The 140842-nt window shown below is 44.0% G+C and overlaps 3 protein-coding genes and 1 non-coding gene across 4 annotated transcripts; 2 read left to right on the top strand and 2 right to left on the bottom strand.

Moving 5' to 3' along the window:
• Window positions 1–7970: 7970 nt before the first annotated feature.
• On the top strand, window positions 7971–27285 carry PM20D2 (peptidase M20 domain containing 2). The gene is made up of 7 exons (XM_065889093.1): window positions 7971–8426; window positions 10518–10666; window positions 14207–14349; window positions 15699–15853; window positions 25610–25745; window positions 26789–26896; window positions 27131–27285. The coding sequence occupies exons 1-7, from the start codon at window positions 7971–7973 to the stop codon at window positions 27283–27285; spliced, it is 1302 nt and encodes a 433-aa protein (XP_065745165.1).
• Window positions 27286–41588: 14303 nt separating this feature from the next.
• Window positions 41589–73595, bottom strand: LOC136131804 (gamma-aminobutyric acid receptor subunit rho-1). The gene is made up of 9 exons (XM_065888593.1): window positions 73474–73595; window positions 57342–57448; window positions 55806–55873; window positions 54519–54742; window positions 50517–50599; window positions 47899–48039; window positions 45811–45963; window positions 43045–43241; window positions 41589–41882 (listed from the first exon to the last, which is right to left on the bottom strand). Exons 1-9 carry the CDS (start codon window positions 73593–73595, stop codon window positions 41589–41591), a joined length of 1389 nt encoding a protein of 462 aa, XP_065744665.1.
• Window positions 73596–99473: 25878 nt separating this feature from the next.
• On the top strand, window positions 99474–99579 carry LOC136132377 (U6 spliceosomal RNA). The gene has a single exon (XR_010656457.1). It is a non-coding gene; the product is annotated as a U6 spliceosomal RNA (small nuclear RNA).
• A 7025-nt stretch (window positions 99580–106604) lies between these two features.
• Window positions 106605–136914, bottom strand: LOC136131811 (gamma-aminobutyric acid receptor subunit rho-2). The gene is made up of 8 exons (XM_065888604.1): window positions 136815–136914; window positions 118737–118804; window positions 116819–117042; window positions 115661–115743; window positions 115332–115472; window positions 112858–113010; window positions 111181–111377; window positions 106605–106916 (listed from the first exon to the last, which is right to left on the bottom strand). The coding sequence occupies exons 1-8, from the start codon at window positions 136831–136833 to the stop codon at window positions 106605–106607; spliced, it is 1197 nt and encodes a 398-aa protein (XP_065744676.1). The 5' UTR covers window positions 136834–136914.
• Between the last annotated feature and the right edge of the window lie 3928 nt (window positions 136915–140842).

Below are 140842 nucleotides of genomic sequence, written 5' to 3'. Positions count from 1 at the left end.
CTGATATGTAGTTAGCTTGGACTGCTGGTGTTTGGTATGTGTTATGGACTGAACTGTGTTCCCCCAAATTCATAGGTTTAAGCCCTGACCCCCAGTGTGATTGTCTTTGGAGATAGGACCTTTAGGGAAGTAATAAAGGTTAAATGAGGTCATAAGGATGGACTCCTTATCTAATAGGATTGGTGTCCTTATAAGTAGAGGAAAAGACACCAGATACCTCTCTTTTTCTCTTTCTCCACCCTACTCCCTCTCTTCCTCCCCAGCAGAGATGGAAGGTCATTTGAGGACAAAGTGAGAAAATGGCTGTCTGCAAGCCAGGAAGAGAGACCTCACCAAATACCAATCCTGACAGCAACTTGATCTTGGACTTCTAGCCTCCAGAGCGGTGAGTAAATAAATTTCTGTTGTTCAAGCTACCTAGCCTCTGGTATTTTGTTATGGCAGCCTGGGCAGATTAATATAGTAGATAAAGGCACAGTACAGATATAAAAGGGCTGTACATTCTATAAAATTCTGAATCTGCAGATTGGCAAGGTCTGATGTGATGCACAGTGTGGAGATGGCAGCACCAGATTCACCCTGGAAAGCATCAAAATACCACTTTTGAACAGAGGCGATATTTCCAGTTAAAACATTACAACATAAGTAATTTGATGGTGGTGATGCATCGACTTCATTCAGCTGGTCACTAAATTACAGATGCTAACAGTATTTCAAGAACTGCAGAAGAGACTGGGGACGTGCAATTTCTATTATTGTTGATATTTCGATTATTGTAGAAATTCTATTATTTTCTTTCAAAGCACTTTGGATGCCTGGACTTTTGCAAATGGAGAGATGCAAGGCAAGGGCCTGATACTCTTATAATTAACATTTTTGAGTGCTTACATGATTATACATGCCAGGCCCTGTTCCAAGTGTTTACATAAACTGACTTTGTTTAATTCAGATAACAACCTACCTGTGAGATTGCTATATAGGGACCATTACTTCCATTTTACAGATGAGGAAATGTTTACGATGTATTACATTTAAAGATCAGAGGGACTTCCCTAGTGGTGCAGTGGTAAAGAAGCCCCCTGCCAATGCAGGGGACATGGGTTCGATCCCTGGTCCGGGAAGATCCCACATGCCACGGAGCAACTGTGTGCCTGTGTGTCACAACTACTGAAGCCCACATAATCTAGGGCCCGCGTGCCACAACTACTCAGCCCACATGCTGCAACTACTGAACCCCGCATGCCTAGAGCCCGTGCTCTGCAACAAGAGAAGCCACCACAATGAGAAGCCCACGCACTACAATGAAGAATAGCCCCCGCTCGCCACAACTAGGGAGAAAGCCTGCTCGCAGCAACGAAGACCCAACACAGCCAAAAATTTTTAAAAACAATAATAAATAAAAATCAGAAATAAGGAAAATGATATTTAAAAAGAAATTAAGAGAGCAAAAGGGAGCATGGGGATGGGAGGAAACAATCAGAATCTAGGTTGTGCTACGTCCTTTTTTCTCCCCACCCATGATCAACTAAATCACAGTGAAAAGCATGTCTTACTAGTAAATTGTGCTTTGAAAAAGAAAATATTTTATTGAAGCAGATAAGCAGCATGATTAAAGAATGGGATCCTAGGGGAGTATCTTTACCCTAGAATGGGTCTTACCCATAACTGAGTCTAATCTCCTCATTTTACAGGTGAGAACCTGAAGGACCCAAGGAGACACGGGTAAAGTGTCAAGGACCTGGATGAGATCCATCTCTTGTTGCTACGTAAACAGAGGCTACACAATTCACAGGCATGTTTTTAAAATGCAAACTCGGGCTTCCCTGGTGGTGCAGTGGTTAAGAATCTGCCTGCCAATGCAGGGGACACGGGTTCGAGCCCTGGTCTGGTAAGATCCCACATGCCGCGGAGCAACTAAGCCCGTGAGCCACAACTACTAAGCCTGCGCATCTGGAGCCTGTGCTCCGCAACAGGAGAGGCCGCGACAGTGAGAGGCCTGCGCACCGCGATGAAGAGTGGGCCCCGCTCGCCGCAACTGGAGAAAGTCCTCGCACAGAAACGAAGACCCAACACAGCCAAAAAATAAATAAATTTAAAAATGCAAACTCAACTATAATGTTACCATAACCACTAATATTCAAATGTTCTCAGCTACTTCTTAAGCTAAGCTAGGAACTATCCCTAGAGTTGAGCAGAGTCCCCTGAAACCTTTTAACTTGGAAATCACCATGCTATGGGAGAAATATCTACAGCACTTGGAAAGGCTTTGAGGTTCTCGCAGGCACTTCTTTTTCAATAAGCCACTTTACTGAGGTATGAATGACATACAAAGAGCTATACATATTTCACATATATGACTTGATGATTTTGGATATAAGTATATACCAATGAGACCATCACCACAATCTATGCCATAAACATATCCGTCACCTTCAAAAGTTTCCTCCTGCCTTCTTTATTATTATTAATTTTTGTGATAATGACACTTAACATAAGATCTACTCTCTTAGCCAATTCTTAATATTGTCAACACAGGCACTATGCTGTCCAATAGAAAAGGACTTTTTCATCTTGCATAACTGAAACTTTGTACCCTTTGACCACTTCTCTCCAGCCACTGAACCCTCTAGCTTTGCTCCTGTTTCAATTTAACCAAGTGCCAGAAGCTTATTTTGTGTCATATTAACCAACGGTAAATATTTTAAATGTTATCCAGTAAAAAGACTTAACTTGGCTTTTGTATCTTTTCTGGTCTGCTACAAGTTTCCACCAGTGTCTCCTCTTTCCTTATTTTGGTCTCACACTTTGTAGCAAAACAGAAGAGGAAGCACTTTATGTAGAAGACCTTTGGGAACACTGCAATTGCATTTTTCCTAATCAGTTTTATTGGATATTTCCAGTTTGCTTCCTATTTCGTGTTCCATCATACCTCTAATTGTTAGATGTTTCCTAATTTTTAGACCACACATTTTAAAATTTACTTATGGCTCTTCATTACCACATCTTTTATAAAATATCTTGAGTATTTTAAGCACCCTGTGACCATCCACGTAATCCATTCCTGCTAGTAACTTAAAATAAGTAACGCCAAAATAACTAAGTTTGAGAGGTGAATCCTTAGTAGATACGCACATGGTGAAAGTGTACACATTGCTTAAGAGAGGAATCACTTGAAGGACCCTCAGGCACTGCATTGGGTCCAAGTTCTAAATGTTGTATCAAGAAGGGCAGGGGAGCCAAAAAAGTTCTCTCCATTTTCCCAAACCATAACCTTAGGAGAGAAATGTTCTCATCCAGCGCAAGCCGGGCTGTGTCTTTACAGTGTTGTAGTCTACCAGCCTCAGGGAATGAGGCAGAGGAGAAGCCTTTCCTCTGAGAGAACCTCACTGTCCTCATTTCAGTAACGGTTATGTTCAGCAGAGCAGCTAGTCTCATTGCCAAGAGGGAGGGAAGTCAAAGGGAGCCTCAAGTAACTTAGTACCAGGACATTCCAGGCTTTAAAATAGCTGCCTTTACCTCATGGGCCATTTGAAGAAATCTATATAGAATTTGAAAACAAGCTGTAATAGAACCTTACCCAACAGAAGCAAGGTCCTGCCAGACATTTTTGCTCATTTCCTTTGCTTTTATTTTCCAGAGTTTCTTCCTCACCTTAAATTTTTTCCTGCCTACTCACTCACTCCCTGGATGGTTTAATTCTCTTCTGGGTATAACCATTATGCACAGTAGATACAGGGACATGCACTTTCCTTAGCTCCTCCACTTTCCTTAGCACCACTGCTAGTCTTTTGGATGGTGGCATCCACCTCCTCTAACACACATCCATCCACTGGCCCCTTACACTCCCATTGCCCCTATGTGGTTGAATGATTTTACCATCCACCTAGCCGTTCACACTAGAAAACTCAGTCATCCTGACTCCTTTTCTCCATCACGTCCCCTTCCTCCAAACACATTCCATCAGACATCAGGTTTGGCCACTTCTGTCTGTGGAATGTTTCTGGATTCCAGGGACTTTGCAGGAAGCTTTTAGCTTGTCTCAGCTCAAAGTCTTTCTGTTTCCATTTATCGTCCACATTGTCATCAATTATTCTTCCAGAACAAAAATCTGGTTTTACTTTTCTCCTGCTTAATAACATCCGATAGTTATCCACTGTCTGGATAGAGTTTTATCTCTTTAACAATGTATACACAATTCCTCCATGTCCCTTCCCCACCCCATCAAAATTCACCTTTCTCCCTACCTGTTCTCTTGGTTCACTGCTTTCTGCTAAATGACAGCCAGCTTTCCCAACACCTTAGCCCAGAAGTGGTTTCTATTTTTTTCTTTTTTAAATATTTATTTATTTGGCTGCATCGGATCTCAGTTGGAGCACGTGGGATCTTCCTTGCGGCACGTGGGATCTTTTAGTTGCGGCATACGGGATCTAGTTCCCTGACCAGGGATTGAACCTGGGTACCCTGCATTGGGAACGTGGAGTCTTAACCACTGGACCACCAGGGAAATCCCCGGAAGTGGTTTCTTTTTTTTCTTTTTTAAAATAAATTTTATTTATTTATTTATTTATGGCTGCATTGGGTCTTCATTGCTGCGCGTGGGCTTTCTCTAGTTGCGGCGAGCAGGGGCTACTCTTCGTGCGGTGTGAGGGCTTCTCATTGCGGTGGCTTCTCTTGTTGCGGAACACGGGCTCTAGGCGTGTGGGCTTCGGTAGTTGTGGCTCGCGGGCTCTACAGCATAGGCTCTGTAGTTGTAGCGCATGGGCTTAGCTGCTCCGCGGCATGTGGGATCTTCCCGGACCAGGGCCCGAACCTGTGTCCCCTGCACTGGCAGGCAGATTCTTAGCACTGTGCCACCAAGGAAGTCCCAGAAGTGGTTTCTTAATGTGCTATCTAGTTTTTCATTCCATTTCCTTTTCTGGGTTCTCAACATATTTTTGTCTTCTCATTTAGGTCATGCTTTGCAAGACTATGTTGAGGATTTTATTTTATGCTAATTAAAATAATATCAACCATATCCAAGTCTGTTGTCTTGCCAAAAAGGGTTCTGAATCTGAAGTCCAGAATAATATCCAGTCTAGTCTTGTACAATTTGGCTAGTATTTCAGCCATGGACAACGTTGCTTTCCCAAGGTAAAGGAAATATTTGATCTACCATCTCCACCAAAGCACTCATTTGTCATGAATTTGCTGTCCTTAAAGTTATGGAGTTGGGTGTCATGGCGGCTGGTTTCCTGAGCAGTGAGAGAAGAGGTATCTTTCTACTTTAAAAACCAGTTCTTTGATGAGAACTCTTTCTACCCTACCCACCTTCCCTCCAAAGCAAAGGTCAAAATTAACACCTTAATCCTGAATTCTGGGTATTGTTTTACTTTTTTCAGATATAGCACCTACTAAAGGAAGAGAAGTATTCTCCATTTTTTTAATGTTTCTGGTAAAAAGAATTACAGGCTCCTTAGCAGCACATAGAGGTAGACAGTTGTATGAACATTATGGATATAAATGAAAGTGATAGTAAGAATTACTGAGTTGATCAGATTCAAGAAGGCCATATGTCCTACTCTATCAACTTCCAGAAGCCATTCTTCCTGCCTCTCAACTCCCAGAGGTAAAGGACTGAGAAGTCTGGGGAGAAGCATCACATTGATACACACAGTATCTGCAGGCAGTCGGCATAGTTGAGTGGTTAATTGCTACCATTACTCAATTAGCTTATTAGATTCAAGAATAATCAATCAACAAACATTTATTGACGAGGAAGGGCTGTATCACCACTGCACCATGTTAGGTGCTGGGGAATACAGTGAGAAAGCAAAGGAGTTTAAAGACTGGAGGGGAAGATACATATTGAACAAATTATCACAATTTATTAAATAAATTAATTTAAGGATACAATAAGTAAGAAATATAGGCTGCCAACAATGGAAAACCAACACATACACGCATGCATGTGCATACACACAAAACAGAGCTTGAAATGAATCTATCTTTTCTCTACCTCAAGTGACAGCTTTATTAATTCATAACATGCAATATAAATAGCAGCTTCTATATAGAATTTATATGTACCCCTTTTCTGTTGTTGTTTATAGCTGCCTCATAAGAGCAAGCAAACATGGGTACTACTGATGGCAACAGGCAGGGTTGCTGCAGTAAATTTATTCAAACTGAGTGATATTTATGGGTTCTCATGTAAATAGACAAGCTGTAGATGCATTTAAGAATTTGGATGTCTACTTACATAAACAATAGAGCATGGTGGCTGAAAGTAGCCCACTGGAGCCAGACTGGCCTCTGTTCCATACTGGATCCACTACTTAATAGCTGTGTAATCTCAGACAGTGCATCTGTAAAGTGAAGATAAATAATCACATTAACAACCTCATTGGTTATTATGAGAATTAAATGAGTTAATACTCGTAAAGCACTTAGCACATGTTAAGCTCCTGCCACAGAGTAAGTGCTCTACAAATGTCACCTACTGAATTTGCTCAAACAAGGCCATTTTTTAGCCAACTATCTGAACACAATAATACTGAATCTCATAGTCGCAGAGGGGATTTTTGTGGAAGTGTATCTCAGTAAGGTTTATTAAGCATAGACAAGGGGGTCAGGAATTTAATACCACATTTGTTGTCTTTAGAGCTGCGTTTCAGTTAGGGTGTTGCCTGAGAATGACAGTATTTTCTGATTTAGAATGTGACATTTACTCTGATATTGTTAATATGTGTAGTAGTTAAAAATAGTAGTAGATAGTCTTCATGTATGTTAGCTTCCTTTAGACTTATTTTGAAAAAATACATTTGTCTTATTATATGAATATATTGTGTCCCATTTAACCAAATTGTAACAAATGAAGGAAGGAGGTGATAGAGTATGAAATGTTGATGGAAGCTTTTACTATGTGGAACACCTTAGAATATAAATTTCTACAGTGCTATTAATAGTTGTATCATCAACAACATTTTTTCAGACTTTGTGCTTCACTCTGGAGAAAAGAGTACGGCATCTTGAATTTCTTCACTGGGTAATTTAAAACCGAGTTATAATGTGGACACCAACTGCACACATGTTACTTGAGTTCAGCATCAAAGTTGTAAACGAAAATAGTAAACATGCTCTCTCTCAAAGCTGTTACTATTTAACAAAACACATTCAAATCAACAAAATAGTATGAATATATATGACCATAAATGTTTTTATTAACTGTTTTGGGCTTTTTAAAAAACCTCATTTTAAATACTTAATTCTAATTCTACTCTACTCAAGTAGACTATAATAGCAAATACATATCTAGTGCTTACTATTTACATTCCAGCTGCTGTTCGAGTTACTAGTAAGTTCTGATTCTAATAAGAAAGCCATATACAGCAGTTTCAGCTTTTATGTAACACAGTAACCTCAGGGAGAAGAAAGTGAGGGCGTTCCGAAAACTTAACTACGTAGTCTATAGACCAGTGTTCTTTGTAAAACATTTATATCGACACCCAGTTTTAGGAACTAAAACCCTTGTATAAATTTGTATTACTATTCTAAAAAAAAAAAATTTGTATTACTATTCTAGAAAGGAGAGTGCCGTTTTTCAGGGGACTATATTCCACTTGGTCTGTCTCTGAGGCCTATTAACCAATAAAACCGTTCTATTCTGCTGCTCTGGGACATAAGCAACAACGAAAAGGAGTAATGACCTTAGACCATAAATAAGTTGTCAGGACAGCCAAGGGGACGAAGGAGAGACGATTAGCGCCAGGACTCGAGTTCCTCCCAGCGACCGGCGGCAGAAGGGGCGGAGCACGTTTCCGGCGAGGCGCTGGAGGCGGGGCGCGGGGGCTCTGGGGCGGGTCTCCCGGGAGCTGCGGAGACAACCGGCGCAGGGAACGCCGGGCGTGTGCGCAGACTCAGTCGGCCGCCTGGAGGGAGCGACGTAGCGGGCGGTCGAGAAGAGCGCTGACCGGTCACCGGCTGTGAGCACGATGAGACCCGGAGAGGAGAGGCCGGTAGAGGGGGGCGCCTGCGCCGCCGTCTTCGAGGTGGAGCTGCTGAAGCTGCGCGCGGCGGAGTGCATCGACGAGGCGGCCGAGCGCCTGGGGGCCCTGAGCCGCGCGATCTGGAGCGAGCCCGAGCTGGCCTACGAGGAGCATCATGCCCACGACGTGCTGACGCGCTTCTTCCAGAGCGAGCGCCCGGCCGCGTCGTGGGCGGTGCAGCCGCACTACCAGCTGATCACGGCCTTCCGTGCCGAGTGGGGGCCGCCGCGGGGCTGGGCGGCGCCGCGCCCGCTGCACCTGGGCTTCCTCTGCGAGTACGACGCGCTGCCAGGCATCGGGCACGCCTGCGGCCACAACCTGATCGCCGAGGTCGGGGCGGCGGCCGCGCTGGGTGTCAAGGGGGCCCTGGAGAGCCTCCCTGAGCCGCCTCTGCCCGTGAAGGTGAGGTGGGGCCCGGGCTTGGGATTCCCATCGCCAGCCCAGGCCGGGACCGGCCCGAGAAGGGCGGGAGCCGGCGGTTCCCGTGCGCCTCCGTCCCTTCCCACCCCGGGGCAGGTGTAGGGGACAGCACTCGACGTCCTGGCTTTTTCTAATAGGCAGAACCCCTGGATCAAAGTCAGTAGTTCATGAGTTGCCGACCTAGCGACATTTTGCAGATTTTTGCTTTTTCTCTCCTGCGTAGTTGTAAACAATTGAGTGAACTCTCTCCCTTAGGAAAGAACTTAGAACCAAGCCTGGTTTTCGTGATGGCTTATTTTTGGTAACAGGGGCAATCGCAATTTGCTGACAAGGTTGTGCAATCTCTGGGAGGAGGTAGTTATTATAGGGAAACCTGCAGACCCTCTTCGTTAGCCTCCAAAAAATCCTTTGTTTGTGGCAGTCCTAGGAGCTGTTGTGATTAGAATCATTGGAATTTGGATAGGAAATGTTCAGTCGTTAGAACTACAAAACCTCTAGAAGTATACAAAAAATGGGAAGAGAGTGAACATTAACTACATGATCCTTACGTCTTAAAGTTTATTTCGCGATTTTAAGATATAGCTCGATCCTTTAAACGGGGAAGTGTTTATGTTAGCCACAGGGCAAGTTTAACCTTGTGTTACTCTGTTTTTCCAGGTGGTATATTCTTTCTGTGGGCTAAGATTGAATCACCACTGCTCAGGTTAAGGGGAAGACTAATGTTATATTTTAATATTCTTTAGCCCATTTTTTCCAGTGTCAGTAACCTTTCTCTTTTATCCTTACAGTTCCATCTTTTGTGGCTTTTTCTCTTTAGCTGCCTTCTCTTTTCTGCCTCTGGGCCTTGTTTTTCGTCTGGCTAGGTTTTTGTTTTGTTTGGGGGAGGAGGTGTCCTTTGCCATTGCATGAAGCACTGGAGAGATTTAGCTTTAACCAGGTTTGTGAAAGGTTCAGAGAAGTCAACAAGATTTAACCTGAAAAGTCAGATTTCATGAGTCAAGGGTTAAGAATAAAAAGCAGTTTAAGAGTTTGGGTGCTTTATAACTTCTGACTAAAGCAAGACTTTGGGAAATACACACACTTCTGATTTTGAATGGTAATACTCAGTTTTAGTAAGGTTATCTGTCTTATCTGAAAATGGAATTTATGTTGATTCTCTTTGCAAGCCAAGAACTTTTCCAACTTGTTTCATTGTGTTCTTATACGTGACCTTGAAAGTATATTAGTTGTTTATAATTTTTCTTTGCTTTTAAAAATTGTTTGAAGAAGTTAAGTTTAAATATCAAAGTAAAATGTTTATTCTGTAAAGTTCTCTTTTGTTTAATTAGGTGTTTGGTGACCAATAAATCTGCCTGGTTGAGCTGGTGGAATCGAATTAGTAAGTTTGTGTAATAGTTGGCCGTTTCTAACTGTGGTGTTAAGATTTATTCAATGCTTTTCATAAAGGATGAATGCGTTAAGACCTTCTAAAGAGGTAGTTTGGTAAGGAAACAGAGTTCAGGCCTGAAGGTCAGGGTATCTAATCCCAGCTCTGCTTTAAGCCTTGCTCTGTGATCTGGGGCAAGACATTTCACTCCATGCCTCAAAACCACCCTTCCTAAAATGAAGATACAGATCACTCACCTACCTCACAGGGTTGTTGTGAGGATAACTAATAAGTAACTAGAAAGTTCCTTACCAGTAAAAGTCTTATGAATAATTATATACACATACACTAAAAGACAGTCAAAAATAAGCTTTAAAAGTAAGTCCTAAATAATTTTGAGGAACTTAGTATATAGTACTTACTTCTTTTCATCTTTGACATTAATTCTATAAAATTGTGTTATAAGATTGGGAAAAGTTTCCTATAGAGGCTTTAGTACATACTTTGAGCCAAGTTGGTATAATAATGTCAATTGCAAGTTTGTGGTGAATTTAGCACCGTAGACTTATGCCCACTGCCTTATTTGAGTCAGAGAACAAAACCTCTCTTCATAGTTTGATTTAGATTGTGAATACATATGCAAGGGAACCTGACTGATATTGCCTGCTAGGATTTTTTGTTGCTCTGACACAGGTATTTCTTTCTAGGTAATTGTTCTGGGAACCCCTGCAGAAGAAGATGGTGGTGGCAAAATTGATTTAATCGAAGCAGGGGCTTTTAAAAATCTTGATGTTGTTTTTATGGCCCATCCATCTCAAGAGAATGCTGCTTATCTACCTGATGTGGCTGAACATGAGTGAGTAATCAAGTTGAAATAAACTTCGTAGTGGAAAACAGGCTATTAGAATACTTTAGTGACTTAACTGGAGGCTAAAACTCCGCACTTCTGCATTTAAAAAGTAAATTGAAAAAAAACAGTAAATTGAAAGATAATGATGTGATATTTGATTTCCATTGAACGGCATTTGGTAGGCCCCTTCTAATTGAGATTTAATATGGTGTTCATAATTGAACTGTTAAGATACTGCCTAAAAAGCGTAAGAATAGCAAACAATATGTTGACATGTATGTTCTATTTTGAATTGAGAGGAATCTGATTTCTGGACAATGTCCATCCTTTGATATGGAGTTGCATTTGCAGCTGAATAGATCTGCAAGAGACAGCTTTGTTAGACTTGGGAAGAAAACACACTTCTCTAGTTTACTTATTTTGAGCTCTTTGCAAAAAGGATAAATTATGTTCCTGACGAAAAAATACAGAAACTGACTAGCTGTGGATTTGATTGGAATTTGCCAATATATCCTTTTCTGATTTGTCTGGTGCTGAAACTTTTTTTTTCTTTTTTATCTTTCTCTATGTTGAAAAGCTCACTTTTTTTGGTACCTAGGAGCATGCATCATTTAAGTGGTTTAAATTTTTTACATCAGAAATTTCAACCACAATAGTTAATGGTCCAGTTAGGGGTCTGGTCCCAAGGAGCCATGGCTCAGCTGCTTGAGGAAAACCCCATGTTCTCCTCTGCAGTAGCCTGGGAGTAATCGCAGAACCACCCCAGCAGTGCTTCTAGATTGTGTGTTCAGTTATCCTGCATTTCTCTGCATCCCTTGTTTTCAGAGGGTGACTATTTTAACTGTTCTGGTATTTTTGGTCTTATCACCAGGAATTGGTATTGTGACAGTAGGAAGAATCTTTCAACTCCGTTTCAGGGATGCTGTACAGTAGTACACCTCTGGAAAACCTTAGAGGTTAGAAATCTCTGCCAATGCCTCTGGCTAGAAGGGACCAGTGGCTGCAGGCAGGCTTCCCAGTCCATTAGCCTTCTAGGATTTAGGTTTAGGTAGGCTTCTTGGCCTTGATTCTGAAGTCAGTCCATTGGGCCTCAGGCCTTTTCTTAATATCTGGCTTCTTAGATTTTTCATTTGCCAACTTTTAAGATGGAAAGGAGAGCAAGAACAAAAATTTAATTTAAAAAATTACTAATCTATTCATGCTAAAAATCTGTAACAATAAATAAGATAAAGCACTATGTCCCTATTAATCACCTTTTTTCACATCCAGTCCCTTTTCTAGAGATATATGTTCTCCCAGGACTTTGGGGGTATATTTATAGACATAAAATAGGTACATGTATAAATTAAATCTTAAAGGAGGATTTTCCCCCCTCTGAAATAGTCTGCTAAGTATATTGTTGATCTGGCTCTTGCTTTTTAAAATTAAACAATGTGTCTTGAATATCATTCCATATCAGTTTTTTTTAAATGTTCTTTTTTTAAAAAATAAATTTATTTATTTATTTTTGGCTGTGTTGGGTCTTCGTTTCTGTGCGAGGGCTTTCTCTAGTTGTGGCGAGCAGGGGCCCCTCTTCATCGCAGGCCTCTCACTATCGCAGCCTCTCTTGTTGTGGAGCACAGGGTCCAGATGCGCAGGCTCCGCAGTTGTGGCTCACGGGCCCAGTTGCTCCGCGGTGTGTGGGATCTTCCCAGACCAGGGCTCGAACCTGTGTCCCCTGCATTGGCAGGCTGATTCTCAACCACTGCACCACCAGGGAAGCCCTTAAATGTGCTTTTTAAGCCTAAAATACTAATGCTGATATAAAACAGGCATTAACATTTCTTTTCCTGTAGTTTATTGTGCTTTAATTGTACATAGATTTGAACCCTAGAAGAAATGGTGCTAGAGCCATTTTCATAAAGGGCATCTTTTTCCATTTTATAATATTTATCACCAGTTTTGTTAAAATTCCAGTTTCTGAGTGATGGTGATAAGATACAGATCGAGGAAATAACAAGTATCCTAAAATTTAAAATATATATTTGGATCTTGTTTTTTAAATAGAATGTTTGGAATCAGTAAAGAAATGCTATGAGCCTCCTGAATCTAGCTCATTTAAAAAAAAAAAAGTCTAGAGTGACTTTTTTTTTTTTTTTTTTTTTTGCGGTACTCGGGCCTCTCACTGTTGTGGCCTCTCCCGTTGCGGAGCACAGGCTCCAGATGCGCAGGCTCAGCGGCCATGGCTCACGGGCCTAGCCGCTCCACGGCACGTGGGATCTACCCGGACCGGGACACGAACCTGTGTCCCCCTACATCGGCAGGCGGACTCTCAACCACTGCGCCACCAGGGAAGCCCTAGAGTGACTTTTTAATAATTTAAATGTGGGTACTATTAATCAGGCTTAAAAAGTGTTATCCAAACAAGTCACCATTATTAATTTTTTTTCTTTTGGAGTTATCAGACAAGGCCATGAGTCATGTGTTCAAAGAGTTAAAAAAACAAATGGAGGCAAGTCATCTTTATAAATAACTATTTAATATACAATCCTTTCTCTAAACCTTATTGTTTTTTATTGTATCTGAGTAGACTGGTATGAGAACTATTGGGAAGTGGAAAAACAATTTATAAAATTTTAAGGGAGACGTCCCTGGTGGCGCAGTGGTTAAGAATCCTCCTGCCAGTGCAGGGGACATGGGTTTGAGCCCTGGTCTGGGAAGATGCCACGGAGCAACTAAGCCCGTGTGCCACAACTACTGAGCCTGCACTCTAGAGCCCATGAGCCACAACTACTGAACCTGAGTGCCACAACTACTGAAGCCCGCACGCCTAGAGCCCATGCTCCGCAACAAGAGAAACCACCACAATGAGAAGCCCGCGCACCGCAACAAAGAGTAGCCCCCGCTCACCGCAACTAGAGAAGCACGCGTGCAGCAACGAAGACCCAACCCAGACAGAAATAAAATTAATTAATTACTTTTTAAAAAACTTTTAAGGTATTAGTGATACAGGTATTCTGGACCATTAATAAAATATTGGTCAGGAACAACTGACTTAACGCTAGAATATTTTATAATACTGTGAATATAATCTGATTTTTAGAGGTTGTCTTAACCCATTTCAAATGTCACCTTCTTTCTGTCTTTCCTTGACCTTTCCCCACCTTTAAGACAGGAAGAATTATTTGAGCTTTTGTAGACCTTTGATATAGAACTATCACAGTACAGTGTAGAAGGAGACGGGAGCCATCTCTTCTGTAATTCCAGCACTTAATACAGTATTGCATTGTTCGTTTAAATTGAATTGTGTACAGATTTAATTTGTACAGGAGCTCGACTGAGCAAAATTCTTTTTCTCTGTTTTTTTGGAATGCCTTCTTTGTGTTAGTCACTGTATTACATAATAATAAACTAGAACTAAGGTATGTAAATTGCTACATTATTGCTACAAATTAATTCAGTAGTGTGAATCAATTTTGAATAATAGTTGGGTAGTTCTAGTTACTTGGATTTTCTTACTTTGGTGATACTGAAAAAAGTAATTCCGAATGCTTTTTTATTTCCTAGTGTGACTGTGAAGTACTATGGAAAAGCATCTCATGCTGCTGCTTATCCCTGGGAAGGACTAAATGCATTAGATGCTGCTGTCCTCGCCTACAACAATCTGTCTGTGTTAAGACAACAAATGAAACCTACCTGGAGAGTTCATGGTACGAATGTCAAATACTTTGGGTAATAGATGGCACTTAATATATTTTAGTGCAATATAATTCCTTAATATTTGATTAAAAAAACATTTGGGAACATTTTACGTATTTTATGAAAATTCCAAAATTTTTTAACATTTTCAGAAATTCCTGGGACAGGATACTAGATGTTCATTTATATGTGGGCAAGAAGATAGTTAAGATTATTTGTACATAAATAGAATGGTGATTTTGAGTATTAGAAATAATGTTTTTATGTAAGGATCTATGTTCTTTCTGTGGATTTTTGAAAGTTAGAACTTGATTTTTCAGTTATCTTCACTGTCTCTTAATATTCTGCGGGTATTTGAAAGTTAGAACTTGATTTTTTCAGTTATCTTCACTGTCTCTTAATAACAAAATTTCATCATTTTCTCATTTAAAAAAAAAAGTGGTGGTTACTGGTTTTATGTACTCAAGTGCTGTTAATCCTAAGTAACATCTTTTTAAATTATGTGTATCACCTTAATATATATGCAGTAATAAAGTATTGTCTTGAAGGTACAGATTTATTTTTTAGTTTATTTCCTTATGATTTAAGAAATTATTATACTTTAAGATCTGTTCTTTGCCTGATTTTGCTATAGTCTGAAATTAGTTTGTAACTGCACTTTTACCAATTTTCTACGTTAGTTTCTTTAAAAAGAATAAACAGGAATATGTAAAAAATATATTTTTTAAAACAGGTCATATAAAATAGGTTTTGCATACTTATTTTCATTATTATTTTGAATGGATACATCTTCCTTCTCAGTCTAGTTCCAAATAAATGCATTTGTTTTGACAGTGGTAGTATATTTTGTCATCTTTGACTTACATTTGTTTCTTGTTGGCATGAAACTTATTCTCCCAGAGCCAAATGCTATTTAAAATGGGATTCCTGAGGTATGAGGGTAATTACAGAGGCTCATACCATTGGTTTTTTTCCTTATGTCAAAAGTTTATCATAATGTACAACTGTAATAAAACGCACTGAAATAAAAGTCTCTCCCAGAAGGCATAAGATAGTTGTAAAAATTTGTAGCAGTTTCTTTATAGTCAGGAATCATAATTTCTTAACATTGTATAAATTCCTCAGACTAAAGTACATATAGACAGTTATTTTTTTCCTATTAGCGAGAAAGTGTCACACTGTGCATAGAAACTTGTTGTATAACATCAGAATCTTTGGTTGGCATATATGTGACGCTAATAAGTTTAAATTATTTTTCTTTATGTATATATTGGCTGAAAAACTTTATGGGTGTATTTAAGCTTAAAGAAATGATCTCCAAGCTCCAAGCTCAATTCCAGTAATTTGGTTCTTTTTATAGGTATAATAAAAAATGGTGGTGTAAAACCCAATATCATTCCCTCTTATTCTGAACTAATCTATTACTTCCGTGCACCCTCAATGAAAGAACTTCCAGTTTTGACCAAAAAGGCAGAAGATTGCTTCAGAGCTGCAGCTTTGGCTACTGGGTGCACAGTAAGAACTTTTAAGAGTTAATCTAAGTTATAATCAGAAGTATATATGTGGGCTGGGGTTGTTTATATTAAGTTACATTTAGAACCTAATTTGTCTCCCTTTTATTTGGCAATCAGTGCCTTGAATATGCAAAACCAGTTGACTGAATAGTTGATGTGAAAATCTTTCATTCTTATTTATTTTACTCAGTGTCTGCATAGGGAAGACTGCAGTCGTCTTATTACACAGGACTTAGAATAACTGATATTGCTGAGCTAGACTCCCTGCCTTTTTGCAAGTTATATTTTTCCTTATTGGCAGTTATGCTTTTGGAAATGCTGTATATAGTTCCTGTAAAGGGAACTTTATGGCAAAATCAGCCAAACCTATTTTTGGTGAAGTCACAGGTGTGTGTAATAGTGATATAAATACTTATGGCTTGCTGGAATGAAAGTTAAAATAGACACAGTAGTCAAGAGGTTTTGTTTATTTGACTCATAAAGTCGGCAACATTTATGTACTAATCATATAGGGCATACAGTGGGATGAGAAGCTCCAGAATTGCATAAATCTTGCCCTGGGGCAAGCCTGTAGTCTGGTTGGAGAGAGAGAAGATCTGGATTTGTGCCTCTCAGCCTCACTGATTCTGTAACTTTTGGAAATGTTATTTAGTATCTCTGGGCCTCCATTTTTTCTTGAAAAATGGAGATAATGATGTAATCTATCTTAGGGTTCTTATGAGAATTAAATGGCATAATGTTTGTGAAGAGTTAGGGCCAACACCTCATACCTTATTTTTTTCTGCCCTCAGTAGACTAGAGATATATGATTTATTCAGATAGTAAGAGTGATTCTAAGACAGTATATGTTAAGTGGCCAAAGAGTAAAAATTTAAGCATTCATCCCTTATTTATTCATAATTATAGATATTTAAAATATTTATAACATAAAACATGAACTATTATCACTAGCTAATATCCCAAGGTATAATATTGCCTTATAATAAGGTTCATTATCATTAGATTTGAGTCTATATTTAAGTCTTTTTTTCCTCAGTTTTACTGAGATAAAATTGACATACAGCACTGTATAGGTTTAAGGTATACAACATAATGATCTGACTTACATACATCATGAAATAGATTATCACAATAAGTTTAGTGAACATCCATCATGTCACATAGGTACAACATTAAAGAAATGGAAAAGAAATTTTTTTCCTTTATGATGAGAACTCTTAGAACTTACCCTAACTTTCATGGATAATGTACAGCAGTGTTAATTATCTTTATCATGTTGTACTTACTTACCTTATAACTGGCAGCTTGTACCTTTTGCCTACTTTTACCTAATTCCCCCTCCCGCCAGCACCCGACTCTGGAAGCCGTAAATTTGATCTATTTTTCTGTGAGTTTGCTTGTTTTTGAAGTATAATTGACCTACAACACTATGTTAGCTCCTGGTATACAACATAATGATTTCATAGTTCTATTCATTTCAAAATGACCACCATGATAAGTCTAGTTGTCATCTGTCACCATACAAAGATATTACAGAATTATTGACTGTATTCCCCACACTGTACATTTCATACCTGTGACTCATTTATTTTGTACTGAATGTTTGTAATCTCCCTCACCTACTACTCTTTTCTCCCAAACCCCCTTCCCTCTGGCAACAACCTGTTTGTTCTCCTTATGACCCTGTTTCTGTTTAGTTATAGTTGTCCATTTGTTTTGTTTTTTAGATTCCACATGTAAGTGAAATCATACAGTATTTGTCTTTCTTTGTCTGACTTATTTCACTTAACATAATACCCTCTAGGTCCATCCATGTTGTTGCAAATGGCAATGTTTCATTCTTTTTATACAGCTGATTAATACAGCTGATTAATATTCCATTGTATATATGTATACCTTTAGCTATTGTTTTTACGTTCCATCTGTTGATGGACACGTAGACTGCTTCCATATCTTGGCTATTGTAGATAACGCTGTAGTGAACATAGGGGTGCATATATCTTTTTGAATTAGCGTTTTTATTTTCTTCACACACCCAGAAGTGGAATTGCTGGAGAGTATGGTAGTTCTATTTTTAATTTTTTGAGGAATCTCCATACTGTTTTCCATAGTGGTTGTACCAATGTAGATTCCCACCAGTGGTGCACAAGGGTTCCCTTCTCTCCACATCCTTACCAACACATATTTGTTGTCTTTTTTGATAATAGCCATTCTGACAGATGTGAGGTGCTATTTCATTATGGTTTTGACTTGCATTACCCTAATGATTAGTGATGTCGAGCATCTTTTCATGTGCCTGTTCCTGTCTGTATGTCTTCTGTAGAAAAATGTCTATTCAGGTTCTCTGCCCATTTTTTAATGAAGCTGTTTGGTTTTCTGCTATTGAGTTGTATGAGTTCTTTGTATATATTGGATATTAACCCCTTGTTGGATCTATTGTTTGCAAACATCTTCTCCCGTTCAGTTGTGGCCTTCTTATTTTATTGATGGTAACCTTCACTGTTCAAAAGACTTTTAGTTTGATGTAGTCCCATTCATTTATTTTTACTTTTTTTTCCCTTGCCTGAAGAGACATATCCAAAAAAAAAAAATTGCTAAGTCTGATGTCAAAGAGCAAACTGCCTATGTTTTCTTCTAGGAGTTTTATGGTTTTGGGTCTTACATTTAAATCTTTAATCCACTTTGAGTTTATTTTTGTATATGGTGTGAGAAAGTAGTCCAGTTTAACTCTTTTGCATGTGGCTGTTCAGTTTTCCAAACGCCACTTATGGAAAGACTGTCTTTTTTTCATTGTATATTCTTGCTTCCTTTTTTGTAGATTAATTGAGCAAAGGTGCATGGGTTTATTTCTGGGCTGTCTGTTCTGTTCCATTGCTCTATGTATCTGTTTTTGTGCCAGTACCATACTGTTTTGATTACCATAGCTTTGTAGTATAGTTTGAAATCAGGGCGCATGATACCTCCTTTTGTTTTTCTTTCTTAAGATTGTTTTGGCTATTCAGGGTCTTTTGTGTTTCTTTACAGGTTTTAGAATTATTTGTTCTAGTTCTGTGAAAAATGCCATAGGTATTTTTATAGGGATTGCAGTGAATCTGTAGATTTCCTTGGGTAGTATGGTCATTTTAACAACATTAATTCTTCCAAACCTTGAACATGGTATATCTTTTCATCTGTTTGTCTCATCTTCATTTGCTTTCATCAGTGTCTTATAGTTTTCCAAGTACAGGTCTTTTACTTCATTAGTTAGATTTATTCCTAGGTATCTTATTCTTTTTGATGAGATCATGAATGGGATTGTTTTCTTAATTTCTCTTTCTGATAGTTCATTGCTAGTGTATAGAAATGCAACAGATTTCTCTATATTAATTTTGTATCCTGCAACTTTACGATATTCACTGATGAGCTCTAGTAGTTTTTTGGTGGTATCTTTAGGGTTTTCTATGTATAGCATCATGTCATCTGCACACAGTTGACAGTTTTACTTCTTCCTTTCCAATTTGGATGCCTTTTATTTCTATTTTTTATCTGATTGCTGTGGCTAGGACTTCCAATACTAAGTTGAATAGAAGTGGGCAGAGCGGGCATCCCTGTCTTGTTCCTGATCTTAGAGGAAATGCTTTCAGCTTTTTACTGTTAATTAAGATGTTGGCTGTGGGCTTGTCGTATATGACTTTTTTTTAATTATTAATTTTTATTGGAGTATAGTTGCTTTACAATGTTATGTTAGTTTCTGCTGTACAGCAAAGTGAATCAGTTATACGTATACATATATCCCCTCTTTTTTAGAGTTCCTTCCCATTTAGGTCACGACAGAGCATTGAGTAGAGTTCCTTGTGCTATACAGTAGGTTCTCATTAGTTATCTATTTTATATATAGTAGTGTATGTAAGTCAATCCCAATCTCCCAGTTCATCCCACCCACCCCTTCCCCCCTTGGTATCCATACATTTGTTCTCTACTTGTGTGTCTCTATTTCTGCTTGGCAAATAATTTCATCTGTATCATTTTTCTAATATAAGCAATATTACATGATATTTGTTTTTCTCTTTCTGACTTACTTCACTCTGTATGACAGTCTCTAGGTCCATCTATGTCTCTGCAAATGGCACAATTTCATTTCTTTTTATGGCTGAGTAATATTCCATTTTATATATGTGCCACATCTTTATCCGTTCCTCTGTTGATGGACATTTAGGTGGCTTCCACATCCTGGCTGCTGTAAATTGTGCTTCAGTGAACATTGGGGTGCAGGTGTATTTTTGAGTTCCAGTTTTCTCTAGGTATATGCCCAGGAGTGGGGTTACTGGGTCATATGGTAGTTCTGTTTTTAGTATTTTGAGGGACCTCCGTACTGTTCTCCACAGTGGCTGTACCAGTTTACATTCCCACCAACAGTGTAGGAGGGTTCCCTTCTCTCCACACCCTTTCCAGCATTTATTGTTTGTGGATTTTTTGATGATGGCCATTCTGACTGGTGTGAGGTGATACCTCATTGTAGTTTTGATATGCATTTCTCTAATAATTAGTGATGTTGAGCATGTTTTCATGTATTTGTTGGCCATCTATATGTCTTCTTTGGAGAAATGTCTATTTAGGTCTTCCACCCATGTTTTGATTTTTTTTTTGATATTGAACTGCATGAACTGTTTGTATATTTTGGAGATTAATCTCTTGTCGGTTGTTTCATTTGCAAATATTTTCTCCTAGTCTGAGTGTTGTCTTTTCGTTTTGTTTATGGTTTCCTTTGCTTTGCAAAAGCTTTTAAGTTTAATTAGGTCCCATTTGTTTATTTTTGGTTTTATTTTCGTTACTGTAGGAGTTAGGTCAAAAAAGACTTTGCTGCAATTTATGTCAAAGAGTGTTCTGCCTGTGTTTTCCTCTAAGAGTGTCTGGCCTTACATTTAGGTCTTTAATCCATTTTGAGTTTATTTATTCTTTTACATGTAGCTGTTCAGTTTTCCAGCACCATTTATTGAAAGACTGTCTTTTCTCCATTGTATATTTTTGCTTCCTCTCTCATAGATTAGGTGACCATAATTAGGTGCGTGGGTTTATCTCTGGGCTCTCTATCCTGTTCATTGATCTATATTTCTGTTTGACTTTTGTTATTGAGGTATGTTCCCTCTACACCTCCTTTGTGGAGAGGTTTTTGTTTGTTTGTTTTAATTTATTTATTTTATTCTTGGCTGCGTTGATTCTTCATTACTGCGTGCAGGCTTTCTCCAGTTGCGGTGAGCGGGAGCCACTCTTTGCCATGGTGTGTGGGCTTCTCATTGCAGTGGCTTCTGTCATTACGGAGCACGGGCTCTAGGCACGCGGGCTCAGTATTTGTGGCACATGGGCTCAGTAGTTGTGGCTCGCGGGCTCTAGAGCACAGGCTCGGTAGTTGTGGTGCACGGGCTTAGTTGCTCCGCGGCAGGTGGGATCTTCCCGGACCAGGGCTTGAACCCGTGTCCCCTGCATTGGCAGGTGGATTCCTAACCACTGCGCCACCAGGAAAGTCCCTGAGAGTTTTTATCATAAAGGGATGTTGAATTTTGTCAAAAGCTTTTTCTGCATCTACTGAAATGATCATATGATTTTTATTCTTCAATTTATGAATGTGGTGTATCACATTGATTAATTTGTGGATATTGAACCATTCTTGTTGCATCCTTGGGATAAATTGCACTTGATCGTAGTATATAATCCTTTTAATGTATTGTTGAATTCAGTTTGCTGATATTTTGCTGAGGATTTTTGCATCTATGTTATCAGTGATACTGTCCCGTAATTTCATTTTTTGTGACATCTTTGTCTTGTTTTGGTGTCAAAGCAATACTGGCTTTATAGAATGAGTTTGGAAGTGTTCCTTCCCTGCAACTTTTTGGAATAGTTTGAGGATAGGTATTGACTCTTTTCTAAATTGTTTGGTAGAATTCACTTGTGAAGTCACATGATCCTGGACTTCTGTTTATTAGAAGTTTCTTTTTATTAGTGATTCATTTCATGAATTTCATTACTGGTAATTGGACTGTTCATATTTTCTGTTTCTTCCTGTTTCAGTCTTGGGAGATGGTACATTTTTAGGAATCTGATTATTTCTTCTAGGTTGTCCACTTTACTGGCATATAATTGTTCATAGTAATTTCTTGGGATCCTTTTGTTTTTCTGTGGTGTCATTTGTAACTTTTTCTTTTTCATTTCTGATTTTAGTGATTTGGGCCCTCTCTTTGTTTCTTGATGAGTCTGGCTAAAGATTTGTCAATTTTATTTATCTTTTCAAAGAACCAGCTCTTAGTTTCTATATTTTCTGTTGATTTTTTAGGCTCTATTTTGTTTATTTCTGCTCTGATCTTTATGATTTCTTTCCTTCTACTAACTTCAGGTTTTGTTTGTCCTTTTCTAGTTCCTTTAGGTGTAAGGTTAGATTGTTTATTTGAGATTTTTCTTGTTTCCTGAGCTAAGCTTGTATTGCTATAAACTTCTCTCTCAGAACAGCTTTTGCTGCATCTCATGGATTTTGCATTGTTGTGTTTCCATTTTCATTTGTCTCCAGGTATTTTTATTTCCTCTTTGACTTATTTAGTGACCCATTGGTTGTTTAGGAGCATTGTTTAGCTTCCACACATTTGTGATTTTTGCAGTTTTTTCTTGTAGTTGATTTTTAGTCTCATATGTGTGGTCAGAAAAGATGCTTCATATGATTTCAGTCTTCTTAAATTTACTGAGACTTGTTATGTGGTCTAGCATGTTACCTGTCCTGGAGAATGTTGTATGTATCCTTGAAAAGAATGTGTATTCTGCTGCTTTTGGATGGAATGTTGTATATATATCTGTTAAGTCCATCTGGCCTTAATGTGTCATCTAAGGCCAGTGTTTCCTTATTGGTTTTCTGTTTGGATGATCTATTCCTTGATGTAAGTAGGGTGTTAGTATGTTACAGTCAGTTTCTCCCTATATGTTAGCTAATATTTGCTTTATGTATTTTGGTGTTCCATATGTTGGGTGCATGTATATTTATAAATGTTATATCTTCTTGTTGGATTGACCTCTTGATCATTATGTAATGTCCTTCTTTGTCTCTTGTTACAGTCTTGTTTTAAAGTCTGTTTTGTCTGAGTATTGCTCAGTATTGCTATCCTGTATTGCCAGTATTGCTATCCTGGCTTTCTTTTCATTTCCATTTGCATGGAAATGCCTTTTTCCATCCCTTCACTTTCAATCTGTCTATGTCTTTAGATCTGAAATGAGTCTCTTGTAGGCAGCATATATATGGGTCTTGTTTTTGTATCCATTCAACCACTCTAATCCCTTTTTTTTTTTTTTTTTTTTTTTTCCAGCCACACCATGTGGCTTGCAGGATCTTAGTTCCCTGACCAGGGATTGAACCTGGGTCCCAGCAGTGAAAGCAATGAGTCCTAACCACTGGACCACCAGGGAATTCCCCATATTTGGATTCTTCTCTTTTTTTGTATATGTATCTATTATAGACTTTTGGTTTGTGGTTTCCATAAGGTTTATAAATAGCAATCTATATACATTTGTGGTTATTTTAAGTTACTGATCTCTTTACGTTTGAATGCATTTTAACAACCCTGTGTTTTTATTCCTTCCCCTCACCTTTACTGTTTTTGATATCATATTTTACACCTTTTCTTCTGTGTATCCCTAAACTCCTTATTATAGATAAGATATATATCTGTATCCTTCCTACTAGCTTTATAAGTGGTTGATCTATTGATACTACCTTTACTGTGTATTTACCTTTAGCAGTGTGGTTTTTCCTTTTGTAATTTTCATATTTCTAGTTGTGTGGCGAGAAGTCCTTTTAACGTTTCTCGTAAAACTGGTTTTGTGATGCTGAACTCTTAACTTTTGCTTGTCTGTAAAACTTTTGATCTCTCCTTCAAATGAATGAAAGCGTTGTCAGGTAGAGTATTCTTGGTTGTAGGTTTTTCCCTTCCATCACTTTAAGGATTGATATATTGTGCTATTCCCTTCTGGCCTGCAGAGCTTCTGCTGAAAAGTCAGCTGATAGCCTTATGGGAACTCCTTTGTACGGAACTTGTTGCTTTCTCCTTTCTGCTTTTTATATTCTCTCTTCATCTTTTAAATTTTTAAAAAATTTATTTATTTTATTTATTTATTTTTGGCTGTGTTGGGTCTTCGTTGCTGTGCACGGGCTTTCTCTAGTTGTAACGAGCGGGGGCTACTTTTTGTTGAGGTGCACAGGCTTCTCATTGCGGTGGCTTCTCTTGTTGCAGAGCACTGGCTCTAGGCATGTGGGCTTCAGTAGTTGTGGTGCAAAGGCTCAGTAGTTGTGGCTCGCAGGCTCAGTAGTTGTGGCGCACGGGCTTAGTTGTTCTGCGGCATGTGGGATCTTCCCAGACCAGGGTTCGAACCCATGTCCCCTGCCTTGGCAGGTGGATTCTTAACCACTGCCACCAGGGAAGCCCCTCTCTCTTTATCTTTAATTTTTGCCATTTAAGGACGGCATGATCCTCTTTGGGTTGATCCTATTTGGGATTCTCTGTGTTTTCTGGACTAGATATCTGTTTCCTTTCCCAGGTTAGGGATGTTTTCAGTTATTATGTCTTCAAATATGTTCTCTGCTCCTTTTTCTCTCTCTTCTCCTTCTGGGACCCTGATAATATGAATGTTAGTACTCTTGATGTTGTCCCAGAGGACTCTTAAACTGTCTTCATTTTTAAAAATTCATTTTTCTTTTTTCTCTTCAGCTTGAGTGATTTTCACTACTCTGTCTTCCAGTTTGCTGGTCCATTCGTCTGTATCGTCTAATCTACTATTGATTCCTTCTAGTGTATTTCTTATTTCAGTTATTGTATTCTTTAGCTCTGAATCTTTTTTATGTTTTCTAACTCTTTGTTAAAAACTTCTGACTCCTCACTCTGTTCATCCATTCTTCTGAGTTTTTTGAGCATCTTTATGATTGTTACCTTAAACATCTTATCAGATAGATTGCTTATCTCCTCTTCTCCTATATTTTAAATAGTCTTTTAATAATTTTTTATGTTTTGGCTGACTTGTATCTACTTAGGTTGTCATTGTTTCTAACTTAGATGTTGCTAAAAGTAGAATATTATCTCTGCCATTTTATAATTGGTTTTTGCTAATGCTATTGGGATTATCTGTAGTTTGTGGGAGTATTGCCCATTTTTGATTTAGTCAAATCTAAATCTGTAAATCCTCTTAACTGGGCACATATAAACTGCTTCTGTATCTTCATGCACTGAAATTAATAAATGAGGACCATAGTCAACCTTTCCGCATTGTGAATCTTCTGTCTTGCTCAGGATATGTTATGCCTTTCAGACCAGGCAGTGGTGTCAGTGTCAGTTTGTATATTGGAAATTGGTAAATCTTGATTTCTTTCTTTTAGAGGCTATAGCCTACGGCAGTATTTCTTAAGCATGTGATTTGGGGACCACATGCATCAAAATTACTTGGGGGTGCTGGCTAAAATGGAGACTCCTGGCCTCTCCCACACCTTGTTTAGGGACTGAAGTTGAGACTCACTGACTAGGTGACCTCGTGTGCTTTGGTGCATATATAATGTAAAGGAGAGAGGGTCCTAGGAACTCCCGTTATAGAAAAACATGCTTTTTTAAGGTAAAAGATTTGAGAGAGTTTATATCCTGAAGGGGGGGTGCCTCCTCTTAAACCTCTTTCTGTTAGAGAACTATTGCTAGTTTGAAAATTAGATAGTGAATTTGAGTTTCTTAATTCAAAATTTGTTTTATAATTTTTTTCTTAGGTAGAAATTAAAGGTGGAGCACATGATTATTACAATGTTCTTCCCAATAAGAGCCTGTGGAAAGCTTATATTGAAAATGGAAAAAAGCTGGGAATAGACTTCATTTCAGAAGATGCAATGTTGAATGGCCCTTCAGGTGATTAAGTTCTTTCAAACATATATTATATGCTATTTGAGGAAGGGAAGTACCATCCATGGTTAAATGGTTTTGTTTAACAGCTTTCGGGGTTGGGGGAGGTATTGCTCGTGATTTTTAATGAGTTTTTTCACAAACTTAATGGGTAGGGGAAAGACACTAATGCACTCCTCAGTGAATGTAGAATGTTAAGTGAACAGATTTGTTTTTAGAAATAGCCAACATACCCTTTGCTTTATATTCTAAATATTTCTAGTGTTTAAATTTGCTTAGTTCTAATTTTTAAGTAAGCTACTTAAAGGGGAAATAGAATTTTAATTCATCTCCAGTCATCAGTAAGCAGGTTACTAAGGACTTAGTTATATGGGGGCATTTTCAGTTTCTGAGGAGTAACAAACAGTTATTAGAATTTAAATAATCATAAGCATATCAGGTTATTTTAGGTTTTTTTCCTTTTAAGAGCATTATTATGTTTGCATGTTAGAAAAGCCTCTCTTAAAATATAATAATAAATGTTGATGAAATAGACTCAGAGGGACTTGGAGATAAAAACAGGGTGTTGATGTCATTCAGTGAGATAAGAGTTCAAGAGAAAGAGCAGGCTGGAGTATGGTAGGTTGCTATTAATTATTAGTTTGTTAAATTTGAGGTGTTCACAGGACTTCTAAGGAAAGCTGTCCAGTAGCCTGTTCCAAAAGTTGTTTGGGAGGAGACTCAGGGGTTGTCAATACATGAGAGGTGATTGAAAACATAGGTTTCAATGTGGATGAGGTTGCCCAAGTACACAGGAGAAGGAGTAGCCCAGAGACGAAACCCTAGGGATCACCAGTACTCAGGTGACAGGTGAAGGAAAGTGACTAGAGAGGGAGACAGAGGAAGCCAGACAGTCAGGAGAGTGGAGTCATGGAAACCAAAAGAGTAGAGAGTTTCTAGAAAGGAAGGAGCGGTAAATCATGTCAGGTGCTATAGAGATTAAGGTAAGTGTGCTTTAGCGTCCATTGGACTAGCAATTAGAAATTCATGGTTTGTCTTACCTTTCCAAGGATCTACTGATTTTGGAAATGTTACTTTTGTGGTTCCTGGGATTCATCCATATTTTTACATTGGCTCTAATGCCTTGAATCATACAGAACAATATACTGAAGCTGCAGGTAAGTGTTATTACAAGTGAATGTTTTCGCATATACTCTTTTCGTAGTAGTAGTTGCCTTTCTAACTGTTTAGGTTAGCCTGTTATTACTTCTTTACCTAACAACACCTCAGGAAATACTATATTGTGGTGGGCAGTTGGAGAGGCAATTTAGATATTGAGAGCTAACCAGAAAACTAATAAAGTAATTGTAATACATATGAGGTTATCTTTATTCATTTTATCTACCTTTTAGGATCACAAGAAGCTCAGTTCTACACTTTGCGAACGGCCAAAGCTCTGGCAATGACTGCCTTGGATGTTATTTTTAAACCAGAGCTGCTAGAAAGAATAAGAGAGGACTTTAAATTGAAACTTCAAGAAGAAGAGTTTTTAAATACAGTAGAATAAAAGGAAGATTTAGGAGCCACTCACGGATCATGAAGAAGTGATGATTTTCTTCTTTAATCTTTTTTAATGAGGGAGGAGGGCATGGCTTGTTTTTCAGTCTTAAGGGAGTCATATTCCCCTTACCTGAAAAGTGAGGACACGATGTGGAGAAAACACATTACCTCATATCTAGAGTGAAAATTTCACAAATCTGTATATGATGGAATTGTGACATTTCAGGGCTGGTATGTAATGGCATTTCATAAACAACCTGGATGACACATGGTTTATCAGTGATAACATTTTATAAATCCATATGTTGTGTGAGTGTATTTTGAAAGATCCAAGAGATTTCAAGCCTTATATCCAGAATTGCCACATGAAAGATTTTTTTTGATATAGGGTGGTAACATTGTTCTATAAAATTGCTTTAAAATTCAAGTTCTAAATTTAGGGAAGGTTCATTTGGAATATCTGACTATATCTGTTTTGGTTTAGAGAATTTCTTCATTGACAGTAAAAGTATGCTTTTTATCAGAAATGCTGTGGGGAAACAACTAGAAACTCAGGTACAAAGAATAAGCTTTAGTTTTACCATTTGAAGGAAAATGAAAATGTTCTTTTTTATATATAATTTACTCTGAGAGGTGGCATTAAAGTGCTATTCCTCATTCCATATTTCAGTAATAGAAAAAATGGTAAATGGATAGGATTAGACTCTTCCTATCTTCCTATCTACCAAGGTGTTTGCTTGGTAGCCCCATGGTGTTCCAGAGGAATTTAATTAGAGGAGTGATGTCTGCTTATCTTGAATGTTAATGCCATATAACTGATCCCCTCCACCTAGCAGCCCTATTCAGGTTTCTTCTCAGAAGCTAGCCTGTCCAGCTTGAGTAAACTCAGTAGTTTATTAAGTTTAGGGGACAGAATTCTAAGCCTCCTTAAGCCCCATGCTAGCTCAATATAAACTAAAAAGTATTGTAAGTTTTTCCTGGTGTGACTTTCTTGAACATGATAAAAGAATGTGAAACAAGTATCCGGTAAAACAAATATTTTACTCTGTGAATATAGTAAAGGTCCAGTAGACTTTATTTTAAAGGGAGTCCTCAAGTTTGAGTGTAAGCATTCCAGAAATGGAAGGGGAAGGAGGGAAAAGTGAGCATTTGGCCTCTGCTGTAAGCAAGTCACTTGGGTGCTCTGTGCCTTCAGCTCCTCGTTTGGAAAGTTAGATTAGATCCCTCATCCTTACAGTCCTTTAAACCTCTAATTCCTATTCTATCTGAAATTATTTAAAGTTGAAACAAGGAGAAGGGAATTTGAGTGGAGAGTTAGTAGTTGAGAATTGCTTTTCTTCTGCATCAAAGGTCTGCAGACTGCGGCCTGATTTGGCAAGCAGCCTGATTCTGTATGGCTAGCATTCTGGAAATGGTCTGTACATTTTTAAAGGGTTGTAGAGAAAAATAAAGCATCAGAGACCAGATCGTTTGACCTGCGAAACCTAAAATATTTACAATCTGGCCCTTTGTAAGATAAAGTTTGCCAGCCCATCCTACGTAACAGTAAAATAAAAACTGTTTCTCTTTGACTACATCATATAATCAGATCTTCTCCTAGAAGAAAACTTGAAGCCTCTGAATTGAAAACATTAAGAAAGGGATTTAGACAGCAGTGCTCTGTGTTGACCATTATAATGCATCAGTGGTTTCTCCTCATTGAGGGTTCTGGCTCTTTCGAAGTTTGCTTTCTTTTAGCATTTACTTTGTTCTGGGATACAGCTACCCTGCTGCCTTAAGGCTGTCCTCTATGCAAGCTGCTCTTCTAACCCTTCACATTAGCTTTTAGAACATGATCCTCCATGACACTCTGATTATTTATAACCTCAAACAGGCATGGTTGGTATGTACTTTACAAACAGAAGAGGGATCAACAAAGGCTTCACGCTGAGAATTGGATATGTCCAAGACCTCTGGTTTATAAAAACAGAATTAGTTTCCTAATTATCAATTTAATACATTTCTCAACTACAAGCTTCAAATTCCTTATATAAATCCTGCACTCTAAGGAATGTGGTTTTATTTTCTAAAGCCTCGCTAAAATTCTAGAACAGTGATTGTTAACTGGTGTCCTGACACACTGATATTCTCCTGTCTCTTGTGAACTGTCACAAGTTTATTGTTACTCATACAAAGTATTTGTGACGAATTTACTTGTTAAAACCGAATTAGAGAAAATGTCAGGTTAGCATTCTGTTGTTGGCGATTCACTTGTGTTCTGATAAGCGTCCTGCATGAGAGAGCAAGGTGTCGAGTTGCTGCTGATGTGCAGGGGAGAGGTACAGTCTGTACCAGTGCTATCCGCCACAACCCAGTCAGAGGAGGTAATGTTGACAATACCGCTAAGATCTCCGTCCCTTCAGAGTTTCTGTAAGATTTTGTTTTCCTTTCAACATTTAAAAAACTTGGTCAAAATATGGGATTACCCATTGAAATATGTCCTGGATTTATCATGTCAGAAAAGAGGTTGAGATGCTCCAGAGTCTATCTAGAAGTATGTCTTTTTTTTCCCCAGATCTCACCTTGACATTTTACATTATTTTACTTTAAGTTATTTAATATAATTCAGACTTTTTAAATCCCTTTTTATATATCAATGAATTAACTGAGCCATATTACACTGAAAAGTGTAAATAAATAACATAAATAAATGCTGAGTCAAAAAATCTGTCCAGAGGAACAATTGTAGCTAATCTTCACTCTGCCACTTGAATTTGGGAGACTACTTCATTTGTAATGGTAGTTTTTCCTTTTGGAACTAAGTTCTTTCTTTATCCTCATACTTCAATGGCATGTTTGGAATGTGCTAAATTTTCATAAACATTTATACTTAAATTATCATTATTGATTAGTCCTCATATTTTGGATTAAGTCTCCAAAGATTTTGGAAGATAAATGGGGAAGCACTCGATTACAGGAGAACAGTGTCACTTCTAGATAAAAAGGGTTATATATAGCTCTTTATATTTAAAAGATGAATATTTATTTTTAGGAGGTTGACACATGAATAGGACTTTTTCAAAATTTTGTGTCTTGATTTTGAGGAAGGGGGCAACTAAGTTTTTCTCCCAGAATTAATTTGAATGATGACACTTTACTGTCACTTGGATTCAGTGATTGTGTGTTATTCCTCCACTAGATTGTATGTTCTTTGAAGCCATTGTCTTCTCAATATGCTTAATTTCCTTCAAGTACACTAAAACCTGACTCATCTGGAAAAAAACAGGCCAAGCTGAGTTCATGTAAAGTTTAAAATAATATAATTTTTTAAATATTGAATTAGTTTCTGACCTAAACTAGAGATATAGGTGGACCTGCTTGAGGTATCTTTGTTTTTATGGAAAATGCTTTTATTACATGCTTTTTTTTTTTTTTTTTTTTTTTAACTTTCACTGTTCACAGGCTGAACGAAAGGCCTTTTCCTCAAATAGCAACGTTTGGCTGTCTTTGTTAAATTAATAGACTTTAAAGGTATAATTCAAATTAATGGTTTAAATTTAATTACAGATTGAAAATGTTTTCTCTTTTGTGACTTAATTTTAAAAGCAGGCCTGACTGAATATGGGGCCTGTATAAAACAATTATACTGAACAATTATATTAGACTGAGTATAGCTAATATTTAGCTTGCCTCTTAAAATTCTCAGACTGCTATTCAGTTTTAAAAACTACCCATAGTTTATGAACTACTCAGGAAGATTTTCCCTTTTAATTGTTTCTTCGTGTAGTACTCATAAGGGCTGGGACATTTGGGATAAACTAGAACATTTTCATGTGTTTTATGAATACTTGTATAAACTGAAAGTGTTTTGATTTCCCGCAATCCTCCAAAGGACTGTTTATTTATTGATGAGTTGTGTTGATATTTTTGCTGTTACAATTTCAGCAATGGAGTTCAGTGAACGTTTGTCGAGGAGAGCCTACTTCTAAGCACTGGGGGGAAGACAAAGAGTAAGATATGGTCCATGCCCCAAAAAAACTTGTGGTTGGTGGTAAGTTCTCATAAGATTTGCTTCATCTGAGCACACTGGGATTGAGGGAACATCTGAAGGCTGCTGTCTTGGAAATTTTTGAGGAAGTGTTTCTAAAACACTTAAAAATACCTGAGTCATGTCAGTCTGTTTGAATAGAAGAAATCGATATGAAAAGTCTTTTCTTAAAAAACGATTGTCTTATTTTATAGTATATTCTTTTTAAAAAAACATTTCTGATAGCTGTGTTTTATACATTTCTTTTTATCTGAAGCATCTCTGGTCTTCTGGAAAATGTCCTACATAGTGCTAGCCTTCAAACTATCAAAGTAAATTTTCATTGTAAAATAAATTAATTGTCTTTGTGCCAGCTAGCAACTCTTTATAAGTCTGTAAGGTATGAAAAATTACATCTTTATTTTTTTTACATACTTCAGGCATTTTACAAACCAATTAAATAGTTGAGGATAATGCATTTTGACATGTATAAAATAATTTTTTCAAGTAAGCAATCAGTCTCTACTACCATCAGATCATAGTCATTTTTAAAATATTTAATACATACATATTAAAGTATGTATGAAAAAATCTAAAATGTTAATAAATATGTTTATCAAATAGCAATGGTCTTGGGGTTTTTTTCAACATAATTAAGGAGTTTTAAAAATATATGAAGATAAAGCACAGTTACCCAAATACAATGTGATATATTATATTCCCTCATGCATCAGTATTACAGATGTTGATTTGCTTTTAAACTTTAAACGTATTATTTATATGAGAATTTTAAAAGAACAATTAAGTTCTTTTGTTTAAAAATAAATGTTTTACTAGTCTCGGATGCTGAAAAATGCCAATGCAAGTTTTACATGGTAAGAGGTAGGTACATAATTACAGTATTGAATTTTCTTTAAAAATTATTTTTCAACTTCAATACAAAGTAATTTCATGTAATAACTCAAATGCAGTAGAGCAGGTTTTTAGATTCTTAACAATGGCTAAAGAATAAGTGTCTCACGTAAGAAAAATTACAGGTGTCTGTGTTTTTTGGTTGAAACTTGCTTTCAAAATAGAGTCCAAGTCTGTTCTTTTTTTCCAGTGATTAAAATGTAAGATTAGCTTTGGTTGGTTCAGTGGATAAAAGCGTCCAATCACCTTAAAATATAAACCTCAGAAATACAAAATACAAAAGAATATCAGGTCAAGGTCTTAAATAGACAAGAATCTCGTTTAGGTCAAAGACTAAGTAGACATTGCCCCACTGGGTAAACAATAAATTGCATTTGAGAGAGTTTGAACTTTTATCTGTTTGTTGTGTCACTAATGCCTGACAATATTTTGTTTGGCTCAAGAGAATGGAAAGCAGTTCAAAAACGTCATGTTTTCCCACTTGAGCTTAATTTATTCAAGGAATACCAAACCTTCTAGGTCCAAGCATTGTTGCTGCCTGTAAATGATACGGATTCAGGATTCACGACCACTTCATGCCTTGTCATCTGATCTGAGTCATTCCCTGCAGGAGGATCATGTGTTGTGTATGAGGACCTTAAAGAGTTTGATGTGAACCTAAGTACCCCTTGATTGTGAGTAAAGAGTTCAAGTTTGCTTATAGCTTGATAGAGGGGTAGGATGCCACCTTTGAAGAAGTAGGCTTAGATGCAGTTGAAGCCTAAAGTTTTAAACTATTGTCCAAGCCCCATTAATCTCTGAAAGTGGTGATGGATACTAAGTTATCGTTCAGCCTAATGTTTCTTTAGAGATGGAGCGGTTACCCATAGCAACTGTTTGGTATACCTCCCATTGTCTTTATTTTTATTTTTTTATATATTTATTTATTTATTTATTTTGGCTGCGTTGGGTCTTTGTTGCTGCGCATGGGCTTTCTCTGGTTGTGGCGAGCGGGGGCTACTCTTTGTTGTGGTGCACCGGCTTCTTGTTGCAGTGGCTTCTCTTGTTGTGGAGCGTGGGCTCTAGGCGCACGGGCTTCAGTAGTTGCAGCATGTGGGCTCAGTAGCTGGGGCTCTCGGGCTCTAGAGTGCAGGCTCAGTAGTTGTGGCACACGGGCTTAGTTGCTCCATGGCATGTGGGATCCTCCCGGACCGGGGCTTGAACCCGTGTACCCTGTGTTGGCAGGCGGATTCTTAACCACTGTGCCACCAGGGAAGTCCTCCCGTTGTCTTTAGAAAGCTTTTAGCTTCTGCCCATTTATCCCAAGTCACAAAACCCACTTAGGTGGGTTGTGTGTTTCTTAAGTGAAGCTTCCTTGTAAAAAAATACGTATATAAGAAGAGTTTGTGATAGAAAATCCCAGCCAGAAAGAGATTGCAACCATGGTTATTTTGGATTTTTATCTCTCCAATAGATAAAGTAGGTGTCTCCAATCAGATTTTAGCCATGTTCCCCAGCTTCTGATGTTGCTATTACCCCACCCACTCTCTGCCACTTTTTAAGTTCTGGCCTAAATATTTATTCCATTGATCCAAGGTTGGACAAAAATGAATTTAGAAAATCAAGGGGAAGAAGCTACAAAGGCTTAGAGATTAACGCACAAAGCACAAATTTCTTATTCTAAGATGATAACAAATAATTTGACTAATAAAACTTGTTTTCTGTCTTCACTCCAATATGTCATAACCACACTTATTTCCTATTAATATATGGCCTGATCTGTCCATTCCCACTGCCAAAGAAATATATTTTCTGCATATTCAGAAGCATGTTCTTCATGTTGAACCAGTTGTTGATGTTTTGGTTATTTGGAGGGTTTGTTTATTTGTTTTTAACGGTGTGAAGGATCCTTATTCTGGCCTCATTTGCAGACAGCCATCATTGAGCTCAGGGTAGTTTGAGTAGAAAAAAATCTAATTCCAGCTCTGGTTACTAATTCCTTTCACATCTCCTGAAGGGCCAGCTCACCCTCTTTCAGCTCTCTAGAAGGCCTGTACAAACTGAAATGGAATTCTGATAAGGGTGGAGAGACTCTTGAATTAGCTCTCCTGGAAATTTAGAATTGAAGTGAGGCCATTTAGGTGATGATGAGCCCTGGAATTTTAAGGTCAACAAATCTGGAGCTGAATGTCATGTGTGGGCAGAGGACAATGTTCATAGCAAATAAAGCAATCAACCAGAAAAATGTAAAGGTAACTGCCTAGAAAGAGAAGCTGTCTAAAATCTTTGCAGTTCTCATCAGGCACAGCTCTGCCTCTATTTACTTCATGTCTGTGCAATTCCTGTGTTTTTCTTCTTAAGCTAGTTTGAGTGGGTTACTATTCCACAGAATCAGATACCACTAAGGTATAGTTTAATACCTTTTGTGCTTTTTAAAGTCTTAAAAAGCTAAGGACCTGAAACTATACTACACAGTTTGTTCAACATAACAAAGAGTATTGGTCTCAAATCAACATCCATTCTATACATTCATTGTTAATATGAGGAAGTATCTAGAGTGTGACAAGAATATATGCTTAAGAATATTCATCACAGTATTATTTTTTATCCTGCGTTAAAGAAAAGATTGCCTTGTACATCCATAGTATGGAGTGATTTTATTGGCTGCAAAATACAGGGAGTTTTTAGTAGGAAAAATGGTCATACTATGTCATGGAAAAGAACTTATATCAATTTGTATCTAAAATATGATGGCAACTATATAAAACTATATAGAAAAAAAGACGAGAAGTAATACTTGCCCATGGCTGATAGGATTATGAATGGTTTTTTTTCTGCTTTTTATAACTTGAACTTTACAAATTACCCCTGCCCCACCAAAATAAAGGTGGAAAAGAAAGGAAATACACCTCCCAAATCTGTACTTAAACTTCTGGTAACTCAGATTCATACTCCCTTCGAATTAAAAAAAATTTTTAACTCAATTGAGCTTTGTGGTAGAGGAATATTTTTTAAATATTCCTGGAAAAACATTTCTTCCTAATTTGTAGAGGCATTTGTGTTTCTTTAATATGGGTTTGGTGCTTGAGGGCTGTAGACTTTAGGAGGGTTCTTTACCAACCTGAATGAGATCAACAAATCAGCTACAGCTCTGGACACAGTGCTTATCACATAGAGTAAGTCCACAATATTGAGTTGATTAATGTGTAAATGCAGCTCTCATATCACTTTTTGTGAATGATACTCAAAGGCATATGGTTAGGCGAACCTAGTTCAGTGCTTTGCTCACTCGAATGCACATAAGACTCACCTAGGGAACTTGTTAAAATAAGAGTTCTAACTGGGTGTGGGGTGGAGCTTGAGATTCTGCTTTCCTAACATGTTCCTAGGTAACGCCAGCACTGTTCTGGGAATTGCATTTGTCCCAATTAAAAAGAGGTGCAGTGATTACCCCAAAATGGAACTCCAACTTGAGGAATTCCATGGTAATTAAATCTTATTATGGAACAGTATTACAAAATGGGAAGGTAGTTGTAATACTGTAGCTTAAATCCTTGGATTTTAGCTCCCAGATATATTGGAGTACAGTCATGCCGTATTTCATAACTAAATACCATTGTGCAAAGATTGTTAACTATTTGTAACGGCAAAGCCAGTAACTGTGTTAACTAAGTTCATATTAAGTTGTAGTCATGGTATATTTGGGAAAAGCCAGAACATTAAAATTGATTTTTAAATAAGGATAGTTATATTCAGATGCACAACATGAGAAAACGGTGCCAATTTGGGGTGAAGACTGAGAAATTTTCAGATTATCGTTTTCAGATAATTTTTTAAGTTATCATTTTTTCATACTTGAACTATTTTTCTGGGTGTATCATTAAGTTGGGCAATACTAAAGTTGGTTGCTTTCCAGTAGCTCTAAGAGAAAGAAACCTACTGGAAAATTACAAGTGGAATCCTGTTAGAACATGCCTGAGTGAGATTTAAAACTTGGCCTTTGCTCAAAGGAAATCTTGCTGTAGTAGCCAGGAAATTTTCCTAAAGCAACTTCCATGACTCTTTATTTAATCCTTATCAAACAATTACGTTGACCTCTGCAAAAATTTCTTTTTCCTTGGAATCCATCATTTTTAGGGACAACGTTCTGGAGTTACATTTATCTAGGTTCTACATTGCAACAACAACAAAAAATTCACATTTTATTTGTTGCCAACACCAGTTTTCTTGCTCCAATGGCTTTTCCCCAGCCACCGGGGAACCACAAAGTTTATAAATTGGAGAATCAAAATTTAGATAAGTAAGGAGGGTTCAGTCTACAAAATGCCAAAGCTACTGTTCAATTGATCAGACTAGTCAAACTGTCAGACATTGTATAGACCCAAAAGGCATTGAATTTTATCTCACAGTCACTAGGGTTGTGTTTAACCCTCACTTGGAGACTCCCCTGGTGGCACAGTGGTTAAGAATCCGCCTGCCAATGCAGGGGACACGGGTTCAAGCCCTGGTCCGGGAAGATCCCACATGCCGTGGAGCGACTAAGCCCATGCACCGCAACTACTGAGCCTGCACTCTAGAGCCTGTGCGCTGCAACTACTGAGCCCATGCATCGCAACTACTGAAACCCACGCACCCTGGGGCCTGCATGCTGCAACTGCTGAGCCCACTTGCTGCAGCTACTGAAGCCCATGCTCTGCCACAAGAGAAGCCACCATAATGAGAAGCCCGCACACCGCAATGAAGAGTTAGCTCCTGCTCCCCGCAACTAGAGAAAGCCCTCGTGCAGCAGCAAAGACCCAATGCAACCAAAAGTAAAAGAGTAAGTAAATAAATTTATTTTTTTTAAAAAGAGCTACTTGAAACCCACTAAACTCACCAATAGGTAAATTGTTTTTGAAATAAACAGAGTTTATAAAATACTCTGATGTCAAGAAAAATCAAAGATGTCTCCTTCCACACAAAGGAACTAATACTAAAAAATGATTGAAAGAAAATAGATTAAATTCAGAATATGAAATTGAAAAGTTAAAGCGTCCCATTATTTTGAGAATTGTGATAATACTAAACCTAACTAAATGGTGTTATTCTAACGTTATTGGTGTGCTCACTGGATAATGTGCTTCCTTATTACTGCAGATATGGGAATTTCCCATACACAGAAACTCAGTTGTAACAGTTGTTCTTAATAACATCAAAATGAAATTGTTCTTTCTCCACATACTTTATTGTGATCGTTGTGACTCACATCCACACACGGTTTTGAGCACCATGGTCAAACCCACAAGTCCGTGTTCCTAAAGGGTGGAATGCAGGCTCAGACCTGGGATTGTGAGGAATTCTCCACTGGATTGGAAATATAAAATAATTAAACAAACTGGTCCTTCACCACAGATGGTTTAAGAAGCACTGGTCTTGAACATTGCGTGCTACACAGTAGGTGCTCAGAATTACTTGCTGAATGAAGGAATAGATAAAAAGATGCCACTGGTAAAACAAAATTTCCTCATACTAATGTTTTGTTTTGGTTGTTGTTTTAAAAAGGGCTTCAAATGCTTGGCTATTTATTTATTTATATTTATTATTTATTTATTTATTTATTTATTTATTTAATGGCTGGCTGTGTTGGGTCTTCATTTCTGTGCGAGGGCTTTCTCTAGTTGTGGTGAGCGGGGGCCACTCTTCATCGCGGTGTGCGGGCCTCTCACTATCGCTGCCTCTCTTGTTGCAGAGCACAGGCTCCAGACACGCAGACTCAGTAGTTGTGGCTCACGGGCCTAGTTGCTCCACAGCATGTGGGATCCTCCCAGACCAGGGCTCGAACCCGTGTCCCCTGCATTAGCAGGCAGATTCTCAGCCACCGCACCACCAGGGAAGCCCCCTCATACTAATGTTTATGTATTGTGCGTGACAGTTTGTTTACTTGTTCAGTATTCATCCATTATCTGTAATAAGGTGAATGAGAACTGGGTTAGGAGTCTTCTACCTGTTAGCCATGTTATCAATACATGCCAGTCAGTCTTTCTCTGCCTTTAAAATTTCCTCATTCAGCTTCAAATGAAACAGCGAATGTGAAAGTACTTTTTCCTTTTTTAATAAAACTGGGTTTTACAAATGTGAGGTTTCATTGTTATTAACAAACCTTTTTTTTCTTTAAGTGTAAGTTTCAGGTGTACAGCATTATAATTCAACATCAGTATACACTGTAAAGTGATCACCGCCACAAATCTAGTTACCATCCATTACCGTATGGTTGAGCCCCTTCACCCATTTCTCCCCCCCTCCCAACCCCTTCCCCTCTGGTAACCACTAATCTGATCTCTGTATCTATCAATCAGTTTGGTTCTGTTTTATTTTGCTTGTTCATTTTTTGTGTGTTTTTGTCTTGTCTTGTTTTTAGATTCCACATATATGTGAGATCATATGGTATTTGTCTTTCCCTGTCTGACTTATTTTGCTTAGCGTAATTCCCTCTAGGCCCACCCATGTTGTTGCAAATGGCAAGACTTTGTTATTTTTTATGGCTGAGTAGTATTCCATTGTGTAATACATATACCACATCTTTATCCATTCATCTGTCAGTGGACACTTAGGTAGTTTCCATTTTTTATTCTCTCTAAAACCTAGGATCACTACACTTCTCTATGAAATATGAATTATGAAAAAACTAAAGACTATTGGTTAGGAACATAAAACACAGGAAGAGAATACTGCCGTGAAATAAAAGCTGGTCTGACGAGCCCCAGTGCTCTCTTGGCTAACACTCTGCACATCTTTGTGATGTCCACATTGTATCACAACAATAATAAGAAACCCTCAGACTCCTGGAGTGCCTTTTGAACTATCCAACAGAGAATAAATTATTTTTGATATAGTTTTAGTCAAGTGTATTTTACAGTATTTTAACTCTTTAAAAATTAATTATTCAATATGGCCATATGGTACCTGCATATTAACCAGACAGTATTATTAACCAAATCTTCCTACTCTCCAGTCATGCCAGCAAAAGTTGATTAAGTACTATAGATGCCCACATATAAGGCGAGGTTTTCTCCAAAATTATCAGAAAAGAGAGTTGCTTTGTATTTGGGTCTTTACAAAGTCAAATTACAGAGTTCTCTCTCAGTTACATAGCTTTGAGAGCAAAGTACTGTCTTGGGAAAACATTACCATGGAAATCACCTCAGTCGATGCTACTTTTAAATGCTTGTAGAGGTCACCTGAGAGAATTGCTAGAAAAGATAGCAAAGAAACAACATGAATTTAATAACTTATTCTTCATAATCAATCAATAGTATAGATATCAATGTAAACTAGCCTTTTAAATATAAGTTTAAAAAACAATATATGATTATGTTGCAAAGATCAAGAGTAAATACCTATAAGATGCACTGGATATCACTATTATGCAGCTGAATAATTCCCATGGGCATCTGTTATGGGCTAAATTGTGTCCTCCCCAAATTCGTATGTTGAAGCCCTCACCCCCCAGTGCAACTTATTAAAAGATAGGGCCTTTAAAGAGGTAATTTAGGTTAAATGAGATCATAAGGGCTGGGCTCTAATCCAGCATGACTGCTGTCCCCAAAAGAAAAGGAAGCGACACCAGGGATGCATGTATTCAGAGAAAAAAGCCATGTGAAGACACAGCAAGAAGGCGGCCGTCTGCCAGCCAAGGTAAGAGGCCTCAGGAGAAACCAAACCTGCTGACACCTTGATCTTGGACTTCCAGCCTCCAGAACTGAAAGAAAATAAATTTCTGTTGTTTAAGCCACCTAGTCAAGGGTACTTTGCTCTGGCGGCCTGAGCAGACTAATACAGCATCCTATATGTTGATTCGAATGGTGGAGTTTCCCAAATGGGGTAGATGGAAGTTCAGATTACATGCCCCAGAAACCTGCCAGATGGTTTAAAGTGGCCTTGCTCATGAGGACAAAGCAAGTGGCAAAGATGTTTGTGAAGTTTGATTGAAATTGTTTCATAAAATATGCATGAAAAAGGTAATGTTCTAAAAATATTTTTTTATATTAAAAGTTGACGTTCAACTATTTCATGTATATTCCTTTACGTTTTTCTACTAGAGTTTGCTAAAAAATCTTTTTTTTTTTTTTGATGAGCTTTTATTGGAAGAAATGGGAGATTGCCTTGTAATTAGGCTTTCTGCAAATTTGGGTCTTTTTAAAGATTAAAGTATAGCCCTCATTAAGAAATAACATGATATTATTTAGTATAGGGATCAGTCAAATTAACTTTGGAATAAAAATGGTATTACTGTGTACAGAATTTAGTTGAGTTTCAAACAAATGCTGTTGGGATAAGTTTGGTAGGGGTTGATCCTGTAGATATATGGTATGAATAGCTATTGTTTTTAAAATAATAGAACACTCTCCTTTATCCCATGCTCTTACATCAGTGGCCATTGTTTTCTGGTTCACAGAAAATGCTGGTATTCACTGAGTATAAATGGAGATGACCAATGATGTGCTCTCATTTCTTTTTTCAAAATTCAGAAACCGTGTATTTCTCATCCTAAAGAGTTACAGGTAGTCCCAAATTATGCATTTCCTTGAAAAGTTTATGCAGAAAAAAATCAGTCTATTCCCAAGTTCCTCAGTGAAGATATCACATTACTGACTTCACTTTGAACTTGGACATGCTCCAAGGTGGAGATCCATGAAGCAGTAACTATTAAACAGGGAACACTTACACACAAGTTTTCTAGGCTAGTTACCTCTATGACAAAACTGACAAAATGCATGCTTATACCCTCTTCTTCAAAGTTTCCCTGCCAGGGAAATTTCCTACCCAAATCAGAAGCCATTGCACCCAATCAAAAGAGCTTTTCTGGTGAAGAGGTAAAACCTCAGGAACCACAAGAGGTAAATAAAAGGAGGAATATTAGTATTGCCTTGTATTGAAATCAACATGAGGAGATGCATATAAAATAGGTAAGAGGCTATAAACAAGTATGAATTTTGATCAAAGTGGGGTTTAGGTGCATGTATGTTCCATATAAATGAACTTTAGGTGCTTCCCAGTTCCACTTGGTCCAGAGAATAGAATGACACTCACATAAGGGACATGGTTCATATGAATAAGCATTTAGGGTCTAAAAGAGGTTGAACCACAGTGTGCCCACCTCACTGGCAGTGTGCTTTTCTAGGGGATCTCAGTAACAACTGTCATCAGTTGCTATGGGTGTTTATACCTGCAGCACTGAGTATAATGCTGTGTACACAATAGGTGGTCAGTAAGTGCAAATTAAACCAGTAGGTATCTTGTCAGTAGTTTTGGAAAGGTGGAGAAGGGTGGGTACTGTGAACTTTCTTTTCATCATAACCTTAAGTTATTTTTCATCATTCAGGTATTTCTGTAGTACATATAGAAGAATGTGAAATTTATAGAATTACAGGCATTTATGAGAAAATTGACCAGTATATTAAATTGAATAAGATGTATGCAGCTGGAAAAATGATTCTGGAGTATTTATCAATGGCATGAGTGTCAATCTTCATGCTCACGTAGCTGCTCCTCTGGCTTTTCCTCTGTGGGGAGCTCCTCTCCGAGGCCAGCGTCAGCTGCACCATCATCCTGTCTGGCTTGTCTCCGTTCTCGGGCGTGTAGTTGCCCAGGTCATTCACCTCCCCATCACTGTAGCTGCCATCCAGCAGGACCGCGTGTGGCTGAGGCAACCCGCAGGTGCAGGGAAGCTGCGGACACAGCAAACGCACGTTGGGATGTGAGCTCAGCATCCTCTCTCAGAAGCCCTTCCAAAGAAGCTGCCTAGTAGAGAGCATTGCCTTTTTCTAGTTTTTATTATGGGGTTGGGGGAATAATGGTGGTGGCACAGTAAACATTCTAAAACAGCAGGTAACCCATCAGCTGTTAGGAAACATCACGTCATATCAGAGACGCACAAGAAGGTTCATGATCAGATAATCGGCATGTTCTCCATGAGATCATAAACTGATATGAACCCTGATAAAAATGTTTACAATTATTGCGTGTGTGTGTGTGTGTGTGTGTGTGTGTGTGAGAGAGAGAGAGAGAGAGAGAGAGAGAGAGAGAGAGAGAGAGCGCGCGGTGGGGTGGGGGGAGAGGGATGGGGGGAATTTGAAAGGTGTGGCATTGTGGGGATAGTTCCTCCTATGTAGCTAGAGTTTTCTGGAGGAGATAACCATTGAATTGCAGACAGGAGGATGAAAGGGAAACCAGGTAGGAGGGAAGATGATCTGGGAAGTGATGGGGGATGTATGAGGTCACATGTGGAGGAAAATTTCCTAGAATGGAGGATATGTTTCCCTGGAAGCTTTTATATATATATAAATATATATGTATAATATATATTATATATGTTTATATATATAATGTTTATTGAAGCATTTATTATAGTGGCAAAAAATGGAAACAATATACTGCCATTAACATTAATAGGGGAATAAATCATGTTACATCTAAGCCATTTATTATTATACCACTATTAAAAAGAATGTCTTGGAAAAAGAAATACCTGGAAGTTTCTTTTATGATACCTCTACGTTCATAAATCATTTGTTCCACTGTGTTGAACTGCCATTTATTTTTATCACTAAACTACCAACACCACCAAGATTAAAGGGACCATGTCTTAGTTAACTTGGCTTAGCAGCTCCTGGTATATGGTAGGTGCCAAATAAATATTTGAATGAATGAAAGAAGTAGCCCAGAGTAAATTTCACACCGTTTTTGTTTGCTCTTCACACCAACCCATGAAGTAGGTGGAGGAGGGGGTGTCACTGTCCCATTTTACAGAGGAGGTTGGACCTGGCCAGGGTCCAGAGCTAGTCCAGGCGCCCATTCCAGGGCAGACACTCCAGCTCATGGTAAAGTCACCTTCTCCTGCGGCTTCCGCTCTTTCCTCTCCTGCACGGTGGTCAGGTAGTTGACGGCCGCGTACTCCAGCACCGAGAGGAACACGAACACGAAGCTGACCCAGAGGTAGATGTCCACGGCCTTGATGTAGGACACGCGGGGCATGGAGGCGTTCACACCCGTGATGATGGTGGACATGGTCAGCACCGTGGTGATCCCTGCAGACACAGTGAGAAAGAAGCATGGGTTTGTCTTTCACCAAACCCACTGGATGGCTTCGTGCCTCTGTTCTTTCTCCCAGCTGCTCCTCTAGCCTAGTCTCCATCCCTGCCCCCTCTGTCCAGCAAACACCTGCTCACCTTTCCAGTTTTAGCTTTTATGAAGCTTCTCCTGTTTCTCCATCCCCCGTGCTCACCCTCTCCCGGCTCTGTGTCCCTGCATCTTCATCACAGCCTTTGCATCACTCTGTTCTTCGGCAGAGAGCCCCTGACAGGTTGGCAGGGTCTTCCCATTCAATTGCTCAAAACAAAGATTGCAGGGGACTTCCCTGGTGGCCTAACGGTGAGGATTCCGGGCTATCACTGCCCTGACCCGGATTCAATCCCTGGTCGGGGAACTGAGATCCCGCAAGTCGCGGGGCACGGCCAAAAAATCAATCAATAAAATAAAAATAAATGAATAAAAAAAAAACCCAAAGATTGCGTATATGAGCATGTATGTATATTTCTTGTAACTCCTTCTCCAAAAGAGGGTAAAAAGGTACACAAGTTTTATTTTAATCTTTGTACCCTCGTTGCTGGTGTAGAATCTTGCAGTCCTGGGCCTACGTTACCAGCTGTCAGGGCACCTCTGGCAGAGCTCCATCCCGCTCTGCAGCACCTGGCTGCACATTCTGCCATGTTGACTTGAGGACTCAGTCAATTTTACCAAGAATGATGTTAACCTCATTTATGGGGAACAGATTCTTCAAACTCGAATGTTTATTTATTGAGCACAGTAACTGTTCAAGCTACAGAACAACCGTTAAAGGCCAGGGCATCTGTCAGTGGAAATTTCCCCAAGATTTCAAATTAAGCTCAGAACATTTGCTTGGCAAACACCAAATCACAGCGGATTGGGGTCATCTTAAGGGCCAGCGCCAATCCTATTTCACTAAGACCTGGTGGGTCATCTCTCCCTTGAAGCTCCTGGACGTATTAGCAATGGTGCCGTGTGCGGAGTGGGCACGATATTTAAAGCGGGGAAGAGGTGATAGCAACTAGCTGTTGATGGAAGGCTTGTAGAGTAGGGATTCTCAGACTTGAGTATGTATAGGAATTACGGGGGCGGGGTAGGGGGGGTGGTCAGTAAAACAATGATAATAATAGCTAGCTCGTGAGCTTTTTTTATGCGAATTAAGTGGGATAATGTATGTAAAACAGCCCAATACTTCACAATTAGTACTAGCTGTTACTATGTTACCTTATGGATTGAAAGCAGTGACAGACACCAATGATAAGGTGTTTTTATCTTTGTGAACCAAGGCAAAAGATCAGGAAGACTTGATCAACAGATCAATGAGTAAGAAGAGGAAACCAGTCAAGACAGGAAAAGGTAATAGATGCGCAAGAAAGTGGAAAAATAACAATAAAAAAAAATTTGGACAAGCAATTTAAAAAAGCGAGACTTCCTAAAATCTGGTTAGTTTTCTGACTTTAACTTGAAGAATGTGGGACTTCCCTGGTGGCGCAGTGGTTAAGAAACCGCCTGCCAATGCAGGGGACATGGGTTCGAGCCCTGGTCCGGGAAGATCCCACATGTCGCAGAGCAACTAAGCCCATGCGCCACAACTACTGAGCCTGCGCTCTGGAGCCTGCGAGCCACAACTACTGAGCCCACGTGCCACAACTACTGAAGCCCGCGCGCCTAGAGTCCAAGCTCCACAACAAGAGAAGCCACCACGATGGGAAGCCCGCGCACCACAACGAAGAGCAGCCCCCCGCTCGCCGCAACTAGAGAAAGCCGTGCGCAGCAATGAAGACTCAATGCAGCCAAAAGAAAATAAATTTTTAAAAACAGAGATAAATTGAAGAATAATTTGCTTACAATAAAGTACATAAATCCTAAATATTGAGCTCAATGAATATATATTTCTATAACTACCATACAAATCAAAATATAAGACATTTACAGAAAAAAAAATTACTGGGGGAGCTTGTTCAAAATGCAAATTCCTGGTCCTGTCTCAGAGCTTCTGATCCTATACATGTAGATGGGACCCCGGATTCTTCATTTTAAACAATTTCCCCCAAAGACTGTCACAAAGATCCCTTGGGCCACCTTTGGAGAAACCCCATTACAGAATGTGACTTTCTTAGGCAGGTGGGCAGAGAAAGCACCACAGACCAGGACCACCCACCCCAGAACTCAGCTCTAACAAGATTAAAGATGAGTTGTTTACGTGGGAACCTATGGGGACCTAGAAACAGCTTTGCTGCATAGTTGTTTTTTTTTTTTTTTTTTTTTTTTCATTTTTGGCCTCAATGCTTTTGGGATCTTAGTTCCCAGACCAGGGATGGAAGCTGGGCCCTCAGCCATGAAAGCACAGAGTCCTAGCCATTGGACCACCAGGGAATTCCTACTATATAGATTCTTAATGGTGGCATTTTACCTGTGAATGAATAACAAAGTTTTTCCAAGTTATAATACCAACAGGGGTTCAGGGCCAATTTGGAAAGAATGGTTTTATCTGGAAGGAATTACTTGTATTTTCAGATATCTGGAATGTGCACTTGAGAGGTTTCTTACCTAAAGGGACTCTGGCGGGCACAGCTCTGCGGTCGATCCAGAAGGACACCCAGGACAGCATGACCATCAGGGTGGCGGGAAAGTAGGTTTGCAGCAAGAAGAAGAAGATGTGGCGACGCAACGTGAAGTTAATGTAGAGACGGTTGTACCAGCCTGGGGGACACAGGAAGAAAAGAGAACACACAGCAGAGGCACTCAGCTCCTTCATAGGACAAACTTTATTCAGAGAATCATAAATGCCTTAGATGCTTCCCTGGAAACTTACGCTACCTTTATAAAGGGGAAGTGAGAAAAACCATGGAACAGGGTGATTATACGATAACTCATACCGCATGGGTGAGTCCATCTCAAGGAATTTTGGCCCTCATTCTGTACGTAAAGGGAACCAGGCCATTGAAGACTCTTGTTACTCAAACTACAGTACAGGGCCCAGCAGTACCGCCATCACTTGGTTGCTTGTTGGAAATGCAGACTCTCGGGCCCCGCCCCAGATCCTACTGACTCAGAACCTCCTTTTAACACTCCTCCCCACATGATTCCTGTACACGTTAAAGCTTGAGATGTATGGATTTAACAACGCCCGTTGGATTTCTTATGGGGGAAAATAGGTTTGAAGTTAAAATACCAAGCTAACTACAACAATGCATTTAGGCTATGCTTTAGCTCCACCCGGTTGTTCTTTACAAGGAAAACTTACAGGGAGGAGTTGAAAGGAACAGGAGAATGGTGGAAAGAGAGGAAAAGGCAGGATAAATTTGACATGATGAGGGCTGAAAATAAAATGGGGACTTGGCAACATTAACTAGAAAACTTCGCATCCAGGACAATTTTAGTGCAACGGTTATAACAGCTCCAAAAAGTGACTGTGGAGGTGCTTACGGACTGCCTGTGTCCTTCTCAAATTCGTGTGTTGAAACCTAATCCTCTATGTGATGGTATTTGGAGGTGGGGCCTTTGGGAGGTGATTACATCATGAACGGGATTGCTGCCCTTATAACATGTGTCTCAGAGAGCTCCGTCGCCTCTTCCCCCATGTGAGGACACAGTGAGTCTCTGAATTAGGGAGCGGGCTCTCATAGACACTGAATCTGCCGGGACCTTGATTTTGGACTTCCCAGCCTCCAGAACTGTGCGAAATAAATTTCTGTTGTTTGGCAGCTACCCAGTCTATGGTACTTTGTTATAGCAGCCTGAAATGGACTCACGCAAGGAGGAAGGTCAAAATGCTAAGAGTCAAAGGAATGGGGGATCCCCCAAAGGACCAAGACTGGTGGGTGATGTATGCAAAAGATAAGAGACGCGGGATCGCCACATGCTGGAAGGGAGCAGTGCCCTCTGTTACAGATCAGAGAGACTCAAACGGTGGCACTTCTCTGGGTAGTCAACCATGCGATGTTTTAGCAACAGAAACTGCATAAAGATTAGAGCAAAATCAGCCTGAAAGGTAATTGGTCAAGAAAGAGGCAAGGGTTGGAGAGAGTGAAGCTCAGCTGTAACCTCAGCTGCCAAGAGGAATACCACAGCACCTGCCCTCAGGCAACGTTGGCGCGGGGGAGGGTTGGCAAGCTTGCCCAGGCCCTTGGTTCAGAAAGCAACAACACTGCCCACAGAGAATGACCAATGACCAGTAGTTCCTGCACCGTGGCTCACCAAGAGGGTCGTGCAAGCAGTATGGTAGGAGGGTATTGGTTAAGAGAGAAGCACTCAAGGGGGCTGAAGCCAAGAGAAAGTGAATGGAAAACAATAAACCTGAAATTGGACTATTTCTTGCCCATAGGAGAAGGCGCTCTGGGAGTTATATCAGGGTGAGATTCCTGCCGCTAAACTGGCGATGCTGTCGTCTCAAACAGACCTCCCCATGGGGTTTATGTTGGAGCCCTTACCAGCATTTTCTAGGTTATCACTTCTGATGCTTTGGACGTAACAAAAAATCACCCCCACCCAATGCTCACCACCCTCTAGACCTGATCTAGAAGTCCAGATCCTTGGTTTCAAATCCAAGTGGCACAGGCTCTGCTCACTTGACCACAAATTCACAGGCTTTCTGAGATGGAGGATGCCCCGCCCCTCTCTTAGCCCCACCCCCACCTGTGCTGCTGTAGAAGGCCAGTTTGGTGGTGGTGTGGAACTCCTGGATGAGGAACTGGGAGAGTGAGATCCGCTCATCTGTCTTTAAAGAGTCATTGCCTTTCTTCCAGTATAGCATGAGGTCGTCTTCCGTGTAGGCATCTGGAAAGACAGAGACAGCGTCAGACGCCAGGAAAGACGACGAGCCTGTGAGGCTCTGTGGGGATCGGGATAAGATGGTCTGAATAAACAAACCGCAGTCTAAATGAAGCAAAAGTAAATCCAAAGAGACAAATCTAATTCTCGGCCTTCCAAAAGTCATCAGGGCAAAGCCCTCAGGCCTAAATGATCATCATCGCTGCAAAAGTGCTCACCCCTCAATTCAGCCTTAAACCAGATGAAATTGCTATACTTGTAGACCAGAAACTACAATTTGCTCTTTTAAAAAATGTGTTTGCAGGTTAAATAGCGGCAACATTTCACATGGTTCAGCTTTCTAAACCATGGGTGATTTACACCTTTCTTCTTTCAAAGGGTGACGATGCATTATTGATGGCAAATACCTTTGTTGTTCTTTTCTTGTTTTTAGCGGCATGTGGGATCTTCCCGGGCCAGGGCATGAACCCGCGTCCCCTGCATCGGCAGGCAGACTCTCAGCCACTGCGCCACCAGGGAAGCCCGGCAAATACCTTTTAAACACTCTCTCAGGTAATAAGGGCTGCATTCCAGCAAGAAAGGACCCATAAAGAGATGCAGCAGAACAAGTCCCTTCTCTGCAGGCTTCCAGTTGCTCCTGCCCAGGGTAGAATCAAAGCGATTCCCCTGAGGATTGCTTCCCCTCTGGCACTACACTTCCCCACCCTGCCCACTTGGCTGAGCACACCACCTACCTCAGCCAGGCAGACCTACCTGCTGCGTGGGCAGAACTGGGATAAAACCCTCAGGGGTTGCCGGTCCAGTCTGCTCGTGTGTAAACAGTTCTTTCTGGGGCTCCCTGAGGCTCTATTTTATTCCTGTTTTATTCTGCCTCTAACCCTTGACCCGTGTGATGGCTGCTTTCATGTGTCCCCTTGGCCAGGCTATAGCAAGAACCCAGTGATTCAATCCGACACTAATCCAGGTGCTGCTGGGAAGATGCTTTGTAGTTGTGACATCCACAACCAGTTCATGTGAAGTAAAGGCGATGACCCAGATTAATCTGGGTGGGCCTGATCCAATCAGTTGAAAGGCCTTAAGAGTGGACCTGAGGTTTCCCAGAGGAAGAAGACATTCCACCTGTGGGCGACAGGGTGGGCTCCTGCCCGAGAGTCCCCAGCCTGCCCTTCCCCACGGCCTGCCTTGCAGGTGATCACCGAGCCCTACGCTCCGGTCCCCTGTACTAACTCTCTCCCTGTGTATCTCCTATGGTTCTGCTTCTCTGGTGGAACCCTGACAGATGCTGCTGCCTGGGTATTGTGGGGAAAGCAAGGTCTGGAGCCAACAATTCGTCCTTCGCTGTGTTACGCCCCTCCTCTGTGTAATGGAGATCACAGGGAGCTTGGGAGGATTAAAGGACAGAGCAGGTGGAAAGCCGTGGTGCAGGAAGCAGTCACCCCCTTGGTCCTGGGGTTTATTCCCCCTGATCCCACACTAAGCGCCCTGCAGAGCTGTCCATGCGGCCCCTGCTACATGGGGGTCCACGTCCCTGCGCTCCTTGGCCCTGGTTGACTGGAGCCAGGGGACCCCTGCTGCACCACCACCGCCCGGAGAGGCTTACCAAGGTGCCCTGGGCCAACATGACTCCTTACGGGACTTTGACACAGGCTGAGATGTGGCAGTGGGTGTGTGTTGGTTCGGGAGAAGTATAGGAATGGGAGTCATGGGAGGGTCCAGACTGTGCCCATCAGAGAAAACGTTCTGGCAGAGATTGGGGCACGGGGGCAGGTTCGCAGAGAGCTAGAGATGCCAGCGGCTAGTCCTGGATGCTGCCGCAGTCTTGCTCTTCCTGGGGCTGGTGTTTAACTTTCCAGGGCGTGTGTGTGTGTGTGTGTGTGTGTGTGTATGTGTGTGTGTGTATGTATGTGTGTATGCGTGTGTGTGTGTGTATGTGTATGTGTGTGTGTGGGAGGGGTAAGTTTCCCGAGGTCCCTTAGTTGTACCTGAGCATCTCAACCACCACCTGCACTCACAATGGCTGTCCCCTGGGGCAATTGTTGCCAAACTTGTTTTTGCCAGGAAAGTGTTTCCTCAGTGGAAATCTTATTCAGAAGAGCAATAAAACAGATCCAAAAGGAACTTTCTGGTGGGCTGCGTGTGTGAGTGCTGGGCTGGGGGGCTTGAAAGGAGACCCACGTTTGCTGAGCCCTCTGCTCCCCCTCCCCGAGCTCTTGCCCTGGCGAACTGGGAAACATCTAGGTTCCACAGCACCAAAGTTCAAAGCCATTGCCATGGGCATTAAAAGGGTCAGTTATGGGAATAGAAGGTTTGAGTCCCAAATTTGTTTCTGATTTTCAAACTTACCCCAGACTTCGCTTCTATCTAAAAAGTCATTTTAAAAGCACACGCACAGATTAGGAACACGTCCTGCTCCTGTTGAGGGTCAGAGGTGTTTAGAGTAACTTCAGATGTGTGTGTGGATATCTGGGCACAAGTCTACTCACAGCTCTCAATTTCGAGCGAGCACGTTTGTGTGTCCAGGGGAAACCGGCTGAAGTCCATGTTGCACATGGCGGTCACTGTAACCCTAGAAACAAAAAGACAAAATCCAAGTGTGCAGAGGCTGCAAAGTACAAGTGCAAAATGATAAAACAAGCAGAAAGCCCTCTGCTTCCTCCCAATACAACTGCCTCCTTCTTGTAATTCATAAGCAGTGTGCCAGGATCTAGAGAACCAAGCATCTTATGTGTGATACCCACATTGGAGTACGCTTGGGTGTTTATGTTTAACCCCAGGGTCACTGCGGGGAAAACAATGACTGCACTAAACTCCCATCACATGCAAGCATTGTAGTGAAGCAATGGTCTCATTCGATAAAACAATGTGAAATCACAACTCATCTGATATGGTTCCTTAAATCATAAGAGCATTTACGGCTCTCCTGTTTCAGATCATTCAAATTCTTCTTTTACTGATTTTACTGGTATTCAATATTTGTGTCCAGTGTCTTAGAGATAATATTCATGAAGTATTTATGCCAGTTGCCAGATCGGCACTTTTTTTTTTACAATGTTGATATTTCTATATTGATAATAACATCTACTAGTGGACGCAGGTGTTTTTAATGGGTAATTCCATGGAGACCACAGTAATGGAAAAACACTGGAAGATCTTACGGTATCAACATGCAAGCACTTGTTGGCATCTAACGGTTTTGCTTCAGAGTTTACACAGGAAAGTAAGATTCTGCATCAGAGAAGAAGCAAATACAGATTGTCAGTCATGGAAGAAAGACCTCCTGCCCAGTGTGGAATCCCATGGCAGGTTATGATTAACAGTCATTGGCTAGTGAACATACTATTTTTCCTTCAACCACAGAAAATTGGTTATGTATAAGTTGTAAAACTTATCTGAATAATTCACGGCCAAAAAGGAAAAAAATTCACTTGTAAATGGAAATTTCAAGGAAAAGAGCTTTCTTGAAGAAATTAATTATCCATGTATTCACCTTATTTCCTCGTTCCATTTGAGTGTTGGAATGGTTGTGTTCTGGGAGGGTTTCTGTATTGTTAACAGCTGGGTCATCTTATCGCCCCTAGAAATACTGATATACAGGATGTTTTTGGGGGGTTGTCAGGCTGGCCCCTGACTGGGACACCTAGTGGGTAGCCAGCCTCCCATTTCTCTGGGCACATCATCAAATAACCACACCTGATAGCATCACCAGCAAGAAAGAAACTAGGAACTAAGCTTGGAGACGCTTGTGGCACACTTTGGGGACATGAAATGTCAAATGCAGGCAGTTTTTGCTGTGAACAAAAGGATTAAAAAGCTCTACTCTCTGTATCAGTAGGTACAGGAACAGACGTTTTTAGAACCACAGACATCATCAGACTGGTTCTTGGCACCCTGACTTGATGATTTCCACTTGTAGCCCACACACTGAACAAGCACAGTGTGTGGTGTGACCTCACCCGTGTTTATTATTATGCTTCCCACAAGTCCCTTTAAACTGTTCCAGTGGGAGGATCGTCCCGTCTTGGATGAAAACTTGCCAGGTCCTGGGATTTTCCTGCTTACTCTCATGTGACAGGCAGTCAAAACCCTCAGAAGTGACAAAACACATCTCGCTTCCGAAATTAAAAGAACTTTGGGCCGAGATATTAATCAACACTTCAAATTTCATTGAGACTTCTTCTCCCCGTCCCCAGCTAAGGCAGAGCTGACGTTTGAGTGGTGTCTGCCCATCTCTGGTCGCCACCTACCTACGTGGGTGGAAGTGAGGGCAGGACAGTTCTCTGGGGAGGGTGGCTTCAAGCTCTCTGGGCCTGCTATGTAGTTGAAGCGGAGACTTCCTTTCCTGTGTCCTTCATTCCCACCGCTGGACACCTGCATCCTTCAGCCGCATCTCCCATGCCAGCTCTTGGCTCACCCACTGTCCATCCCACACACACTGAACTACTCCCAACAACCCTGGTAGTGCAGACCGAGCCCACCTGGCTCTGCCCCTAGGTGGTTAGGTAGCTCTTCTCTCGCCCACTAACTGCAGTGTCCCCCAACCGTAGGCACACATGCTCCAAGCTCTCCAAGGGGTCCCCGTGGTCCCACTGCAGGCCTGCTCATGCGGTGCCCCCAGCTCTCCCCCAAAACATCTCTTCCTCCCACAATCACTGACTCTCATATCTTGAAGCTGACTGGGAATTCAAGAGCCATGGAATTGGTTTTTCAAGCCACCTAGTGTTTTGGTCTAGTCCTGTGAATCCCCGGTGTTATTCGATCGTGTTCTTTTGTTGGTGGTTGTTGAGCTGAAGATGTCTTGGCAGCTGCCTCAAATGTGAGGACTCCTGGGAGAATCAACCCAACATGGCTTGGGGAAGGGGTTGCACACCCTTGAGCCACCTGGGCACTCCTGCGAGAGGAGGTATTTCAGGCCCTGCAGAGGAATACCCCATGACCCTGCTCTGAGTCTGGTATCTAACTGCTTAGATTCCAAGCCAGCATGAGTAATGAAGGATGATTATAAATATTCCTTTGGGAGATGGGCGTGGAAATTCAGCTTCGACACTGCCATCTCTGACTCTGAAGATACACTGCATCCACGCAGACACCCCCTACATAGACATTGGTGTGTGGATTCAGCTTTACCAAAACCAAGTCTGTAAAACTGAAATGTAGCATCAGCACAGCACAGAAGGAGTAAATCTCAGCCAGCAGCTGAGTCGCTTCTCTGTGAAGGCCTGAGCTCATCTCCACACGCCCTCCCGGGGTGGGGCGGGCACCACAAGCTTCTAAATTGGGCGTACAGGGAAAGCCCCACTGCATGCCTGTGCTTAAGGAAAGCTTCCCCACGTCAGTGTTTGATGAGCAATTAAACATTTCTAAGGCTACTGCACAGCACAGGGAATAGAGCCAATATTTTCTAATAACTGTAAATGGAGTATAGACTATAAAAATATTGAACCACTATGTTGTACACCTGAAACTAATGTAATATTGTAAATCAGCTATACTTCAATAAATAAATAAAAAGAAAGAAACATTTCTAAGGTACCTAAGCTTGTGAGAAGATTTTATTCTTTATGTTTTCAAAGTGATGCTCAAAATACCATTTAAAATCACCAAGCGGCCCAGGGTCCCCATAGTTTCTCAAGGAGAACACCAGGGAGAAGGGACAAAAAACAAGCCTGAGCTGCCCAGGCGAGGTAAACACATTTTTTTCTAAACCAAAATTTCAAATCGGAAATTGGGAATCGGAGGAGTTGAAGGAGGCAGGTCTTTGAGAAGAATATGTTAGCTACTTCTCTGACCCCTACTAGAGAAATAAAACTTTCATTAAACGTTTGAAATTGAACTTGAATAGGGCATAAATCATAAGCACCAGCCTGAGAAATTTCCCCAAGTGTATTTGCAAGACGAAATAATTCTTTAAAATGTTTACTCTGGGGCTTCCCGGGTGGCGCAGTGGTTAAGAATCCGCCTGCCAATGCAGGGGACACGGGTTCGCGCCCTGGTCCGGGAAGATCCCACATGCCGCGGAGCAACTAAGCCCGTGCGCCACGATTACTGAGCCTGCGTGCCACAACTACTGAGCCCAATGAAGAGTAGCCTCCCTTCGCCACAGCTAGAGAGAGCTCACGTGCAGCAACGAAGACCCAACGCAGCCAAAGATAGATAAATAGATAAATAAATAAATGTTTACTCATGTGTAGAGTTAGGTTTTCTTGATGTTGAAAAGTCGGCAGCTCCTGGAAAGTTAGAAGCTAAGCTGTTCAAAGCCAAAAAGCAGAATTCCCTGGCGGTCCATGGTTAGGACTCCGCTTCGACTGCAGGGGGCACCAGTTCCATCCCTGCTTGGGAACTAAAATCCCACAAGCCACAAAAAAAGGTAAAAGCAAAACTGCTGTGCTGGGAACAGTGATGTTCTTGGCTGACAGAAGTTTTCCCTTCCTCCCAGCTTCGGGAGTAAGAGGACTCCGAGAGAAAGAGGGAGGCCAGGAAGGGCTCACCTGAGGCTGTAGAGCACTTTGCCGTCGGGCTGGACCCGCAGCATCACATTGTCCGTGGTGGTGTCGTGGATGAAGGAGCGCTTGGAGTGCACGAAAAACATGTCGGGGACCCAGATCTTCTTCACCAGCCGGCCGTCAAACGTCATGCTGAGGTTTTTGGTGCTCGGGAAGGACAGCCTCTCGTCCTTCCAGTAGTGCCGCAGGTAGAGGGTCATCGTGAAGTCCTGGGGGGCAAGGGCAGAGAGGGAGACCCCACCCACTGAACAGCTGGGTGATGGCAGGACCCTCTGTACCCCAGGCTGGGGAGGGAACTGAGCCCGGGAAGTCCTTGCTTCTAGTCCCTGGGGTTTGCTGCCGCAGGAGGCTCTCGAACCCTGCTTGGGGCGGGGGGACTCAGCAAGAGGCTCTACAGAGGGGGGACCTGAGCCCCACTCCATCCTCTGACACTCGCCTCCACTGGGCAAAGGCTGCTACCGCTGGCAATGAGACCCCCAGCCTGAGAGCTCCCAGCCCACGCACAGGGCCAGCCCCAAATGCCAGACAGTTCAAGCCTCTGGAAGCAGCCCTCAGCCAGGCAGTGGAGCTGGGGGAAGGGTTGGGAGATGGACAAGTAACCCAGCTCCCGGCCCCTCAGCTGCGACAACGCTGAGGTGAGTTCTTTGCTGACTCGGAGTACCCCCGAGGGACAGAGTCTCCCGTAGATCTGGTTGGATGGCATGGCCCTTTCTGCTTCCTTCCCTTCCCCTGTCCCCAGCCTCTTCTTGTGTTTCCCGGGATCGCCTGCAATAAACTGCTTGTGCTGGAATGCTTATCTCAGGTCTGCTTCTTGGGGAACCCAAACTAAGATAAGGCCCTACAAAGTCCTGTAAGTCAAGGAGCTGTGGAATGTTCTATCTTTTATCTAAGTCCACTAAAAAGGAAAAACAGAGGAAACTTTTGCTTTTTCTGCATTTTCACAGCCAGACACAGAATCCACAGCAGTAGCATATATCTGGATCCTTGGACCCTGCTGTTTGTGTTGGAGAGCCTTTGCCCGGAGAACAATCCCAGTGGCAAGACCCTGGACACTGGGGCAGGGAAGATGATGTTTGTCATCTGGCTCTGTTTCATACCAAGTGGGTAGCTTTGAGCAAGTGTCTCAACCTCCCTGAACTGTAAAACGAGTGTGGGAATTCCCACCACCTGGGGAGTTATGAGCCTGGTGAATTCTGGCGTGTGGAGCTCCTGGCCCAGCATAGGCTCTGTGGGAATCTCCCTGTCTGCAGCTCTGGTTAGAGAAGCACTTACCATGTCGACCTCTGAGATGCTGTCCAAGCTCTCCACCTGCACATCCACGCCAACAGGAATGGCCGGGCCTGGGGACAGGGCACGGCAAGAGCATTTATTCTTTTCACTTGAACTCTGACTGTGAATGAGACAGGCGTAAGCAGCATTTCCCCTGGAACCTCCGTGTCTTGTCAGATTTGAAGGTTTGGTGTCCCACATGCCAGGATAACCAGAGATAAAAGGGTGGAGTCATGGGCTGGCTCCCTGGAATATTCCAACTAAGGTGAAAAGAAATGTTTTTGGTCTGAATCATCCAGGTGATTCTGAAACAATTAGATTAATATAAAGCATCTGTCTTTGGTTACACATGCTCATCTAAGGGGACAATGAAGACCTAGATCAAAGTCAGGTCCCATCTAAGGAGTTACTCCTCAGCACGAGGTCACACATTTTATATTTTTATATTTACCTCCTGGTTTTGTACCCTCTTTCATCTTGGAAGCCAATGTCTCTGGCCATAAGAAAGGCATTGCTTGTAAATCAGTGCCCAAAGTCATATTCAAAACATTAGCCAAGTCCACAGATCTGCGTCTTTGCTACATGATGGAGTAGCTTCCATGGGGGATGTGATACACTGGGATGGATATGAAAACATTAGATTTGGGGGGGGGGGCTGTTTCTAGGCCATAAACACAATATTCATAAAGAGAAAGAAAGTATTATAAGGGAAGTAAATTGTTGCCTCTTTTCCTCCCTGCTTTCAGGCGTGTAGGGCAGGTATGGAACACACTTAGATCATCACAGAGTAAAAAGGTGGGTTTGGATCCAACAGCAGCTGATTATGGACTGGACAGAGACTCCCTTCCAGAACCTGTTTATTCTTTAGGCAAAGGTGACTGGAAGAAATAAAAGGCATGAGAATGATTTCTGAAATAAATATTTTTTTTTCCAGGGAAAAAACCCATAAGGATGAAAACCCTATTTGACACTAAGAAAGCTGAAACCTGGCAGCTGCAGGCTAAGCTTCAGAGGGCTTTGGCATCCCTCAGCACTAAATCATTATTTTCTCTAACTATTTTCATTTAATTAAACCCAGCAGACCACACTCTGCCCTTGGATGTGGACCCAGAGTTCTGTCTGCCAGCTCCCAGACGAGAACAAATTTAGTCCAAGATCGTTCTTTCCGAGCATTTTCAGGAGGCAGTTTTGGGATGCAGCTGCCCTGTCTTCCCATTGCCGTCCTCACAGCCAGCTGCTGGGCTCCCCGATGCTGAGCCATCCCTGTCAGCAGTGGCCCGAGGACAGCTCGGCTGGGCTGGCCTGGCCACCAACCAGCAGCCGCCTCCCAAGAATGCGTTCAGTAGAGCCCAGGGCAGGCCGGCCAGGGGAGGTACTCAGATGACGCTGGGGGCTCAGGGGCCTTGCTCCCCAAGCACAACCAAGGCAGACTTGAATGCAGGGAGCAACGCTGAGTGGACCCTTGGCTTGATTTCTGCCCACAGACAGACAGAAGGACCTGTAGAAAGAAGACAAGCCCCCACAGTGCGTGTTTCATACCTCCAAAGCCAGGCCTCATGCTGAAATCGTGGTCATCTATCCTCAGGAGCTGTTCTGACTTTGTCAGTGGCGATTTGGTAATATCAGGGCTGCGTTTAAGAACTGGGCTGCAGAGGGAGAGAAAACAGGTTGATCACATAACCTAATTAAGCCAGATAAAACCCATTTGCATTCAGACTTGATCTTGACAAGTTTGATGGGATGTGTTATTTCTTCTTTAAAGCTGATGGAAATCCTCTCTTCCTCCAGCTTTCTGGATAAATGAACTGACCCAGAAGGTCCAAGACAGGGGTTTAGGAGTGTGAATGAGGGACTTTAAAAATACCAACATCCAGGGCTTCCCTGGTGGCGCAGTTGTTGAGAGTCCGCCTGCCGATGCAGGGGACACGGGTTCGTGCCCCGGTCCGGGAGGATCCCACATGCCGCGGAGCGGCTGGGCCCGTGGGCCGTGGCCGCTGGGCCTGCGCGTCCAGAGCCTGTGCTCCACAACAGTGAGAGGCCCGCGTACAGCAAAAAAAAAAAAAAAAAAAAAGGGAAAAAAAAAAAAAATACCAACATCCAGGCCCCATCTTAGAGGTGCTGATTTGGGTGGTCTGGGAATGGGGCCTGGACATTGGTGTTTTTAAAAGCTTCCCAGATGATTTTAATGTGTAACCAAGGCTGAGAACTGCTGGCCCTGGGCTTACTAATAAGTCTAACTCACCCAAAGTTCCTCGGCCATTTTGGGCAGGTTGGAGCTAGAGGAGAGAGGCGGCGGGTGTGGGCTGAGCCCAGCTCCCTTGGCCTCTGCTGGCCCATCCTGTGGAGGGAGCATGGACTTGCCCTTGGGTCAAATGCCAATCATCCTGGCTCCCTGGGAGGAAGTTTCTTATGCTTCTGCTTCTGAATCGCATCTAGGGCCATTTTAATTTATTTTCACTTTTTCTAAATAGGCATTATATTTGCAGGGTTTGACAATTTTTTAAAACGGAAATACAGTCAAAAGTTGGCCTCTTACCTGTGCCTCCACCCATCCCATTCCCCCATCCTCTGGTACCTCTCTTATTGGTTTCTGGTCTATCTGTCCAGAGTATCTTGTAGGTACAAGTAAATACAAATATATATTCTTAGATCTCCTACTTTTTTCCAGTTTCACTGAAATATAATTAACACATAACATTGTCTTAGTTTTAGGTGTACGACATGATGATTTGATACATGCATATTTTGCGGTAAAATTATCACTGCGATAAATCTAGTTAACATCATTGCCTTACATAGCCACAGATTTGTTTTTTCCTTGTGATGAGAAACGTTGAGCTACTCTCTTAGCAGCTTTCAAATATACAATACAGTATTGCTGACTATGTCACCGTGCTGTACATCACCTCCTCAGGACTTATCTATCTTATAACTGGAAGCTCGTACCTTTTGATCCCCTTCACCCATTTCACCCACACCCTATCCCCACCTGCGGCAACCACCTGTCTGTTCTCTTGTGTCTACAAGTTCGTTTTTTCAGATCCCACACAGAAGTGAGATCACACAGTATTTGTCATCTACGTTGTCACAAAGGGTCTCCTATTTTTATACACAAAGTTTACATATTATATAAACTCTTATACTTTTTCTTTCTTTCTTTCTTTCTTTCTATATGACTTGGATTTGTTTCCCATAGCAAAGTGTCCTAAGCCTCATATTCTGTTTCGCACTGCACAGTGTCCCATTGCACGGATGCACCATTGCTTACACACTCAGTCCTCTATCGGTGGACATGTGAGTTGCTGCCAGTCTTTTGCTGTTTCAATCAGTGCACGGCCTTCATTTACCCATCATCACCATCTCTAAAACCCACAGAAACAATGAACTGCTCTCCTAGCTCCTCCTTGTTCCAACACCAGTGTGTGTGCTCTCCCGGGTAACACATACACACACTTCTTCCTTTCAATGCACATTTCCCACACTTTGGCCTGCATCAGCATCTCCTAGAGGGCTGGTTCAAACCTAGGTTCCTGAACCCCTCTTTGCCCCATAGCTTCTGATTTAGTAGGTCTGTGCTGAGGTCTAAGAATCTGCCTCTCTTAAGAGTTCCCAGTTGCTGCTTCTACCGGTGGTCAGCAGACAGTACTTTGAGAACCACGGCCCTGATGCCTTCATCCTCAACACACAGTTTCCTTACTTATAACTGGCTCCATCCACCTTTAAAGTCCTTTGCTATCTGCTTTCCTGAAGAAATTCCTTATCCTATGGGGTGGGGGGGATATATGTCTGGGAGACAGAAAAACAGAGCTCTGCCCTCCACTGACCTGCCTACTCTGTGCCTATGGGCATCTTATTTCCCTGAGACTCGGTTTTCTCGCCTGATTAAAGGTGAAGCTCTGTGACCTGACCAGGGGTGTGAGGGGCCAATGAGATCGTGCGTGTGCTTTTCAAACTCTAAGGTGGAAACGCAAATGGGAGGAGCCATTGTCGTTTCTGAGCCAATAAGGAAGATTCCTCCTAAAGGAAGGAAATCATTGTGCTGGCAGCAAAGGCAGCAGCCCAGGGGAAGAACTGGGACTAGTGAATCAGGCAGAGCTACACTGCTGGTGGATGGAATGGAGGAAGCTGGGGTCCCCATGGCCGCCCACCTCCTCTCTCTCTCCCACTGGAGCTGGGAGCCACCTCCCTTCTCCTCCTTTCCAGCTCCCCCTTCCCCTTGTCCCACCCTCTGCTTCCCGCCCCTTGGCCAGGGTTTGGGGTGCTGCTGAAAATCACTGCAGCCGAGGTGTGGGGAAGAGACCCCCTTAGGATGGTGTGTGTGTACCTCTGGCTAGTGTCTGCCTTACTTGAGGGCACCTTTGTGTGCTCCTGGTCTCTGTCTTTGAGGCTTACCATGAAAATTAAAAATAAAGGTGTTCTAGAGAGTCTAGGTACTCCAATCAACAAAGCATCCCTCACCCTCCAGATCTGCTTCAAATCTAACCAGAATAAAATGTGAAAGAAAGAAAAAAAAACTATGAAGCTGCAATGCATTAATTTAGCTTTTTTTTTTTTTTTTTTTTTTGTGGTACGCGGGCCTCTCACTGTTGTGGACTCTCCCGTTGCGGAGCACGGGCTCCGGACGCGCAGGCTCAGCGGCCATGGCTCACGGGCCTAGCCGGTCCGTGGCATGTGGGATCCTCCTGGACCGGGGCACAAACCCGTGTCCCCTGCATCGGCAGGCGGACTCTCAACCACTGCGCCACCAGGGAAGCCCTAATTTAGCTTTTTGATGAGCATTTTCGCAGGACCCACAGGAAGAGGAATTGGAGGATTAATTACTCAGTAGGCCTGATTTGAAAAGGTCTGACCTAAACTATCTCCCCCACTGAAATTGATGGCATTCTTAACCTGGATCTACCATGAAGCTGTCAGTACGGAGAGGAACACATTGCCAGGTGGACTGTATCACTTGGGCGTCCTTGCCCCCGGGCTTAGGGATTCGGCCAAATGGGCACTGGCAGGAGATGAAACACAGAGTGTTTATTCCTCCTTCTCTCTCTGCTTTGATGCCAGGGACTAGCAATGTCTGTGTTGCTCTGTGATTACAGGTAATCACAGTATCGTCGATAAGCTCCAATAACACAATTTACCCTTCAGGCCTGTGGGTCATCATGGCTTCCTTCTGTTCCTAGTGCTTGGGGGGCATCCACCTGCCTGGGTGCTTCCCTGAACCCTTTGCACAGCTCTGCGAGCAGTCCCTTTGTTCAATTATTAGTTAAGCCCTTTTGAGTGCGGCGCTGTTTTCGGTCAGGACCAGACTGATGCCCAGGGACACGTCAGGGCTGATGCATAGGGATTATGTCATCCGCGGCAAAGTGGAGCAGGGACAGGTGTGCGGGGGCAGGTCCCAGGGGGCGGGAAGGGCTAAGATTACAGGGAGGGCGGCCTGTTGGGCAACAGGCAGGTGGTCAGGAGGGGCAGGATGAGATCACAGGCCACCGAGGGCAGAGTCCTCTCCATCGTCAGCACTTTGCACAGTGCTGGGCCCCCGTGGACTCCCAGCACATGTTCGTGAATGAAGAAAGGGATCAGCACCTTGGACAGGCACCAGGAAAGAGAGCCAGGAGGGACCAAAAAAGGGGGCAGGAATGAAAATCAGGTTTGGCCCTGGTCTTACTGTGGCTTTGGGCCAGGCTGAAACAGAACTGGGCACTGACTAAAGGGAGGTTTGTCAAATTCTGAGATGTCACTGCCTTTGCCGTCATGAAGCTTAGATTCTAGCTTAGAAAAAACTGATAAATAGGATGCTTAAAGTCTTTTTTTTTTTTTTGGCCTCACCACACGGCTTGCAGGATCTTAGTTCCCGGACCAGGGATTGAACCCCGGGCCATGGCAGTGAAAGTCCCAAGTCCTAACCACTTGACCTCCAGGGAACTCCCTTAAAGTCTTTTTTTTTAATTGTTGTTGTTTAATATTTTAAAATACCTTTTTTTCTGTTTACATGCCCATGTTAAAACTTCTTGAAAAACAGATTTAAGCATAAAGGAGAGGCTGAAAACCACTAAGAAATAACCTGTACCATCCTGAGTATATCCTTACACTCCTGAGAGAGAGATACTGTAACTTGCTTTTAACTCAAGTTACGGTACATCTTCAAATATTTTTCCTGTCATCAGCATCTTTTTACCAGCCGAGGTATGATTATTAACCTTGAAATGAAGTGTGACACACATCAGATAATGGGAATAACTAACACTGCCTGAGCGCTCTGCCAGTTATCATGCTAACTATATTACACGTATTAGCTTGGGTTAGCGTTCAGAACAACCCTGTGAGGTATGCTTTGCCACTGTCCCCATTTTATACACGAGGAAATTGAGACACAGAGGGTTTGAATAACTTGTAAAAGTGAAGGAGCCAGGAGTCAAATCCAGAGGCTCTGGTTCCGAGGGTGAGAGGCTAGGTTGGCCACAGTGTCTGGAAGGAAGACCTGGCTCCCATTGCCTGGAATGTGGGTTACATGCGGAACATCCAAGCTTACCTTTCCCCTCACAGAGAAGCCAGCATGGACCTTGCAGAAAACTGGTGGCCACTCACTGATTAAACGAGTGCATTTATTGAATGAGTCCCTGGAAAGTTATGAAGAAGGAATTGCCATGTCCCAAGTGATGATGATACAGGATGACATCTGAGACAGCTTTTTAGAATGAACAGCGGGTGTACGTTTTTTGAACATCTATTGATATCTTTTTTCTATCCTCTTGGAGAGAAGGAGAAGTTCTGACCTATGGTTCTTCTTGATGTTTCCTTGCTGTAGTTCCTCATCAGTTTGTGTGTGGATGATGTTTTCTCAGAACATCTCCCAGAGGTTAGATAAAACAGGGATGGGGGAGTGTGAGAAACAAGTGATCTGCCGGAAGTCTCATTCAGCCAATAGCAGAGCACTTGATAAGTTATACTTCACTTTGCTGATTATCTCACCTCTGAGAAGGTAGAGAACTTAATTTTGACAAGAAAGCAAGAACTAGCTAATGAACCATATGACCCAGCAATTCCACCCCTGGCCATAGATCCAAAAAAACAAAATAAAATTAATTCAAAAAGATACATGCACCCCATTGTTCATAGCAGCATTATTTACAATTGCCAAGATATGGAAGCAATCTAAATGTCTATCGGCAGATGAATGGATAAAGAAGATGTGGTCTATATACACAACAGAATATTACTCAGCCATAAAAAAAGAATGAAATAAGGTCATTTGCAGTGACATGCATGGACTTGGAGGGCATTCTACTTAGTAAAATAAGTCAGACAGAGAAAGAAAAATACTGTATATCACTTAAAAAATAAAACAAACTACTAAATATAACAAAAAAGAGACAGACTCACAGATATAGAGAACAAACTAGTGGTTACCAGAGAGGAGAGGGAAGGGAGGAGGGGCAAGATAGGGCTAGGGGATTAAGAGGTACAAACTACTATGTACAAAATAAATAAGCTACAAGGATATATTGTACAGCACAGGGACTATAGCCAATATTCTATAATAACTATAAATTGGGTGTAACCTTTAAAGACTGTGAACCACTATACTGTACACCTGTAACTTATTTAACATTGTACCTCAACTACACTTCATTTTTTTAAAAAATCCAAACAAAAAAAAAGGTAGAAAGAAAGAACTTGCTAATGAAATGTTCTTGCTTTCTTGGCATATGAATAGCCAAGGAGAGAAACCCTGAATGTGGGGTCCAAATCACCTGGATGTCATCCTCCTTCACAGCCCCATCCAGGGCCATGGAGAGCAGTGGGGCATGTGCAGCCCTAGCCGCACTGCTTGGAGGTGTGTCTGTTCATAGGGCTGCCCTCCTGGCTCGGCCAGCCTCGCCCACCCCAGGCGCTCAGCCAGTCCTGGATGAGCCTCCCCTCCACGGCCTCTCTCCATATCCTGGCCTCTCCATTCCCACCCCCTCTGCCCATCATCTCTCCCATGGGAGGCAGAAGACTTCCTTGCCTCTGGTCTCACCCTACCCTGATCCAACCATCACACCAACAGCATGGTATGGGAATCACAATCATGCCACTTCCCCTCTTAAAACCCTTCACCCTCAAAGTGAAATCTACACAACTTAGGCATACAAGGCCTATAATAGGCCTCCTGCCCACCTCCCCAGCCGCAGCTCCCTCTCTGCCCCCTTCTTGCAGCTGCCAGTTATACCCCCCATGCCTTTGCTCCTGCTGTCCCATCTATCTGGAAGGTCCTTTCCACTAGTCTTCGTACACTTTCTTACCCAGACGATGCCTTGCACACCCAGATCAATATCACCTCCTCCGGGAAGAATTCCTGGGCTTCCCTCCTTCCCACTGAAGTCAATACCTTCATTAGAATGTGCTCCATCCTGCACAGCAGGGGCTTTCTGATCAGCCCACCCACTTCCCTATGCACTCTATGTCGGAGGGACTCTATCTCATACATCTCTGTGGCCCCAGCTCCTAACCGTTTGCACAGCTCAGACTTTACAAAGATATATACAAAATATGGAAGGAGAAACACAAACCCACAGGTGTATTCCAAAGAGATGAATGGGTCCATAAGCAATGTGGCAAGAAGACCAAGGTGTAAACGAGGCAAGGCTCAATCAAAAAAGGTGCTAAAGACAAGCAGAATTCTTTAAAGTTGGATTCTGAACCAGGACAGTCAGTAGAAGGAAGTACTGCTTGGAAAAGATGGAGCAATGTGAACAATTACAATAGACAGTAATTCTGCTAACAGAATCCAATTTTACTTTGATACTCTCCATCAAAGAGAATGGTCTTCAAATTGGGAAGGGAAGAGTGAAAAGAATTAGCGGCTGACCAGCGTGATGAAAATGATAACCTGAGATAATCTCACTCAGTGTTTCTCAGCCTTGATCACACGTTGGGTTCACTTGAGAGACTTAAAAACTCCCAGGCCACACCCCAGACCAAGGGTGGGGCCCAGCCATCAACAGCTTTCAGACCTCCTCAGCCAACATAGAGAACAACTGCTCTAGCTTTTTAAATGGAACTCAAGCCTACCGACCCAGATAAATTACAGCTCAAGAAACTTAAGGATCCTGCAGCAGAGAAAACCTGGAGACTAGGAGAGAAGCCAGAAAACTGGAGATGGAAAGACGCTTTCCTGAGGTTCACAAAGAAGAAAAAGAGTATCGCGGGAACTGCTGAGGTTAAGCTCCAGGTTGATTCCTGGCCATGTTCTAGAACTTTGATTACAAAGACGACTTAGGAACATTATTGGGTCCCATCATGTCAATAGCATGTGAGTTCAGTGTGAGTTCAGACAGGGCAAGACACCCTGAAGTGGTCTCCTTCCCCTGGGCAGGACCCCCATGTTGGCAAATCAGGGAGTATCACTGGGTGATGTGTAGAGTACAACTGTCCTCAAAGCAAAGGCAGCTCTACGGGGCTCCTGGTGGATGAGGGTCTGCGCTGGCCTTTCTGATCTGTGTCCGCCATAGGATGGCATAAATGAGGACCAGCATCTTTATGGGTTTTCGAGCTTTACAGTCAAAGTTCTTCGACATGCATTGGCCCACACGATCCTTACAATAACCCTGAGGTGACAGACATAATTGACTCCACTCTATGGAAGGGGCAGACTTGAAGATACCCAGCGACTTGTCCAAAGTCACGGTGTGAGAGTGTCGCAGTGGCAGGTCCCAAAGCCAGGCACTCTTACAGTTTGAGCCTGACTTCCCACCGTGGCCCCTCTGGCTTGGGAGCTTTGGTGATGGATTCTTGGGGTTGCCTGTAACTGTTGGTGCCCAAGCCAAAACTTCAAAGGAAATCCTCATGGACACACATCCAGGGCTCCATCTTACCTTATGGGAACAAAATTCGGGGCTATGATGGTAAGCAGGGTTAGGGGTTAGGGAATGGGCCGCTGGGGGGGCTTGTTTCATATTGGTGGCCAGGGAACACATCCCTGAGAGGGTGACAACCTAGCAGAGGCCTGAGGGAGGTGAGAGAACGACCTGCCGATTCTGGAAAAGAGTGGTCCAGGCAGAGGCACAGCAGGGACAAAGGCCATGAGATGGGACTTGCTCGGTGTGGCCAAGCTGGTTGGACAGCAGAAGGGAGAGGAGACCCATGCCAGACCAGCTGCGCTCCCTCTGCCGCTGAGCTAGGGTTGAACATGGGCTAGTGTCTTGGTTTTCCACCCAAGTGATGCTGCTGTGACGTTTGCACACCCTGCTCTTCTGCACAGGTCTTTGAGGCAATGACCTGTCGTGGCACGGAAGGCACTGGGCAGTTAGGGGGCTGGCACACTGCCGGGAGCCCCGGCTTTTCTGACTGATGAGGGAATACGGCACGTTCCTCCTCTCTCTAAGTCTGTTTCCTCTGCCATGAAATAAGGGATTGGGCCACAGGGCAGCTTTGAGACCTTTCAAGTCTGTTCCAGCAGCATCATCCCTCAGACGTTAGAGGTACTTTACAGCTCTAGTCCTATTGGCAGACAGTGATGTGGAAAGGGTCAGTCCACCGTCAGGGCCCCACAAAGACGGTTTTGTGTTCCCCTGGACCCGCCAGCATGGGGTGTGTGTGTGTGCATTTAATTTGTATTTATTGTATTTATTTATGTTACCATAATGTTATTTACATTGCACTTCTTGAATTGCTATAGAGGCTGTGCATTCGTCCGCATCATGAGTCAGTATTGTGTATTTTCCCTCAAGTATAAATAGTTTATTTCCTTTGATTCCTCACTAAGTGGATTTTGGGCTAACCAACAATCTTTTTCAAACCACTGCCTCTAAGAAGGTGTGATAGATAATTTTTGGTGTCAACTTGGTTAGGCTATGGTACCAGTTTTCAGTTAAATGCCAGCCTAGATGTTGCTGTGACACTATTCTTAAGATGTAATTAACATTTAAATCAGTAGCCTTTAAATAAAGCAGACTACCCTTCATAATGTGGGTAGGTCTCACCTAATCAACTCAGTCTTTTCTCCTAAGGTCCTCTGAGGAAGAGGGAATTCTCCCTGCAGACTACCTTAATTTTTTTGTGTGTGTGTGTGTGGTACACGGGCCTCTCACTGCTGTGGCCTCTCCCGTTGCGGAGCACAGGCTCCGGACGCGTAGGCTCAGCAGCCATGGCTCACGGGCCCAGCCGCTCCGTGGCATGTGGGATCTTCCCAGACCGGGGCACGAACCCATGTCCCCTGCAGTGGCAGGCGGACTCTCAACCACTGCGCCACCAGGGAAGCCCAGACTACCTTCAGATTAGGGCTGTAACATCAATTCCCTCTGGAATTTCCAGCCTGCCTGCCCCATAAATTTCACACTTGGTGGCCCACACAATCATGTGAACCAATTCTTTAAATAAATCCTCCTCCCCCTGTCTCTCCATGTACACCCACACCCACAAACACACACACACACACACACACACACACACATATTACACTATATATATGTTACACAATACACATATGTGTGGGTAAGATAGATAGAGAGAGAGAGAGATAAATAGGTATTATATATATATCCTATTGGTTCTACTTCTCTGGAGAACCCTGACTAATCCAGAGTGTGAATATTCCTTGACACCTGAAGTCTGCATACCCGTGGCAGGCCTGAGTCACCTGGACCCAGAAGGCTGTGTCCGGTGTGGGTGGGACCAGCCCAGCTTGGATGTGGCTTCTGTGTTATCTTGGGTTCCTCTGATCAAGCCTTCTTCTCGCCACCATGACAGACCCAGGTTCCCACCAAGCTGATGGGTCCTCAACTCGCAGACCCGGCCTGCTACGGCCCTCCCAGGGAGACAAGAGGGCACAGCAGGACACGTTTGTCCACCTGCTTTTCAGGTAAAATCTCGACCTAGATCATCCCTTTTTCCTTGTTCGTATGTCTGAACATAAATTCTCTATGCCTTCCCATTCGAAGACACTGCATTGCTTTTTTTTTTTTTTAGTTTAAAGCTCTGAATTTTCCCCACCTATTCTCTTTATCAGAATTCTTAGGTTGTATTTTTCCCATATGTTATAGAACGTTCTACTTTCTAACTTGTAGATCAATATCTGTCCCTAATACCAACACCACCTGCTTTATGAGCAACCTTTGTTTAGTGATCATATCCTATTCACAATGTACCTATATGGCTTTGAACATTTTAGACTTGCAATAAATGTCTTATGAGTGGAATTCCCATCACTAATTAAATACACCAGCTGTTAAACAAAACAAAACAAAGCGTATGTACATCAAGGAGCCTGTGATGCGTTTGGGAATGAGAAGTTGCTGGGTGACTTCTCAGCCTAGTGCCCTCCCGCCCTCTCACCCAAGGAATGGGGAGGAGACCAGGCCTAGAACCGGGGGTCACAGATCCCAATGTCACAGAAATCACAAGTTACAATCACTTGTTGGAAGTTAGATTTCTTTAACGAGGCTGCTCGCGGTATTGGAAGGGTCACTGATTTGGCACCATTCAGACTTGAGTTTGAATCCTGGGGTGGCCACCAACTAGCTGTTAACCTTGGGTGGGTTACTTGATCTTTCTGTTTCCCAGTTTCCCATAAAATGGGGGAATAATACTAACCTTAGGGGGTCACTGTAAGGATTAAACAAGAAAATGTTAGCTAGAACCACAGGAAATGGCTGATATTCCCCTGTTTTTGAAGTATCAGAACATTCTCATATGGTTCAACCCAACTTTCACATCCATGAATAGAACTTCCTGGTCTCATTTTATGGTGGTCAGAGGAGGGCACAGGAAGTAGAGAAACAGGGGACGCGGAACTCTGAGGGTACGCAGGGTGGCATGAGTTCCATACCTTTCTGGGCCTTTCTCTCCTCATCTTTAAAAGGAGGGGATTTCTAAAGTCTTTGATATTCTGACATTCTGTAAAAGTTATTGGATTAAGGTCTGTCACCCCCACTAAACTGTCAGCACGTCACGGGAAGGAGTGAGGTCCACGTTCCTCTCCATTGCCTCCAGTGTCTGGGGCAGTGTGGTCAACACATATTTGTTGAACGAATGAATGACTGAAGGAATGAGTGAGTGAAGTACAGGAATAGCAAGGGTTAGGAGTCACTTACTTATTCATGCCCAACATTTCTTGAGCAACTACTATCTACCAGATATTGTACTTGAACCTGGGGAGACAAGAATAAATGTGCTGGTTGAGCCCTTGTTCTGAACTGAATTGTGCCCCTCCCCGATTCATATAGTCCCCTAACTCTTTGTGTGACTGTATTTGGAGATAGGGCCTTTAGGGAGGTACTTAAGGTTAAATGAGATCATGAGGGTAGGCCCCAGACCCAGTAGGACTGGTGTCCTCATAAGGAGAGGAAAAGACACCTGGATCCTCCCCCACTACCCAACTCCGCATTGACGAGCACAGAGGAAAGGCCACGTGAGAAGGTGGCATCTACAAGGCAGGAAGAGAATCCCTACCAGAAATCGAATTTGCCAGCACCTTGGTCATGGCCTTCTAGCCTCCAGGACTATGAGAAAATGAATGTCTGTTGTTTAAGCCACCCAGGCTGTGGTGTTTTGTTATGGCTACCTGAGCAGACAGCCCGCAAGGGGCTCACAGTCTAGAAGCTGAGACAGATGAAGAAAAGTGATAATGCTGAATGATTAGTCCTCTGAGATAGGACCGATCAGGGGCCGTGGAATTTCGGAAGAAAGTTACCTGAGACTTGAGAGGCAGGGGTAGGGGAGGGCCAAGGAAGGCTCCTCAGAGAAGGTGACATCTGTGCTAAATATTAGAGGAGGAAAAGACTTGAGCCAGAGGAAGTGGGAAGAGACGGGTGTCATAAGCATGGGAGCAGCCCAGCAGAGGCTCAGGAAGCCATCAGTATGAGGGGCAGCTCATGCCAGATGAGAGAGAAGCACAAAGTGGAGACTCAAAGTTCCAGCAAACTCTCTGGAGAATGAAGGGATGAGATGAAGAAAGAACACTAGTAACTTAAGAGGAAATCACATTCCACGGTGTTTAGGGCAATCAGAGAGATGCTGTCCATAAGCCAGAGGCTTGCGCTTTGTCAGGACAGGATGTGCCAGCAGTGCCTCGTGCGTGATCACTGCCTCCCTCCCGGCCTCTGCCCTTCATCACCTGAACCCGCTTGTCTCCCCTTGCCTGGAAGCTCTTGCCTTTCTCTCCCTCTCACCTTCTCTAGTCTCAGTCTCCCAGTTCACAGCCAGGTTTCTTGTTAAGAGTGAACCACATTCACTGTTTTCTCTTCTCAACACACCACCACCCGTCTCTTCTCACTGAGGTTGTTCATGGCTCTTCGTACCATATCTCTTGGCCCGCTCACATCTTGGCCCTCTACCTAACTGATTTTGACTCTGGTGGGATCTGACCCTGTTGATCGCTCCCTCTTTCTGGAAACCCTTGACACAGCACTGGAACACTTCTCTGGTCTGTAAGCCTCTTGCAGGCAGAGCCTGTATCTGATTCAGTCATTGGCAAGGCACCCGTTGCCCAGGGCAGTGTCTTCCCTGTAACAAGCAACTGGTAACTGTCCCAAAGATGCTCCCTTCGCCTCCTTGATACCTCTCGATTCCAGTGCTACATCTATTTCTCTGGTCCCTCGTTCTCAGCTTCCTTCACTGAGTCCTTTTCCTCCAACCTCTCCTTAAATGTCGTTCATCCCCAAGGCACTGTCCTTTGTCCTGCTCTTATTTTATGCTACACACTGTCTTTGGGTCACCTCACCCACCACCACCTAGGAGGACTCTCTTTACATCTCCAGGCCCAAATTCCCTCCCGAGCTGCGGACCTGTAGGCCTTCCTGTCAACTGGACAACCATCTCCTGGTATCTTGCAGGCACATCCAGGTCCATACGCTCATACTAAAATCATCATCTTTTCCCCCAAACGTGCTTCTCTTCCTGCTCTCCCTTCCCTGGTACCACCCTCTACCCAGCTATACCATCCAAATACCTGCTAGACTTTCACCCAGTCTAATTCTGACAATTCTACCTCCTTAAAACTCTCATCCATCTTCCCCATCCCTGTTCATTTCATCCTACTCATATCCTGGTTCCGGCTCTCACCATCTCTCATCTGGTCTAAAGCAGACACACTGGATGACTTTCTCTGTCCCCCCTGTAGCACTTTTCCCATCCTCCTGCCATCCTGCCACCAGTGTCATCTCTCCAAAATGGAAATCAGCTGAAACTATTAGATCCTCTCTACCTTCAGAGTAAATTTGAATTCTTTAGCTAGACAAAGCAATATGATAATGGTACTTTGTTTCTGATGGGATCAGTTTACCCTCCTAGAGCTTGAGCCAGCATTTGTCCAGGGGCCTGTGGTATAGACAGGCTAGATCTTTATTCTTTTTCTTTTTCTGGCCACACAGTGTGGCCTGCAGGATCTTAGTTCCCCAACCAGGGATCAAACCCGTTTCCCCCTACATTGGGAGCACGGAGTCTTAACCACTAGACTGCCAGGGAAGTCCCTAGATCTTCATTCTTCCAGGGAGGAAGGAGAGACCATACGTATTGATTCATTCTAGAAACATTGCCCCGGCATTCTGATCTTTACCGAGAGTCAAGTAAGGCACAAAATGTAAGGAGGCACTTCCTCTCAGGTCGTGCAAGGGCCTCCTTAAATTTCCCATCGTAGCCACCTTATTTGCCTCACCCCCATTGTATGCATGAGTTCACCTTGCTTCCTATGTTATTATTATGACCCCTGAAACGAAGCCTGGATACGAATTACCAGCAGCTTATGAGTTTAGAGTCTGGCTGAAATTAAGTGAGCCTTTAAAAGTTGAGGCTACATAAAAACAAAAACCTGGCTGGGTTCACCATTCTGGAAAGCAATTCTGCCAGTTATATTGGAGCTTTAAATGCTCTTCTGCTGTTTGACCCAGTACACTTCCAGGAGTCGATCCTAATTAAATAATCGTGCATGTAGACAACCACCCTTATGTACAAAGATATTCATACAGAATATTTATAATAACAAAGAGGAAGCAATTAAATGTCCACAAATAGAGGAAGATGTTTAAATGGTGGTAATTATACACTATTATGCATTGTAGTGTGGGCATTCAAACGATAATTCTATAGACTTCAAATAAGTAAACAAAATCATTGTATTAAATACAATGAGGTTACAAAATTATATGCATAGAATAATCCCAGGCTAGTAAATACTCAATATATGCTTAGAGAAAAAAAAGACTGGAAGAAAATACACAAAAATGTTAACAAGGTTACTTCTAGGTTTGGGGATTATGGGTGATTTCTGTGTGTTGAAAAAATTTTTGTTCCTATGGTTTTTAAAATAATGGTCATATATGGCTTTCATAATTTAAAAAAAGTGAAAGTTCTTTTAAGTAATTTTTAAGAGAAAATCTATTTCACTCTCTAGACTTCTCTTCCTCAGTGGTATTTACTAATAGGTCACCCCTCCAGCTCTGGCTTGGGAGAGAGGCTGAGAAGTTTTTGGCGACAACCCATAGGATTTGTTGCTGTCGTTGTTTTTAATCCTCATCTCTATGGCAGCACCGCTCCACTGATTCCACCATTTGCCCAGCAGCTTCTGACTCTTGACTGTAACAGGACATATGGCTTGTGCACAGCGGTCTCTGTCTGTGTCCCGGGCTCACCATGACCACTGGATATTTCAGCTCCTAGCTTTGTGATGTTGCTAAAACAGCTTGAAACAAGCGCTGTGAGCCAGAGCTGGCTGTTCCGGATCCCATGTGTGGAGGGCTCTCTCAAACACAGAGCTGGGCACTGAGGAACAAGACACCACTAGCCCCAAACTCCAGAAAGCTGGACTTCCTTCCATGCTAATTGCTTTTTTATGACCTCTATTCATGTTAAGTTCAGAGATGAAGAAAGCTGAAGCTCAATTTGGACTCAGGCTGATAAAGAACCAAGAATCAGTGCCCTTCCTGCCTCCATCTCTTCCTCAGTGAAAGAGAGAGAGTTGGATTGGGGGATCTCCAAATGTACTATTTTATTGATGCATATCGGACAAGCAGGTATGCAGGTATTCCATTACCAGCTCTGTCACAGAGCTGCCCAGGTGAGACCGATGCTGAAGGATAGGTCTGGCTCTGTCTAAGCTCCCTCCGCAGGCTGGTATGGCCAGGGTGACACGTACCATGCTGGTAACCAGCAGCGGCTGGTCCTCAGGCAGGTCCATCCCTGCATCCTCCCGATTTACTACTGGTGGGGACAACCTAATGATCCTCCTAGCCACACAGCTTGAAGACAGCTGCTTTCTTCTCTTTTAAAAGGGACTTACACATCTAGCAGAAATAATTAGGACTCACAGAATCATTCTCACTAATTAGAGGTCCCATGGGTTATTTGAGAATTCCCAGGTTTGTTCCAACCTAGGATGCACACATCAAATAATTGCCCTTATTTTTTTTTAATGTGCATATATTCTTTATCCAGTATCTACTTTTACCCAGGACAATTCCTAAGAGATTGAAGAATATGCAATGATAGCACTGTATCCAATCTAGCATCATTTAAAAAGAAAACATAATTCTAACTTCCTAAAAGGGGGAGTAGGCGGAAGCAGGAAAACAAAGGGAAAAGGAGTAAAAAGGCAAAAGGCATCCACGGGAAACACCATCTATTGTAAACGATTCCACAACAAAACCAGAAGCTTGCTTTACATACCCTCTTCCCCTAAATTCTCGATCAGGAGAAGTCCACTCACCTGCCTTTCTTCGACATCTCCTGTACGTCTCTTTTTCGCCAGTGCACTCTGCTTTCAGTAGCCAAAGCCCATGGCCACCACAACAGGAAAAGGCCAACTTTCATGTTCTGGACAGCCAGCATGCGTTTCCAAATCCAAACAGTTCTCTCAAGAAACAGCAAAAAAGGAAAAGGATGTTCTTTTTCTCTCTTAACACATTATTGTTCTGTTCATTACTAGAAAGATGTTTACTCATGCAAAAAAAAAAAAAAATCAACCCACAATCTGTAATCTGGAGGGCAGGAGAAAAAGCAATTTCCACTAAACCTATAAATCCTCCTACGTCAGATGTCAGGGATTTTCTGAACTGAGGTTGAAGTCCTGTGTCCCTGTCGGACAATTATTTTGGCTGGTCTAAATGAGTTCATCGTCAGACGTGGTGAATACGTTCGTAAAAGGTCTGTATTTCCTGTTCCAACAGAATAGAAGGAAGTAAAAACAAACCAAAGCAATTTCTGAAACAAGACATACCTGAGGTGCTGCACTGCTTCTTATGCCCCGAAAATGAGCTCCTCCCTGGATCTATTTAAAGCTTTTCGCCATTATTATTTGCTTTAGCTGAGGGCTGGATTTGGATGGTTCCCCACCCTCACTCCTTCCTGTGGTTGAATCTGTGGAAACTCAGGGCTCTGTACCTGTGCCATTATCTATCTGGCTGCGGTTGGGAGGGCTAGGGGGAAGGAGGCTTTTTTTTTTGGTCTTAGATTTTGCACAGTAAGAGTGAAATTCTCTTATCAGTAGTACTATTCATACTGTGAACCTCATCAGACTTTTCACACTTGGAAAATATCAGTAATAAATTAACAATAGCAATTAAGTCTGAGTTATCTATTGTTAAAAACAAGACAGAGGCCCAAAATGGAGCTCCACATCACCAAAAGGAGACAACTTCATTCGTTTTAGCTCTCCCAGAAATGGAATCTTTTTTTTTTAACATCTTTATTGGAGTATAATTGCTTTACAATGGTGTGTTAGTTTCCGCTTTACAACAAAGTGAATCCGTTATATATATACATATGTTCCCATATCTCTTCCCTGTTGCGTCTCCCTCCCTCACACCCTCCCTATCCCTCCCCTCCAGGCGGTCACAAAGCACCGAGCTGATCTCCCTGTGCTATGCGGCTGCTTCCCACTAGCTATCTACCTTATGTTTGGTAGTGTATATATGTCCATGCCTCTCTCTCGCTTTGTCACAGCTTACCCTTCCTACTCCACGTGTCCTCAAGTCCATTCTCTAGTAGGTCTGTATCTTTATTCCTGTTTTACCCCTAGGTTCTTCATGACTGTTTTTTTTTTTTTAATTCCATATATATGTGTTAGCATACAGTATTTGTCTCTCTCTTTCTAACTTACTTCACTCTGTATGATAGACTCTAGGTCTATCCACCTCATTACAAATAGCTCAATTTCGTTTCTTTTTATGGCTGAGTAATATTCCATTGTATATATGTGCCACATCTTCTTTATCCATTCATCCGATGATGGACACTTAGGTTGTTTCCATCTCCGGGCTATTGTAAATACAGCTGCAATGAACATTTTGGTACATGACTCTTTTTGAATTATGGTTTTCTCAGGGTATATGCCCAGTAGTGGGATTGCTGGTTCATATGGTAGTTCTATTTTTAATTTTTTAAGGAACCTCCATACTGTTCTCCATAGTGGCTGAACCAATTCACATTCCCACCAGCAGTGCAAGAGTGGTCCCTTTTCTCCACACCCTCTCCAGCATTTATTGTTTCTAGATTTTTTGATGATGGTCATTCTGACTGGTGTGAGATGATATCTCATTGTAGTTTTGATTTGCATTTCTCTAATGATTAATGATGTTGAGCATTCTTTCATGTGTTTGTTGGCAGTCTGTATATCTTCTTTGGAGAAATGTCTATTTAGGTCTTCTGCCCATTTTTGGATTGGGTTGTTTGTTATTTTGTTATTGAGCTGCATGAGCTGCTTATAAATTTTGGAGATTAATCCTTCGTCAGTTGCTTCATTTGCAAATATTTTCTCCCATTCTGAGGGTTGTCTTTCCGTCTTGTTTATGGTTTCCTTTGATGTGCAAAAGCTTTGAAGTTTCATTAGGTCCCATTTGTTTATTTTTGTTTTTATTTCCATTTCTCTAGGAGGTGGGTCGAAAAGGATCTTGCTGTGATTTATGTCATAGAGTGTCCTGCCTATGTTTTCCTCTAAGAGTTTGATAGTTTCTGGCCTTACATTTAGGTCTTTAATCCATTTTGAGTTTATTTTTGTGTATGGTGTTAGGGAGTGATCTAATCTCATACTTTTACGTGTACTTGTCCAGTTTTCCCAGCACCACTTATTGAAGAGGCTGTCCTTTCTCCACTGTACATTTCTGCCTCCTTTATCAAAGATAAGGTGACCATAGGTGCGTGGGTTTATCTCTGGGCTTTCTATCCTGTTCCATTGATCTATCTTTCTGTTTTTGTGCCAGTACCGTACTGTCTTGATTACTGTAGCTTTGTAGTATAGTACGAAGTCAGGGAGCCTGATTCCTCCAGCTCCGTTTTTCGTTCTCAAGATTGCTTTGGCGATTCAGGGTCTTTTGTGTTTCCATACAAATTGTGAAATTTTTTGTTCTAGTTCTGTGAAAAATGCCAGTGGTAGTTTGATAGGGATTGCATGGAATCTGTAGATTGCTTTGGGTAGTAGAGGCATTTTCACAATGTTGATTCTTCCGATCCAAAAACATGGTATATCTCTCCATCTATTTGTATCATCTTTAATTTCTTTCATCAGTGTCTTATAATTTTCTGCATACATGTCTTTTGTCTCCTTAGGTAGGTTTATTCCTAGATATTTTATTCTTTTTGTTGCAATGGTAAATGGGAGTATTTTCTTGATTTCACTTTCAGATTTTTCATCATCAGTGTATAGGAATGCCAGAGATTTCTGTGCATTAATTTTGTATCCTGCTACTTTACCAAATTCATTGATTAGCTCTAGTAGTTTTCTGGTAGTATCTTTAGGATTCTCTATGTATGGTATCATGTCATCTGCAAACAGTGACAGCTTTACTTCTTCTTTTCCGATTTGGATTCCTTTTATTTCCTTTTCTTCTCTGATTGCTGAGGCTAAAACTTCCCAAACTATGTTGAATAAGAGTGGTGAGAGTGGGCAACCTTGTCTTGTTCCTGATCTTAGTGGAAATGGTTTCAGTTTTTCACCACTGAGGACGATGTTGGCTGTGGTTTTGTCATATATGGCCTTTATTATGTTGAGGAAAGTTCCCTCTATGCCTACTTTCTGCAGGGTTTTTATCATAAATGGGTGTTGAATTTTGTCAAAAGCTTTCTCTGCATCTATTGACATGATCATATGGTTTTTCTCCTTCAATTTGTTAATATGGTGTATTACGTGATTGATTTGCATATATTGAAGAATCCTTGCATTCCTGGAATAAATCCCACTTGATCATGGTGTATGATCCTTTTAATGTGCTGTTGGATTCTGTTTGCTACTATTTTGTTGAGGATTTCTGCATCTATGTTCATCAGTGATATTGGCCTGTAGTTTTCTTTCTTTGTGACATCCTTGTCTGATTTTGGTATCAGGGTGATGGTGGCCTCGTAGAATGAGTTTGGGAGTGTTCCTCCCTCTGCTATATTTTGGAAGAGTTTGAGAAGGATAGGTGTTAGCTCTTCTCTAAATGTTTGATAGAATTCGCCTGTGAAGCCATCCGGTCCTGGGCTTTTGTTTGTTGGAAGATTTTTAATCACAGTTTCAATTTCAGTGCTTGTGATTGGCCTGTTCATACTTTCTATTTCTTCCTGATTCAGTCTTGGCAGGTTGTGCATTTCTAAGAATTTGTCCATTTCTTCCAGGTTGTCCATTTTATTGGCATAGAGTTGCTTGTAGTAATCTCTCATGATCTTTTGTATTTCTGCAGTGTCAGTTGTTACTTCTCCTTTTTCATTTCTAATTCTATTGATTTGAGTCTTCTCCTTTTTTTTCTTGATGAGTCTGGCTAATGGTTTATCAATTTTGTTTATCTTCTCAAAGAACCAGCTTTTAGTTTTATTGATCTTTGCTATCATTTCCTTCATTTCATTTATTTCTGATCTGATTTTTATGATTTCTTTCCTTCTGCTAACTTTGGGTTTTTTTTGTTCTTCTTTCTCTAATTGCTTTAGGTGCAAGGTTAGGCTATTTATTCGAGATGTTTCCTGTTTCATAAGGTAGGATTGTATTGCTATAAACTTCCCTCTTAGAACTGCTTTTGCTGCATCCCATAGATTTTGGGTCGTCATGTCTCCATTGTCATTTGTTTCTAGGTATTTTTAATTTCCTCTGTGATTTCTTCAGTGATCACTTCGTTATTAAGTAGTGTATTGTTTAGCCTCCATGCATTTGTATTTTTTACAGATCTTTTCCTGTAATTGATATCTAGTCTCATAGCGTTGTGGTTGGAAAAGATACTTGATACAATTTCAATTTTCTTAAATTTACCAAGGCTTGATTTGTGTGACCCAAGATATGATCTATCCTGGAAAATGTTCCATGAGCATTAGAGAAAAATGTGTATTCTGTTGTTTTTGGATGGAATGTCCTATAAATATCAATTAAGTCCATCTTGTTTAATGTATCATTTAAAGCTTGTGTTTCCTTATTTATTTTCATTTTGGATGATCTGTCCATTGGTGAAAGTGTAGTGTTAAAGTCCCCTACTATGAATGTGTTACTGTCAATTTCCCCTTTTATGGCTGTTAGTATTTGCCTTATGCATTGAGGTGCTCCTATGTTGGGTGCATAAATATTTACAATTGTTATATCTTCTTCTTGGATCGATCCCTTGATCATTATGTAGTGTCCTTCTTTGTCTCTTCTAATAGTCTTTATTTTAAAGTCCATTTTGTGTGATATGAGAATTGCTACTCCAGCTTTCTTTTGTTTTCCATTTGCATGAAATATCTTTTTCCATCCCCTTACTTTCAGTCTGTATGTGTCTCTAGGTCTGAAGTGGGTCTCTTGTAGACAGCAAATATATGGGTCTTGTTTTTGTATCCATTCAGCCAATCTGTGTCTTTTGGTGGGGGCATTTAGTCCATTTACATTTAAGGTAATTATTGATATGTACGTTCCTATTCCCATTTTCTTAATTGTTTTGGGTTCATTATTGTAGGTCTTTTCCTTCTCTTGTGTTTCTTGCCTAGAGAAATTCCTTTAGTAGTTGTTGTAGAGCTGATTTGGTGGTGCTGAACTCTCTCAGCTTTTGCTTGTCTGTAAAGGTTTTAATTTCTCCATCAAGTCTGAATGAGATCCTTGCTGGGTAGAGTAATCTTGGTTGCAGGTTATTCTCCTTCATCACTTTAAATATGTCCTGCCAGTCCCTTCTGGCTTGCAGAGTTTCTGCTGAAAGATCAGCTGTTAACCTTATGGGGATTCCCTTGTGTGTTATTTGTTGTTTTTCCCTTGCTGCTTTTAATATGTTTTCTTTATATTTAATTTTTGACAGTTTGATTAATATGTGTCTTGGCATATTTCTCCTTGGATTTATCCTGTATAGGACTCTCTGTGCTTCCTGGACTTGATTAACTATTTCCTTTCCCATACTGGGGAAGTTTTCAACTATAATCTCTTCAAATATTTTCTCAGTTCCTTTCTTTTACTCTTCTTCATCTGGAACCCCTATAATTCGAAAGTTGGTGCGTTTAATATTGTCCCAGAGGTCTCTGAGACTGTCCTCAGTTCTTTTCATTCTTTTTTCTTTATTCTGCTCTGCAGTAGTTATTTCCACTATTTTATCTTCCAGGTCACTTATCCGTTCTTCTGCCTCAGTTATTCTGCTATTGATCCCATCTAGAGTATTTTTAATTTCATTTATTGTGTTGTTCATCGTTGTTTGTTTCATCTTTAGTTCTTCTAGGTCCTTGTTAAATGTTTCTTGCATTTTGTCTATTCTATTTCCAAGATTTTGGATCATCTTTACTATCATTATTCTGAATTCTTTTTCAGTTAGACTGCCTATTTCCTCTTTATTTGTTAGGTCTGGTGGGTTTTTATCTTGCTCCTTCATCTGCTGTGTGTTTTTCTGTCTTCTCATTTTGCTTATCTTACTGTGTTTGGGGTCTCCTTTTTGCAGGCTGCAGGTTCGTAGTTCCCGTTGTTTTTGGTGTCTGTCCCCAGTGGCTAAGGTTGGTTCAGTGGGTTGTGTAGGCTTCCTGGTGGAGGGGACTAGTGCCTGTGTTCTGGTGGATGAGGCTGGATCTTATCTTCCTGGTGGGCAGGTCCACATCTGGTGGTGTGTTTTGGGGTGTCTGTGGACTTATTATGATTTTAGGCAGCCTCTCTGCTAATGGGTGGGGTTGTGTTCCTGTCTTGCTAGTTGTTTGGCATAGGATGTCCAGCACTGTAGCCTGCTGGTCGTTGAGTGAAGCTGGGTGCTGGTGTTAAGATGGAGATCTCTGGGAGATTTTCGCCATTTGATATTATGTGGAGCTGGGAGGTCTCTTGTGGACCAGTGTCCTGAAGTTGGCTCTCACACCTCAGAGGCAAAGCACTGACTCCTGGTTGGAGCACCAAGAGCCTTTCATCCACACGGCTCAGAATAAAAGGGAGAAAAAGTAGAAAGAAAGAATTAGTAGAAGTAGAAAGAAAGAAAGAAAGGAGGTAGGGAGGGAGGGAGGGAGGGAGGAAGGAATGAAGGAAGATGGGAAGGAAGGAAAAAAAGAAAGAAAGAAGATAAAGTAAAATAAAATAAAGTAAGATAAAATATAATAAAGTTATTAAAATAAAAAAATAATTATTAAGAGAAAAAAAACGGACGGATAGAACCCTAGGACAAATGGTGGAAGCAAAGCTATACAGACAAAATCTCACACAGAAGCATACAGATACACACTCACAAAAAGAAGAAAAGGGGAAAAAATTATAACTCTTGCTCTCAAATTCCACCCCCTTAATTTGGGATGATTCGTTGTCTATTCAGGTATTCCACAGATGCAGGGTACATCAAGTTGATTGTGGAGCTTTAATCCGTTGCTCCTGAGGCTGCTGGGAGAGATTTCCCTTTCTCTTCTTTGTTCTCACAGCTCGCGGGGGCTCAGCTTTGGATTTGGCCCTGCCTCTGCGTGTAGGTCGCGGGAGGGCGTCTGTTCTTCGCTCAGACAAGACGGGGTTAAAGGAGCCGCTGATTCGGGGGCTCTGGCTCACTCAGGCCGGGGGGAGGGAGGGGAACGGAGTGCGGGGCGAGCCTGCTGCGGCAGAGGCCACCGTGACGTTGCACCAGCCTGAGGCCGCTGTGCGTTCTCCCGGGGAAGTTGTCCCTGGATCACGGGACCCTGGCAGTGGCGGGCTGCACAGGCTCCCGGGAGGTGTGTGGATAGTGACCTGTGCTTGCACACAGGCTTCTTGGTGGCGGCAGCAGCCTTAGCGTCTCATGCCCGTTTCTGGGGTCCGCGCTGATAGCCGCGGCTCGCGCCCGTCTCTGGAGCTCTTTTAAGCGGCGCCCTTAATCTCCTCTCCTTGCGCACCAGAAAACAAAGAGGGAAGAGAAAGTCTCTTGCCTCTTCGGCAGGTCCAGACTTTTCCCTGGACTCCCTCCCGTCTAGCCGTGGCGCACTAACCCACTGCAGGCTGTGTTCACGCCGCCAACCCCAGTCCTCTCCCTGCGCTCCGACCGAAGCCCGAGCCTCAGCTCCCAGCCCCGCCCGCCCCGGTGGGGGAGGAGACAAGCCTCTCGGGCTGGTGAGTGCCGGTCGGCCCTGATCCTCTGTGCGGGAATCTCTCCGCTTTGCCCTCCGCACGCCTCTGGCTGCGCTCTCCGCTGCAGCTCCGAAGCTTTCCGCCTCCGCCACCCGCAGTCTCCGCCCGCGAAGGGGCTTCCTAGTGTGTGAAAACCTTTCCTCCTTCACGGCTCCCTCCCACTGGTGCAGGTCCCGTCCCTATCCTTTTGTCTCTATTTATTCTTTTTTCTTTTTCCCTACCCAGATACGTGGGGGGTTTCTTGCCTTTTGGGAGGTCTGAGGTCGTCTGTCAGCGTTCAGTAGGTGTTCTGTACGAGTTGTTCCACGTGTAGATGTATTTCTGGTGTATCTGTCGGGAGGAAGATGATCTCCGCGTCTTACTCTTCCGCCATCTTCCCGGAAGTTGAAATGGAATCTTAAACCAGTCAATGAGGTGTCATTTGATAAGCGCTAGCTAGCTAATCTGCCTGGTTGGCCCCTGCTGTCCCCTAGAGGAAAGTAATCTTGCAATAACCAACCTGCTTTTTTACCTAGTGTTCCCACTCCCTTCTGCCTGTAACAGTCTTTTATTTTGTACCACTCCTCGGAGCTCCTTTCTAGCTTCTTGCTAGACTGAACGCTGCCTGATTCATGAATTGAATAAAGTCAATAAGAGCTTCAAAATTTACTTATTTGAATTTTGTTTTTTAACACTGTAGATAGTTTTTCTTTTCCTTTGATGCTTGATCAAAGACTCTGCTATGGGGGCTTCCCTGGTGGCACAGTGGTTGAGCGTCTGCCTGCAGATGCAGGGGACACGGGTTCGTGACCCAGTCCCGGAAGATCCCACATGCTGCGGCTAGGCCCGTGAGCCATGGCCGCTGAGCCTGCGCATCCGGAGCCTGTGCTCCGCAACGGGAGAGGCCACAGCAGTGAGAGGCCGGCGTACCGCAAAAAAAAAAAAAAAAAAAAAAAAGACTCTGCTATAATCTACAGGCCAGAGTTTGTGTCTTCAACCAGGAGGGACAGTCACAGAGCCTCGTGGAAAAGGACAGCAACTTTCAGAGCATATTGGTAGATGGAGTCAGGATTTCTAGGATTCTTTATAGTTGAAAAGCAAAAAGTTTTCATCAAACTGCTAAACCAAGATCTAACAGAACAAGAATTCATTACACAGAATGGAACGAATTGATGGGGGAAATGTTATTGAAGTTATTTGGAATATTGTTGATTTGTGTTAATGTTCTATTTCCTGGATATGTAAGGAAGCCCTTTCTTCTTCTTCTTATGCTATCTGTAATTCACAATAATTTTGTAAATTCTGCTGTTGTAAACCAAAATGAGACACTTAAAAATGATATATGGGGCTCCCCTGGTGGCCCAGTGGTTGAGAGTGTGCCTGCTGATGCAGGGGACACGGGTTCGTGCCCCGGTCCGGGAAGATTCCACGTGCCGCGGAGCGGCTGGGCCCGTGAGCCATGGCCGCTGAACCTGCGCATCCGGAGCCTGTGCTCCGCAACGGGAGAGGCCACGACAGTGAGAGGCCCGCGTACCGCAAAGAAAAAAAGAAAAAAAAAAAAAGATATATAAGTCTTACTGACACAATTCCCCTCCTCCGAATTCAGAAACTCTTACACAATATCCTTACTTCCCATGGCAATATAGTGGCATAGGGTCACTAACAATATGCCTTCCCAGGGAGCTCCCTGGTGGCCTAGTGTTTAGAATTACGGGCTTTCACTGCTGTTCCCTAGGTTCAGTCCCTGGTCAGGAAACTGAGATCCTGCAAGCCACAGAGCACGGCCAAAAAAAAAAAGTATATATATATATATATATATATATATATATATATATATATATATATGCAAACACACACACACACACACACACACGTGTATCTTCCCTTCACAGATATAGAGAACAATTGAGAGGTTATCGGTGGCGGGGAGAGGGGCAAAAATGGGGAGGACTGGTAGGTACAAACTATTGGGTATAAGACCCAATATGTATTCAAGTATGTATTGTACAACATGGGGAATATAGCCAATATTTTGTAATAACTGTAAATGGAATATAACCTTTAAAATTGTATTAACATTTTTTAATTCAAAATTAAAAAACATTTAAAAAAAAAAAGACTATGTCTTCTTTTTTACCAGAATATAATTGGAAAAATCAATTCTACAATCAAGGCCTTGCCTGGAATGGTGTAGTTGAGAATGATGTTCCGTTAACTAGGGGTGACAAGCCATTTTAAAGAACAAAGTTTGGCTGTACTTATGAAGCCAATGGCTACAAAGTCCTCCCAGGAAAACTGACCTGGGACTAGTTTATAGGATCCAGCATCACAGGTAGCAAGGAAGGTCACTTCCAGGCAGGTCTTTGGGGTAGTTTTTGAAACTTCAGGAAGAGAAATTCACCCAAATATATAGGTACTTGCAGGTACCTACCTTAAACCAGCCAGAAGAACCTAGAATTGTTTAAGAATTAAATTGGCATGAGACACATCAACAGGAAAAAATCAAACAAAAGTTTAATAACATGTATACATGGGAGAGACCCAGGAAAATTGAGTAACTCACCAAAATGACTTAAACCCTCACCTTAAATACCATCTTCAGCTAAAGATGAAAGAGGATGTTGCAGGCAGCTCATTTGGGACCTCAAAGGGGAGACAGGCAATTCACTTGGAGATGAAAAAGCAAATATTTGGTAAACAAATGTTTGCTGGGTCCTATAGAGACAATGGGACACAGAGAGGAATTTTAACAAACAGATTTTGCTAGGATCCTTCCTGTCCATACACCTAATTCATACTACAGTGATCTACGGTGATATCTCCCTTCCCAGAACAGGTCCTCTAACTTCATTCTTTTAGGCAGTTAGGGGGAAGTTCAAGAGTTCTTCCTGAGTCCTTCAGGCCTTGATGGTTTTCAGCTCAAAATAATCCGCGTGCCAAAGAGAGACATTTTGGGGTGGCAAGTTTTGCTCCCCTATAATAGCAAATAAAAGTTGCTTTTAAAAGTTCAATCTAAGATTCCTTATAATTTCCAGGCCGAAGTTTATTTGGAATCATTCAATACTCTATGGCTCTAGATTTTCGCAAAGCAGGCTGAAGGAGGCCTCTTTGGTGAATTAACACTCTTGACGCACCTAGTTCAGTAATCAAGAATAACCTTGGGCTTCCCTGGTGGCGCAGTGGTTGAGAGTCCGCCTGCCGATGCAGGGGACGCGGGTTCGTGCCCCGGTCCGGGAACATCCCACATGCCGCGGAGCGGCTGGGCCTGTGAACCATGGCCGCTGAGCCTGCGCTCCGCAATGGGAGAGTCCACGGCAGTGAGACGCCCGCGTACCGCAAAAAAAAAAAAAAAAAAAAAAAAGAATAATCTTGTTGATCAAGAATAATCTTTCTTTGAAATTATGTATGATCACAGGGGAAGGAAGACTGTCAGGAAAAGCTGTCAAACTTTGAAATGGGCAAAAGATATTACTGGAGGTCCTTTCAACAGAAGGCTAAGTCTTGTCCAGTGAACCCTCCAGGGATTTTCTGATCCTCTAGGGATGTGGTTTGGATTATCTTTGTTTTTGTTTTGTTTTGTTTTGATGTGGAGAGTGGTAAATATGTTCTTTTATTGTATTTTTTCTTTTTTTTTATATTGGAGTATATTTGATTTACAATGTTGTGTTAGTTTCAGGGGTACAGCAAAGTGACTTAGCTATACATATACATATATCTATTCTTTTTCATATTCTTTTCCCATATAAGTTATTACAGAGTATTGAGTAAGAGTTCCCTGTGCTATACAGTAGGTCCTTGTTGATTATCTATTTTATGTGTAGTAGTGTGTATATGTTAATCCCAAACTCCTAATTTATCCCTCCCCACCTTGCCTTTCCACTTTGATAACCATAAGTTTGTTTTCTAAGTCTGTTAGTCTAATTTCTGTTTTGCAAATAAGTTCATTTACCATTTTTTTAGATTCCACATATAAGTGATATCATATGATATTTGTCCTTCTCTGTCTGGCTTCACGTAGAATTCTCTAGGTCCATCCATGTTGCTGCAAATGGCATTATTTCATTCTTTTTTTTATGGCTGAGTGATATTCCATTGTATATAGGTACCACATCTTCTTTATCCATTCGTCTGTCAATGGGCATTTAGGTTGCTTCCATGTCTTGGCTATTGTAAATAGTGCTGCAATGAACATTGGGGTGCATGTATGTTTTAGAAGTATGGTTTTCTCCAGATATATCCCCAGGAGTGGGATTACTAGATCATATAGTAGCCCTATTTTTAGTTTTTTAAGGAACCTCCATACTGTTCTCCATAGTGGCTATACCAATTTACATTCCCACCAACAGTGTAGGAGGGTTGATTGTCTTTGACCAGGCTATTTTACGACTCTGTGAAAGGTAGATATTAACATGTAGAAAACTGAGAGTAATGCATATCTTTCCTGTCCATAGCTATGCAAATTATTCCTTTCGTCAACTGGGAAATATAAATCTCTGTAAATCAAATCTTCATTTGAACCAGTTATAACATCCTACTGGTCCCCTCACTAATTAATGAGTTAAACAAAATCTTTGACACATGTTCATTTTATAGTTATATGAGTCATGATTCAATCCTCTTATATAAATCAGCCTAAAGCACTTTAAATAAACACATGTTGGAAACAGTTCAACATACAGAAATAAAGGCAGAATGTGTGATGTCTCCAGAGGTCAATATAAGCTAAGCACGATTAGATACGTAACTGATAGTGACTTGCTGATCTGAAGAGCCAAAGTAGCAAATAGGGAACATTCTGGAGTTGAGTACATGAAAAACCTCAGGCCACGAGGGCACTGAGGGAGACTTTAGATGGCTTTTTTTTTGGCCGCACTGTGTGGCCTGCGGGATCTTAGTTCCCCAACCAGGGATCAAACCCGTGCCCCCTGCAGTGGAAGCTCAGAGTCTTAACCACTGGACCGCCAGGCAAGTCCCTAAATGGCTTTTTGATGCTCAGATTAGAAAATGTCTTTCTTTCTTATATGGAGGACCCTGGACTAGCTCCAGGGGCCAGGAGCCTGGACATAACCAAAGAGCAAATCCGGATGGCCTCACACATGCATTTCTTAACCTTTTCTCTGTAGCTTAGCAGAGAGCTGGCTCAGTAGGTCTGGGTTAGCTCTGTGGGAGGAACAGGCTGATACCAGCCGCTGAGCCTTCCCAACAAGGCCACTTCTTCCTCTACCAGGAAGTTCCCATGGCAGAACCAGAGGGCAAGGGCCCTGTCTTGGGAGGGCCCTGGCCAACCATGCCCAACCCAACTCAGGGGGATCATGACGGCTAAGAAAGCCATGTGCATTTTGCTACTTCCCTGCTTGTAAGTGCTCTTAATAAAAAAATGTTTTTCCCATTAACACCACATGGCTCTGCTGTAGAGTATCTGTGCCCTCTCTGCAGGACACAGACATGGGAGGAGTTGTCAAGAGGACATGGGCCTGAGAGAACCAGCTGGGGCCAGCCCCCAGATTCAGGAAGGCAGAGGAGTTAGGAAGCAGAATCAAGCCTTACTGGGGATCCAGACTGACTTACCCAAGTATTGGATTTCCAGACCAATTTTAAAAACCACTGTGTTTTTTGGTTTCTTTCTTTCTTTCTTTGGTTTTGTTTTGTTTTACCAAACCCTCCTTTCCCTTTACTCAGTACACCAGTCTCCTCTTTTTCCCACTCCCCTTTTTATTCCTCAATCATCATGCCCTTCCCTACATCAACGTAAGGCAGCCAGGGTAGTAACTTCTTCCACGGAGAAAGGACCAGGCAGTTGGGGCTCGCTTACTTTCTCATTGCCTCTTCTAGGCTCTGCAAGTGTCCCCTTGGCTGCCGCCCTCAGAACCAGCCAACACTCCACACCATAGGCACTCACTGACTGAGAGGGTCAGCTTCAGACACCATGCTCCCAACTGCTCCCGGACGATGACCCCAGGCCCACATTAACTGTTTTCGAGTTGCTCCCTCTAGTACATTCTCTAGCTACATGCCCACCAATAATTCTCTGGCTCTGAGTTCAGTGCCTAAATGTGGTTTCCCAGCATGGATTGGACTGGACCTTGCCAGGTTAGGAATTAGGCATAAGTAAAAGAACAAAGGAAAGGAGTCTGTTGAAACAATGACAAGAAGCATCCCTGATACAACAGTGTATTACTCACTGTATTGCCTAGCCTACAAATTCAGCTGCTGCTGTAATCAAGACATTTAAAGATCAACAAATAAGATAGAAAAGTAAAAGTTCAGAGGCAAATAGTCCAGGCTGATGGGGGTATCTGCTCCATATGATGGCCTTTCTGTCTTGTTGCTCCTTCTTAGCGTGTGGTCCTTAGATGCATGGTTAAAATTGGGTTGCCTCTAAGATTGTGGCCCAGGCCACCGGGAGAGGCAAAGAGAAGAAATGAAAGGCAAGCATTTTCACTAGTGACACAAGAGCTGTACTCATCATTTTTTTTTTTTTTTTTTTTTTTTTTTTTTGCGGTACGCGGGCCTCCCACTGCTGTGGCCTCTCCCGTTGCGGAGCACAGGCTCCAGACGCGCAGGCTCAGCGGCCATGGCTCACTGGCCCAGCCGCTCCGCGGCATGTGGGATCCTCCCGGACCGGGGCACCAACCCGTGTCCCCTGCATTGGCAGGCGGACTCCCAACCACTGCGCCATCAGGGAAACCCCTGTACTCATCACTTTTATTCACATTCCATTGGCAAGAACTTGGCCACGTAGCCACTCCTAGCTGTGAGGAGTCTGAGAAATGCAGCCTCTAGCTGAGTCACCTTCTGTGTAGCTAAAACTCCATCGCTATGGGAAAAAAGGAGAATAAACTGGGGGGAACACTCAACAGTCTGCCAAACTCCCCAGTTTTGCTTTCCATCTTAGGAATCAGGTAGCAGTGACCTGAATCGCAACTTCTATTCCTATAAACCCCTTTTGCTGGGGTTTACTGGGCCCCTTTCCTCCTTGGCCCACTTTATATGTAGAGCTAAACATTCCAGGTCGGTCAGAGCATCCAGACTAAAGAGAGAGGGGACAAAATGTCAGTCAGACCATTAATCTGAGGCATGTTGAGAAGGCTGTGGTATTTATGGCGAGCATCCACCCCCTTCTGCATCGCTATTTCAATTCAGGTCAGAGTCCTTGATCCCTAGGTCTTTTAAAGCCCATCTGTAATGTGCACTCTCTTTGTCATTTCCCTGTGGCCCCTTCCCTGTTGAACCACCAATCCCACTAAAAGCACTTAGATTATTTAATTCAAGTTATTTAATATAGCAATGACAATAGGCTATCTGGAGACTACCCACCATCTATACTGAAATTTGCATGATTTGTGGGAAGTCTAAATTAACAGGAAGCTTCTGGTTACCTAGAGTTGACTTTTTTTAACAGTGTAAATCTTGTGATCTGAACAGACCTTGTTGATATCCCTGACTAAGATTTTAATCATCAGTGAGGCATATCTGTTTTGCTCATCACTTAGAACATTAGCTGGTAAACAGTAGGTGCTCAATAAATATTTAGTAAATGAATAAATGAACCTATTAAATGCCCAATGCTTTTATTTCCTAAGGAAGATAATGTATAAATTTGTTTACATTTTTGTCTAAGTTTAATTTCAAAATATTCTAAAATATTATAAACAATTTCAGATCCTCATGTATTAATACATCTTGGGAAAATCTTTAACAACAATGCTTGAAACAAAAATTATTTATGACTAGTATTGATTTAATTTTTTAAACACCATACCATAATTGCCCCAATTTTCTCACCTTGAAAGTTCATCCACATCCAAACCATCCTGTTTAACTCTTTTCCTCCATAAAAAAGTTTTCCTGATCACAACAGCTCATTCTAAGCCCTTTTCGCTGTGTACTGATAACACTTATTCTATACCTCTTAACTTGAGCATTTCATTTTCTGCTGCCTAAAATATTTGGCTACTTATTTCCCATATACTGTATGGGTCTTCTTTCTCTAAGGACATCTTTTAATCACAACATTACTCAGCACAAGACTTTGTATACTGTTGGCTGAAAAATTACATTCCTTTTTGATTCTTTTTCTTTTTCTTTTTTTTTTCTCTTCTGCACAGCTTGCAGGGGAATCTTAGTACCCCAACCAGGGATTGAACCCTGGCCATGGCAGTGAAAGCACCAAGTCCTAAACACTGGACCACCAGGGAACTCCCCTCCTTTTTGATTCTTTATTTCTCATAATTATGACAAAATAATAACTGTTTCATGAATGCTTAGACCATTTATCTCATGATTCTCTGAACAATCCCTCAAACACTTGGCCAAAATCCTTGGAATATTGGGCCCCCTGGTCTCCTTCCTGTGAGGCAACCACTACTTCCTGCTTTGGTAAGCTCTTTCCAGCAGGAGCCACAAGAGGCTTTTAAAATGTGGTTTTTGGTTTAAACTCATTAGAAGTTATGAATATAAACTAGCAATGAAAAATCAGTAAGAAAAAACACATGTATAATCCCCCAACCTTGAAAAAGAGAACAGGGACTTCCCTGGTGGTGCGGTGGTTAAGAATCCACCTGCCAATGCAGGAGACATGGGTTCGAGCCCTGGTCCGGGAGGATCCCACAGGCTGCAGAGCAACTAAGCCCGTGCTCCACAACTGCTGAGCCCGCGAGCCATAACTACTGAAGCCTGTGCTCTGCAACGAGAAGCCACCACAATGAGAAGCCCGCGCACCACAATGAAGAGTAGCCCCCGCTCGCCGCAACTATAGAAAGCCCGCGCACAGCAACGAAGACCCAACACAGCCAAAAGTAAATAAATAAATTTATAAAAAAAAGAAAAAGAGAATGAAGTAAGACAGCACTAAAGATTTCTGTTTTTTAAAACTACCATAGTTTGCTATGTTAGATAACCTGAATTTTTGCATCAGGCTAGCACTACAAATGAGAAGAGCACTTATGAAGTACACAGTATTTTCAGCACAGTCATGGACATATTGGGTGACTTTGTACATGTTTTGACTTACTGTACTGCAATCTCTCACTTAGAGATAACCCCTCTAAGTTATAGATCCATCTAGGACTAGGAATAAATAACAAGTATCTCTAAAGCACTGGGTTAACGAAAAGGGTAATATCACAGAAATAATACGCAACAACATCCTCAGCAAGTGACCCACGGAAAACCAATAGATAGTTTAAGATAAAAAATAGTCCAAAGTAGTTGCTCTCAACCACTATTTCAGCCCACCCAGTGGGTGGCCTTGGGAAAAGTGAAGGGAGCTCATTAATCCATATACGTATGGTATCTGCAAAAAATAAAGGCGTGACCAAAGCAGGTTTAAACAGAAATGTATTATCTCACAAGACAAGAAGTCTAGGTGACAGGGTTGTTGGATTTAGTGGCATCACCAAAAACCTGGGCTATTTCCTTCCCTCCTTATTTTTCCTCTGGCCATCTTACCCACCCTTACAATATGGCTGCCAATAGCAACAAGTTTCCTCATTCATATCCAGTGGGAGAGAAAGAGGGAAAACTTTTTCCCAGATCAAAGAAGATAAGCCCTACACTTCAGTCTGACTGGGCCAAGTAAAGCCCTAAGTCCATCCCTGGACCAGTTACATCTACCAGGTTAAAACATGCTCTGATTGGCTTAGACTAATCAGGACATTCTTCTGGACTGGAAATGGGACAGATGCTTGAACAACCCCCAGGTTCTGATTCAGGAAGAAAGAAAACAGGGTGAATGCTGGCTCTGCCACCAATGGTGGCCACAGGTGTGAAGCATCCGGAGACTGAACACATTACATGCCTTTGTTGCTGTTTCCAAATGCCCTAGTGGATCCTGTGATTTAAAAAATGCAGACCCATTCTGGAAGTGTTTGGGAAGTGCAGATGAATGCATAATGGCCTTCAGCCATGTCTTTTCTCTACAAAGAGGTATTAAAATTATGACTATAATCATCTGATTAGAAAGGAAAGAAGGAAGGCAGGCTCTGTGTGTTGTTAACCTTTGAATTACACTGCAGTTCCTGTGGGAGAGTCACCGCGGCACTGTCGCCCTCTACTGGAATCATAGCAAAATTGTTGAACTTTTTATTTGTTTCCAAGTCTGTTTTTAACCGAAATGCATAGGCTTCTAGGTTCAATTCTAACTTCGCAAAAAGTTGCCTAGTTTCTTGTTGATAGACTGTGATATGCTTGTCATGGCTCCAGGGGAATCGTTGTGGAGAAAAGAGGAAATTCTATGAGATCAATCCAGGCCTAAAGCCACAGAAACCATGAGGAACCCCTTAGGGGGTCTGCTGGGTTAGAAGAGGGCATGCAAATGTGGGGTTCCCTCAGCAGCATTACGTGGTCTGAGGGCTGAATGTAAAACACGAGGACTTTTTCTGCTGTCTCCAAAGCAACCCAACTACTGAATAATTGTAGTTTGCAATTGAATGGTCCTTTGGCATTTACGAAACATTTTTACATGATTCATTTGGTCCCAAGAATGAGCTCTGGAAGCAGGCATAGCAGGTTACTACCTCCACTTCATCAATGAGGAACCTGAGGCCCCAAGACATTAAGTTATTTTCCCCAGGACACGTGGTTAATAAATAGGAAAATTTGTGCTTTCAATCCCAGGGCCTGTGCTTTTCCATTGACTCTATACCCTCTTCTCCCTTCCTGGCTGTTCTGTAAAGTGATTTTATTATCTTACTTAACATGTTTCCCAAGGCATTTTGATAACAACTCAGATCTTTTTAAATTTCATTTATTTATTTATTTTTTATACAGCAGGTTCTTATTAGTTACCTATTTTATACATATTAGTGTATAGATGTCAGTCCCAATCTCCCAATTTATCCCACCACCATCACCACCACACCCCTCACCCTGCTTTCCCCCTTTGGTGTCCATACGTTTGTTCTCTACATCTGTGTCTCTATTTCTGCCTTGCAAACTGTTTCATCTGTAACATCTGTAACATTTTTCTAGATTCCACATACATGTGTTAATATACGATATTTGTTTTCCTCTTTCTGACTTACTTCACTCTGTATGACAGTCTCTAGGTCCATCCACGTCTCTACAAATGACCCAATTTCATTCCTTTTTGTGGCTGAGCAATATTCCATTGTATATATGTACCACATCTTCTTTATCCGTTCGTCTGTCGATGGGCATTTAGGTTGCTTCCATGACCTGGCTATTGTAAATAGAGCTGCAATGAACATTGGGGTGCATGTGTCTTTTTGAATTATAGCTTTCTCTGGGTATATGTCCAGTAGTAGGATTGCTGGGTCATATGGTAATTCTATTTTTAGTTTTTTAAGGACCTTCCATAGTGTTCTCCATAGTGGCTGTATCAATTTACTTTCCCACCAACAGTGCAAGAGGGTTCCCACAACTCAGATCTTCTAGTTAATTAGTTCTAGATTATTTCCTGCTAATTAGAGGAGCTGATTCATTTGAATGAAATAGAGGGTTTTTGGCGATGGTAAGAATGAATTCTTTGAATGAAAAGTCACATTTGGAACTATTCAACTGTTGAAGAAAAGAATGTAATTTAATTGTATGACAAAATAAACAAGAGGCTTAAAATGAACTCATGGGTAAATGTACAACAGAAAAGGACAGTTGGGCAATTTAATATATGACTATTCTAGGGGTGGCAAAAATTTCCATTCTAGGTTCTTTGGCTGGTCTAATAAGTAAATTGACATAAGACAGATTAACAAGAGAAAACCAAATTTAGTTTTGACAAGAGTCCCACAAAAATTTGAGACCTAAAGGCAAGTTGGGCAACTGAGGCTTATTATATGCCGTCCTGAGTCAAGGATTGGAATAGGGGCCCGGGGTCTTCAAAGGGGAGGAGGATAATTCACAAGAAGATAAGAAGAGCAGGTGTTTGACGTATCAGATGTTCACCCTGCCATGAAGATAGGTCATTCAGATAAAACGTTATCTCTGGTAGTATCTCTCTTTCAGGACCAGGCCTGTTATCTAAATTCTTTTAGGCAGTTAAGGGAAAGGTAAAAGTTTTCCCTTAGTCTGCTGGGTCTTGATTACCTTCAGCTCAAAATAATCCACGTGTCAAATTGGACTATTTGGGGGTGCCCTATTCTGCTCCCCCTCACTATTTAACCTTTTTCAGCATGTCACTATCTCCTTTTTTTCCATTTTTTTTTTTTTTCCGTCATGCATCATGTGGGATCTTAGTTCCCTGACCAGGGGTCAAGCCCGTGCCCCCTGCAGGGGAAGCAAGAAGTCTTAAGCACTGGACCACCGGGGAAGTCCCAGCATGTCACTATCTTGGCTCACAGATTAACTTTGGTTGCATATAATTTCTTAAAGTAATTTAACATAAATTCCATTTTTTCTTTGAATCCGTTGAAAAAAATTTTTAAATAGCAAACTTCAGAGTGTATTCATTTGTTGCCATGTTTCCAAATGATTTGGTTCCTTGCTTTAAGGAGAGAGAAGCCACTGGAGATCTTTAAGAGTCAGTGACACAAAGGATTTTTGTAGATTTGTGTCCACCTTCTGCCCTCTGAGGGTTAGGGTTAGGATTTCTCTGGGGGCTTCTGCAATCACCCTGCCACCCCACCGGGAGACCACCCAGGACAGCTCAGAGGTGAACATCACAGGTGTGTGGAGGATTGCAGCCCTTGACCGTTGGTGGCCCAAGTGTACAGAATCATGACTCTTCCAGCGGGCATAGGTGTTGGGACTCCCCCAGGTTAACCTACCTCACTTACCACCAGAAGATGGATCCAGATGGGTTATTTGGTTTTAGTTGCTTTTTCCAAGTGGCTATAAAGTCAAAGGAGGTTCTTGTTTTATTGGTTCCATTTAGTTACAACTAGTATTTCCTGGTTTTAGTCAGTGCTGGAGATAGAGCTGGCCAATCCCTGGTGACTGTGGGATTGGAGCCGTGACTCCTGCTTCTAATTGTTCTGTAGAAAATGCAAAAGAGAGCAATGCCAGTGGTTTTCTCAGTTGATTCTTGAAGCGTATAGTCAGTCGTTTCAGGAGTTGCTGAATGAAGTTTCATCTAACTTTAGAATTTTCACAGTTCACGCTCTGAAACCTCATTGTTAGGGGCATATAATTTTTAGACATGGTTCGTTTGCTTAAAAACCACATTTTACTTTCAGGTCCATTTATAGGCGTTAACTGGTTGTCCCTAGTAATTGTTTTTTTAATTGAAGTATAGTTGATTTACAATGTTTCAGGTGTACGGCAAAGTGATTCAGTTATACATATACATATGTGTGTATATATATGTATAACTTTTTCAGATTCGTTTCCATTATAGGTTATTACAAGATACTGAATATAGTTCCCTGTGCTATACAGTAGGTCCTTGTTGTTTACCTATTTTATATATCGTAGTGTGTATCTGTTAATCTGAATTTATCCCTCCCCCCTGCCACCTAGTAATTTTTAAATGGAAAGGAAAAAGGAAAGCTGGGCTGCCCATCCCCGCCTGTCCACACCCAGTCTTGCAAACGGCTTCCCCAACTCGGTTATTCACGACCTCTCAGACAGAAGGAGGTGGGCCCTGAAGTACCTTAGGATTCTATAAGAAGCAAGTCCAGACCGTCCAGGCACTGAGGACAGAGACATTGAGTAAATGACCAAATGCCTTGGGTGTGGAGAGGCTCTCTTCTTAGCAGTCAATGCCATGGGGCATTTCCCACCTCCGTGGGACACCACGCTGTGTGTCCTTAGAAAGGCAGCCACATGTAGGAGCTCACTGGATTTTGTTCCAGCTGGTTAGAGGTTTTGATTGTTTTGCAAATACAAAGTTTACCCCAAGAATACGGCTGACTCAACCGTCTCAGTGCAAACCTCCAGGAAGACCAAAAAGGGAAATCATTAAGATTTTAGGCAAACTTTCAGCTTCCTTCTGTTACATCTAGTAGATAACATGCCAAAGAATTTGAATATAGCAACCCTCCCACGAGGAAAGAAAGGCTGTGGATGAAGACATTTACTGTACAGTGGGCGGCTAGGAGGAGGTATGATGACAAGTGCTTAGAAAGGCAGATGGCACAATAGTAACAGCTCGGATTTGAGCTAGTTTGACCTGGGTTCAAATCCCAGTGCTGCCATGTATACCTGGGTGGCTTCTGGGTGTAAACCTGCCCAGGCTTCAAGTTCTTCACCTGCAAAATGGAAAGACATCAACTGCACTTACTTCTTAGGGAGGTAAATGAGTTAATAAACAAAGCGTGTGCGACATGTAAAATGTTCCACTGTAGTCTCTCAAGGGAAAACTGTGAAGCTGTGATAGATCCCACCACCACCTTGCCCTTACAGCTTTAAGGTAACATTCTCTCATTTGCTTCTCACACCAACCCTAGGAGGTCGGCTAGGTAGGAATTAGTGCCTCCGCTTTACAGCTAAGGAAACTAAGAGCCCAGGGATGTTCTCCACCGTAAAATGGAACAATTAAAAGCCCATCAGGATTGCCTCATCTCTAAATTGTAGACATGCCTTTTCAAACCAAGCCTATTTTCTTCATTTGATTGCAACTGATAGATAACAACTTTTTTAAACTGCATGAATTTTGCTTCATCCTACCAACTTCTACAAATTCTTTATTCCTGTCCCGCCCCTAGGTTCTTCAGAACCATTTTTTTTTTTGATTCTGTATATATACGCGTTAGCATACAGTATTTGTTTTTCTCTTTCTGACTTACTTCACCCTGTATGACAGACTCTGGGTCCATCCACCTCCATACAAATAACTCAGTTTCGTTTCTTTTTATGGCTGAGTAATATTCCACTGTATATATGTGCCACATCTTCTTTATCCATCCATCTGTCGATGTAGTCCAGGGACTTCTTGATGAGCGTGTTTCTGTGCTGCTAAGTCAGGCACACACACCTGCACACCTGCCAGTTTCTTTGCTTATGAGTTATAAAGTCATTATTTGTTTATTTAACTTATTTATTTTAATTATTATAAGAGGCTTTACTTCTCCAAACTGGAAACAATCCAAATATCTATCACAGGAGAATGGATAAAGAAATCACAATTTATTCCAACAATGGGCTACTTCTCAGCAGCAAACAGGAATGAACTACAGATACATGTTAACTACATGAATTCATCTCAAAAATGTTACGTAGAGTGAAAAAACATGAAAGGGTGCCTACCTTATACTACCATTTATATGCAGTTTTAGAAATGACAGAGCAAATCTAACGGTGATACAGAACCTTAGCTGTCGGGTCATGGGGAGGTGAACATGAGGACTGACTGGAAATGGGATGCGAGGAGGCTTTATGAGGTGTCAGAAATGGTCTATCTTTCAACGGGAAGGTGGGTTAAAGGTTATATACACTAAAATTCATTGCACGGTACACTTAAGGTCAGCGCATGTAAATCATGTCCAATAAAAACTGTCAGCTGTAGGTTATGTAATAATTGTTTATTAAAAGGTAGCTTTTCCAGAAATACAGATATGACTAGACATGCCAACTATTTAGATGTCCATATTCATGCGGACTATTGACTAACGTTCAATAGACGAGAGCCGGATAATTTGGTAGAAGACAACAGATACCTTTGTTCTTGGATACTACGGCCTTAAGGTAAGCAGTAACTTGAATCAAATTGTCCAGACTAGTAACTCATTTAGTGACACATTGTTATTCACAATGTTGTTTTTAAATGTAGTCTTTTTTCTTTTATTAAGAAAGAACTCCAGCTACTTATCTCACTCCGGTATTCTTCTTATTTTCAATACATGTCTATCATATGTGCTTACTGACTCGATTTCTTAAAAATATTCAAACTCAGAAGAACCTCTCCTCTCCTCTGTGATCACATTTATATCCCTTCAGCCAGCAGGACATCTCAAAACAATGTACTATTGTTGACGATGAGGATGGGGGTAACTGGGCAAACACTCCACCACTCCTGGGAAGACAACTAAGGAGGTGAATCACCCTGGAGGCCGTGTGCTGCCCTCTTGAATCTGGTGATCAATCTCCCCTTAGAGTGTGCAGAGGACAGGGGGCAGCCGGTGGAATTGGGGGCTTTGGGACTCCGCAGTCTACCCCAAGGAGAATTGCTCAGATTTACCACCCCCATTGCTTGCCCCCCAAATCGGCAGAGCTGGAGGGAAAGGGAGAAACCCTACCCTCTCCTAAAATAAACAGCGGTGGGGACTCACTGCCCAGGCCCTATTTCTAGGCACAGAAACATTCCAAGTCTCTCTGAGTTCAGCTGTAACAGAAGCTCCTGGCATTACCACAATGCTTTAGAAAGCCCCATTTCTCTCCGCCTCACACTTGAGGTAGAACAGGAGGGAGGGACAGGCAGGGAGGGAGAAGGCAAAGGCTAAGTATTTCGTTCTCAGATATGAGCTTCCTCACAATTCCCAGCTGGTGCTTAATGGAAACCGGTGGGTGTGCTCTTGCCTAGTATGGCAGGAACTGCTCTTTCCTACGCTCTATGCTTTCCCTTTCTTCCAGACTTCCCTGTTTGGGGCTAGGTATATGTCTATTCAGAATAAGTACATTTCCCAGCATTCTCTGCAGGTGGATGTGACCAAGGGACCAAGTTCTGGCCAATGGAAAGTGTGTGGCAGCCTCCTCGAACTTTCCTTGAAAGCTAGCCAGCATGCCCTTTTTCTCCTTTATCCCCTTAAGCTTCCTGCTTCTCCAGTGGCAGAAATGATGGCTAAAGCTCTTGCCACCATCTTAGATCATGAGGTCAAGGGTCACACTCTAGGGCCACACGCCATGAGCTGGGAGGAGCCTGAGTTTTCAGTCCCTGAGGACTGCATGGAGCAGAGCTGCTATACCACGCTGGACTGCCACTTCCAGACTTCTTTCTTCTTAAGCCCATGTTCTGTCGCTCGTAGCTGAGTCTAATTGAAACTGAGGCAGGTGACATTCAGCAAGTCACTGAAAGCAAATGCATCAACCTGGATGGTATTCAGTGACGCCAAGCAAATTTTTTCAAAGGACTTCTCCTGAGGCCAGAAACATACTCTACGATGCTCAGTGAAAAGCATGATTCAGTGAAGAATCCTGAGAGGTGGGCCGTCATCTTCCAACTTCACAGAGAACCTGTGCAGTCTGGGTGTTCACAGGTGTCCCAGTGGGTCAGAGGGCTGAGAGGATGAAATCTGTAGCCAAAGTGACAAGTCTCAACCCAGGTCACGTGCTGTCACCAACTGCATGTAATTCGATGCATATTAACTAATTTGAATTCTATAACCAGCAGAAGAGGATATCTGGGCAGGCACTTTTCCTTTAAAAACTAGCTGTCTCACATGATGCCTGTTACTCAACCTCTCCGGGTCTTTTTATCTGCAAAATGAAGGGCGAGACATCCCCCTAGAAAGGTGGTCCCCAAAAGCTCCGTGTGGCCTCTCCCGTTGCGGAGCACAGGCTCCGGACGCGCAGGCTCAGCGGCCATGGCTCACGGGCCCAGCCGCTCCGCGGCACGTGGGATCTTCCCGGACCGGGGCACGAACCCGCGTCCCCTGCATCAGCAGGCAGACTCTCAACCACCGCGCCACCAGGGAAGCCCTATGGGGTGGTTTTAAATGTTTTCATCTAGCAAAGTTAAAAGTTGGCAACGCTCTTCCTCCCCTTCTTCCCTCTCCTTTCCTTCTCTTCCTTCTTCCTTCTCCTCTCCTTTGTCTACTTCTTATTTTTCTGGCCCAGCACTGGGCTGAGTACTTCAGACACTTTAACTCAGTCCTCACACCCATCCCAAGAGGCCAAAATTATCACCTTCTTTTTTTTCAAATGGAGAAACTAAAACTCAGAGGGTAGTAGATTACTCAAGGGCACACAGCTGGCAAAATGCATTCACTTAATCTCTAGTTTCCTGCCTGCATATTGAACAGGAATAAGATTTGCAACAGGTAAGAGCAAATGACATGACGTAAGTAAAGCATCTTTTTTTTCTAATTGCAAAGCTATAAGGCAATATCTTTGAAACAATTTCTCTACAAACAGGAGAGTTAAAAAAAATGTTCTGTAAAAAATATACCTGTGTCCTTATGTGTAAACAGTGTAACTATGAAGAATATCTTAGTTTGAGGAAGTTTATTACATTTTTGCAATAGTTGAGGCACAGCTGTCTCCTGCTTCTCCAACATCTCAATTAAAAAAAGAAAATAATCAAGGAAAACAGTGAAATTAAAATTAAACAAATACAAACGCCTAAGGTTTTTGGAGAGAAAAATGACCATAATCTGTGTGTAGCACAGCATCTAGAGCATAGTGGGTACTTACAAACGGTAGCTTTCGTGTCGCTTCAGCAGCACATATACTAAAATCAGAACAATACAGAGAAAATTAGCATGGCCCCTGCTCAAGGATGACAAGCAAATTTGTGAACCGTTCATATTTTTTATGTATAACAAAATCACTTTGCTATATAGCAGAAACTAACACATTGTAAATCAACTATACTTCAATTAAAGAAAAAAAAGAACGACAACAAAAAAACCCAGTAGCTTTCATTAATTCCTTCTGTCAGTACTTACTGAGCATCTAACATGTGCCAAACACCGTTATGTACCCTGAGATACAGCAGCTAAGAAAATAGACAAAAACCCTTCTCCCTGGAGCTGACGTTCTAGGGCTTGTTACCTCTGTGATTACATCCTCTGCTACAGCTTTCACCCAGGTGTACTCTCTCTGCTCACAGGAGGAAGGAGAGAGGTTCGTGGCCATGCTCCACTCTGCAGCCCTTCCGATGCCACGGCAGCGCAGACATGGGGGAGAAGAGGTGCTCTCTGGGGGAAAAGGAAAGGTGACGGGAGGAGGACCTGGATAAAGGCTGGAGGCTAGAAGAGTCTGGCAACCGGAGGACCGGGACCTGGGGTTGGAATATTCCTCCCAGCAGTTTGGGCAAATCTGATGTCAGAGCAGAAAACCAAAGCTCTGTGGGTGGTGGTGCCTGCCTGTCCCTCCCACCCCCGGCCTCCATTCCACCCATGCCAGGAGGCTAGGTACCTTCTGGACTGATGGGAGGAATGTTGATAGGAGAAGATGGAAACTTCCCTTGGGCCCTTTGTGTCTCGGACCCCAGAGCTTTATAGGAGGAAAACGTAAAAAGTGAAAAGATTTTAGGGCCAGAAGTTCCATTTCTGGCCTGTAACTTGCCATCTTTACCTCTTACTGCCTTTAAACCCTACTTCACTGGATCCTTGGAAGGATTAAAGGACTGGGTTCCTGTAAAAGCACCTGCTCATAGTAGGTTAAGTATCCCTGTTGGGCTGGTTTGTTTGCCCAAGATTGGGATGAACAGATCGCTGGGAAGAGGATGCCCTCCCTCAGTGCCCTCCCTCACTTTCTGGCTGGGTCCACAGCCCAGTCCCCACACACTCTGCTCATTCCTGCTCTCCTATCTCCCACGGTCCTCCCCCAGAGCAGACCCTGAAGCACCCCCAGAGAGCCCCTTGTATCCCAGGGAACCCAGTTTGCAAACTATGCAAAACTCTCCCAGAGAAATTTATTTCAGACTTTAGTACCAGCCTTTAAAAAAGAGTTAATGTTATTAACAACAAAAACCAAAAAAAGAGTTGTGAGTACAAGAAAACCAGGAACTCTGGGGATGGGCTCAGGCACTGAGATTTTTTTCAACAGCTCCCCAGGTGACTAAACCAGGGCTGGGAAGCATGGATTAAGGAGAATAATCACAACATAGAGGAAGTGCGTCAGTGCACAAATGCATAAGATGCTTTGGAAACACAGGTGAGTTAAAAATAAATTAAGCCTGGGCAAGGAAGAGGATGTCAGGAAAAGTCACAAAGGGGAGGTGACATCTGAGCTCAACTTTAAATGAGGGAAGGTGGTCTCTAGGGCCTCCCTACTTGAGATATGGTCTGCAGACCAGCAGCACTGATGTCTCCAGGACGCTTGTTAGAAACGCATAATCCTAGGTCCCCTCCCAAACCTACTGAATGATGAACTGCATTTTAACAAGGTCTACAGGGACTTCCCTGGGGGTCCAGGGGGTAAGATTCCGCGCTCCTAATGCAGGGGGCCCGGGTTCGATCCCTGGTTGGAGAACTAGATCCTGCATGCATGCCACAACTAAGAGTCCGCATGCCGTAACTAAAGATCCCATGGGCCACAACTGAGACCCGGCACAGCCAAAATAAATAATTTTAAAAGTTTAAAAAATAAAAGTTTATTAACAGGGTCTCCAGGTTACTCATAGGCACATTAAAGTGTGAGATGCCTTGGGCTAAATGCACAAGGCGAAGTGCATTTGCCATCATAAACCTGGCCAGTTTAGATTCATCAATGGTTTCCTACACCTGAGGTTGGTTTTTCTATTTATCTTTTAAACCCCAAACGTAATGTTCTCAAGGGTTGACCCGAATGCCATTCCATGATGACATCTGCAGGTCTGAAGGTGAGGACTGAGTGTTTTAGTCAATCCGCTAGTGGGGAATGTATTTATACTACAGGTGTGGACACTCTTCGATGGCTCTGGAGGTTGGACAGGCTGGAATGTAGGGCCCTTCTCGCACCAGATTTAGCTCTCAGTGCAGATAGACCAGTGTACTCGCCCTCAGACACATGTTGGGCACACAGCCTTCCTTGTGGGTACCATTTTAACTTGTGTCACATTTCTTAGGGACTGGTGGGGAGTTGGGGGTGGGTAGGACCCTCTGAATGGCTGCACGTCCCACAGGCCAGCTTCCAGCCTCAAGGAGCCAACCCCGTGTTCTAGTTTAATTCCAGGTTCCAACTGGGTGTAGGGATAACTCCAGGCCGGCATGTTTCAGCACAACCCAGGCCAATTTGGGTTTTATTTTCAGCCCCTTCTCTGTCCATCTAAGTAAGGAAATAAATCACTTTTCCCTGAAAATACCGTGAGAAATGAATTGTTTCATGCAAAGTCCACATACCTGATGTGTTCACACACTTATGGAAGGCAGCACTCTTCTGTGGGGAAATCCTTCCAACCTTGGCAGGGTTTATGTGAGAACTGAATTAGGAACCCTACGTCCCGCTCTCACCCAGGCACAGAGAAGGCACTCGATATGCCATCCTTTACACAACGCAGCTGCCCACACTGTGCGGCATGCGAGATCCTAGTTCCCCAGCCACAGATCGAACCCTCGCCCCCTGCAGTAGCAGCTCAGAGCGTTAACCACTGGACCGCCAGGGAAGTCCCGGTGCAGTTGCTTTAATGTCTGTCCTCCCGTCTTCTGTGGTGGCTGAGGCAGGTGCCGCGCTCCCGCCCGGCAGCGTCCACCCCACATGTATGGAGACGGAGGACGGCACGAGTCCTCGAGACTGCTGCTCCCCAAGCTCTGTCCACAGACCTGGTAGCTGGGTTATAGACTCTGTTCTTGGACCACGCCCCCCAGTTCCAACTGAAGAGTTTGGGGAACGCACCATTGAGACCACAACCTTCACCCACACAAGGTATGCCACAGTGTTATTTTTAAGTCCTCCAAGTAAACAAGAGTCTAAAATAGTCTTCCATGGTATTATTATTTTTTTGGCTTCTCCACGCAGCTTATGGGATCTTGGCTCCCCGACCAGGGATGGAACCCACACCCCCTGCACTGGAAGCGCGGAGTCTTAACCACCGGACCACCAGGGAAGTCCAGTGTTCCATTGTAAATAGCAGTTCTCTGAACGCTTTTCCTTCTACCGACATAAACCTCTTATACTGGAGAGAACAGTCTCTCTTCTTTGCCACGGAAGGCCATCTACCTGCATGATTTATCCCACCTAGCCTCTGGACTCCATCTTGCCACGTCTGTTCATAGCCCTTATCCTTCTCAAGTTTTGTGGTTATTATTTGGCCCCAGCCCTACCCTCCTCCACTTAAGAGTATGCCTTCTTCCTGCATCTGTGACACACTCTTCTGGTTCTCCTTCCATTTCTCTGATCAACCCTTCTCTTCCCACCTAAATAAATACTCCCAAGCTCTCGTTTGCAGGCCTTCTCTCTTCCGCTTCTCTCCTTAGGAGTTTTGTCCACCTTGATAGCTTCATTCATTGAGCACATTAGGGAGGGTAGTCCCAAATCTTTACCTGCCTCCAGCCGCAGACCAGTGTTTATAACTTTTTACTTGACATCTCCACTTGCTTGCCAGACCAAACTCCTCAGCTTCCACTGGAATAGCGCCTTCGCCTGGCTTCCTGGTCTCCGTCAATGTCAGCACACAGGCGGAGGTTCTCAAACATCACTGAGCTTAACATTATTATCATCATTTTCCTGCCTCATTGGTTCCCTGAAACTCAGCAGCTCTCCATTTTCCAAATTCACGCTCTCCCTTCTGCTGAGGTTTACAAAAAGATTGAACCAAATCAAAGTGGTTTCAAAGAGTTCTGTCTCAACTTACTCACAGCCCAGAACACTGATTATCTTTGACATACACGGCCCAGACCAGACCCGTCCAGTTTCTTCCCCAGGTTTATTCTAAGCGGAATGAACCTGGAAGGACCCTTGACACCAGGGTCGTGGAACTAGAAGGATGAGAACCCAAGACTTTTGTGCATTTGGTGGAGTGTCTGCTCGCTGTTCCCTAGACACACCCAAGCTTTCCTTCTCCATGTTAATATTCCCTCCCCAGTTGAAATTATACCTATCCATTGCTCAGAATTTACCATAAATAACACTACTCTTCAAATGCTGGAATCTCCCCCTCCTTTGAACCATGCCCGCTGCCACTGTAAGCTTCTTAATGACTGAAAGCTGTTTCCCATGCATTTCTTTATCTGTCACCGCCCCCTCCCCTCACCCAGGCACAAGGCCTTGAAGACAAGTGCACGATACATGTTGGTTCCTTATTGTCAAAGAGGTATGTCTGATCATCAGTTTTTGTATAACACCTATTTCTTTTATTCTTACATGCACATGTTTCACAATTTAATATGGGTGAAGTCAGGCTTCATCTTATAATCACTGGCTGCAATAATTTAATTAGCAGCATTTTTTCTTTCTTGGTGGTACATAAACTATGGGTGCATCTTACACTTGACAGGGTCTTAGATTCAGTGAAATAAAGTATCATTCAAGCATCCCTGATAACAATTCTGTTTACTCTTCTATCTTCCTGTCTCTAAGGTGAATCGTTCCGTTCTCAAAATTTCCTTAGTTCCTGTTCTCCACTCCTACTGTTGTGTCCTTTTTACCTCATTTAATTTTCTACTTTTCTCAAGGAGAGTCAGATTATCACACTGCAATAAAGCTGTGCTAAATCTGATGGTGTCATTGGTTCATGGTCCCACACGATAAAATGCTATTTACAATTCTACATGTTTGCTACAGAACGAACTCCAGTTTCACTGTATAAGCTAGTTAAAATACATCTTTATTTTTTTTTTAAGTGTGATCAGGCCACCATGTTACATGAGCCTCAATTTATGAAGACAACGTAGCCAGCAGCAGAGCAGTATTGGAATTACATAAGACAACCAAAGCAATAGGATATATTTAACGACAATGTATCAATAATTATCATTCTTTGAGTAGCACTGTGGCCTAGGAGAGTCTCTAGAGAGTAGAAGTTTCTAAACATGTCCAGGTGCCCTGTACCATCCAATTTCCTTGTTATGTACCTTCATTCTTCATTTGTCCCTGAAGCTGGGAGAGCCGCTGGTCTTGGGCCAGGCAACTCCATGGAGGGGAAGCTGTCCTGATGAACACTGGGAGGGATGGGGGACCTGCTGTGACCCCTAGAGTTGCAGAAAAAGCTGGTCTCTCACCTCTTCCTACAACCTAGGATCCAGCCAAAACAGATGACTTGCCCCGCAAACTATACTCTGCAATCCCAAACTTTCCTGCCTCTCTCATGCCTTTGCTCAGGCCAGCCCTTCCATCTGCAGTAGCACCGTGTAACAGGACTTTCTGTGACTGTGGAAATGTTCTCGAGATCTGTACTATTGAATACAGTAGTCACTGGCCACGTGTGGCTGTTGAGTAGAGCACTTGAAATGTGGCTAGCACAACATGGCAAGAACTGAGTTTTAAATTTTATTTAACTTTAATTAACTTAAATTTAAATAAATATATAGCCAGTGGCTACCATATCGGACCGCACATATCTAGCATGTACTTTCTACATGTGCACCTAGCGTGAACGTTTCTTCTCCAAATCCCCAACCTTCAAGGAGCAGCTCAGAAGCTGTTTTCTCCACGAGATCCAGTCTTCCACTGGAAATCGTTCTTTCCTTCCTTAGAATTCCCATTACATGATGAACCATTTTTGTTTTGCTTAATGCTTTTTTAACTTACATGTAATCGTATACGATATCCTTGACCAGTCCTTTTTCTGAGAGCTATACAAGAATAAGATGATCTCTTACTCTTAATGTGGACCCTACTGTATCTAGTGCAGGGATTTTTTAATGTTTGCTGCATGAATCTATACTAGAAGCAGAGTAATTCACATTAACACTGAGGCATTGACAATGATTGCTGTGAAGTACAGGATTAACCTTGACAAAAGAAAGGTTTGGGCCTTGGCCTCTAGCTCCTGGGAGGTAACTTCTAAACCCCTGGACTCTCCTGCCTGACCGGAGGGTCTTTGTTCACCTGGGGGCCTACGGCCATGCCAGATGGTCTAAGCCAACAACGTGATTTATGATGGGGTCTCAGGCTGAGATTTATCAGCTCAGCCTCTGAAGGAACTGGAGACTAAGGTCAGCCATACAGGCGGTCAGCTGTATTCAGATGGCCAGCCCCCAGTAAAAACTCTACACTTTGATGGGTTTGGGTGATGTTTCCCTGGTTGGCAATACTCAGTGCATGTCGTCACACATTGCTGAGAAAAATAAGCACTGGCACAGGGCAGGTATTCAATATTTAATGAATGGTTGAATGGACGTATGAATGAATGATGTCCCTTAATACTGCAAAATCACGCGAGTTGCCAGACTCACCCAGGTCAAATCATTTCATCTGGGATCTGAGTTTTCTTTTTCTTTCCTAGATAGGCACTTAATCCAGTGTAGGGTTTACAGATTTTTTTATTCCTATTTTGAATCTTAATTTCCTGTCTCCTATCCAGAATGCCCCTAAGCTTACCCTTCCTTTTTCCCTTCCCTTTATAACTGAATCCTAGGCTTCATAAGGGTCTCAGAACATTCATCTGGGAGGCATTTGAGTCTTTTTGGAGGGAGGCTCTCATGAACCTGTTCACACACAAGAACAGAAGAAGACAGTCCCAGAGCGGCAAGAAGTGGGACACAACACAGCATGAACAGTGAGCAAGCCCACGAGGCCTGGGGGAGGGCAGCTGGAGGGCCCCTGGGCTCCTCCGGGAGCCAGGATGCTGCTTGAGGTGGTCCAGGGGCTGCTGCTCTGGTCCATGAGGGGTCACGCTCAGCAGGTCCACGTGTGGGCGGCCGGCCAGACACCAGAGATGTCCGTGCCCTTCCCCAGGCATAGCCTCAGAGCTCCTAGGCTAACACTGACCAATAAATTAAGTTGAAAAATATGTAGGAAGCTGGGAATATCAGCCGGGAGTATTTGTCGATGGCGTGGGTGTTCTGGAAGATGCGAAGACCCACCTGGCCCTTCAGAAGCCCCTTCTTCCTGGAGGAGTTGGATTCACTGCTCAGGGCCAGGTGGACCACTATTTTGTCTTGCCTTTCTTCTTCTGTCTGAATATGGCTTCTCGGGTACCCGGCCAGGCTGTTGGCCTCAGACTCACTGTAGCTTCCACCCAACATCATGGTTCTTGAGTGGAGCATTCCACACATGCATGGGAACTGTGGGCAGCAAACACAAGGGGAGATGTCAGGCATGTTTCGGCCTGTGAGAGGCCCAGAGGAGGCTGCCTGGGCCGAGAGTAAAGCCCATGGCTTCTCAGAACCACAGAAAAGGCAGAACTAGAAGCATCTCCAGAGATCACTTTGTCCAACGATTCTCTATCCTGGCTGTGTATTGGAGTCACCTTGGGAGCTCTTTAAACTGGCCATGCCCAGGCTCCACTCTAGACTAATTAATTTAAGGTGATTAGGTGATTCTGCTATGTAGCCAGGGTCCAGAACCACTGATTTAGTCCAAATGCCCTCAATTGCAGAAGGAAAAACTAAGACCAAGAGAGGCTATACAATTCTCCTGGGATCAGACAGTTAGTGTCAGATTCAGGACTTTAAACACACATCTTCTGGTTCCAGCCGTGGACCTCCACCACTATGGGCATGAATCAAAAGATGATTAGGTAGGAGAGTGTCCTTATTCTAAAGAGTTCCACTTAAGGGTAAAGGGTCATGGTACCTATCATGTATTTTTATTTTTATTTTTTTATTTATATATTTTTTCTTAGATAATCCTCCAAGTTTTTTTTTTAAATTGATGTATAAGTGATTTACAGTGTTGCATAATTTCAGGTGTACAACAAAGTGATTCAGATATATATAGAGAGAGAGATAGATGCATACACATATATGTAAAACGTTTTTTCAGATTCTTCTCCATTATAGGTTATAACAAGATAGCTCCCTGCACTATACAATAGGACCTTGCTGTTTGTCTCTTTTATGTATAGTAGTGTGTATCCGTTAACCCAAACTCCTAATTTATCCCCCTCTCCACTTTCCCGTCATGTATTTTTTAATGGTTCAGCTGCACCAGCAAAAGTATGTTTATATGAGAAAAAGCTCACACAAAAATGGCAAAATGTCAACAACGTTGGATGGAGGGGCAGGGTGTATGAATGTATATTATCCTATTTTTTCCAACCATTTCCGTGAGTATGAAAATGTTTATAAGAAATTATAAGGTGGAGGGAAGGGAATGGTCTTGTCTAACTCCTCCCCACCGTTAGAGTCAGCAAAGCTGGCTCCGGTTAACAGCTGGTTCATGAACCCATATTTGTTGGATGAAGGCTTTGCTATGTTTTTTTTATTTTATTTTATTTATTTATCTTTGGCTGCTTTGGGTCTTCATTGCTGCGGCACGGGCTTTCTCTAGTTGTGGCGCGCGAGAGCTACTCTTCATTGCAGTGCTCGGGCTTCTCATTGCAGTGGCTTCTCTTGTTGCTGAGCACGGGCTCTAGGTGCACAGGCTTCAGTAGTTGTGGCACACGGGCTCAGTAGTTGTGGTGCATGGGCTCAGTAGTTGTGGCGCATGGGCTTAGTTGCTCCATGGCATGTGGGATCTTCCCGGACCAGGGCTCGAACCTGTGTCCCCTGCATTGGCAGGCGGATTCTTAACCACTGCGCCACCAGGGAAGCCCTGAGGCTTTGGCATGTTTTGAATGACTCTTACAGGAAAGTCCAATGCATTATAAATCAAAAGTATTTAAATATAATCCAAAGGTACTTGATAATAATCAATGTACAGATTATTGAAAATTTAAACAAGGATTCACATACCCAAGTAAAAAAGGTATGTGTTTGGCTGTTGCTGGCCAGAGGTATGATGCCTGCCTGATCCAGCCAACTGACCTTGGGTTTATTCTCAACCTGTTGGCTTTAATATGTTTCTAACCTGGCTCTCAGCCCTGTGGTGCCTCTGTTTTTCCATCTGGGAAAGTGAAATAATGACATTTCACACATTTCCTCCTATTGTCATGGATCCTGAAATACGCACGCAGATGGATACCAGGAAGCTTTAGAACGCAAAAATAGATGAATGATTTTATGTCAAATCAGAATGACTTGAAGTACTTTTACACTTGAAGAAATCTGTGGTTTGGAGAGCTATATTTTTAATCAGGCATGATTGTTTCATTACTATTTCTATGTCTTGTCCCATCAGCAACAATAATTAAGTAGCACATTAATACATTCCTAGAATAATTAACTCATAGATTTTAAGGATAGAAGGTCAGGGAGAGGTCATCTATTCAATTCTTTGCATTTAGATAAAATCACACCCAAACTTTGGTAAAATTGTGAGATATTGTTATATCACTGGGGACTTCTTTTTTTGTAAGACATGGGTCTTCTTTTTCCTTGCTCTAAACTGAAATTCTTTCTGCTAAAATAAAAAGAGACATTTAAGGTTTTGAGTTAAAATCAGGAAATGCCCCAAATTATGGAAAATCTCTTTTTCCCACATCAGCTCATTTCTAAGAAAAATTAAGTGGCACCTGGTGCATTGGACAGGTCTGGATGATCAGCCAAAGCATTCAAGCACATATAGGGAAGCAGAGCTATACTCTGCCTGCCGGCTTCAACCCAAAGCAGCGTGGGTCCCCTTTTGAACCATGGTGAACCTAGCAGGCTCCAGTCAACTTTGCCCTCTGCAGAGCAGAAGTCAAACCTCAGTGAGCATCAGAATTGCCTGGGAGCTTTTCAGCAAGGCCAATTCCAGGGTGCCATCTCTGGAGATTCTGAGCCCGTAGGTCTGGGGTACAGCCCTTAATCTTCATCTTTAATAGGCTGAGAAGGTGAATCCAGGCCAGGTGCTCCTGGGCTCCCACTTTGGGAACCTCAGCTCCACTGGGGGCCATGTTAACGTTGTGAACAGTGGCTTCTCTGTGGGGCAGCGGGAGAGAGATTTCACGTCCTCCCACCGGTCTGCCTCCCCAGCAACCACAGCTTCTCAGCCTTTCAACTGCGTGCTTGACAACAATGGAGAACAAGCCCTCGCTTCCCGGCTGTACGTTCCCATAGACATGGAGCTAGACTCGGAGCCCTAAGGGCTGTCCACGTATGATTTCCTCATTGCTCTTTAGCCAGCATCGTATCATCACTGGCAAACACCGGGCCCATCATATGGTAACAGGTTAATAATGATCTGCCTGAGGACAAGTTATGTGCTGTTAATGGTTCATGGGCGCATATCTGTCGGATGAAGGCTTTGCTATTTTTTGAACAGCTCTACACAAGGAAAGCCTAACAGATTACAAATCAAAAGTGTTTAGGTATATTCCAAAGGCATTTGATAATGATCAATGCACAGATTATCAAAATTTGAGGGAATTCCCTGGTGGTCCAGGGGTTAGGACTCGGCACTTTCATTGCCAAGGGCCTGGGTTCGATCCCTGGTTGGGGAACTAAGATCCCACCAGCTGGGGAAAAAAAAAAAAAAAAATTGAACAAATCCTCAAATGCTGAAGCAAAAGTATTTTGAAGACAATTTAAAATATAAACTCTTAAACAATCTAGCATATTTGAAGACAATTGGAAATATTTAACAGGTATAATGTGGGCATTAAAAGACTATTTTTAAAAAAGGCAACAGGTCCTCTTTCCTATAATTTAGAGCTCCCTTTGCTAAGGAGCTCCCAGCGCTAGACACACATAAATGTAGAATTTTCACGTCCCCTGATCTCTACAACTTTTAGGTAAACACCCATTTTGATCAGTACAATGACTAGCAAGGATTTGGTAACAAGTTGGCATTTTATTTCTTAATGTGATTAATAAGAGTCCGCATATGAATAGGATAGATTTTCCCTCTCTGCCCAGGTGCATTGCCCTGAATTCCCCCTTTGCGTTCCATCCCATAGTAGACTTTACTATAGTGCAGTATCGTATAGATAGCATAGTATTTCCAATGAGTCTAAAGGCTAAGGTTGTGTGTGGCTGAATTTTCACTGGGCCAGAGCACTGATAAATACAGGAGTTTTTTATTCTAGAACTTTCCTCTTGTCTGTTCACAGGACGTAAAGACATTCTCCCTAGACAGGTTCAGTAATGATAGTGATAATTTATGTGCATCTAGAACCACACAGTTTCAAAACAACTCTCATACATTTTTGTAAGGGTATTGTGACCCTTACAATAACCCTGGGAGGAAGGTGGGGTGAGGGTTCTGTTATACTTTTTTTTAACAGATGAGGAAACTGAGGCCCAACATAAATGGCAGAGTTGGGCCCAAGAACCCAAGTCTTCCTTGTCTTTGTCCAAAGGCTTTCTACTTTCTGGGATCCTTTGTGATGGAAGCTAGAATATTCTAAAACGGATCCTCCTCCTTTTGCACAAACATCTCCCTTTTCTCCATGAAAGCTCCCTCCCGCTATTCTCATCCAACCAGCAGCATGGGCTCCAACAAGGAAATGAATGAAACTTCTCTCACCTTCTCCTGCAGCTTCCGCTCTTTCCTCTCCTGCACGGTGGTCAGGTAGTTGACGGCCGCGTACTCCAGCACCGAGAGGAACACGAACACGAAGCTGACCCAGAGGTAGATGTCCACGGCCTTGATGTAGGACACGCGGGGCATGGAGGCGTTCACACCCGTGATGATGGTGGACATGGTCAGCACCGTGGTGATCCCTGCAGCATCCAGCTTTAGTTCAGCCACTGACAAGGGTACACAGCTGCCCTCACATTTCACTAAGTCCCTTTTTTTTTCAACTATTAACCATTTTATATAGATTTTTATAGTATGTTTCTTCCAAGGTCTTATGATGCTTAAAGAGATTTTATGTATAGTAGGGTGTATACGTCCATCCCAATCTCCCAATTTATCCCTCCCCCTCTGGTAACCATAAGGTTGTTTTCTACATCTGTAACTCTATTTCTGTTTTGTAAATAAGTTCACTAAGCCCCATTTTACATTTGCTCTCTCTTTTTTTAATTTTTTAATTTTTTTTTTGCGGTACACGGGCCTCTCACCGTTGTGGCCTCTCCCGCCGCAGAGCACAGGCTCCGGACGCGCAGGCCCAGCGGCCATGGCTCACGGGCCCAGCCGCTCCGCGGCATGTGGGATCTTCCCGGACCTGGGCACGAACCCGTGTCCCCTGCATCGGCAGGCGGACTCTCAACCACTGCGCCACCAGGGAAGCCCCATTTGCTCTCCCTTACATCTAATAGGAAGTGGCCAGGGCACGTTTCCACCTCATAGAGGTGTGAGGATCTGCAAGGCTCTGCTCCCGAGCAGCCAACCCATTCTCCTCCCAGCCAACTGCCTGTCCCCTTTCACTCTGAGCCACTTGGGAGCCTGGGTTTCTGTGATGTGGTTGCTAAGATCAGCAGAGCTTCCCAGAGGATCTGCTCAGATGTGGACTTTAAAACAGCGGCTATGAAAATCAACTCTACTTCAATAAAAAATAAAAATTAAAAAGCAGGGGCTACAGGACCCCTCTCAAGGAACCTTCCCAAACTTCAAGGAAAGAACACATCCTCCCTCACCTGAGTCCAGGAAGACTGGAAATTCCTGGAATTTCCTGTCATACAGGTTTCTTCTTCACTGTGCCTTGCTGGTCAAACCCTCACATGTCTCAGTGCCCAGCCTGATTTTGTCCAAATCTCGATGATGAGTTGCAAATGTTTACTCTGGCATTTAGGGTCTGTGAAGGACTAAACCACAGCTCCAGGAAGTACAGCCCTCTCCTTCCCAGAAATCATGAAATATGGGCCCTGCTCCCAAACTCTCAGTCTGTCTAAATAAGGCCAACGAAGTTTTTGTATTTGCATGGTAAGTTTGGGCATTTGTCGAATTGTCTTATTTATCAAAGTACTGAGCTCTGATACGGCCAGTGGTGGAAGTCTACACCCCAGGTAGGTGCTATCTTTCTGAAACGATCTGAGCAGAGCTGATGCGGTTCGAGCGCCCTGTGGTTTTCACAGTGTAGTCTGGGAAACTGAGGGCAGTATGTGAATGGAAAGCAAGAAGCAGGAGGAAAGTTCGCTCCTTCTGACTCTGACAGCCCATCGGTTAAGGACCCTGAATGATGATTTTACTTCTTCTTTACATAGTGATTGATTGAAAAAAAAAATAACCACCCTATCACACCTTATCAAATGCTTTTACCCAGTGAAACTCTGGCGGGCACAGCTCTGCGGTCGATCCAGAAGGACACCCAGGACAGCATGACCATCAGGGTGGCGGGAAAGTAGGTTTGCAGCAAGAAGAAGAAGATGTGGCGACGCAACGTGAAGTTAATGTAGAGACGGTTGTACCAGCCTGGGGGACACAGGAAGAAGCCAGTGAGGTTCCATCGCAGAGGCAAAAACAAACTCCTTCCCTGGGGGCCCTTCCTCCCCTGTCACCACACTCATCTTCAGCAGAAAGGTAAAAGTTAAGGATTCAAGGGGCTTCCCTGGTGGCGCAGTGGTTAAGAATCTGCCTTCCAATGCAGGGGACGTGGGTTTGATCCCTGGTCAGGGAACTAAGATCCCACATGCTGCGGGGCAACTAAGCCTGCGTGCCGCAACGACTGAGCTCACACAACACAACTAGAAAGCTCATGCACCACAACTACTGAGCCTGCATGCTCTGGAGCCCCGGCACCACAACCAGAGAGAAGCCTGCACACCACAACGAAGAGCCCTCACACTGCAGCAAAAATATCCCGTGTGCCACCACTAAGATCTGGCACAGCCAAAAGTAAATTAAAAAAGAGTTAATGATCCAAAAAAAGAAAAAAAAGGGAATTCCCCGGCGGTCCCGTGGTTAGGACCCCTTGCTCTCACTGCTGGGGCCTGGGGTCAAACCCTGATCGGGGAACTAAGATCCTACAAGCCTCACAGTGCGGCCAAAAAAAAACAGTTAATGATTGGTTGGCTTAGTATAATACATTTCCTTTCTAAAATCTAATCTCTCTAAGTCTCAGTTTTCTCATCTGTAAACTGGGGATACTACGATCTACACCATAGATTTGTTGGGTAGAAATTAGTTAATTCATACAAAGCACTCAAAACAGTGACACATAGTAAAAGTTATACCGGGACCTCTTAAAAATGGCTTTAGAAAGAGAGTTGATTTGAACTTGCCAAGAACAGATGAGAAAAGAAAATTGTGTGGCAATGCACATCAGAGCAAAAGAGAAGAAAGGGGGCTTCCCTGGTGGCGCAGTGGTTGAGAGTCCGCCTGCCGATGCAGGGGACGCGGGTTCATGCCCCGGTCCGGGAAGATCCCACATGCCGCAGAGCAGCTGGGCCCGTGAGCCATGGCTGCTGGGCCTGCGCGTCTGGAGCCTGTGCTCCTCAACGGGAGAGGCCACAACAGTGAGAGGCCCACGTACCGCAAAAAAAAAAAAAAAAAAAAGAGAGAGAGAGAAGAAAGGGATGGGGGTGAGCAGTATGGGCATAAAGGGAAAGTAGGTGTGGGCTGTCCTGACACCAAGGCAACCTTGGCTGGGGCCTGCTCTTCTCCAGTGTTTGATGTTGCGAACAGAAGGGTGGGGCTGGGGGCAGGCGAATGGGGAGATGGTGGCCATGCAGGGGCAGACGGTAGCCCCAAAGCTTCTCACAGCCAGGCCTAGGCTTCTCAGCACTGGGACAAAGGGTAAGGAAGTGAGAAGTCCTCCAGGGTCCCGTGGCTGCTGCAGAGCAGCTCTATATGGCAGAGCTGTGTAGCATATAAAGGTATGTTGAAGTCCTAAACCCCACCACCTGCGAATGTGACTTTATTGAGAAATCGGGTCTCTGTACATGTAATCAAAGTAAGACGAGGTCATATTGAGTTAGGGTGGCCCATAATCCAGTGACCAGTGTCCTTAAAGAAGAGGGATGTTTGCACATAGATGCACAGAGACACACCATGGGAAGACCAGAGTCACAGGGAGAATGCCACGTGACAACAGAGGCAGAGGTTGGAGTGATGCCATAACCACCAGGACCAGTAAGAGGCAAGGAAGGAGTCCTCCCCAGAGCCTTCAGAAGGAGCATGGCGCTCAGGCTTCTGGCCTCCAGCACTGTGAGTGAACACATTTCTATCGTTTCAAGCACCCAGTTTGTGGTACTCTGTTAGGACGGCTCTAGGAAACTAACACAAGGGCTGACGGTGAGATTCAAGAAGAGCGGACAAATGGATCCTCTCAAAACTTCAACCACAGCCCCAAGGTCCAAGAAGAGGTCACACTACGCATAAGAAGTGAATCTATAGCTCTGAATATAGGTAATAAATACATAGGTAAATCCAGTAATAAATACATAAATAAATAGGTAATAAATACATTTCCCCACATCGTTAAGTCAAACGAATCAGGTTGCAGAATAGCGTGTACACTCTGACCCTACTTCTGTAAAATTACATAATTAAAGCAGGATGTCTGCAAGGGTGTTTGCTGAATTGTTCAGAATGACTACCTCTGACCATGGAGCTTCAGAGGGCAGCAACTTTTAAAGCCTCTGCTTTTAAGTGTTGTTTATGTCTTGTTGGACTGGGCATTATTAGAATAATGAAAAGTTATTTTCATTGGAAGTGGAAAAAGTTAACACTGAAAAAGAATTCTCATGTGTTTTCTTCCACATTTGAATCCGACCATGGCAGAAGTTAGCTACCAGTGCTGCTATAGAAGGCCAGTCTGGAAGTGGTGTGGAATTTCTGAATCAGAAACTGAGACAGGGAGATCTTCTCATCTGTTTTCAGGGATTCATCCCCATTCTTCCAGTACAGCATCAGATCTTCATCTGTATATGCATCTTTGGGAAGAGGAAAATAAATTAATTTCACTCCTTTTCTTCTGAGGCAGGAGCAACAGGGCCATCCTACCTCAGCCAGGGATTAAATAGGTCTTATCCCTGGCAGGCAGTACTCAGTCTCATAGTTACTAAAATGGCACAGAGAGGGAATAAGGCAAAGAGTTCTCATTACGAATACAGACACTTACAGCTTTCCAGCTCCAAAGAACAGGTCTGGGAGTCCAGGGGAAAGTGGCTGAAATCCATGTTGCACATGGCGGTGACTGTAATCCTAGAACCCAAACAAACATGTTGGCTCGTGCAGTGAGTTACTGGCTCATATACCTGCCCAGAGTAAGGAGGACAAAGACACGACCAAGGGCAGCTGCCTCTTCACGTCTACGTCAGAAGCTTGGAAACCCAGGACTCTAACTTTTTTTTTTGCGCCGCACGGTACAGCATGCGGGATCTTAGCGCCCTGACCAGGGATCGAACCCGTGCCACCAGCATTGGGAGCACTGAGTCTTAACCACTGGACTGCCAGGGAAGTCCCTCTAAGTTAACTTTTAGAGTTTTGTCTTCCGTAGATGATGGTATTTGCTCTGCCCGGATCCCAGCTCCTGAGGCTGCTGGCTGTGCATGGCCCACACCTGGACCCTTCTCTGGGCATTGCCCACATCCAGAGACTCGTCTTCCCCAGAGATGCCCGGAGGTTATGCCCTGCCTCCCTAGCCCCGACTCAAAGCTATTAGCACTGAATTCTGGCGAACTGTACAAGGTGTGGGATGAAACTGTGTAATCACTCAAGTCAGCCCAGAAGCCAATCTGCAGTAGCACCTAATAAAGAGTAGCTATGGTTATTTTCCTAATTTTTGTTTCTTACCAATAATTACCTATTTTTGTTTATTACCAATAAACTAGAATCATAGCTCTCAGGGGTGGAGGGTACATAGAAGGTCACCGTCTCCCTCAGATCATTCAGGTTCAATTAGTCTCCTAACCTAACCTTAACACCCCCGATGACAGGGAAGTCAGCACCCACTACGGTGCTCATTTCGTCTTTAGAGAGTTCTAACTATCACCAGAAGGTTCAGACCCTCCCATGTAAGCCGCAGACCCAAACACAGTGACAAACTCTTCGGGGCCAAAGGGACAGACCACACATACACATTTTTTTTTTAAATAGAGGGTTTTTTTTGTGGTGGTTTTTAAACCAAGAGTTGACTAGCTAATTCATTCCACAAATACTGTTTTCTCACCTACTGTGAAAAGCACAGTTTAGCTCTGACGATACAGTGGTAAATCAGTCAAACGATCCCTGGCATTGTCCACACATCTTAGGATGCCATGGCCCCGTGGACAGTTACCTCAGGCTGTACAGCACCTGCCCATCTGGGAACACCCTCAGCATCACGTTGTCCGTGGTGGTGTCGTGGATGAATGACCTTTTGGAGTGAACAAAGAAGACGTCGGGGACCCAGATCTTCTTCACCAGCCGGCCGTCGAAGGTCATGCTCTTGTTGCTGGTGCTGGGGAAGACCAGCCGCTCATCCTTCCAGTAATGCCGCAGGTAGAGGGTCATGGTGAAGTCCTGTGGGAGTGGGGGGGAGACCAGACAGAGATGGCTTACAAAGCTCTCTTCCTGACAGCCGACCCTCCGTCCACCGCTGTGACGGACACCTCAGGCTCAGCCTCCCGAGTTGAAGGAAACAGTTCTGCAGCCCCGCGGGATGATGGCCAAGGCAGTGGCACTGCTGCCACAGGAAAGAGAATGGCTCATGTTTGTGCCTCATGAGGTTGGAGCCCAAGAGACAGCACAGCCCCTCCTTCAGGCTTCGCAAAGGAAAATGGCAGCTGTGATGCCCACCGCCTGCCCTGGGGCCAGCAGGGCTGGATTCTCACAAAGCCCTGCCCTCTCACCTAGACCTTTGCACACATGGCTCCTTACCTATTGGCTAACCATTCAATTCAACTTAGCAAACACTTCTAGAAATCTGAACAGTCAAGTGTCCCATTTTGCCTTTTTGTGTGAGTGTGTGTGTGGCCACACTGCGTGGCATGCGGGATCTTAGTTCCCTGACCAGGGCTCAAACCTGTGCGCCCCTGCAGCGGAAGCATGGAGTCTTAACCACTGGACCGCCAGGGAAGTCCTAAGTGTCCAGTTTTGGAGGGTTTCTACCATTAGGCTTGTAGTATCTTTAAAGGCAGAATTGTTTCCTGCCCACCCCTGAATCTCCAGACCCTAGTTTAGTGCCTGGCAAGGCACAATAGTGGATGCTCAATAAATATCTGCAGAATGGAAAAATGGGGGGAAATGAATGAATGAGGAGATGGGCAGCTGCATGTCTAGTATAATTTCAGCCTGAAGGCTTATCCTGTTAAAAAGCGTCTCCTCGTCTGCATAGCCGATGCCTGAAACCAAGAGTGTAGCCCTTACACCGTAGCCAGAGCTAATACATGAACGCCAATGAATAAATAACTACCCAAAAGAGCCTGTTCCAGGAGCAGGTGAAGGAAGGCTGGAAGGACGCATGCGGTGGCCCACGTCTGCTCTGCCAACCACACCCAGGCTCCTCCTGCCTGTCCCGGAGGCCCGCCCGTGGAGGGGGGCACCGCCCCACTGGCCCACCTCTGCAGCCCCTCTCTTCCCCGTTTTGTCCGCCACTCTTTCAGTTTGCAAACTCCCTGTTCTTCTGCCTCAGAGACCTCGTATGCGCTCTTGCTTGGCCCTCCCTACAGCTGTCAGGTCTCAGCTGAAACGAGGCTTCTTCAAAGACGCTCCGGTACCCGCCTGAGCCTGCTGGGCGCTGCCAAGGAGTGAGCCGAGAAGCTGTGCTCCCAGCGGGCGTTGGCGCGCAGAGACCTACAGAATTCGAAGGGGAACAACATCCACCTCCGGCGCTCCTCCAAGTGTGGCGGGTACAGCCCCTCACACCGCTAAAGGGGCGTGTTCAGGACGTAGAGGGCTGGGCCTCACCCCCATAAACCGAATCAGGAAGTCTGGGGCGGGGCCTTGGATCTGCATTTAACACACACACACACACACACACACACACACACCGCACACACACCGCCCCCAAGTTATTTTTACCCACGAAGCTGCAGAAGCCAGGCTCTGGATTTTACTAAACCTAGGCCAACCTCCAAATCCCGGCTTTATCCCCTCAGCTCTGGCCCCGCCCCCAGACGCAGCCTGCCCCAGCGTGGCCCCACCCACCGCAGGCCCCCAAGGGACCTTGGCCACAGCAGCCAGCCCCGGCGCTGCCCGCCTTGCGCGCCTCCTACCATGTCCACCTCCGAAATGCTGTCCAGGCTCTCCACCTGCACGTCCACGCCCACCGGGATGGCAGGGCCTGCAGAGAGGCAAAGACGGCTGGTTAAGGCGCCTTCCTCTCTAGCACTGGGCAAGCAGACAGCACCTAACCCCTTCCCAGGGGAGCCTGAGCGGAGCAGGGGTGAGGCAGTGGTTCAGATTCCATGAGGGTTTTCTTGCTACTTCCTGGCAGGTTGGGTGCCCGAGCTTTCTCCATGAGGGCGGGGACTGTGTCTACCTTAAGTGCCTCTCCTGGGCCAACATGAGTGTTTAACCCATGCTTGTTGCATGAGTGGATGAGCTGGATTATGTATGTTTATGCTTCCACAAAATGTGTTTTTAGATTTTAATATTTTTTAAAAAGCCTTAAATGGGGAAAACAAAAAAACCTGTGTCTGTCATGCATATTAATGAATGCTATTCCATTCACAGGCAAAAAAATGTCTCTGAGAGCGTCAGGCGGCATCTGGGCGGGGCCTCCTGAGAGGCCAGCCCACTGCGCCTGGGTCCTCTGGGCCCTGGCCAGGGAGTGCAGGACCAGGGCGTGCCGACCCACCGTGGTCTGAGCTGGGAGAAGCTTAGGGTGGCAGGGGGAGTCTGGGTCTTAGGGAATGAGGACTGGAAGGGCCGGGGACTTTGGCTGAAGGCAGGGGAGGAGGATCAGAGATCCCGACAGGATCTGGTGGGCCAGGGCATCGAATGGGCTCGCCGACTCTCCCCAAACCTCCCCGCTGGTAGGTTTGCTAAGACTTGCAATCCCACCATGAAAGATTTGGGGCTTGTGGCTGAGCCCGATAGAATGGGAGCATTTTATTTATTACTGGTGGGATTTAGTGGCTATTTTCTGTGTTCTTAAACGTGAAAGCAAATGAGCACAACGTTTTTTTTGTTTTTTTTTTTAAACCAGGGATCGAACCCGGGCCCACAGCAGTGAAAGCACCGAGTCCTAACCACTGGACCGCCAGGGAATTCCCACAACATTTTATTTTTACTTTTCCCCTCCCAGATAAATTGGGTCATAAGCTGATTTTTAAATTTTCCTGTGCTCTCAACCGAGGGCTCAGGTCAGGCCCCATGAGAGATGACTGCTCTAACAGCCGGAGCCTTCTCTCACTCCAGGCTCCAGGAGGGCACTGAAGGGGCAGAGTGGAATGGCCAGTGTGAGGCTGAAGCCCCCTCCTCAGGGCTGACTGGCCTGCTTTCCTCCCCCGAGGGGCCTGCAACATGAGGGAGGGTCTTCCAGCAGCCTGGCTGGGGCCCCCTCCCAGGACCCAGACCCCTGAGCCCCTGTGCAGGACCGTGTGTTCCCAACATCACCATGGGAAGCAGGGCTGGTTAATTCCCCGTCCCCTGGACGGACCTTCCTTCACTTGAGACATTAAAACAGCCCAGGGCTGGAGCTCTTAACCCTCATCACCTTTCCCCCTTGTTCCCTTTCTCTAAAGTGCCACATCCAGTCGTCCCAAGAGCCAAAGGGCAGAAACAGTATAGCCATCACCCTCTTTGGACCCACTTCCCTGTGGCCTGGTTTTCAGATAATGGGCACAGTGTTTGACCAGCAGCTGGTTTTGGCAAAGGACATTTTCCAGATAAAGTACAACAGCTTGCTTGGTGCCTGCCACTGTGTCTCTCTGTCCCCCGGGGCCTGCCTTGTTCTCCGCAGTTCCAGCCGTCTTCTGGAGAGAAATTTGATGACGGCTGTGAGGGTGGCGTTCAGCCTCTGGAGGTATTGCCCACATGGGACTGCAGGTCAGGCTCCAAGGATCCTGGATTGTTGGAAAACATCTGTGTGCTCAGGAGGCTCCAGAGCTGCACTTGGGGACTCGCACCCCAAGCTTGAACGGGACCAACAGCTCTGCCCTCCTTGGTCCAAGTGCAATGGAGGTGACCTTTGCCTCTGACTTGCCCCACAGCCCAAGACTAACGCTCCACCCCCAGGATCTCCCGAGCTCTTCATTTTGTGGCCCTTCCCAACCTGATTTTCGAGAAATTCTTCCAAATTACCGGTCTTTCTCCTTTTTCTGTGAGCAGTTTTATGTTTAGAGTATGATTGAGTCCTATAAGGTGTTAGAAAGAAAATAAGCTAACTAGGCATTTGTGCCTTGGCCCCTGTACTCTGACGTGGGTTTTTCTACTTTCAGAGAGGGATCTGGTGAGCCAAATGGAAGTCATTGGTGGAATTTCAGGCAGTATAGCCAGTGAGGCAACAAATTCAGAAGGGAAATACGTGTTTAGCCAAGAGCTATTCTTGGTTCCTAGCCTTTCTGCAATTATTTCTCCTCACATGGTCCTGGAAAGCACACGTTAGGGATTTATCCATTTTTGAAATAAAGCTATATGTCACTTCTTCTCCACTGACTACAAGAATAAATGTGAAGTAGAATTTTAAGACAAATTAAAACAGAATTTGCCAACAGGCATCCTGCCCTAAATGAAGGTGTTTTTCAAGCAGAAGGAGCATGATCCAGAAAGAAAGCTGGAGATGCAAGAATGAAAGACCAACAAAAACAGTAAATATATGCATGATTCTAAGGGAACACTGACTATATAAAACAATATTAACCATGTGTTGTAGGATTGAGAAAACTGAATAAAAATATACAACATTTAAGAAGGGAGAGGTATAAATGGAGTGAAAGTGTTCTGAGGTCTTTGCATTGTCTGGAGGACAGTAAAAATAGTTACTTAACATCCTAGTACTATAAGCCAAAGACTCATGTTGTTTTCTAGGGAACCACAAAAAAAAAGTAGTAAGGGTATATATTTTCAAAACTAAAATAGGTAAAAAAAGCCAAAATAGGTATAACCAAAAAAAAAGCCAAAATGGGTATAAAAATAGGTATAACCAAAAATAATCAGTCTAAATGAAAGCAAGAAAGGAAGGAGAAAAAAAAGAGAGAACATAAAGAATAGGTTGGACAATAAAAAGGATGTGATAGGGGGCTTCCCTGCTGGTGCAGTGGTTGAGAGTCCGCCTGCCGATGCAGGGGACACGGGTTCGTGCCCTGGTCCGGGAAGATCCCACATGCCGTGGAGCGGCTGGGCCCGTGAGCCATGGCCGCTGAGCCTGCACGTCCGGAGCCTGTGCTCCGCAACGGGAGAGGCCACAGCAGTGAGAGGCCCGCATACCGCAAAAAAATTAAAAAATAAAATAAAATTAAAAACTCCTAAGAGTTCCATTAAGAAAAAATCAGACAATCCAATACAAAAAGGGGCAAGAGATTTGAATAGGCATTTTGCAAAAGAAGAAATAAACAATAGACAAATGAGAAAGTTCTCAACTGCATTAACAGCTCCCTTAGAACCACAATGAGATATTACTACTATATACTAACAAACTTGGCTCATATGAGAGTAGCTACACCAAGTGTTGATAAGGATATGGAGCAACAGGAACGCTCATACTCTGCCAGTGGTGGGTGTAAATTGGTACAACTACCTTAGAAGGCATTATCCAGCAAAATGGAAGCTATATAAACCTCATGACGCAGTCTATCTACAGAATAGGTTAAATACATTGTGGTATATTCATACAATGGAATGTATAGTTACACGCAACAACACTATAAAATTTTCATCGCTGCAGGTTGCATGGCTTGACTTTCCTCCATGGCCCTTACCTTTCCTTGAGGACTTCTTGCAAAGTCTGAGTTAATTTGAAATATTGGTTGAGACACTTTCCCTTATTGTTGGGTGTAATCAAACATTTCAGTTTTAAAAGAGGCCTGACTTTTCTCATGGTGAGCACTGCTTCCTGAGCAGGCAGTGAGTGCCATGTGGCAGGCATTTAACCATCCACCTGGGGTGGGGTGGGCGAGGCTGGACTCAGTCAGGGGCTCTCCCTTCCACAAGCAGCATCAGCGTCACCAGGCATTTGTTAGAGATGCAATTCTTGGCCCACCCTGAGCCTCCTGCACCGGAGACATCACAAGTCCTGCAGTGATGCTGATCCACAGTCAAGTCTGAGGGCACTAGACAACTGATCTTTTTTTTTTTTTTTTTTGCTGTACGCGGGCCTCTCACTGTTGCGGCCTCTCCCGCTGCGGAGCACAGGCTCCGGACACGCAGGCTCAGTGGCCATGGCTCACGGGCCCAGCCGCTCCGCGGCATGTGGGATCTTCCCGGACCGGGGCACAAACCCGTGTCCCCTGCATCGGCAGGTGGACTCTCAACCACTGCACCACCAGGGAAGCCCTGGACAACTGATCTTTAAGGAACCCCCAGGAGTGAGATTTTACAACGTCCCATGTCCTGGTTACCATTTTTCTCTTGTTTTCAAACTTTTTCACGATCCCATCTCCACCAGCTGGCTCCACTTCCTACCTATCCATGACTTCCTTCCCCCATAATACTTGCTGAGTCGAGCAGTCTTTTCCCAAGCCTGACCTCCCTCCCATGACCAACCTCCTTAGCTGAAACCCCCTCCCTCTTCCATCTCTGTGACACAGCTCTTCCCTGGCTCCTTCTCTGAGGTCCTTGGGCCCCTCCTGGGCTCGATCTCTGACCCGGACTCTGACCCTGTTGTTGTTGAAGTCTAACAGAGGTCCCCCCTGGATATCTAACCAAGTTCTTAAATTTAACATCCCAAACAGACTTGTCTATTCGGGGCCCAGCCCTGCCCCACTGCCCAGCACCCCGTCCTTCAGGCGCATGGTGACCTGCTTGGTCACCGGGGTTAAATGGGGTCAGGGAGGGAAGGAGTGAGATTGCCTGGAGGGGATTGAAGAGGAAGAAGAGGCCAGGAAGAGGAGTTTAATTTTAGGGGAAGGAGCCAGTAGTTGTGAAACTGAGTCCCACTGAAACTGAGTTCCTCTGCCGAGTTTATCATTAACGCCTCTGTCCAAAACTTTGTTCCCTTTCTTGTCCTGCCCTTGTTCCCCTGATGATTGAGGAGTACCAAAGAAATGTGGCAGTTGAACCTGAACAGGACCCTGTGAGGCCCTCTTGGGTACAATACCCCCTACCATGTGCCCCATTTCTTTTTTGTAGAAAAAGGCTTTATTCTCCTAGGCCTTCCCTGAGTGCCAGTCTCAAGCAGTTACTAATCAGGGAAGTGAGGGAATGCAGAAACAAAGGAAGAGCAGTCAAACAAGAAGAGTAATGACAGCTTAAACAATAGTTCAGCGATAAAACAGAGTCCTAGTTCCTCTTCAATGGGCATATATAATGATCTGACCCATATCTTTGAGCTGTTCTGCAGAAACTAAGACCCCCCCCACCCAAGTGGAGGATGGTGATCACATGCAGACTGGTTGGAACCAAAAGGCTGATGATTAAGATTCCCCAAGCCTCTCCCTGGTACCCCACCACCACCCAAACAGAAGGAAGTCCACAAGTTGCAACACTTACTCCAAATGTTGCCTTTAGAAACCCTTCCCTGAAAGGAATCAGGGTGGTCAGGTCTTTGGAGCACAAGCTGCCCTTCACCACAACCCAGGGACAGTAGACTGACTTTGCTATGAGGTGGCCAAGTGGACCCAAGTTCAATTTGGTAATGGGAACAGGGTGTGAGTGTGAGTGAGGGTTTGTGCTCCAGAAGGGAAGGGCCAAGGGCAATGAGGAGGAATCAGAGGGGTCTCCTCTGAGGGCAGCAGATCCTGGGAAGAAGGCTGCCGGAGACTCAGAAGGCTGGCTTTCTCCCTAGCTTTGGCTCTCTAACCCATTCACTGTAACAATGAAGCACTAGACCTTACCCAGCATGGGGAACAGGGGAGGCAGAGCCAGGGAGGCCTGAGAAGCATTCGGGAAGGAGACGCCGGCTCCAAAATGAGGCATGACCCTGCCTTGAACTGGCTCCATGGGCCTCAGCTGGGCCAGCTGAGTGGCATTTGGGGCCTTGGTGGCCAGACTCCAGTGGCTTGGAAGTTCAGGGGTTGAAGGCTACGGAGTAGAGCATGGGAGCATTCGGGAGGGTCTCCCCTCACAGTCTGGGTGCCCCAAACACAGAGGGCACCTTAAATGGGGGTGGAGCTAAAGTATACTGGGTGAAACACATGGGTTCCTAGAAAATTCCCTAAGAAGGCATCACATTGGAGACAGCCCAGCTGGAGACGTAACTAGGCATTAACCTTGCAAAGTGACACAGCAGTTGTGATATCATGATGTGATATTGTGATATAATGAGAAATATGTATTTGGTCCTCAGCCCCAGTTCCTGGCACAGAGCTCCTAAAACCCTTGTAAATTCCTGAGTGAGAGGGGTGAGAGGAGTGTATTTTGTTATTTATAACAACCCCTTACCAACCACACCTGAGTTTATGCTAGTGTGGTGGCTCTCCTGGGCTCCTGGATAGTTTCAAGATGGGGCTGGTTGCCAAGGAACAGCCATGTGATTAGAGGGTTGGAACTTTCAGCCCCACCTCCCAACTCCCAAGGAGGGGGAGGGGGGAGCGGCTGGAGGTTGAGTTAATCACCAGTGGCCAATGATTTCATCAATCGCGTCTACAGTGGAACATCCATAAAACCCCTGAACGACAGGGTTCGGTGAGCTTCCTGGTTGGTGAACACATCCACATGCCAGGAAGGTAGTGCCCCCAACTCCGCGGGACAGAAACCCCCGAGCTCAGTACCCTTCCGGTTCTCACCCTATGCCCCTCTTCATCCGCTATCCATCTGTGTCTTATATAATGTTCTTTAGAATAAGCTGGGAACCATAAGTAAAGTGTTTCCCTGATTCTATGAGCCATTATAGCAAATTATCACACCTGAGAAGGGGGTTGTGGGAACCCTCAATTTTGCAGCCAAGTCGGAGAGCTCGGGGACCCACTACTTGTGATTGGTATCTGAACTGAGGGGCAGTCTTCTGGGCCTGAGCCCTTAACCTGTGGTGTCTGCACTAACCCCAGGTAGTGTTAGAACTGAATTAAATTGTAGGACACCAGCTGGTGTCCACAGACAACGGGGGAATTGCTTGGTGCGGAAAACCCACACATTTGAGTCAGAAGCGTTGTGAGCAGAAGAGATCATAGCAGTAACAGTACAAGCCTTTATCCCAGGAGAGGCCCTAAGGGAGCGTATGCTGTGAGTCTAGGAGGCCATGAGCTCCCTGGGGCCGTAGCCATGTCTTTATCACGTCAGCAACCAGTGCTTTGATGCACTGCCTCCGCCATCCCCTTCCCCCCCAACACACACACACACACACACATACACACACACACACACACACACACACACGGTCTCTGCTATGTTCAGTGCTTCCTGTAGGACACTTGAGTCCATCGTCATGACAATCTGGTGAGGAAGGTACTGATATTACCTCCATTCTACAGGTGAGAATCTGAGGACTAGAGAAGCGACGGAGGTCCCCATCAGAGAGAGGCACACCACAAGCTGATCCCAGGGGTCCACCTCCAGAGCCCCTGCTCTAACGAATGCATTATGCTGACCAGAGCATTCCTTTTTTTTTTTTAAATTTTATTAAAAAAATTATTTTTTATACAGCAGGTTCTTATTAGTTATCTATTTTATACATATTAGTGTATACATGTCAATCCCAATCTCCCAGTTCATCCCACCCCCTCCCACCCTCCCACCCCCTCACCCCCACTCCCCGCTTTCCCCCCTTGGTGTCCATACGTTTGTTCTCTACATCTGTGTCTCTATTTCTGCCTTGCAAACCGGTTCATCTGTTCCATTTTTCTAGATTCCACATATATGCGTTAATATACAATATTTGTTTTTCTCTTTCTGACTTACTTTATTCTGTATGACAGTCTCTAGGTCCATCCACGTCTCTACAAATGACCCAATTTCGTTCCTTTTTATGGCTGAGTAATATATGTACCACATCTTCTTTATCCATTCACCTGTCGATGGGCATTTAGGTTGATTCCATGACCTGGCTATTGTAAATAGTGCTGCAATGAACACTGGGGTGCATGTGTCTTTTTGAATTATGGTTTTCTCAGGGTATATGCCCAGTAGTGGGATTGCTGGGTCATATGGTAATTCTATTTTTGGTTTTTTAAGGAACCTCCATACTGTTCTCCATAGTGGCTGTGTCAATTTACATTCCCACCAACAGTGCAAGAGGGTTCCCTTTTCTCCACACCCTCTCCAGCATTTGTTGTTTGTAGATTTTCTAATCATGCCCATTCTAACTGGTGTGAGGTGATACCTCGTTGTAGATTTGATTGGCATTTCTCTAATAATTAGTGATTTCAAGCAGCTTTTCATGTGCCTCTTAGCCATCTGTATGTCTTCTTTAGAAATGTCTGTTTAGATCTTCTGCCCATTTTTGGATTGGGTTGTTTTTCTGATATTGAGCTACATGAGCTGTTTATGTATTTTGGTTGCCTGTTGCTTCATTTGCAAATATTTTCTCCCATTCTGAGGGTTGTCTTTTGGTCTTGTTTATGGTTTCCTTTGCTGTGCAAAAGCTTTTAAGTTTCATTAGGTCCCATTTGTTTATTCTTGTTTTTATTTCCATTTCTCTAGGAGGTGGGTCAAAAACCATCTTGCTGTGATTTATGTCAAAGACTGTTCTTCCTATGTTTTCCTCTAAGAGTTTTATAATGTCCGGTCTTACATTTAGGTCTTTAATCCATTTTGAGTTTATTTTTGTGTATGATGTTAGGGAGTGTTCTAATTTCATTCTTTTACATGTAGCTGTCCAGTTTTCCCAGCACCACTTATTGAAGAGACTGTCTTTTCTCCATTGTATATCCTTGCCTCCTTTGTCATAGATTAGTTGACCATAGGAGCGTGGGTTTATCTCTGGGCTTTCTATCCTGTTCCATTGATCTATATTTCTGTTTTTGTGCCAGTACCATATTATCTTCATCACTGTAGCTTTGTAGTATAGTCTGAAGTCAGGGAGTCTGATTCCTCCAGCTCCATTTTTTTTTCCCTCAAGATTGCTTTGGCTATTCAGGATCTTTTGTGTCTCCACACAAATTTTAAGATTTTTTTGTTCTAGTTCTGTAAAAAAAAAGCCATTGGTAATTTGATAAGGATTGCACTGAATCGGTAGATTGCTTTGGGTAGTATAGTCATTTTCACAATATTGATTCTTCCAATCCAAGAACATGGTATATCTCTCCATCTGTTTGTATCATCTTTAATTTCTTTCATCAGTGTCTTATAGTTTTCTGCATACAGGTCTTTTGTCTCCCTAGGTAGATTTATTCCTAGGTATTTTATTCTTTTTGTTGCAATGGTGAATGGGATTCTTTCCTTAATTTCTCTTTCATCTAACAGGCTGTCAGATGAAGCAGGACAGCGCAGGGGGGCCACCATGGACAGATGTTCATAGCAGACTCGAGCACGGACGTACAGCAAGAGAGAGCCTTCTACGACAGAAGAGTCCTGTCAGGGGGAGGTAAGCTGGGGAGGCAGCTGGGCCAGACCGTGGAACTTTCCGGACACAGAGGGGAGAGGCGGGTCTGCATTTCATCCCGTAGAATATGGGAAGCCCTGAAGTTTCTGAGGGAGCAGCACAGGGAAGGGGTGTTTCCAGAACGTGAATTTGGCTATGAGGTGTGGTTTGGGGGCCATTGTGTTGGTGTCAGTAGTGCTTCCAACCTTCTTATCATTATCATCGACGAAAGAGAAAATTTAATTTATTTAAGTATGAATTCAGTTAAATTTAAATTAAATACTAAGGAATAAGATGGGAAGGGAAGGTGGAGCTTTGGAGGGCCACAACCATGGTAATGTCTAAGATTTTTTTCACCCCCCCAAGAAGGCATTGAGAATGTGTGGTGTGAGGGGGCAGATCTGAGAGACACTGTGATGCATGGGTTGATTCAACTTGGTTGATCTAGGAGGGGAAAGGGCAGGAGGAGGGGAGCAAAATCAGCAAGGTCTCCACAGCCCCCTGCCTGAGTCACCTAAGAGAAAGCTGATAGAAGATCAGCAGGTTCCCTAGGTGATGGCCGGAAGTATGGGTTTTGCAATTATCTCAAGGAAGCACAGGAGCCAATATTTCGTCTCCTACATCAGCCCTTTGGTGGTTGCATGTGGCGCAGGGAGGGTTCTCCTGTGCTCTAGAAGCTGACATGGGGAGAGTACTGCAGGCCCAGCCACTGCCCCGACCTGCCCCTGGTCCCACCTTCCCTGCTCACTCAATCTCGGCCGGTCCAGCCGTTGCCCCTCTGGGAAAGCAGACCCACACTCCGCCCTGCTCTGTGCGGGGCAGCTGAGCACTAAGGGCAGCGTCCACATTTACAAACCCACCCCCAGGCAGGCGTACAAGTGGGGGCCCATATGCCACATGCTTGAATGTCTAAAGGTTATAAATCAAGCTAAGAAACTGCAGAACGATATATAGCCTCGCCTACTGCTTTGACAAATACACGTTCATATCAACCCGGAAGGCCAAGCCCAGCCTCAGAACTCTGACTCCTGGGAGCTCCAGCCGGGACATGGCAGGGTAGGGAGAGCGGGCCCAGCTCCGGAGCTGCCCTTTTCCCACCCACAGCAGCAGCCGGCACAGAGAAGAGGCTGGCGTGTGCCGGTGGACACCTCTGCCCACTATCTGAGCTCTATCCAAAGCCGTCTGAAAGGCAGCCTTCAGCCCCCTCTCAGCACCGGGGGGGCGTGGGGGGGCGGGGAGGGGAGGGGGAAGGGGAGGGGAGGGGGAAGGGGAGGGGAGGGGGGAGGGGGGACCCCGCATGCGCAGTACAGCACCCACCCCCACCCCCGGGGCTCACCTAGGGAGGAGGCCCGGGCAGGTCCCGAGGTGGGCTCCGGGCTGTGTGGACATGATTCTGGGTCCCAGTACCCAAGTGTGGCCTAGAAGGGAAATCTCAGGTGGGCACGTCCTCTTGGCCCACAGACCACGCCCTGAGTGCAGGTGAGTGATTGCACACAGGACCCCCTGCCTTGGCCTATGGCCACTGCTCACAGCGGGCCCTCGTCTTCTGCCTAAGGGTTGGTTCAGCCAATGAAGGTGCCAGCAGGTCTCAGAAGGCTGGAGGAGAAGGAGAGGAACTGATTCTCTCTCCCAGCCCTCCCTGCAGGCTTCATGGGCCCGTCCTCTCCTGGACGCCAGGGCTCCCCTGTAGGGCACCCCCTTCCCAGGGCTCTGGCTCTTTTCCAGATTCTGGGAACTGCTCCCTCCTCTTGCCCTCTACCCCTAACCTGCTGAAGGCTCCACACTCTTCCAGCCCTCAAGGCTTCACTGCCAGCTTGCTGGTTTCCTTTAACCCTGCCCACCTGTTTGTGAACAGACCTTCATTAAACTCTCCACTGTTCCCCCACTGTTACTGTAGCTTTTCCCAATGCCTCTCCCCTGGGCTCCGTCTGGGCGGATGGCCGCCCCCAGGCAGACACTCAGGTGTCCCAGCTTCCTCTGGTTCCATCAGTGGCTGTCTCCCTCCTTCACTTCTCACGATCCCTCCACTTTTTTTTTTTTAATTGGAGTATAGTTGATTTACAATGTTGTGTTCATTTTAGGTGTACAGCAAAGTGACTCAGTTATACATATACATATATCCATTCTTTTTCAGATTCTCTTCTGATATAGGTTATCACAGAATATTGAGTAGAGTTCCCTGTGCTATACAGTAGGTCCTTGTTGGTTATCTATCTTATGTATAGTAGTGTGTGTATGTTAATCCCAAACTCCTGATTTATCCGTCCCCCTAACATTTTCCCTTTGGTAACCATAAGTTTGTTTCTGAAATCTGTGAGTCTGTTTCTGTTTTGTAAATAAGTTCATTTGTATCATTTTTTAAAATTAGATTCCACATATGAGTGATATCATATGATATTTGTCTTTCTCTCTCTCACTTACTTCACTCAGTATGAAAATCTCTAGGTTCATCCATGTTGCTGCAAATGGCATTATTTCATTTTTTTATGGCTAATATTACATTGTATATATGTACCACATCTTTTTAATTTTTTTTAGTTTAGTTATTTATTTTTGTCTGCGTTGGGTCTTCGTTGCTGCACGTGGGCTTTCTCTAGTTGCAGCGAGCGGGGGCTTCTCTTCGTTGCGTTGTGAGGGGTTCTCATTGCGGTGGTTTCTCTTGTTGCAGAGCACGGGCTCTAGGTGTGCAGGCTCAGTAGCTGTGGTGCACGGGCTTAGTCGCTCTGTGGCATGTGGGATCTTTCCAGACCAGGGCTCGAACCTGAGTCCCCTGCATTGGCAGGCGGATTCTTAACCACTACGCCACTGGGGAAGCCACACATCTTCTTTATCCGTTCTTTCTAGGCCTTAGCTTAACCCCCATCAACTCAGACCTGGACCATGGCTGAAGTGGCCAGCTAGCGTCCCGCATCCATTCTTAGCTGCTCCAGCCTCCTCCTAGCAGACCCTCAAGGAGCTTTCTAAAGCACAGGTATCATCTTGCCCTTCCGCAGCCTGGGCTGCACTGCCCCCTCTACACACATATGCACACACACACACACACACACACACACACACACACGCACACACACGCTGCTCGCATTCCGCTGCCCTCCTGTTATCCGGGAGCGCCCTCCTCCCTGATCCCTCCTTCCCTCCCACCCGCTGGGCTCACCCCCTGCGCATCTTTCCTGACTTATTGCAAGCATCGCCTCCTGAATGAAGGCGTCACTGCCAGCTTGCTGGTTTCCTCTCTCTGGACGGAACTGACCACTCAATTCCCCCCGTCAGCAGAGATGCCCTACATTGCTTCTGTGATACTTGACTGCACTTAGTCATTTCTCTGTTTCCCTTGTAGACTGTTAGCTTCCTGGGAACACTCTGTCGTGTCAGGCGGAGTGACCGAATGCACACCCTTCCCGGCAAGGGTGGCTCCTTGGCCTTCGTCCTCCCAGGCTCCTCGGGGCCACCCTTCCCTGGTGCCCATGGCCAGACCCTGCTGCTTGCACCCCACGGCTCCCCTGTCCTTCCAGCAGCTCTCCATAATTTAACAACTTGATGTGAGGATTTCATTAACACTGGTCTCCCCGAGCAGAGCATTGACACTCCAAGGACTGTGGCTGTCTTGCTCACTGCTGGGTCCCCGAATGCCACGGACCCTGCTTCACACATAACAGCTCCAAAACACACCGTACTTGTCTTATGAATGAAAGTTAAAGTATTTTGGTTGGAGAACCTAACCTACTTTGTGGTCACTTCCTGACCATCCTAACAAACTCCTTGGATGTAGTTCAAAAGAATCCGTGATGACATCACACCCCTCCTTTACCTTCCATTTCCATCTCTACAGTTTGAATTAAAAATCAGTATCATGCTGGTGAAGATGTAAACTGATGCAGCTGCTGTAGAAGAAAGTGTGGGAGTTCCTGAAAAAACGAAACATAGAACTACCATGGGACCCAGCAATTCCACTTCCGGGTATATACCCCAAAGAATTGAAAACAGGGTCTTGAATAGATGTTTGCACACACATGTTCATGGCAGCATTATTCCCGGGAGCCAAAAGGCAAAAACAACCCAAATGTCCATTGACAGATGAATGGCAATTAAACAAGATGTGATATATTCATACAATGGAATATTATTTGGCCTTACACGCTGCAACATGGATGAACCTTGAAGGCGTAATGCTAAGTGAATAAGCCAGTCACAAAAAGACAAATACTGTATGATTCCACTAACATGAGAAACCTAGAGCGGTCAAATTCATAGAGGCAGAAAGTGGAATGGTGGTTGCCAGGGGCAGGGGGAAGCAGGAGTAAAGAGTTATTGTTTCGGGACTTCCCTGGTGGTGAAGTGGTTAAGGATCTGCCTGCCAATGCAGGGGACACGGGTTCGATCCCTGGTCCAGGAGGATCCCACATACCGCTGAGCAACTAAGCCCGTGCGCCACAACTACTGAGCCTGCGCTCTAGAGCCCGCAAGCCACAACTACTGGAGCCCACGTGCCTAGAGCCCGTGCTCCACAACAAGAGAAGCCACCGCAATGAGAAGCCCGCGCACCGCAACGAAGAGCAGCCCCTGCTCACTGCAACTAGAGAAAGCCCGTGCACAGCCAAAAATAAATTTATTTTTAAAAAAAAGTTATTGTTTCATTGACAATTTAGGAAGATGAAAAAGTTCTGGAGATGTATGCTGGTGACGATTACACAACGTGAATATTCTTTCACCACTGAACTATATGGTTAAAATGGTCCATTTTATGCTATGTATGTTTTAGCCCAATCTTTTTAATTTTAATTTTAAAAAATCAGCGTTGCACTCTTTCTCCTAACAAATGGAGGGGAAACCCCAGGCCTCTGGAGGTTCTCCTAACCAGGACACACCAGCGAACCAGGCAGCTGGGAGCTTAGACCAGATATTTTTGTTTCAACTGATCCCTGGGATTATTAGGAAGCTGCTAGATTTTTAATCTTTTCTTTTTCCAGACGGAAAAGGTCATCCGAGAGGTATCTAGTCTTAGGCAAATTCCTCTCTAGCAATTATTTTTAAATGTCAGTCCACAAGGAAGCCCCTCTTCGAAAAACAAGTTAGGAAGAGAAGACAGGGATGCAACACATACCCCACAATTGTTGATGGGCATCTTGTTGGCACGGCCTGCTGAGTGTGCATAGCTGCTCTTTAGAGGGGCGTGTTGGGCTGGGCCGGCATTAGGGCCGGTTGAGCCCAGGCTCCGCTTTGGACCAGGTATCTGGCACAGGGCTGCCCCCAAGGAAGGCGGGCTTTCTCTTACTCACACAGAGCCATCTATGTGCTGTCTGCAAGCCTCCTTCCTCAGAGACACACCCACCCCCTGGCCAGTGCCTCTGCGCAGGAGTAAGGGGCTGAATGGAATGGAGACCCTCAGGAGGACCTGCAAGGAAGGCTTCTTGGCTCTAAACCATCTGCAGATGCTCCAGGGACTATGGATTATGGCAATCATTGGAACCCCAGGCGGTGGGAAGCTCCCTCCTCCGATGGCCCCACCCAGCCTGCTTGGCCATGTTGCAGCAAAAATAGAAATGAGACCTTTCTGATAAACAAGGAAAATAAGGAAACAATGAACAGCCTGGGGAAACAACATAAACAGGTCTGAAAGAGTTAAGCAATCTTGGTTACTGTTTAGCTGTTACTACTAACAAACACTTGTAGCTAGACTTGTCCTTCACAAAGCTGATTACTCTTTGACTCCATACAAATTACCCATTGCACCTGGCCTTTCTTCTCCCCCTACACTCCCTTGTAGCACTCTTCATCTCAGAAAGGAGTTCACGGGCTGATAACTTCAGGGACACCAGACCCGGGTGCTGAGCCTGATGACAGCTTTGGCCATGAATTTGCAGAAGAAAAGAAATGTAAGACCTTCACTACTTTTGATCCTTATCATATACGCGGGCACAGTTCTTGAGGCGTTAGCCTCCTGTGTCTTCCGTTTGCCTGGCGAGGAAAATCAAAAGCCTCTCTATTTCTTATCTTCCAGTTCTCTGTCTCCGTATTTTTATTCGGCATCGGTGCACAGGGAGCCAGATTGGCAACAGCCAGGACTCCACGGGTTGCAAAGATTCTTATTTATGAGTTCATGTGTGTGTACCTCACCATGTGCTCCCCTGGTCCTATTTCATCCAAGTGACATCTAGACATCCAGGAAAGCCCTGCAGGGGAGAAAAGGTGCCCAGAAGACCAGCTGCTCTGGGGGGAGGGCTTGGGAAGGAGGAGTAGCCCCCTCCCTTGGCTTTGGTGACCGAGATCTTGACAGCTGATGTGTAAGAGCCTCAGGTCTTACCGCACCTGCTGGAGGTGACACCTCCTTCCCTGGCGGCTTTCCCTAAAGTCAGGGTCTTTCCCAGCCTCAGAGGCTCACTCAGGCAGGGGCAAGGGACTGTCCTCATCCTCCACACTCTGGGCGACACCAGAAGTTGCGGGGATCAGGATACAGGAAGTCCAATTTGCTCCTCAAACGTGGCTTGAAGAAGGAGCACCCTGACTGAGGCTGCATGCAGCCTGTTGGATGATTCTACTCAGAGCTGGGTTTTCTGGAAACGTGGCAGGATTTCACCTGCCGGTCCTGAGAGCCAGCTCCTGGCTTTCCCGGCTTTCTCCCAGAGGAGGAGGGCGTTTTAATGAGGCTTTCACTTTTGCATGTGACATCACAGAGGAAACCCAAGTTCTGCCCCCAGTTGTTCTGTGGCCATCACTTAACCCCCTGGACCCCAGGCTCTTCTTCTGTAAACTGAAAGTCCTAACCGGGTGATGGCTCAGGCTCCTGCCGCAACATCAGCCTCCGTCAGAAAGTTACAATGTGTTATTCAGAAGATCACCCACACCCAGACACACACAGCTGCCCTACAACACTGTGCGCCGAGGCAGGGTCACGTTGTGACTTTTGAGGGTGCTGGGTACTTTTGCCTTCGTGGGCCCTTCCACCAGAAAAAAACATGTAAAAAGCATACAACTGTGGTGGTATAAAGATGAATATATTACTATTATATATTAACATTTTCTTCTACCTAAAATTTTATTTTTTTCTTCTGACTTTAAAATAACATCTTATCAGGGGCCCCTAGGAGTATTCCATGTGAGCCCTAAACACGCCTGCTCTGCCTAGTGGCCCAGCACTGGGGGACATGCGGATTGAGGGGGTAAGAAAGAGACCCAGCTAGGAGAGTGGGCCTGCCTCAGCAGCTGTGTGACCTGGACCAGTCACCTCACCTCTCCGTGCCTCAGTTTCCCCATCTGGGCATAATAATAGTACCTACTTCACGGAGTTGTGAGGCATGAAGTCAGATCGTGTCTGTAAGTACCCTGAGTAGAATGGTGCCTGAAACAGAAGTCACTAGAAGTTGTTCGTGGTCACTAATGCTGTTGTTTGTCAACCTGGTTCCAGTCGCCCTCTGCATCTTACCCGACCCTCTAGAAGAAAGGCAAGGGGAGCAAGGATGTCTCGCTTGGACTTCCTGGAGCGCATACAGCTAATTTTAGAGCTGCTTATTCACGGAAATGTTATTGAATTTTAGAAAAAACTCTTTGGTGGCATTACCCAAAACAAGCCCTCGAGGGCACCAGAACCCCTAGCTGTGCAGCATTCCATCGGGGGCAGGAGGAAGAGGCAGGGGCTTGTCATCTGTCACCTGCTCTCTTCTCCTGCTCGGCAGGTGTCAGGCCTCAGGGAACTGAGTGGGAGGCTTTGAGTCCTTGTAAAATGCAACGGCCCCTGGGATAAATTAATGTCCTAATCCCCTAACAGTCACAAGAGGGAGGCCTGACAGCTGGGTTTTTCTAAGGGGCTGTGAGCCTGTATGTGCCAGGGCTTTACATACATTATCTCGTTTAATCCTGACAGCAACCCCAGATGGACGGATTACTATCCCCATTTCACAAACCAGCAAGCAGAAGCTCAGAGCGCGTCGGTGACTTGCCCACAAGTCACCTCTACTTCTTCCTGCTGCCCCGGGAGAACGTTTGCACCTGAGAGCGAGATAAAGGGGAAATGGAAACCCGTCTGCCTGGGTCTCTCTGGCCGGAGGCCCATCATTGGCCATGCTCTGGGCCTCAGTTTCCCCACCTGCACAGGGGGGACGTGGGCCCCGTGTCTCATGCATTCCACAGTTCTAATCCCTCTCCCTGCCTGGTGGGTGCAGATAGCTGGCTCCTTTCCCAGCCCCCTCCCCTCTGTGGCATTCCTCCTGTTCCGGCCACCACTCCTCCCCACCCCGCCGAAGCAGGGAAGCTCCTTTGGGGCAATTCTGCAAGGGAGCTTTGCCAGGCGTTAAACTGTCGCTGCATTGGCAAGCAGGGGGCCCCCCTCAGAACCCCAAATTCCCAGCCAGGCACGGGATAGCAGAGCCGGGGGGTCCTTTTCTGTGTGGATGCTCCAGCCCTGCCACCCACCCTCCCCCTGCCCCCTGCCCATGCAGCTCTTATGCTCTTATTTTTTTCATAAAGGAAAGTTGGCAGCAGCAGTGCTGGGCCTCCCTGAATGTAAACAGCTTAATCACCCTCAGGTCCTTTTCTCAACAGCCCTCTCCACTCACTTCCTTTCAGCTCTTTTCTCCTGGGGATAATTAGTGACTGGGAGCCAGCTGGGCTTCTCTGAGTGTGAGGGGGGAAATCAGGGACCCCGGGGGGAGGGCTGTGTCTGAGGGAACCCAGTGCAGGAGCAGCAGGAAGCAGCCCTGGGATCAGTCCCCAGAGGGCTGAGGGGAGGACGCAGTCTTACCTCCAAAGGCGGGCCTCATGGTGAAATCATGGTCATCCACTCTGAGAAGTGGCTGAGGTTTTCCCTTTCGGATTTTGGTCACATCAAGGTTCTTCTTATATAGGTGACTGCAAAGGCAAGCAAGAAACTGTTTTCCATCAGCCCACCAAGACATCGCGTGAGAAGATTTGGGGAGATGACTTCCTGCAGGGTCTCCGTGTTACTCACCTTTTCGCCCATCCTACCATCTCTTTCTCCACTGAAGGGAGATCGAGAGATAAAGGGTCCCCCCCACCCCTTACCTCCACCAACCCGGGCCTTCACAGGTGGGCTGGCCTGAGGACCTGGCCCTTCCAGAGGCTTCCTAAAGTAGATCCCCCCGAGGCAGGACACCATCCTACCTTGGCAAGCTCCTAACTGTCTTGCCCAAAGTCACGATTGGATGACCAACGGTTGGATCTAATGGTGGAGAATTATGATGGGTCTTTATTTTTCTGTTAAAATATTTCTTCAGTGCTGTTATAATATTGGTTTTGCGATAAGGAAAATTCTTAGGGACTTCCCTGGTGGTGGGTAAGACTCCACGCTCCCAATGCAGGGGGCCCCGGTTCGTTCCCTGGTCGGGGAACTAGATCCTGCATGCCGCAACTAAGACCTGGCACAGCCAATATAAATAAATAATAAATAGTTTTAAAAATCAATATACCAAAGTGGCATATTTTAAAAAACAAGATAAAATTCTGAGACAAATGTAGTTAAAGTTTTAAAAGGCTGGTGTTATCCTAGGCAGTCCTGATGCTCTTTACATCTGTCCAGTTGGCAGCTGTCTGAAGAATCCACCCTGGCGGAGAGAGCCTCAACCCTCGGGAGAACAGACAGTTCACAGCCAGTGGGCATCAAGGCCACAGCTGGGCACAGATAAGACTCTGCGCTCCCAATGCAGGGGGACTGGGTTCAATCCCTGGTCGGGGAACTAGATCCCGCACGCATGCCACAACTAAGAGCCCGTATGCTGCAACTAAAATACCCCACATGCTGCAACTTAGACCCAGCACAGCCAAAATAAGCAAATAAACAGAAAGTGCCATAAATATAGAGCAGGGTAAAGAAGAAGAGGGAGATGGGGTGGGGTAGAGGGTGATCAGAGAAGCCCTCTGAGCCCTGGAAAGGGTGAGTCATGAGAGGAGCTGAAGAAAGTGCATTCTGAGAGAGGGAAGAGCAAGTGCAAGGGTCCTGAGGTGAGTGTGGCTTGTGTGTGGAACAGTAAGAAAACCAGTGGGCAGAGAATGAGGAGGAGGAAAGCAGTAAGAAAGGAGGTGGGGGACAAGGCCAGGGACTAGATCCCAAGGTCCTCAGGGGTATATACTGGGTGGGGAAACCCATGGGAATTCTGAGCAGGAATGTCAGAAGGTCTGGTTTAACACCTGGGAAGATCACTCAGGTAGAGGAGACTGTGGGAGGGCAGAGAAGAAATGGGAAACCGTTAGGAGACTTCTGCTGAGAGAACATGGTTGCCTGGGTTAGGGCGGTAAGGGGTGAAGCTGTAGAGAAGTGATCAGAAAGGCTTTGCTGATGGATTGGGTATGGGGTATGGGGGAAACAAAGAGGCAGGGATGGCCCAGGTTTACGACGAGTGCCTTGGTGAACGGTGGGGCATTCGCTGAGATGGTAAGAACTGGAGGAGTGGCACGTTTGTGGGGATGACAGTGCATCAAATTCTTAGAAGCCGTCTTGATGTCCAGACGCCTGTGAGACACCAGGTAGGAAGTGCAAATAGGGTGGGTGCAACTCAGAAGACAGTAGCAGTAGCAGTGTTTTCACTTCCTCCGGCCTTGTAGGTTCCGGGGGTCCCTGGGGGCTCAGCAGACGTGCCTGACCCTCCTTCTCCCAGAGCCCTTTGACTCTGCCCTCAACACCCTGGCCTGGCTTCCTCAGCTTGTCCCCTTCTCACTGCTCGTTCTCATCAGCACTCACGGATTCGAGTCTCTCTCACCTCGAACCAAAATGAAGCAGAAAATCTGTCCGGACCCCACGTCTCTTCACGCAAAATTAATTGAAAAGTGATGGCGGGACAGTGGTAGTAGTTATACTCTTCTTTGAACATTTCCTTTTTTAAAACTAAATCTCTCCCCACCTCTCAATAAATCAATAACTTTCCCAAAGAGCTGCTGCCATTCCTCACTCCTGAGCACTTCTTGCCCCACTTGTGCCTGAGCCGAGGCCTTGAAGGTGCACTTGCCAAGGGTCAGGGAGGACCAGCCTCTGCTGGAAACCTCGTCTTCCAGGACAGGGTGTCTGGTCCTCCTCCCACCTCCACTGCGGCCTTGCCTTCCTCCTCAGCCTGTCCCTAGATGTCAGCATCCCCAGGACCCTGTCTCAGCTGCCTTCTCTTCCCTTGCGACACTCCCTTTGGCAGTGGCTTCAACTGTCTTTCACTTACTGATGATCCCTAAATCTACGTCCCTTGCTCTACACCTTTACATCCTACTGTCTAACAGATTATCCCCAGTTGGGTATCCTATAGGCATTTAAACTCAACACGTCCATAGTTTGGGACCCGCTGAGTGGGAGGTGAGCCAGCTGAAGGACAGGTGGGCGTTATATGAAACTGTCAGAAGGGTAAGAGAGGTGAGGCTGAAATGGACAGACTGCAGCTGCAGGGGCTCAGCCAGGGAGAGCCTTGAAAATCCTGTTAAGATTTTTTATCTTTACCCATGGGCCTTCCCTGGCGGTCCAGTGGTTAAGACTCCCCGCTTCCATTGCAGGGGGCGCGGTTCGATCCCTGGTCAGGGAACTAAGATCCCGTGTGCTGCGTGGCCAAAAAAAGAAAAAAAAAAAATTTAATTTTTATCCAAAAGCCAAGGAAAAAGAGGAGGGGTGTTGGGCACTTGGAGGAAGAAGCTATGATGAGACACGCTTTTGGACAAGCCCGTTGCAGCTGCACACTCCGAGGACGAGAGGCCGATGGCTTCCTCCTGTAGCTGGAAGGTGGGACCTGAGTTCCCTAGAAACACGTGTGGTCACGGAGCGGCCCTTCCAAGGAGCTTCTGCCCTCCCGGGTCTCTTCCGCAAGAAGTGGAGCCAGACCAGGCCCGGCTCCCCGCGCAGCGACTGCTGGGGGGCCGTATACAGAAGCCCCAGCACAGACACCCGGGAACGTGGAAGCAGAGCTCAGTCTGACGGCTTAGCCGATCACAGACATTAAATTGTGAGGGCAGCCCTGGCTCGTGGGGAGCAAATCCCTCCCGGTCAGCACAGTTTCTCAGTTGAGAGGGGAGGATTAGGGGAAGGGAAGTTCCAGCATGCCAGCACCCTGGAGAGAGGGAGGAGATTGAAATCCCAGTGCCATTAATAAGGACCCAGAATTTTTCTTATGGGTCCAGTTATTTGATAACACAGGCCGCTGATATCCTGATCCTTGGGCTATTGGTGTAAGCTGGATGCCCTGCATCCATCCTCCACAGGAGATGCCGGCCACTGCCCCGTCCCAGACTCCAGGGGCTTGGCTCTCCCACCCCAGACTCCAGGGGCCATATGCCGAGCCCCAGCCCCGCGGTGGGGCTGCCAGAACTTTCACGGAACCTCAAACCCAGCCTTGTCGGGGTGTGGAGTGAGGAGAGAAGAAAAAGCGTTCGCTATGCCTTTGAGAAGCAGGGCTGTTGAGCTGCAATCAACACATCATCAGTGGGTTTCAATTGGAGAAATCAGGTTCAGAAAGATCAGGAAACATGGCCACACAGCCAGGGAGCAGCAGAAGCAGGGCCTGAACCTGCCTGAACCTGGTTTCTCCTGACTTCCCACCCCCAACTCCTTCCCCAGATCCCTAGGGAGGGTGAGGGTCACTGGGTAGCAGGAGAGCAAAGCGGCTCCTGGGTCCAGCACTGGAACCATGATGCCAAAGGAGAGAAGGATGGCCAAGGGCAGGTGGAACCAAAGGGGCAGCAAATGGGAAGGAAAGATGAAAGGGGACCTCAGGCTTCGGGACCAGGAGGGGCCACACAGTGTGATCAGGGCAGAGCCCAGACTCCCAGATCTTGGTGTATTTTCAG

This window comes from Phocoena phocoena, chromosome 12 (assembly GCF_963924675.1).
Source record: "Phocoena phocoena chromosome 12, mPhoPho1.1, whole genome shotgun sequence".
Taxonomy (NCBI): Eukaryota; Metazoa; Chordata; class Mammalia; order Artiodactyla; family Phocoenidae; genus Phocoena; species Phocoena phocoena.
The sequence above is the reverse complement of the archived record's forward strand: the minus strand, read 5'-3'. Positions and strand labels throughout refer to the sequence as shown.

Coding starts and splice junctions, on each gene's coding strand:
- PM20D2 (XM_065889093.1), top strand. CDS start 7,971: ATGAGACCCGGAGAGGAGAGGCCGGTAGAGGGGGGCGCCTGCGCCGCC. Junction 25,746..26,788: donor AATGTTGAATGGCCCTTCAG/GTGATTAAGTTC, acceptor TACCTTTCCAAG/GATCTACTGATTTTGGAAAT. Junction 26,897..27,130: donor ACAATATACTGAAGCTGCAG/GTAAGTGTTATT, acceptor TCTACCTTTTAG/GATCACAAGAAGCTCAGTTC.
- LOC136131804 (XM_065888593.1), bottom strand. CDS start 73,595: ATGCTGGCTGTCCAGAACATGAAAGTTGGCCTTTTCCTGTTGTGGTGG. Junction 50,600..54,518: donor AAAGTGCTCTACAGCCTCAG/GTGAGCCCTTCC, acceptor TTTTGTTTCTAG/GGTTACAGTGACCGCCATGT. Junction 41,883..43,044: donor AGCGGAAGCCGCAGGAGAAG/GTGACTTTACCA, acceptor CTGTGTCCGCAG/CTTCCCTGCACCTGCGGGTT.
- LOC136131811 (XM_065888604.1), bottom strand. Junction 115,744..116,818: donor CAGGTGCTGTACAGCCTGAG/GTAACTGTCCAC, acceptor TTTGGGTTCTAG/GATTACAGTCACCGCCATGT. Junction 111,378..112,857: donor GCCCGCCAGAGTTTCACTGG/GTAAAAGCATTT, acceptor TGGATGCTGCAG/GGATCACCACGGTGCTGACC.